At 35.5% G+C, this 144,179-nt stretch overlaps 2 protein-coding genes across 8 annotated transcripts; one reads left to right on the top strand and one right to left on the bottom strand.

Annotated features, from left to right (window-relative positions):
- Window positions 1–30,883: 30,883 nt before the first annotated feature.
- On the bottom strand, window positions 30,884–71,470 carry Fbxo8 (F-box protein 8). 3 transcript variants are annotated; one of them, XM_003469126.5, is made up of 6 exons: window positions 71,227–71,470; window positions 54,425–54,761; window positions 51,239–51,365; window positions 34,225–34,343; window positions 33,121–33,317; window positions 30,884–31,835 (listed from the first exon to the last, which is right to left on the bottom strand). In XM_003469126.5, exons 2-6 carry the CDS (start codon window positions 54,751–54,753, stop codon window positions 31,648–31,650), a joined length of 960 nt encoding a protein of 319 aa, XP_003469174.1. In that variant the 5' UTR covers window positions 54,754–54,761; window positions 71,227–71,470; the 3' UTR covers window positions 30,884–31,647. The 3 variants fall into 3 exon arrangements, with proteins under 3 accessions (XP_003469174.1, XP_063090816.1, XP_063090817.1); XM_063234746.1 differs by lacking the exon at window positions 71,227–71,470 and adding an exon at window positions 47,638–47,755 and having other exon boundaries at window positions 54,425–54,610; XM_063234747.1 differs by lacking the exons at window positions 51,239–51,365; window positions 54,425–54,761; window positions 71,227–71,470 and adding an exon at window positions 38,266–40,606.
- Window positions 71,471–71,632: 162 nt separating this feature from the next.
- Cep44 (centrosomal protein 44) lies at window positions 71,633–89,907 on the top strand. 5 transcript variants are annotated; one of them, XM_063234742.1, is made up of 11 exons: window positions 71,633–72,049; window positions 75,777–75,910; window positions 78,572–78,719; window positions 79,825–79,971; window positions 80,342–80,464; window positions 82,514–82,684; window positions 83,690–83,896; window positions 84,685–84,757; window positions 88,550–88,653; window positions 88,897–88,934; window positions 89,685–89,907. In XM_063234742.1, the coding sequence occupies exons 2-11, from the start codon at window positions 75,822–75,824 to the stop codon at window positions 89,725–89,727; spliced, it is 1,143 nt and encodes a 380-aa protein (XP_063090812.1). In that variant the 5' UTR covers window positions 71,633–72,049; window positions 75,777–75,821; the 3' UTR covers window positions 89,728–89,907. The 5 variants fall into 5 exon arrangements, with proteins under 5 accessions (XP_063090812.1, XP_063090813.1, XP_063090811.1 ...); XM_063234743.1 differs by lacking the exon at window positions 88,897–88,934; XM_063234741.1 differs by lacking the exons at window positions 88,897–88,934; window positions 89,685–89,907 and having other exon boundaries at window positions 71,633–71,859; window positions 88,550–88,817.
- Window positions 89,908–144,179: the final 54,272 nt, after the last annotated feature.

The following is a 144,179-nucleotide window of genomic DNA, read 5'->3' as shown; positions in this document are numbered from 1 at the left end:
CTTTTGATCTGTCTCATAGCTCACATCTCTGAAAGTCTTTTCCTTTCAACAGTTGCATTCAAAACGTCAAAGATATACAGCTGACGATTCAAACTGAATGACACCACGATAAACTATGGTTTCTTCTGCAGATAAAATACATCATAAATCGGTGCAACACTTACCTCATTTTAAATATTACTGTCTCCTTTTATCAGGTAACACTATATGACCTCCCCTTACCTCCTTCCTTCCCATATTTTACATGGAAGTTTAATTCTATCCAATGATCACAACCAGAATTTTTTAAATTAAAATAGGATATATGGTTTTAAAGGCTTAGGTTATCTGATAGAAAGATTTAATTAAAAAATAATGAGGACGGACTGACTTCTGATGCCCTGTAAAATACAGCAATAACAGAATTATATCTGTTTTTAAATTGCAATAATTCTTTGTACTTAACTGTAATTTATCACATGATGTAAAGTGATAGACAATGCTGTTTAATGAAATGGAAATGCATTCACAACTAAATGACAGAGAGCTAGTTCTGCAGGAGTGTATGGCAACATAACGTGTAGCTTTGTCTTAGTAAAACATCTATTTATGAATTAGAGTGGTGCTATCAACACTGTCTCCAGTGAACCGCTTGATTTATACTGCCAAGTCTCTAGTTAGCAGTTATCCTTTATCTGAATGCTCAGATCTGGATTATACTTTCAAAACTATTCAACGATTAGCTGTGCTAGAATCTGCATAGATCACCGTCTACACCACTTTGGATTCGGATCCTCTCTCCTCTCAGACCCGTTTAGAGGCAGGCTTCTCATCTGGCTGAAGGAGAGAGAGGGTGGCCTCCCTTTGGCCAGGAGGCAGCCTCAGGCACCCTGGCAGCAGGTCGCTTATCTTCCCCAGAGTCGACTTCAGTGCCGACCTGCAGCTATACCTTGTCTGTCACCAAGAAGATCAGTAGAAAGGTTTTCCCCATTTCTCTAGTTTTTAATCTGAAACTGGTGGTGGAAATAAAACCTGTGAACTTCACCCTGCTTCCAGTCCCCATCTCCTGGGTCACTGTGCCTGCCGAAGCCCCTTGACAGAACGGGATCCAGCAGATGAATGCTTACCCATATCCCTTTCATAGCAACATCCTTCCATCAGGAAGTCTGTGGCTGCTGAAATCTCATGATTACTTCACATAATATTAAAGAGATTCCCAACCTAGCTGAAAATATTTTTTACCTGAAGCCTTTTAAAAATTATTTCTCACCATACAAGGATTGCTTGCTATGTGAGAGGTTTACATGCTAAGTAAACAATAGAACTAAGTAATATATCCAAGTAATATATTCTATTTCGTGTAATATAAAAGAGAAATGAAGTATCTTTTACATAATCCTATTGATTTTAAACATTTTCATTTAGCTCATGTTTTGTACGGGGTTTCAAATTAGCACTGATACATAGCTAGCTATCTCACCACTTCAGGCTCTACATAATCCTATCAAGCATCTTTGCTTAGCCCTGCCTTCGGCAGATGAAGGGTTAACAATGCAGTTGTAACCTTGAGGGAGAATGAAGCTAGTTACTTGCAACATACTTCCCTATTGGCTGTCCCAATCCCATAGTCTTCAAGCCTCAAGATTATTCTGAGAGTGGAGGGTCCAGACTTGAGTATTCTCTGCTTTCAGCTCACCTCTGATCAATATTACCTCTCTACATTGTGGTTTTCTGTTCTTCCTCACACACACACACACACACACACACACACACACACACACACACACACGTGCCCGTTTATTCTACAAAGAGACCACTCTACCTGTGCTTGATTCCACTTTCTCTTACTCCTCCAAGGACTTACACTATCAATTATCTGCTCTTGTCCTCACCGCGGATGGACTCAGTATGCTTTTAATGACATGTGGATGTAGTTGGGGAAAATTTTTTTCACGTATCCCTTCTACATTGCTCCAGATACACTGCTTCCATTTCTCTTTGTCTCACTGCTTGTATTAAATTCTAAACTGCTTGTCTTGCTACTCAAGCCCTTCAGAATCTGTGCCTTAATATCTCTATTCACAACTCCCAAAGTTCTTAGAGCCTGTCCTTGTGCTTACTGAGACAAGTGTCTTATAATTTCCTCCCTCTAACTTTTATTTAATGTCAGTTGTCCCACATAGAATATCCTCTTGCAGTTTTCAAGGGGATATTCTATGCTTCAATCATATGCTTCAGTCATATGCTTCAACATATTCTATGTTTCAATCTATACAAACATTATTTCTCTTTTAATATTTCAATCTATACAAACATTATTTATCTTTTAATATTTGATCTTGATTTCTATATCTTCATTAAGACCCTCACAGAATTCCAATATATAATTATATACATTTACTTAAACCATTATGTTGGAAACTATGTACTTAATTACATTATTTTTGTTTGTTGTAAATTGTTGCGTTTGCAAATCAAGAAGTGCAAAAGTATAGGTAAAACTCACACTGTCCTAGCTCTAGCCTTCAGTCAACTAGGTTCCCTCCAGAAGCAGCCAAAATTATCCTTTTCTTGTATATTTTTTCAGAGACATTTCATTAGAAGCAAATAAAAAGATTTTTTTTTTAGATATGTAGTGTTTTGCACCAAATATGCTATGCATTTATCTTCTCTGTCAATACCTTACATTTTAGGTGCTTATATAGTGTTTTCTCATTTATGGTCACTGTATCTTGTTTTCTTTACAGAAATATTTCACACAAATATTTGTCGATTAATTGTGTAATTTTTTCTTTCAGCACAGACTATTCCATGCTAAGACTGAGTCTCCACCACAATCTTCCTCAATTAAGAAGGGCAAAAAAAGTAAACAGTAGGTTTTTCCAAATGCTTCCTCCCCATACATAGCCATTAAAGGGAAATTAAGGCATGACTAATTACATATGCAGATGTTCATTGTTCTACTGCAATAGTTTAATATGTTCCAGATACAAGCACACTTTACCATGTTTCCTTTGGTTCTGATACATATGTTGATACAAAGATTAACAAAATCACTGATTTGTAATGGATGATTCTGTTTCATTTTAGAAATCTCCCATTCCTGCAGCATTCCAAGTTCACTGAAAGTATGTTTGCTTTGAAAATTTGTTTCATAATTGCGTCCATCTACATTTCACTTTAGACATATTAGAAATGACATGACAGCCCACCCACATTGTTACTGCTTCCAAAATATCCTACAGTTTCATATAGTTATTTCAAATGTATGTATCAAACAAAAATGATTAAGTTATAATTTTTATATTAAAATAATATCTAAAATCAAGCTTTGGAAATAAAATTTCATTCTTAGTTAAATACTGTGCCTAGTAATACTAATTAAAAAATTCATACAATACATAATAATGTTGTATGGAATCAAAGGTTTATTTGGTTATTAGAGAACCAACTCAGGTAAGTTACAGTCCCTCAAACTCTATTAGTTAAAGGGACTTTAACTATCACACTGGCTGCTTTTCATGGCTCAAACTAACTGATCAGATGCTACAAATTGCTTTTACTTCACACTATATAAAATAGAACTTTAATGTATCCCCTATACGTGCTTTTGAATTAGAATTTTTGAACTATTGTTTTCTGATTAATTTTATATTGCCTAAGGTTTGAATATTAATTACAGTGGCCTAATTTTTATGAATAATAAATATTCTTAGAAAACAAGTTTTAAAACCATATTTTTCGTTACTTTTATCTATACCAGCATTTATGCTTTTAGTTTTTTTCCAGAATATAATGAAAAATACAAATACTTAGGCTCAGAATTTTAGTAGCTCATTAAATCACCAAATTATAACATAGTTTCAGTTTGTTGTTTTTCTTGATGACTGCTTAATGTCCAACTAAACACACTCAACAGTTGAAGAAGTTTACCTTATTTTGATGGGTCTTTTACTCAGAGAGTCGTGTAAATATAAAATTTCATAAATTACAAATTATTCATACATGAATGAGATTAAACTATAATCAGTAATCTTGAATCAACAATTGAGTTTTTAATTTTCAATTCTGATAAATTTTGTATTGGATTTTATTGGGTATGTATGATTAAATGCCACTAAAAAAGACGGTAAGTAACATATTCTTCAAGTGAGATATTAAAATGCTGTTGAGGTTCGCAAGAAACACATAGTTTTGATTTGCATGGTCTATAGTTGGGTAAGTGGATATGCCTAAATAATTATGCTGTTTTTGAAACAGTAGCTTACTTAGAACTAAAATAGCCAAAGAGTTTGAGTTAATATTTGTCAAATTTTCAGGAACTAATTAAGCAAGCAGTGATTTCCTTCTCTTAGTTGCTGTTTCTGGATTACATAGAGATTATGTTGAGAGATAAGAAAAATGGCAGAGTAGCTTGAAAATCCCATGAAATTTTCAACCAAGGCAATTATTTTTCTCCATAGATTAATAAACTTTTATTGTTTTCATTTTATACTCTATTGACTACACATTTGAATTTGATTTCTACACCTTAACAAAAATATAGGGATGTCCATTCTACAAAAGATTTGTTCCCTTTTGGTAATCTTCTCCATCCTCAATTCCTTTGATTGGGTGCCATCTGGCCCGTTGCCTTTGATTTTTATGAATAAAGTCCTCAATTATTTCTGCAGCTGTTATCTTGGCAGCCTGATCTGTTTCAAATGGGGATAACAGGGGGAAATATCTCCACAACTTTCACAGCATTTCATTCCTGTGGCTCTCTTCCCAGACCTCGTGTTGTAGTTGCCCAGTGAACATTATTCAACACAGATGGGGACATTATTAGACCTGAGTTCAAGGAAGACTTAGAATTGAACTCTTTTCAGAGATCTGTTAATAAATACATTGATGAATCTATGAATACAAGATCTGTTAATTGTACACATTTAACATATATATGTGGTTTTTCTCAATCATGGTCACAGATAATTCTTCTAAGTACACAATTTATCTCTACATAGTTATTTCTTATGTTTACAATGATAGTGATACTTCCATACTGACCTCATGAAAAATGATCATTTTGAAATTGTATTCCTAGGAGCCCAAGTGAAAGACATGAGGGTGACAAGTATTGGCTTAGTTTTTGAAGTTATAGGTTCATTTCCCTTCTTTCAATTGGGTAAGTTCACTTCAGGTGATTTAAATTGTTCAGGCTGGTCTCAAACCTCTAGGCTCCAGTGATCCTCCCATCTGAGCCTCCAGAGAAGCTGGATGTAGGGATTCCATGTTCAGCTTACTAAAAGTCTTTTAGTGCTGGTTTAGGGGATTGTTGAATTTATTAAACAATAGAAGTTTGGCCCATAGAAGAGAAGATATTATTAGAGCTAAAAAGGCCCTTTTAAGCAACTCTTCTCTTTACAAGCAATTTCTCTCCGTGTAGCAAAATTACCTAAAATTTCCACTTCCCATCCCACCTTTTTATAAGCCTTGAAAACATGAGTTTTAGGGCAGCTATAATAGGTTGAACTAGAGATCACAGTAAATCATCTGTTAGCACCTTTGTTAGAAGTTGAGTGCCACTGACTCTCAGAACTTAGTGGGGGCCTGCAGAAAAACCCGAGTTTTAAAGGAAGAGAGGGGGAGAAATGTTTCCTAGGTCATCCCTTCAGGGAACTGTAATGTACTCTGGTGCAGGAGACTGGAGTGAAGCGTGATTGAAGAAGGAAAGCAATGTAACAATGGACAGTGAACAGTGGTGGGCAGAGATAAGACACTCAGCCTCTTACATTTGAGGCCATGGGCTAGAAGGTGAAGGGCAGATGTCCAGTACTGACACGGAGTGCACAGAATGGATAGTTTTCACATCTTGGTCAACAGAGCTTCTACTTTCAGACCAACAAAATCTCTCTTTTTTGATGTGAGCATTCCGTTCTTAGGATCTCATCAACTATAAATATTTGAACTAAATTTTACTCTAAAAGTCTTTCACTGTCATCAGTATCAGTAAAATAATATTTAACTTTAATCCATCCTGAATCCCTTTTGAAAAGGAAATTCTTGCACAAATTTATGATGCACATTGACATTTAGTGCCTCTATCTTTGCACAAAAAGTTACTGTAGAATGCTATATAAATAATCCTATTATTGTGTTCTCTTTACAGCAAAAAGTGGGCAGATGACTTTCGCGATTTTTTAAATGAAAGAGAAATGTCTATCGTGTTAGTCTTTGTATTATATTGAAGTGAGAACTAAGAATGAATTATCTAGGACTCACTGTGTCAAATGGTTTCATACCCTCCAGTCTGCCCTGGAGGAAGCTGTCATGAAGCATTTCTCTCGGTACACAGGAGTTTCATCCCTGATTTTAAAGCCAACTTCGAAGGCGACTTAACTTCTACAAAGAAAACAAGACTCTATTTCTTACTGTGGATGAGAATGGGAGCATAAAGAGGTGGCATCAAGGATACAGCTCAGCGGCATACACCACTGCCTGGCAAGTACAAGGTCCTGGGCAAGATCCCCAGTACAAAAAAAAAGAAAGAAAGAAAGAAAAAAATGACAGATCAATAGGGAAGTAAAACCAGTGTTCTACCTCATGTTTTTCCTACCGACTGTCTCTGCATTTGCACGGGATAGTTTTCAGAGGTACACAGAAACAGCCATCTAACCCTTCACCATGTACAGTTGACAACGTGCTTTGACATGCATTTCCCCTGCATTTTCCCTTTTTCTGCACGCTGAACATTCTCGGGCTCATGGGAGAGATATCCGCGGTGCCATCGTGGCGGAAGAATGTCGCCGACTTGCAGTGTAGACACCAGCCCCGGCCTGGTCCCACCGCTGCGCTCACAGCATCCTCCCAGCTCGCAGCGCGGTCCAGCGCGGGAACAGCTCCGGCTTCCAGGAGGAGGCCGCGCTTCTGTCCGCCCGCAGGGCAGAAGCCGTGGGAGCGCGCACACCTTTCCAGGTTCCCAGCGCTTCCTGGAAAGCAACACCGATGCCTTGCTGAGTTTTCTGATCCCTGGATGATCAATCGCCAGCTCCGCAGCGTGGCCTCCAGTTCGGGGCAGTTTCTCCGCGCGCCCAGGAGGAGGCGACCTCCGCGGCCACTCCACTTCTGGGTTCAGACTTTAAAAACCGTATACAAATTGTTTTCTTCTTCCTTTGATTAAACGACTAGGATTTTTCCTTTTGCCTTCATTATCAGACATGCACACATGTGCTGGAAAAACTCGTCAACATTTTTGTGTTCTTATTTATTTATATTTTTTCTGATAAGGCAGGTTCAAAGTAAGAGAAAAATAAGCAGCTTGTGACTGGCTTCTTGCTGTTGCTTTTGATTCGCCTTTGTCTCCGTGGATCATTTTTAATTCTTTCCTTCATGAAGGGATAATTAAGTCGGTATCTTTGTGCTTAGCGCCGCCGGTGAAGGCAGAATCAGAGGCCAAACCAAAACCACTCATCCTTGCAGGCTTCCCAGCTCGGGAGTTCAATGGTGAAGTCCCATTTCTCCTGAGGCTCTCCTGGAAGAGACAGGGACACATAGACAGACAGACAGACAGACAGAGACAGAGACAGAGACAGAGACACACAGAGACAGAGACAGAGACACACAGAGACAGAGACAGAGGACACACAGAGACGTGGCGGTGTGTCTTGCAGCAAATCCTGGGGAAGCCCAGTCATTCAGAAGCTGCTATATCTTGTGTCTTCACCGGGCAACTCCTGCTCCTCCAGATTAGAGGCCAAGGACTGGAAAGGGCAGGAACAAGATTTTAAACCCAAGTGCTAATGCAGGGAGGAAATCACCTCTCCGTGAAGGATGTGACTTATTTTTGTCCTGCAGCTGAATCCGCTACTGAAGGTTTACTGGGTTAAGATGCTTTAGAGAACATAACATTATCGAATTGATGACTTCAGGGGTTGAAAAATGACTATCATTACTAGAGAGTGACAGAAATGCCCTTGTCCCCTACACCCTTCTAGAGGAAAATGGGCTCTCAGGAGAAAGATGGCAGAAGCTTTTGTTACCTGCTGTGGTAAGGTCAGGAAGAGGAGGACAGTGGGATTTCAACAACACCAAGAAAGTTCCCCAGTGATAGTTCTGAGCCCAGTGGCTGAGACTGTGTCTTCTGTTTCCACCAAAAATCACAGCAAAGTATTGGCCTGAAAGGATCCTGATAGTTGCCTAATCCTTCTGCTAGAAAAAAAGCTCTAGAAGATGTCTGTGTGTGTTTACTGCTGCCTAAGACCGCGCCCGGAATGATACATTGAAAGAGCGCCTTGCCCGGTGAAAAATGGGATTTACCAGCCAACCTTAATTACAAGAGAATTGAAAGTGATTAAAGTGCTTTTTATCACAGTTTTGGGAAGAACTGTCTACCTAGGGAAATAAACACAGAGCCAACAAAATCTTCCCCTACTTTTTATAGCAAAAGAATAAAAAATAAAACCCTGAAATCGTACATAGTTGGATGGATCATAGAGGGATTTTCCAACAATACTTCCTTAGCTTCTTGAAGAGGTCCTGAAACAGACCTCTTCAGTTGGAACACACCATAAAAATCATCTAAAATTCAGTTTACAAAAGCAGGACTACAGAATTTTGGAGCCACTAAGCGGAAGGGAGCTCTTCATTCAAAACCTAGCAGCACTGTGACATGCAAATGGTTCCAGTAGGAGAGAAAATTGGTCACCCCACCCTGCAGCTCAGCTCCCACTGGGAGAAGGGTGGTCACGGAAAGGGAAGGCCCTTTGGGGCTAACACCTGCGTCCCCTGCGTGCTCTCAGAGAAGACAGCGGCCTCCGGGCTGCAGCACCCACGGGGTGGGCTCCTGTGCCCGGCCAGGCCCAGCCGGGTCTTCACACCCCGAGGCCACGTGCAGCCGCCTCGTGGTATAAAAGAGCCGCTGGCTCCCGCGCGGCAGCTTGCTCTGTTCTTGGAATGCTTTAGGCAGATCCTCCGCGTGCGTGTTCCGGGTCCCCGGGGAGTGTGCACACACATTTTGTTTCTCTTCTGCAGCCAGATTCTGAGTGTTAACTCCAAGGGTCACCTCCCGCTGCCCGCCCACCTCCCAGCCCAAAGGGCTTCGCGCTGCAGCCGGGGTCAGGAGGGATCTGTTGCAGACCAAGCAGGATTCCCCAGTGTGTGCCGCCCCGCCCCGAGCCTGAAGACACCCACCGAATTCCGAGGAGCAGCAGCCCAGCCAGCCCGTCCCCAGCAGCGCCCTGTGCTTCTGGGGCGCCAGCGTCGGGGCCAGCTCGCGCATTCAGGCTCTAGGAAGAGCAGTTTGGGGATCAGCCTTCGGGCAGGTTAGGGGAGCTGGTGGGACCCAGACCCGGCTGATCGGGGGCAGGCAGGAGAAGTGCTGGAAAGTGGGGGTGCCCTCGGCACTGATCTAAGGCAGGCAGGCTGGGGGGTTCGCACCCCGCCCCTCTCTCCCGCGTGGCTGGCGCGGAGTCATCCTGGAGCTGGTTACGGGTGTTAAACTGGGTCGCGGGTGGGGCAGTTCATTAGGCAAGAAATGGATTAGTTGTTTATTATCTATAAACATTCCGACCACAGCAACCTGTCATAAAACCGCGGAAGGGCCTATAAAATACAGCAGCAGCGAAGCCTCCAAGCCGCAGAAGACTTGGCAGTGGTACTGGGTGACCAAGTGCCCCTTGGAGGAGGAGAGGGAGGTCAGGGAGGCAGCGGTAAGAAGGGGGGCGTCAGAGATTTCCCGACTAGGAATCTTGATTCCTCTAAATTGGACGGGGTAGGGGAGATGTCGGGGTAAGCAGAAAGTGGGCGGATAAAGAGCCAAACAGGGGGATCAGGGGGTCGCGTGGGACCCTTATGGGAAGGATGCCACCAATAAAGGCTGGTGATTAAATGAGGTCAATGTAGTCTTTGGTTTCTCGGTGAAATATCAAGTCACCGTGATAGCATGCCTAGTAATATAGATGAGTGAAAAGTTTAAAATCGGCATCTTTCTGAAAACAGAGATTCACTTTTGAGTTCAACTTTTTGAATTTTTCGTTTGGAATAAAATGTTTTCTAATAGGAGTTAGTCTCAAGCAAACATGAAAATAAAAGTTTTTTTAAAAAAATCAGATATCTATTTTGGGGACGTATTTTTTAGCACAAGATTTAAACTCTTGTATACTACAAACGATGATGTAATATTAGTGCTGGTCTCTAAATAACTGACAAGTATTTTTTTCATTTGAATTCAGAATTCAGAACTCTGCAATCAAGCAATTAGATTTTTTGTAAGGTAATAAATATATTGGTTTAATTTTATTAAGAATAACAGTTTTAGAAAGCAAGGATATACATGTGTTAGAGGTTTCTTACCTCTGGATCTTAAAAACATGTTGATTAAATTGAATAGTCCAAAGGGGGCAAATACATGAGTAAAAAAACGTGATAAATTATTTTAAGTACTTTTTATGTAACGACTTAGATGGAGGTAAAGGACATTATCCGCACAACAGGAGTCCTCTTCTGCTATAGAATTTTTAGAAATCAAATTTTTAGATGCTCATTTTGGGAGATGTTATATCTAAATAGTTGCTCCAGCAACTGGGTTTCTTTTCAGTACCAGTATTATGGATTTTTCCTCTGGGGTCATCTTCCTAAATATAAAAAGCATTTTAGCTTTGAGCATTTTGAACAGGGAACAAAAAACAGCCTCCACAGCCTCACCCCCTTCCCCCAGCTTTTCTTATTCCATGCTGAGAGACATAACAAACAAACGATTACATGTTGGAAAACACATCTGAAAACAGAAAGGTCACGTTACTACCGAGTCCTGGGGAACATTAATCTGGTGTTTGGAAAACAGTTGACAGTTGAAGGTTGGATTTTCTCTTTTTTACTCTGAGTGGGGGCGGGAGGAGGGAGGACGGTGGGAGGCGGGGAGGAGGACAGGGAGAGAGAAAGAGAGAGAGAGAGAGAGAGAGAGAGAGAGAGAGAGAGAGAGAGAGCGGTGGAGACAGAGAACCTTTGAAAGAGATAAAAATGGATTGAGGGCTACCCACTTTTTATCCAAGATTTAACACACACACACACACACACACACACAGGAAACTAAAGGAACTAATAGTTCTAGGAACTGAAATGGCTGAGTTTGCATTGACTCCAAATGTGTAGGGTTTGTCTTGTCCTAAAATAATTAATGTGAATAGTGAGATACAGTCACAATAATGAGGGTAGAGTTTGATGGACAAAAACCAGTCCCTTTTCTAATAGCTCTCCGGAAGGTGAATGTTGATTGCCAGGCTGTTTTCCTGCAACAGTCTTGCTTTAAATCCCGCGCCATATCCCTCCCAGTCCTTGAGCTGGCTCAGCAGCGAATTCCTCTCCCGGATTTAGTTAGGTGCAGGTAACTCGTGCCTAGCGGCTGGTGTCTAAACTCTGACACGCTATTCCTCTTATCTCGCTCGGTGAGGTAGAATGAGAGGAGGGATGCGAACTGCATTCCTGGGGCCGGGACTGGAAATGGTCAGACCGCAATTACACTGATAAACTGCACTGACAGCACTATCGAATCCTTCCTTACCAGCAGGCTCGGGCCTCATGTCTGAAACCCAGTGAATTTTCCAGGCGGGAAGACGGAAGGGGCCAGGAAGCAAGACACGGAATCTAGATTTAGGGTTTAAGGGTTTTACCAAAGCTTTGTGTAACCTTGAGCTTGTCACTTTAACCTTGAGGGACTCAGGTGCTCCCTCCCCACCACACACACACACACACACACACACACAGTGAGGCTGGAGGATGAGCTCTTGCATTGTGATTGTGGGACAAAACTTAAGCCTTGCACAGATGCTGTGGGTTGCCGGAGCGCTTCCTGCACACCGCTCTAAGTGCCGGCGTGAGGATGGAGCTGTCTAGGAGACGCAGCTGGACACATTCCAGGCGAGCCCCGGGGCTGGTAAATCTCCCTCTACGTCTACACGCTGGGACTGTGCTGCCTGCCGGGGAGAGCGGGTCAGCCCCGTCCGGCCCGCAGAAGTCCGGGTTCCTGCGCACCGACGCCGGGCGGGCGCCCGAGCCTGACCCGGCTGCCAGGCTGCCCTGGAGGGCGCTCGGCGCTCCGCGTCCCGGCCGGGCGCGCGTCCTGCAGCCCGCACGCCTCTCCCTCCGCGCCCAGGGCGCAGGACCTCGGCGCCTTCCTTCTTACTGCCTTCGATTTCCAGCCTCGCGGTTATAAAAGCACGTCCACCCCACGCGCCCGCGGGTGCCGTCCGCAGAGCCCGATAGGCAGCGGGAGGTCGGGGAGCTGCGGGGAGCTGCGGGGCGGGACGGGGAGGAGGGCGGACGGCCGCGGGGAAGAACGCGAACTCCCCCCGGACGCTGCAGCGCCAGGCGGGCCGCCAAGCCGCGCGCCCCGTGGAGAAGCCAAACCGTTTCCCTACTGTTGCAAAATATTTCAAAAAAGCAACATCAGAAGCTGAAGCGCAGCTCTCGGCGTCTACAGTTCAAGCTGCCTCGCGGGACGCAGCGCGCGTGGGTGGCGAGGGCGGCCGGGCGGGTCCCTCCCCGGCGGGGTGACAGTGCACCGAGAGGCGGTGGAGGCCGCGCTCGGGGTCCGGGTGCCTTCCCGGTGTGCTTGGAGAACCGTCTCAACAAATGCACAGCTCGGAAAAATTGCATAGCATTTAAGGGTCTTGCCCGAGGGGAGGACAAGGTTCTCCCTGGAGAGGGAGGAGGTGCTGTCCCTCCTTCCAGTCCAAGGCCTTGGGTCAGCTGGGCCATCCAGGACCCAGCAGTTTACTTTCCTAATGGGCTTCGCTCCAGAAAGCACGGGTGTGGCCTGGGCCAGAAGGGGACAGGAGGAACCCTCCCGGTCCCCGCAGCCTGAACTCCCCAAACCCCACCGCACTGCCAGCCGGCGAAGCTGACGCGCAGGAAAAGCAGCCGGAGTCTGGACAAGCAAAACAAGACGACGAAGAGGGTGCAGAGCGAGGCCTGGAGTGCAGCAGAATCCTCCTCTCCTCTGCTTCCCTCCTGCCTGACTCACCTGCAGGGAAGGTGGACGGGGAAGTGGCCCCCAAGCCTCAGGCCCCTGACCGCTGGGCTGTGGGGAAAGTCAAAAAAGATGCTAACGAGGAAATACATCCGTGGTCAGGGGGAACAAAGCTCTCAAGGAGACGCCATCCCTTATCTACACGTTACTGTTTGGAACCTCTGACTCCAGAGATACCGAGATGGGGCTAATTCATTCCCGTGCCAGGACAATGCCAATCTAAAAAGAGTGGAGGAAAAAGACCAGGTTTCTAAAGGACCATTATATCACTTAAAACAACCTTAGCTAAAAGGTCCCATAATTTTTATTAGGGCAATTTTTATTAGTTACAATTAAGATATTGCATTTTCAATTTCATAAAATTTAGTGCTCTTAAGTCGTTTTACCATATTTTCCAAATTGATGATGTTTTACTTTGAGGGAAGGAAATATTTCTCCTATAGTACTGTGAGCAGCAAATATTACTTATATTACTTTTGGTTCAAAATTTCTTCAACTTCTTCAATTTCTTCAACAAGAATGTATTCCAACTAAACCAGGAAGGAACAGCTAACTATGGGTTAAACACTTCGCTTTTAATTCCCAGACATGAGTTAGAAATTAACAAATGCGTATTTCCAAGAAATCATTAAACATCACAATAAAAACATTGGTATAATCTTTCATAAGACACAACTCACATTTCATATCTGGCCATATGAAACCGCCTTTTACAAAAATTACACTTTTATAAAATTTAATTCATTATGATATTTATAATTGATAGCAAAATAGGAAAAGGTAATATCACTTATCTTGCCCTTCCCAAATGCAGAAGTTTATGTTTAAACAGCAAACACTGAAATTTGAAATCTGGAAGAATCAGCTACTTGAAAGCCTGCAACTTTAGAGGCTGTGTGCCGCTCTGGCATTCTCTCTTATTTCTATAATTTGTGAATGTGAATATTTGAATGACTTTCATTATTTTTTCCCCACATAGGATGTGCTTACTAAGACAAATAAACTTTAAAATTCTTATTTATTTTGAAGGTAGTATATGTTGTTACCATGAGACAAGTAAGTCAAGTATATTTGAGTCACAATGTGGAGCGAATCTAAGCTCTACTGCGTTCTTGACATTGAAAGTCAAGGCCTCTGAGCCTGCGAAGGTCACCGTCCTAGCTTCTTTTCATACTTCTTGTATGGACTTTGCATGTTTTTTGTCAAGCTGTCTATAGAATGTGTGTTCCCAATAGCTTTTATAGTAAATATTAATATTGGGATTAGAGAGCTAGGTTTATTCCAACTGAGTCTCTGAACAACACAGCATAAGAGAATAAGACACCTACCCCACACACTGGCTCTCCAGACTTCTTATCCCCAGTGCAACAGAAATAATCCTCTTATTCCATTAAAATGGTCACTAACCTTATATGAAAAAAGGCTGTTTAAATCTCTTACCTGCAGGAGTCTTGTCAACATAACAGGAACTGAAACCATGACTGTTCTGTGTTCTCTATTATAGTCCAGGGTTCTGTACTGTATTTGCCTCGGTGAAGCCTGAAATAACAATATATGACTATTGCCTCTTGGGACCTTTATGAAAATGAGATATGTAGCTGCTTGGAACAAATGCTGTAGTCCTAGACCTGGGAATATATTTGAGAAAAACAAATTGTTTCACATACCCTGGAACATAATTAAAGTGTTATTCTAAACTTTGGTTTTTGTGTCTATGTTGCTTTGTATGTGCATAATAATGTTACATGCAATCACAAAGATACATCAGAAATTATAGTACTTATGAAAATGCTTCTTGAACCTGTTTTCATTTCAGAGGGTTAAAAACTGCCTCCGAAACAATTCATTGCAGCTTTTGTTTCCAATCTTTGAAGACTGGTGTGAAGCTGGAGTCTTGCACATGCTAGGCAAGTCTACTAGTGAGCTACAGCCTCTTTCTTATTCTTAAAAATGTTTGGCTGCTTCACAGCTACCATATAAGACTTTCCAGTTGTTTTGTAGGCTGTGCATGTGTTATGGTTTACATCTGGGTGTCCCCCTGGTTTACATCTGGATGTCCCCCAGAGCCTCACTTGCTCAGGGGTAAGGTTTTTGGAAGGTGATTGGATTATGGGGGTGTAGTGTTGACTTGGTATTAGAAGATGGAGTCTGGCTGGAAGAGGCAGGTCACTGGAGGCACGGCCTGGGCTTACGGCCCGCCCATGCTCCTCCCAGGACATGAACTTGCTCCTCCTTGCTGCCATGCCACGGAATACTCTTCTTGTTGCCATGCCTCTTGGCCACACCACCATGCCTGGAGCCAGAAGACCCTGGACTGAAACCTCTACAAAGTGTGAGCTGAAATGAACCTCACCTCTTTTAAGTTGAACCTGGGACTATAGGATCAAAAAGCCTTCAGTTTGTTCCTGGCACATTGCACAATCCCTGATGTCCTTTATCAGAATTAATGGCCTTTTATTCTACTCTTCTTCAGCAGTTACCCTATCTCTTTTGAACTTTATGTTTTCTTTTAATATATATTTGTCATATATATTGATAACACCCATCATAGCAAATTTGCATCTGCACGTAATATATCTTGATTCTTTTCTTTACTCTCTCTTCCCTTCAACTGACCTCCCCTTTGTTTGAATTATTATATTTTCTTTTCTCTTCCTTCCCTTTCCCCTCCTCTGCCCTTATTTCTCTGTTCATTTGAACATGTTCTTCCTACCTTCTCCCCTCCTTCCAATATCTATCCTCTACTATGCACCTTGTTTACACTTTGAATTTCTCATATATGAGAAACAATGCGATGTTTAAACTTGTGTGTCTGATTTATTTTGTTTAAAATTATAGTCTCAAGGTGCATTTATTTTCTTACAAATCAGTCAAGTTTATCCTTCTTTATGGCACAGTAATACTCCTTTGTATATAAATATCATGTTTTCTTTATCCATTCATCTTTTGATGGCATACAGGTTCCAAGATTCCACTATTATAAATTATGCTGCTTTAAATATAAGTATGTATATATCACTGTGGTAGTTGATTTTAACTTTCAGGAAGATACCTAGGAGGGGAATAGCCATCAAGGGGAGCCTCTAGTTCTGGGTTTTTTAGGAATCTCCATACTAATTTCCACAGTGATTGTGCCAGTTTACACCCCTTCTAGCAATGGAGGAGTTTTTTCTCCCACAGCCCCGCCAAATTATTTTATTTGTTGATTTCTTGATGACAGCCATTCTTCTTTGAGTGAGATGGACTCTCAGGGTTATTTTAATTTTCATGTTTCTAATGAACAGTGATTTCGATCATTTTTCATATGTTTATTGTACTTCATCTGAGAAATACCTATTAATTTCAGATACCATTTTTTGATTGAGTCTAAATCTAGGGGATCTGATTTTTTCATTGTTTATATATTCTAGATGTTAGTCGTTTGTCTGAAGAGTAACTGATAATATTTTTAGTTTCTTCATTTTTAGAGGTTTCTTTTGCTGTGCAAAAACTTTTTAATTTGCTGTGATCCCAGTTGTAATATTTCCTGTGAGATCATAAAGTCTTTGCCTAAAGTCTCCCCACAAAAGAGAGGCAATATGATATCGAAACGTGTATGTCTGATTTATTTCATTTAAGATTTATGGTCTCAAGATACAGTCATTTACCTAAAAATGCCTCAAGTTTATCCTTTATGGCAGCGTAGTATTCCATTGCTTTTACCAGTTTACCTCATTTTCTTTGCCTATGTATCTATTTATGGGCATACGGGTTGTTTCAAAAGTGGCACATGCATAACCGTGCTTATAGCAGTACAATTTATAATAGCTCTCTTGGGAAACAACCCATTGAAAAATACATATTTTTAATTAAATTCCCCATAACAAAGGGAAATTTAGTATACTCAATGAATATTTATCATTTACATAGCAACTATACACTGCCTGTCTCTATCTTCCAGGTACTATTTTGAAGCACCAAGGAGCAAAACAAAGAAATAAATACCTGCTCTTGATGAAGTCAGGGTAACTTTTTCTTGAGTATGGAAATTAGAGAACACGCTGTAGTTTTTAGGTTGGCCACTAGGTGGCAAAGTGCGCAAAACTAACAGCATACTGTGGAGCAAAATTTGGTCCAAAGAACAGTGGGTATGTAGGAAATTTTCCACCATGTTTTGTCACCAATGGTTCTTCTTGAGTGCTACAGTTAGTAGCTAACGATCATCTTGTACTTTACAAAGCCTTCTTTTCTAGAGATTCAGCTCTTCTAGGAGAGAAGAGAACCAGCTGTATTCCTCAGAGGCCCATCTATAAAATCCCCAAGCTCATCTCAAAGAAGTTTCCTCTCTTCCTCCTCATATTTCTCCGCACTCCAGATGTATAGATTGTGCAAATCTGCCGATGGGTATGAACGTCCGGTGTTGTACAGGGTCCCAAAAGCCTAGTATTAATTTACTCAGATTTATCTAGATCCACTGAGGTATCACACTTTAGCTAACTTGGGGGCCGGGCGGGGAGTGTTCCAAACACTGACCTCTTACACTAACAAACCTGTGGAGGAGGGATCCACAGTAGACACATGCTGGTATTTTGTTTTCAGAGAGTTCTTAGGCCTAATTTTTACCTAAAAGAACAAAAGTTACTTCTTTTAGTCAGACCTCCTCTTGAGAACAGAATGGATATATTCTTCCCAAATGAGATTGAGCCTTTATTCATCTTTAAATATCCCAGATTTTTAAAAAAAAATTCTTTGATAGATAGTTATGCCATACATAGAAATATTTGCAGAGTCATCTAAGTGCAGCTCTTTCTTATTTAGTATATGAAGTAAGGATATGAATGTTCTTTAAATACAAAAGTGAGATGTTACAGATGACTATTGCTCTTTGTAAAGCAGATGTTGTCTCCAGTTAGTGTGTGTTTTTCCTAGGGACACTCATTTTCACGTATATATTTTTCCTTACATATTCATTTTAACTGTAGTAATTCTTGATGTTTGATTCTATAGATCATAGAATATATGCTGATTTCTAAACTGGTTTCGACATTTTTGAATTACAAAAGGAATTTGCTTTACAAATAAACAACCAGAAATGTATCTCCGTTTTCTGTAATAGATAGTTGCCTGAAAATTATCAGAGTACAAGGGTAAATATTATTTGAAGGAAAGACATTTATGTAAAGCTCAAATGTTCTCAGTATTGTACATAAGCAGGCACATATTTTATCTGCTTTGCTTGGCTCAGAATTCTGCATAGGTGAATTAATAATTAAGTGTTAATAACTATGATTTATTTGACAGAGAAATTCTTTGTATAAAATTTACTTAGAGATCTTACTGTAGCCAGTCAAGGGAACACTATGGCATTACTGATAAAAAATTCATTCTTAATCTTGATTTTAACTGTAAAAAGGTGTTAGGTCCAGGTGTACAGCTAAGCAGTGGACACTGGTGTAGCATGCACAGAATCTGGGTGCAGTCTCCGCACTGAGGGGGGGGGCTACCACCTGCAGTTAGTGTGAATGATAGATGACACTGTATGAGGTTGTTCAGGCATATAAAATACACATTAACTGAAGAAGTCAGCCAGCTATTACCCATAGTTGGAAAAATAAGAAAAAGACTCAAAGTGAAGCCGAGAGAGACTTAGGGACTTTATTTTCTAAACAACAGAAAAATATTTTAAAAATTAAGATTGCAAATAACAGTATAGATTATAATTGCAATTTATAGAATCTTTTCCTCTTGAGGTTTTTTTGTTTTTGCTTTTGCTTTTGGATATAATTTTTATGTAAGCTGACATTTTTGAATTACAAAAGGAATTTGTTTTAACAACCGGAAATGTATCTCAGTTTTTTGTAATAGATAGTTGCCTGAATTTTTATGTAAGACTTTTAACATGGTTCAGTCAACCAAGCTATTTTTGAGTCATTTCTAATAGAGAATTGAGTGCTGAAGGGGCTGTTGCAGTGTTACTGGTGATGGCAGGGCTTCATCACAAGGCATAAACATGACCTGAAGGAACACAACCCAGAAGGAGAGCACTGGGAAAATATACTGGGTGGTACAAATCACTGTTACCACACAGAAACATGGCAGCGCTCTTCGAAAGTCCATCACAATACTAAAAAATATTTACAAGGAATGGATCTTTATCCATATTTTTTAATCAGAAAATGTTTTAAAATTCAATATTTTCCTTATCTGTAGAACACTTGCTAAACCAACATACACTTTAAGGAATATGTCAGAAGAGGTATCATATCTTTACAGCTAATTGCTTATTTCAATTACACTTTTACAGAATATAATAGCCCAACTTCAGTAGCAAATATTGTAAAATAAAAGTAAACCCTGCTAGGCTGTAGTGAAGGCATTGTGTGAATCACTAAGGAGTCAAATTTTTCAATCAAAAACATCGTTACATTATTTTCCAGTTGGCATTCATGATAAAATTCATCCTGTTAAGCTGAAAATATTTGTATTGTGCTGCACAGCGGAGTCCTGTCTTTGGGATGAAATACTCTTTTACCATCTTGGAAATGTACTATGTAACTCAGATTTACACTGAGGAGCAACTGAGACCTGTGAGGCAGGTAGAATTGAAGCAACAGGTTAGGACTTTATTGCCCACCAGGGTGAAAACACCACCGGCCCTGAGCAAAGGGTGAGGGCGTGCTTCTATAGGGGAGTTTAGCGGGGGGAGGTACTGCTGAGAGGGGTGCAGGATTTTGGGTTAATGAGAAGCGGAGTCTAAGGCTAGATGATAGACAGGGTTGGGTACATGGGGTGCTGGCACGCACAGAATGTCTCTTCTGGTTCTTCATGGAACCAGCTCTTTGCAGGTTGAGCAGTGTGGGGACAGCTGCCGGTTTCTGGTTGAATGCCATGCCCCCCTAGATGTGGATAGCAGTTCTGCTTGGGGGAGTTTTTTCTGTCCTAGTTGAGCAGGGATCTAGTTCAGAGACCTGACAAACATGCATGGAGAAATATAAAGAACAAATACTACAATCTCATGAGGGCCAAGGATGTAATCTGATTTCCTCGCATGCACCAAGTCATGGGTTCATTAAATCCCCCAGCAGTACACACAACAAAACAATGATGATCATGAGAAATACAATAAATAGTTGAAATAAAATTCTCTTAGTTTTTTTAACCAAGAAAGTTATTACTGTACTATGTCACTTTAAACATTTCCTAAATTTGTGTATTTTTCTTCTGTTGAGCTATTCTCAGTACTGCTATTATAATTGCTATTACATCACAGTTTTCATGACACATCACGAGCACATTCATGTATAAGAAATTAAGTCACCTGTCCTTAGTTCAAAGGATGAAATATTATAGTTGCACTCAGGCTTGTGTACTCAGTCTTGAGAGCTTTCAGTTGAACTCCAAGTCTTCCACAGATGTAAATCAAGTCACATTTATTTCACAGTATACTTGTGCAGGCTAAACGAGCTAAAGAATAAAATCTCTTAGCAGAATACAATAAAAGAATAAGATACAGTTAGCTATAATTTTGGTTTTATTATCATTATCAATGTTTACAACTTCTTTTCCTGGAATTTCTAAGAGACAAATCCTTATGGTATTGATCAAGCTGCAAAATGAGGTCCCTTGCAGGAAATCTGAGTTACATAGTACATTTCCAAGATGCTAAAATAGTATTTCATCCCAAAGACAGGACTCCGCTGTGCAGCACAATACAAATATTTTCGGCTTAATAGGATGAATTTTATCATGAATGCCAACTGGAAAATAATGTAACGATGTTTTTGATTGGAAAATTTGACTCCTTAGTGATTCACACAATGCCTTCACTACAAAGTGTTTAAACTTCTATTACTGCATTGATCACATATTATACTCAGCATTAGGGTAACCATATATCCTTGTTTTATGCCTGTTGTTCTGTCATGCCATCTGGTTTAGTATTTTACACTCTCCAAAGTGTCCTGGCTTAGACAATAAACTCTAGATCCCCCAATTATAAGGCAGGTGCCTGGCCAGGAGGCTGAGAGGTGCTGGGGTGGTCCTAGGGGAGTGTGCGCCTGTTTGACATACTGGTGAGGCTGATGACCCAGAGATGTCTGGCTGACCTGCATGTAGAGAAAGGCTGAGGAGAAACTTAGGCACTGTGGAGAGGAGTGACTTAGAAGGCCCTGCAGGGAAATAGTTCCTATTCCCATCTCATAAGAACAGAGCATACTCTAAGACGGTAAAGTTGCAGAGAACAGTACCATCTTGCCGCTTGGAGGGCTGTGACTGCAGGATATTAGAAGATGCACTCCAGTGAAGAAAAGTGAAACACAACACAGAGGGTACTTCATAACCTAAACCTCAGTGAGGCAGCTAACTCAGAGTTTCTATGGCCTCCGAGAAATAATCAGGGCTGGTGAGTGACAGGGAAGTGGAAGATGAATTTGTTTGTATCTTAATTGTCACTGCTGGGCCAGGGATTTACTCAGCAGCATAAGCGCCTGTCTGGTAAGTACAAGGTCATGAGTTTGATTCCTGGTCTTAAATAAATAAAATCTTAATCATCACTGAGATTCAATTTGAGTTTTAAACACTTAATTTATGGTAACAGTTACAGTCTGCTAACTAAAAAGAATATTTTTGCCTATGTTTTAAAATTAAAAGTTATTTTGGCATTGGAGATTGAACTCATAGCCCATGCTCCCCCAGAGATGATGTACCTCCTAAACTATACATAACTGATATGTAAAACATAAAAATTAAACATGCTGATGTTGAATGGTGCATAGAAATATGCACTATTTTAGTTATGTAGATATAATAGCATTTTCATGTGTATGAAATTTTAAAAATATATTAGAGTTGGAGACACATCCCCTCTCACTGTAAACAGTTATCTCGACATTCTCACCACTTTCAAAAATAGTTGTGGAAGTTTTTTTCTCGTGTCTTTAGCTATACTGTTGCAGCTACTACCTCCACATCTTGAACTGATTCAAAGCATTTACTTTTCATAGGGATTTGACACTGGGGATAATCCAGGGGTCTTCCGGTACCAGCAACTGTGAGTAAGGTAGATAAAGACACACTGTAGCAGATTCACAGAACCACTTCTCTCCTGGATGGCCGATGGCATTAGCATTCACTGTATTTTCAATTATACCATATAAAGACATTCATGAAAGTACTTTCAGAACTTCTTCAGAAAGTGGCAAGATTGATAGAATAAGAAGGTTCAGAGTAAGGGCAAGTACTCCGAGGGGATTGAAAGCAATGTCTTTTACTGTAAAACATTTAACCACATGCCATATTTTTCAGTCACCCTTTGTATATTGTATAATCTTTATGTTGGCATAAACCTATTTCCTCAAACATTTGTCATGTATGGTGAAAACATTCAAAATCCTTTCTTAGAGCTTTTTTGAAACACACACTACATCTATAGCCGCCAAGAACATTTGAGAAGCTCAGCACCTTTCACTGGCCAGAACATGGAGTAGCAAGAGGAAACTTTCTGAACAAAGTTGGTTGTTTAATTTAAAATTTTTATTGTGAAAGATTTTTTACATTGAGACAGAATGGTCTCCTTTTTTATCCAAGGCATGTCACTACAGTACTTTCATATTTTGGAACAATTGGTCTGAGAACCCTTGTCAAAATCAGTTTGTTCAACTTATATTTATCTAGATCATATTATTTGCATGCATTGTACTAAGTGCTGATGACTATGCCAATATAGACAACTTTTCTCATCGTTTTGCCTACCGTTTCTATGCTGAGGGCTCTCAGAATGTTGCCTTGGCCTTTTGCTCCCATCTGAGCACTGTGTTACTCTGATGAGTGTCTTCTCTGAATCTTAAGAGACCAAAAGTGAGCTCCTTCCTGTATCTGCCATCTCACCACCACTTCCTCTCTACCCCATGGAACATGGCCTATACCTGAATCTGTAGGGCAACACCTTCGGACTATTTGGAGTAATTTCACACCTTTATTTTTATATCTATTTTTATGTCTCACAGCTGATAGTGAGTGGGCCAAGATCGCTTATTTAAGGGTCTCTCAAATCTTTCCTGTCACTTCCACTTCAGTGATTGCTGAAGTTCAGATTTCCATCAAAGTTCACTTGGAAAATTACAAGTGCATAATTATAAATCTTCATTGATTACCTGACACTATATTCTATTGTATTTTTGAATTTCATATTTTATACTGACATTAGAAAGCTCTTCATAAAACAGATTAGAATGACACATTTCTTCTCAAAAACTTCAAGTATCTATAAAGTAACGTACCAACTCCGTTTCAGCCTGTTTGCTCTGCAACCTATATTTTCTAGGCTTTTTTGCATTAAATTGTTGCTCATGCCTTACATTCCATTTCCAAAAGATTACTCACTACTCAATGAGTTGCGTACTTTCATTTCCATGCCTTCAATCATCTGTCCTCCCAGTCTGTGACACAGATATTAAAATAACACATTTTATTCTGCTTTTCCTTAAGTTAATAACATATACAAAGTACATGGGAAAGTGTCTCCTAGCCCTGTAAATGGTCATGCGATCCTCCAAATGTCACATTACTCTGAAGAACTGTGCTGATGTGAAGGGTCATAGAGCTGGATTGCTTGGTTTCCTCTCATCAAAGCCCTTAACGAGGCATAATTGGTTTTTCTTTTTTCTTTTTATTTCTTGTCTCTTTCATTGCACCTAATACCTTCGTTCCTTGCACAAAATGGGCCATCATTAAGTGCATATTTGAATATTTAAATTAAAACTTCACTATAATATAAAATAGTGCCCTGAATTCTTTGACCTGTTACAGGTAGCTGAGGGCTACAGTGGTCTTGACTATGTGTAGCAGAACTTCAGTATGTGAAAATGACTTTAGATTTTCCATATAATGTGATGAGGTACATTAAAATTGTAGCAAGTTCATTTAATAAGTGAAAGTATTAGGAGCATTGTGAGCCAAGGAAAGACAAACTGGTGAGGGGAAGGGCAAAACACTGTTCAATAGTAAAATAAAGACACGCAGAAGCAAAGATTGGTGATTTTAGCTATCAAAGTTTAAATGTGTAATATTATCTCTATTGAGAAATAAATGGCTATTATAGTCTGACAAAATATCCTTGGTGTGATTCTAGCATCACTAATCAATTTACTGTGCAGGTTAGGTGGTAAAGCAAATGAAGGTCCTGAGCAGTAAGGAGGTTATTACTGTAATATTTTCTGTTGTTCTGTATTTAAAATCAATGTCACAAAAATTTGCTTGAAATCCACTGACATAACCAGATTTCTGAGGCTGACAACCAGACCCAGAAACAATGCAAATCCATCATGGTAATAAATGCCCCCAGTGGGACAGCTGTTACACAGCTTCGGATTTCCCCTAATCCGGTAGGAGCCTGGTCCCATTCAAGGGTTTTTTTGTTTGCTTCTTTGACAATGGGATAGCCTTTTTGATAGACAATACAGAAAATACTATGCGTTTTCCTTGTTCCAAGATGACTATTGGCTACATTCGGTTTTGCAGTCCATTTTTAGGGAAAGAATACATAATGAAGAAACTAAAATGCAATAACATCAAAACTGACATTGAAAATAGGGTATATGAATTTTGAGAATTTTTAGAAACATAATAACTATTTGAAAGCCTTAGGATTGAGAACAATATCTGCTTCTGAAGAAACTCACTGCAGAGCAATGCAATAGCTCACCGATAGTACTGGCATGATCATGCAACTATTTTATTTTGCTCCTTTTATTGTCCTCTCAGTACAAACAGCGTGCTTGGGCCAGGGATTTAGCTCAGTAGCATAAGCATCTGCCTGGTAAGCGTGAGGTCATGAGTTTGAAAATAAAATAAAACCAATAGCGCCCTTGGTAAATTTTGCTGGCCCACTCTGCTGGATATTCATTAGAGGTAGTGCTCGAGTAGGACTCTTTCCATGTAATGTGCATCATCCACACAACTTGGAAGAGACCACTATTCCAACAATGTCCAATGTAAAGTCACTCTTCATTATTTTGTGTTGCTAAAAACTGGCAAATGCATACTATAGTAAGTTTCTATGAGAGGAGTCCTCCACTGTCTATTTAAGTCCTTTCTATGATGTTCTCATTAGAATAAACTTCTTTCACCTGAACCTTTTTTGACAGAGCTTTAAACACTATGATAAACATTGGGATTGTATTGGTATTGGTAATTGGTATAAATACAAATAACAATTTGTACAATGTTACTGTAATTCAGTATTGATGTTTATTTTTTGTTGGTAACTCACATGCAATGTTTAATTAGTGGGGGTACATTTGTTTAATTTTCAGCTAAATACAAATACTGAACACAATAATTTGTATAATACCAAATACAATACCAATACCAGAACAAAAAGATGATCTAGTGAGCCATATTCAGGAATTTGGTTTTAGCTAGTTGTGTCATTATTTTTAAACATATACACATGAATAAATCAAAAAGGGTTTGTTAAGTCAGACTATAACCACACCAATTAAAGAAAAATTTCACTACAAATTTAGGTCATGTTTACGTTTAAAAAAAGTTTTCAAAAGTGAAAAATGATTTGACTTTTCAAATTCTTTAAGTTAGAAAAAGAGGTACCTGAGCTTCTAAATTTCTTTGTTTTTAATTTTAACTTTTAAGACAAATTAAGGAAGAGGGAGGAACATTAACAAAGATTTTTGTCTTCAAATAGTTTCCTTTAGAAAACGTCAACAACTTAAATATTTGAAAAGTGATTAACTACTTGCAAAGAGACTGAAAACAATATCTTAGGTATGTGTGTCCCCAAACGTACATATTTCTGATCCAGACTTTTAAACTGTCAATATCAGAGAGATAACGCTATTGACGTGTACCTGGCACGAGTCCTTCAAGCTAATTTTCTCCCTGGAGAGTGGTTTTGGGCGACAGAGCGGCGTCCGGGCTTCCCAGGTTGCTGCCCTGACAAACTGCAGTGGTGGTAAAGTCAAGGAGTCTGACAAAATCTCATTAATCATTTTAAATTAATTCCAACCTTCTAGCCTGACCATGCCAAGAAGAAAGCTTTCCTTTTCTTTTCCCTAAACAAATGAAAATTACTTCAGTAAAGACTTGGTATCTTTTTCTTGCTGGACTTTAATTCAATTAGGCAAAAACAAAGTTAAACAATCTGATTTTTCTAAGCTTGGAAACAAAGCATTTGTCTAAATATGAATTAGCAGTTTAACCAAATGCCTTTTAAAAATAAAACAATTTTTTAATAAAAATCTATAAAAAAACATTCTGAGTAGAAAGTGTACCAAGTACATTAGAGACATTGTCATCGTTCTTTTTTCAATAATTCAATACATTTATTATGGTAAGATATATCATCCTTAGAAAGATTTTGAAGAAAATTAAAAAATCAATTGTAAAATTTTGGTATATTTTATTAGTCTCTTCTTCCCACCCATAAGTTTATTCTTTGTTTTGAATGGTAATTATAATTACATGTGTACATGTTTGTAATTTCCATAAATATGTATCTATAATAAATGTTTTCCAGTGTTGTATCTCATAGGTCATGAGAATATATTTTGTTCTTTTTGGCCAGTTCTAGTATAGCATGTGATACATAGTACATACTCAAATACAGTATTTGTTGGCCTTTAGAACATCCCTAAAGTTTTAGGCATCTAGGTATTTCCATTTATTTTTTTCTTCAAAAACAATGTGATAAAAGATGTGCATACTCCCTTTTCTTGTATTCGATTATTCACTTATGATGGCATTCTAGAATACATTCACTAATGAATGCTTGAATGGAGCATGCAGTTTTGTTAATAGTAGGAAGTTGAATTAACAGTTTTATTTAAGAAAAAGTTCTCTTCGGCAATGGAAAATATTCTAATCTGAATGAATACATCAGTATTTGACACATGAGGATTTATGAATAAGCTTACTGTTACTGAACACCATAATCAATGACATTCATAATATTGCTAAAATTTAAAACAAGTGACAAGATCAATTACCTATTCTGAAAGTTAAAAATAGTAGACAAAGTAGCAATGATTCATCCAGGTGTTTAAAATTAGCATTCCTGGAAAGGTAAATTTGTATGTAGAATAATACAAAGGCTGAACTCATTTTAATACTATTAAAAGTTAACTAATACATTCTGGTTTGTAAATTGTGGGCAACTGACATATCTGAGTATATTTTGAAAATCCAGAAATAGTAAAGTCACCTGTCTAAATGTTTATATAGAAACTGAATTACAGCCAAAATAATTCTTTTGTCAGAGCTAAATATCAAATTCATCAAGTTTTTGAATTTATCAAGAACCTGCTCTGGGCCAGTAGCCCACATGAGACAGCAAGGGAGGTATAAGAATTGCATTTTCATCTGCAAGACTCGGTAAATCTGTCTTGGAAGGAAAAGAATCTGAGGACAAACAATATTACACGAGGGAGGAGTTAACAGATTTCCAGAAGAGAAAACAGACTAAAGGGCTAAAAACAGATGATTTACTAAGATCAGATGGTGTTAGTTTCAACAAAATTTATTCAACAAAACTGTTATTGATGCCAGATTTGGAGGAAGTTCTAAGGCTTTAGGAATCTCTTTCTTGATCCCTCCTTCCCTTCCTCTCCCCTCCTTTCCGTCCCTTCTCATCCTTCCCATTTCCACTCTTCTCCTTCCCACCTATTTCCCTTATCCTCCCTCTCTCTCTTCTATCTTTCTCTCTCTTCCTGCCTCCTTGCTTTCCTTTTTTTCCTCCCTGTCCTTTTTTGTCTCTTTCAAAACATGATTTGGGTCTTAGAAACCCTACTTGGTGATTCTACAGGAATACACACTACAGGTAACCAGTTGGGAACATTCTGGGCTTGAAACAACACACTGACTGGGAAGGAAGGTGTAGACAGGCGTAAGCACCCTTGTGGGGTTCAGCAGAGCTTAGATTACACATTGAGTGAGGGAGTATTTGTCTAGTGACAATATAAAAGCCATTAGAAGTATTGTGATTTTCTAGCCTCAAAGAACTCAGCTTTGGGTGAAAAAAAGTTGACTCAAGAAGGCTGAATATAGATGGGAAAAACTTCACTCAGTTCACGGAAAGTTCAGCATCTTTTGCTGGCTAGGCACGTGCTGTACCAGAGCCACACCCCAGCCCTGGCATCCTTTCTAACGCTCTTCTGCTTTAGCTTGTGGGATACCATCATTCTGCAGTCCTTCTACAGTTTTGGTGAATCCTCTTCCCACTCCATTTTCTCTACTGAAACCTAAAATGCTTTAGTTCTCAACTGTTTGTTTTTACTCTACATTCTCCCTAGAGGAGTTGTTTCCTTCTGCATCACTTAGTGTACTTTAAGTACTAACTTACATAGTTTAACGACCAGCTCCATGTAGTTCTAACTGTAGCTCTATTCTCCAGGTGTAGTCAGTGAATATGCTACTAGGGTATCACGAATTGCAGGGACCAGGGAGGGATGGGAAAGGAAGGGGCAAAAAAAGAATTAAGATGTGTTACATATGTGGTCAAATGCCCCAAAATAATTACAATATCTTATAGAAGACTCATAATAAAAAAGAAAAAATGAGTATCTCAAACCATGCTAAAATTTGGATTCCTGTTTTTGTTTTGATTTTCCTCCACCTGTTGTTTCTCCTACTAGCTACATCTTGATAACAGGACAAGCAGCTGCTCAGAATAGAAAACTTTTCCCCAAATCACAGAACGTTGTCATTTTTCAGGGTTTGGAAATTTATTTTTCCTTTCTATATACTCCGCCATTTTCCTAAATCAGGCTTTAAAAGTAGAAACTGACAAGTCAGGTGACTTTAATGAGGCCAAATCTGATGAAAAAGTCAGATTTGTCTAAAATGATAATGATTGACAGCAGATATGTACAAAGTACCATCGCTTACGGAGAAAGAAGTAATGAACATTAGTGGTATGCCTGACATGCTCTGAGAGCTCTGATACAGACATCTGAGATGGATTTCAGGTGAGGAGGGGAAATTTAGATATAAAAAATGAGAAAAAAGGGTAAACTAAAAGCTTAAAAAGGCAAAGAACAGATTACAGTTGAGAACTGCTATTGATGAAGCTTTAAAGAGAAGCTGAGGTAGATTCTAAAAGGTCTTATATGCCAGGCTAATTTTATAAAACAAAAGGAGACAATGAAAAAGTGTCATCTAGAGATTTATATTGTAGAAAGGTACAACTGTAAAATCTGAAAGACAGCACATTTCCAAACCGAAGGGGAACTGTGTCCCCAGCAGACATCTGCAAATTTGTGGGGCATTAGTTGTGCATCACAGTGACTGGGGATGCCACTAGCTTGTAGGAGGCAAAATTGGGCATGCCTTTATCTTATATGGAATAGTATATCCATTACATAAATTCTTCCAATAATGAAGAATATTCTTTACCCAAAGCAAGTGGGACTCCACTGGGAAACACTGAATTCTTAATTTACTAAACTATTATTATGTTCGTTATTATGAATTTTGATAGAACTTGTTAAACATTTCTACTTACCTGGTTTTTAAAATAACCAGGAATAAATCTCTATTCAATTAGCTTCAAAAGGAGAGTACTTAGTTGGAGAGGTTTAAGCTCTTTCAGACCAATTCTCCAATAGATAAAACTACAAACTCTGGACAAAATATAAAAATCAAACAGTTGAAAGTAGTGAAAAACAATCCAAAACAGGCTGATACAACGGAGGAGAGAATGCTTGGAAGGAGAGGATAGCATTAGGGGAGCTTTCTGTTTTTAGAGTCTAGTTTGAATCACGTGGAGTCTGTGGTTTTACTGACTTGAATTATAGGATAGAGTTTGATATAACGACAGTGACCCCCTAAAATGCAGAGGGAAATCCTGAGTAAAGAACCAGTGAGAGAGATGCAAACCCTGTGCATAAACTTTGACCCAAATTCTAGCTTATTTCTGAGCATCCGTGCACAGAACAGGTTCCAAGCAAAAAGCCCTGGTTAAAGAACTGATGTGAAATTTGAGCTGCCACCAATGGTAGGCCAGCCAGAGCTTCCAATCAGGAGTTCAATCAAGTTAATTTCCAGCTTCAAAATAATGTTATTGCTATTTTTTAATCGTTGGAAAATTAATTAGTCTGAAGATTAAAAAAAATTGTATTTCCTCTGCCAGGTATGGTGGTACACACCTGTAATTCTAGCACTTGGGAGGCTGAGGCAGGAGGAACACTAGTCTGAACTACATAGTGATTTCCAGATCAGCCTAAAATACAGAGAATCTGTCTCAAAAAACAAACAAAAATTATAATTTTATCATGAAATTCAAAATTATGCACATGTGAAAATTATTTAGATATTTGCTTCAGAATCTGAAAATTATTTCCTACTAGTTAAAACATCCTTCTGACATTAAAAATATATTTATGTTAGGTTTTTTCATTGAAAAAACTGTCATATTATCTTTATGATTGTAATATTAACATCTCTGGTTGACTTGGAATCAGATTTGGAAGAACACCCGGATTCTGCACTTCTGTAAGTTAGTGGTTCTATGTATCACATTCTGTATCACTCCAATGCTTTGCTTTTTATTTATAGGTAAGTTTTAACTTACTATATAAAGCATGTTCCCTATTAATCTAATGAGGTATATTTTAATTATAAACTAATTGTCAATTAGGATATAATTAATCCATTTGCTTTCCATTTAGTAGTATTTTCCTCCCATTACTCAATTATGCAACATCTGTTAATGCAGAGTTTATATCTAGCTATCAACCGTACCCAGCAAAGGGCATAGTTCACAGAAGACCTTTGATAGAGATGTACTGAATGAATAAATGAAGAGTATACGCTAATATTCATATTATCCCCTTCAGTGGATTATGCACATAGATCATCAAGATTAGGAAAATAGTCACTTGACTAATTCATTCAGATATAACCAAGCAAAGATTTACCATAATTCTAATACCATTTTATTCTGCTCTTTTAAAATTCGAACACACTTTAAAAAAAATCCTAAGTGGTTTAAGGGGCTTATCAAGACTTGACTAACCTGGAAGATTTTAAAATAAATAATCAAGTGATAAATTTACATTATACAAATAAGTGCTGGTTTTGCACAGCAACATGATAACAAATCAACACTGTCTTCAAATTCATACAAATGAAAGCTGGTATTGGTTTCTATCTGAAGTCAGATCCAACAATGTTCTCTGTTTTACAGACAATGATATTCTCTGATTTGAATCAAATAAATTTCAAAACTCAGTTTGAGAGAAAAGGAAACACTTTAGTTAAAATCTTTACAATAAAATAATTATGATTATAAATCTCTTTAGTTAAATATGTACACAATCTATTGTATTTTAAAAAATGGAAATGGATAAAGTTTTTCAGGCCAATCTAATGCACAGATACACCATTTTATAGCGTATAATGTATGTCAGTTTAAGATTCTTTAACAGCTGGGTCAGATAATGGCTCGGCTTTGTGCAAAACATAATAAGCAAAATTAAGAAAAGACTACAAAATTATTTAGTTCCCCCAAGAAATTATTAAAAAAGAAAATAGTGAAAGAAAAAGAAGTTGTATACTCAAGCTTGACTGCATACAGAGGGTAGAATGACCAACACGGTTATAACCTCACATCTGCTAATGAGTCCTTGGATAGCTTTAGTCTGAAGTAAAAAGTTAAAGTCCTAGCAATTGTGCTTTTACGCAGCCACGTGGCCAATAAGGTAGATGTTGTCATAAAGGTGCCCTACAAAATCTTCACTAATGTTTTGAGCAGCACGACGGGTATTTCGAATAAATTCTCTTTTTGACATTTTATTCTTCACATGAGGGCTAGTGAGGTCAATGGAAAGTAGAATCAACGAGTAGCACAGTACATAGACAGCATCTGGAAGGAAAAAGAAACGCTTGAAATTGCGACCTATTTTAAAAGGTATTCCAAATGTGTTTATGTCAGGTAAAAATGTTCATAATTTTAAGATAGTAAATTAGTTGATACTAAACATTGGATAGCCAACTCGTTTCTGAACTTTCTAATTTAGCACTGACAGTCTTGTATCCTGGAAAATTCTTCAATACTGGGAAAAGTGGGGCAGTTACTATAGAGCATGAATGTCAGCTCAGTGAGTAGTTTCTCCAATTTAAAATAATTTTACAATGGCTTAGGAGTTTGTAGTGAAAGTTCACTTTAGATTTAGAAATTTTAGCATATTCTTTTATTTTTTGCTTTCAAATACATTATTTACACTGAACTGGCACTACAATAAAATGTAAACAGTTTTTAAGATTATTAATATTTTCATTTGAGATTTATTTAAAAAGTCTACGGAATTTACATCAATTTCAAGAGTAAATCGATATGGAAAAGATTCCCAGACTTAAATCCTATTCACCAAAGTAATTTTATCTATATAAACTTTGGGCAAATAGGTGATTAATATTATAATAGTAACAAATTTTAGGATAGTTGTTACTACTATGCTACTGATATTTTACAATTCTGCAGTCTTAAGAAAGTTAAGCTAAACATTATATCCTGTAAAGCCTGTTTAATGAATTTCATATGATGTGTAAATGTCTTACAATCTCTGCTTAAAAAAGACAGGCACAGTGCATTTTTTTTTTTTTTTTTTTTTTGCTATGAAGAAATAAGTAAAGTGGCATCAAATGAAAAAGTATGTAGGAGACTCAAGCAGGACCACATACACCCATACAAGGAAATATATATCTGATATATATACATAAACATATACTTATACATGGTAAGAGCTAATTGTATTACATTTTGTCAGAAAAAAAGTAGTTCTACATAAAATGTGTGGACTGAAGTTTTAAAAGTAATTTTTCAAGTTTTCAATTATACAAGTAAACATATTCAGCACTCAAGAATGATGTTAAAGAATTTATATAGGTTTGTCTAACTTTCTTCCCAAAAGTTGATTTACTACATGTAAATTCTATATGTGACTAAAGGTCTACCCAAGTGTTCCTAAATGCAGTAACCACTACAATGTTACAAGAAGTTCTTTTAAACAGTAGAAATATTTTTACCCACAGAAGACTTGTTTTTGCCTAGAGATGGCAGGAGAGAGGGCAGGAACTAATGTGAAAAAAATATATGTATTACATATATATGTGTGTGTGCATGTGTGTGCACATGTGTGCATACTTACCAGGACTAAGGCCAAGTTCCCGTGTTAAATCAGGATTACAAGCACAGAACCTATGTGAGAACTTTGTAATAAGAGTTTCAAGATATTCTCCACGCTCTTCAGGGGCATGGATATGACGAAAAAATTCTCTCAGTGCATTTGGTAAGAACTGATTTCTAAAATTATGCAAGGTTACAAGGTCATCCAACACATCTCTCCTATAGAAAAAGAAAAGATTACAGCTTTAGTTAACTTTATTAAAATGATAAAAATAGTCATTTTTAGATAAAAATGTTTATTGTCAGCTCAGACAATCCTATAAAAGTATAGCCTTAAATGTTAAAAGTATAATCACTTCGAAAACAATTTTTTTAGAAGACAATTTCAACTCTTTCATGAGTAGGTTACACAAAACAAAGTACAGTCAAGAGTTCTATTTGTGAAATAAAGAAAAATTTTCAGTAATAAGAATGTTTTAGCTGTTTTCCTAAATCCAGTAGCCATAGGATGCTCTTTTTTTTAGCACTCGTATGTTTTTCAAATTATGAAAGTTAAGAAATACTTCTCTCATATTAAGCCACATTTATACAGGTAGCAATTATTTACGCAGATTTTTAAAAAATGCCTACATATAATATATATTGCTTTACAATTTGGCTTTGCTTTTTCATATAGTACACACAGTTTTTTGTTTGTTCATTTTTGAGACAGGGTCTTGCTATGTTGCCAAGGCTGGCCTTAAACTCATGATCCTCCTGCCTCAGCATCCCTAAGTAGGGGGATTATAGGTATACACTACCACATGGATCTACCACACTCTTTTTAATGACCCCACAGTGTCCCAGGGATAACAATCTCTACATGGATAACAATCTTTATTTACATACAGTTAGGTTATTTACAATTATAAAAATATTTATATATATGTTCTTTATTGTTTTTAATCAGTAGCATTCTATTATATAGTTATGCATTATTACAATATTCTTCGATTTTACTGAATTAATCCATGATTATATGATCAAAATCTCCAATTTTTAACAGTTGCTTATGGCAGGGATAGACAAACTATAGCAGTGTTAACTAATTTCTGATAAAAATTTAAGCTTTCTTTTTTTTTTTTACCTTTCATCAAGGTAGATTCTCAGTTTTTTCCAATTTAGCGTTCTTGTACAGAAGATAAACTTTGCTATTTCCTTTGGCGAATCATCTAGGATACCCTTGGACATGAAGTAGTTTACCCCCTAAGATAGAAAGACAAGTCTATGTAAATAAAATCAGCCTTTATTCATAAATTGTAACAATAAAACAATAGCAGAACTATAGCTATAAATTCTTTTCAGCATCACTAGACTTTTTATAGTTTTATCATGCAAAATACAAGCTAGAACCTGAACTGAAACTATTATTTATGTTTGACAATTTACATGCAATGAAAAGTAGGAAATTCAAAGTTAAGATTCCTAAAGAAATTTTAATTTAATTTTCTGGCACATGTCAGGTAAAACTAACTACACAGAAATATGGCCTAGGGGCCAGGGTCTTAGCTCAGTGGCACAAGGTGCCTGCCTGGCAAGCTTAAGGTTGTGAGTTTGATTTCTGGCAACCTCCCTAAAACAACAACAACAAGGACAACAACAAAATCCGGTAAACCCCCCCCCCCCCAAAGAAAAGCAAAGCAAAGCAAAACTAAAACCTCCAGAAATACTACCTAATTTGGGAGAGAACAGAGAAGGAACCACAGTACAGACTATAAAATAAGCCTTGTAACAAACATTTCCTGTTTAAAAGGAAACACGATTACTTAAAGCTAAGATGCACGTTTTAGATGCATGATTTTGAGAAAAAATAATCTCCAAATGAAAGATTAACAATTTTATTTTGAAAAAAATTAAATGACTTAAAGTAAAGTAGGCCAAACGCAAGGCTGGCTCAAGGGTTTTACTACTTTGACTTTAAGCATTACTATGTTTTACAAAAATCTAACTACAATATACACCGAGGCACAACATAGTAAGACAAACAGTTTCAATATTTTTCATAGGATTTATCTTTGAATTTCCTTTTCTCTGCATGCAAAGTTTTCCAGAGACAGTATTATTCAGTTTGTATCTACTTTAGATTGAAATCAGCAACAACAAAACACAACAAGAAAGTCAAACACTGAAACCAGTGCTATCTCACATATAAGGAAGTCACATTCAAATAAGTGTCCTGGGTGGATTTGAATGTGCGGTTATTGAAATAAAAGGTAGGTGTGTTTATTTCAACTTGCAGATATCCAGATACATGCAGCCCATGAATGCCCATGTCTGGATAGTGGCACAATGTGTGCAGCTAACCGGCGGAGAAAATGAGGTATCGTATACACACAACACAAGTTTTACACATAAATTCCTCGTGTCAGCATTTCTCTACGAACACACAGCATGCAGAAATACTGCATATTAGAATTTAAAAATTTGGAAGAATTTCTATAGACTCAAAACTTTTTTTCTAAAATGTTTACATCAAAAAATTTAAATAGCATTTTGGTCGAAAGAAGTGATGTTTTTGAAAAGTTAAAATTATAAACTGCAATTAAAATATAAGACTTACATAATGGTAATTTTATGAGACATAAGAACAGTATCTTAATAGCAATGCTAAATTTTTCATGTGAATTTTCGTAGTACATAGGAAATTTCACAAGGTATTGATTTAAAAAATGTATATCTAAAAAAAGGAGTGAGACTTCCTTATTATCTCAACCCACATGTCACTGTGTCCTGGATACAAGGATTAGAAAATGTAGTATGATGAAAACAGCCCAAAAAATTGCTTGGAAAGAGGCTCTCAGCAATGTGGTTGGGAAGGGCCACTACAGAAATAGTAAAGCTTGTTCCATCCTTTCCTCCATTAGTTTGAATAACCGAGAGTTGACTGTATGTTTAATTGATCTGCTTTAGCAAAAGTTGAGTGAGTTTTGTTTCCAAAATTTCTCAACGTAAAAGAATAATAATATTTTAGAATTATTTACAGTATTTAATTTTAACTGAAGCGATTAAAAGACCAAGAAATGTAAAGTAATATTTAATAGATTCTTTATTCATACTTAAATCACCATTTAAAATAATCCTAATCTACTTTTTAAACATTATGCAAAATAACCCACTGAGTGAGCCACTGAACTGAGTGGGATACAATTCCTAGTGACACATGTCATTTTAATATTACTTGATCCCTATTTAGTTCTAAAGTATCTTTGTATTTCTTTCATGTAAAAATATACCATTGGCTGTGTCCTTTTGGAACATGTTTTTGAGAATTTAAGTAAGCTATCTGAATTCTCTAAAGTAAAGTATACTGAATAGGAATAAGCACATCCACAAAGAATTTTAAGTGAAATCCTGAAAATTGGCAACAATCCTGAAGTAGATCAACTCTGTTCATCTTATGAGGAAAGCCTGAGGTTTCTCTGGCACAGATTACTTTTAGGAGGGCCACCAGAGTGAAGGGTAATGGAAAGACAATAGGAAAGAGCATGAACCAAATTATTATTGTGTCTACTAAGCAAGCTGGCAATCACCCTTTTCCGTAATAATGAAATATAAACATATACTGCAGCATACGATCTACTAAATAATCAGGTTTATTTAATAAGTTGTGTAAGTATTCTGCTTTTAAGATTTAGAAGAAAAATACAGAGCAATCTCTAGGCCACACAGCATGTAATAATTAGTCACGATTAAAACACTCACCTGTGTGTGCCTATTTGTGCATATATTTTATCTTTCAAGGCCAAGGAAACTGTAAGAATTGGTATTAGTCTGCACTAATATAAATATATTTTCCAGTAGAAGGAAAGGTGCAGCTTGCTATAGTTCACATGATTATAAGATCTACTATGTGTGTAACTAATTTTATGAAGCATACTAGATGCTATCTGGATAAAGGAAGTCAGAACCTCCCGGGATTGCTGAATGGTGCATCAATAACATTATATAAGGAGGAATGTACTGGTATTAAAGCATATTTTTAAAAGAAGACAATATTTAAAAAGAAGATTAAGACCTTAAGACATCCTAACGACTATGTTTTAAGGAAATAGGGGCAGACATTGTATGTAGTGTTAAGTAAAGTTCTTAAATTATCTTTTGGGCCTGGAATTCCTTTGCATATCAACTCTGTGGAACTCCTTCGCACTATAATGTGTGCATGCATCACTTACAATTTTTTGATTTTGTGTTTGCATTTTAAAAATACAAACTAAACACCTGAAGCTGGCAAAGGACTGCAGGTTAGGAATCGCTATTCTAGATGCGTGAAGGAGGGTAAACGGTGCGAGCCAGTTAACGGGGAGTGCTACATAAGGGAAGCCAGGCAGGCACCAAGGCCGTTAGCTAAATCACCGGCCCTTGTTCATATATATTTTAATTAATTTATGAAAACTCAATTCTGCTTAACTTTTAGAATCATTTGAGCTGTTGCGGTCACACTACAGTTCCTTTTTCAGTTGTGAGAGAATTCTAAGACATCCCTGTCAGGTCACTGTGAGACACATTATGGTGATGTCAGTCCTATGAGGGTTGGTTACACAGCATAACGATAGGCTCTTAGATGACATGTGACTATTGGCCAAAACAGATGTTCTAAAAAAGCTGCCTGTTATTAAAATAGGTATTTGGCCTCATTTTTCCTTGGAAAATATATGTGTATATTAAAAAACAAAACCAATTGCCTATACCTTCACTAAAATATATTTAACACAAATACTATATATCACATTCAATAAGTAACAGTAGTATAAGACACTATATAATGGTTATATGACATTTACAGAAATAACTGGAACATATGCATATGACAAATCTACTATGCATGAAAGTTGAATACAGTCTAAATAAATGTGCATGAAAAAATAAATGTTTCAATAGTTCAGTGAAAGGAAGAAATTTTTGGATAAAGTTTGGGGAAAATGCTAAGAGTTTAGATGGCTGAGTGAGAGGCACAATGAGGAATAACCCTGCAGTTAACACTGTTAAATAAAAGCAATATAAAATAAAAGCTCAGGTAATATTCAGGGAAAATAGGGAGATAACGTTGGTCTGAGAACAGGAATGAACTACGCTGCAGTAGAAGTAGCATGGAATTTTACGGTAAGAATTTTTCTCTATCTATATGCACCTGCAGTCCTCTGTAGGCCTTTTTAAAATGGTGAAGCAATATCTTGCGGTATCAGTTTAACAGTAGAGTTTTCTTTCTTCAGTCATGGTTTTGCTTTCTTATCTTTTCAGTTTTGCATATTCATTTTTCTTTTTTTGTACTAGGAATTGAACTCATGTGTTGTGCTGCTGAGTTATAGTCCCGGTCCCGATGCACATTCAATTGTGATCTAAAAATACTATGAAAAGTTTCAGAAGTAATGTATATATTTTAAACTGTGCGCCATTCTGAGTAGTATGATAAAATCTGCTGTCCAGCTCCATCCCATAGGACATGTATCTTCGCTGTGTCCATTAGTCACTTTATAGCCATCTCGGTTATAAGATCTAACTTTGTGGTATCTGTGCTCTGTTCTTTACTTACGAATGGCCCCAAAGCTTTAAGAATGGTAATGTAAGCGATTCAGATATGCCAACAGGAAACCATAAAATGCTTCTACATGAAAAGGTGAAAGAAATTACAAGAAGATATTAAGACAGAGAATACATTTATACATCTTTCATTACAAAGCATTTTTATGATTGTTCTATTTTATGGTGATCACTTCTAATAACTGTGTGTTTAATTTGGAAATTAAACGTTTTCATAAGTATGTATGCAAAGGAAAAAATCTTAGTATGCATAGCTTCAGCAATAGCTACAGTTTTATAAATCCACTAGGTTTCTTGGAACATAACCCCTCTCTTGAATAAGGAGGGACTCATAGTATAAAGAGAAATAATAGAAATAAATTAGTGGGCTACTTATTTGTTCAGGAATGAATGTGTGATAAAACAGAATTAAAAAGGAAATAACAAATTTAAAAAAAAACATTACTAGAACTCCATAAACTACATAAAAGAAATGAATATACTTGATAAATATGCTGGCTATCAGGCCAAAGGACAATAAAAGGGAACATTAATTCATGTTTCTAGCTTAACAGAAAAACGACTGACAAAAAAAAAAAAAACGTGATTTGTGAGGGGCAAGTTATAAAAAGGGTTGATTTTAAGGACACAGTGATAAGTTTGGTCTTAGAGTGATAACTTTGAGGTGCTGATAAACTAAAAAGTCACAGTAGATAATTGGCAACAGTATTAGGGAATAGAAAAAAAGTAAAGATTGTAAGTATAAGTTAAGGATCTTGAATAAAAAGGTTCATAAGGAGAGACTATGTCAAACAGTAGAATAATGTCCCAGAGCCAAGAGTCTAAGATTTAAAGATGCAAAGTGTGCTAAACATACTTACATATTGGAGTTTAAAGCCATACTTCTTACAAGAGGGACTAAAAATCTGGGCTCCACCATTAAAAGATGATGTAAATATAAACAACTTACTCAAAGTTTCTGACCCTCAGTTTCCTAATCAGCAAAAATTTTAAAAAGCTACCGTAAAGGCATTAAAACGTCTATCAAAAGAAATATGACTAATATTCTTTCCTTTCAGCTAGCCCAAGGAGACTAGAGTGGGAACAAAGAGGACATCAGATTTGGTGACCAGAAGAAAAGTAAGTAGTGACTTTTAAGAAGTCTCTTTCCAGAATTGTAGCCGGAGTCTCGGAAAGCTAAGGAATGAGCTCAAGGTAAGGAAACTGACTACATCCCACTTCCCAAAACTGTGTTATTAGGATAAAGGGGAAGCCTTGGGCAAAAAGAGAAAAATCAATGTTTCTCAAGCTAATTTTTGCCTCTGCATGTCAGAAAATGAAAGAAAATCTGGAAGAACAGGACTGACATACAGGAAAAAATGTTATTGCAGGATCAGCAAAGCAAATAAGAGAGAACAGAGGAAAAAACCTAGAACTACAGTTGGAGAGCACGATGTTTTCTAAGACTGGAGATGGGGGAGCAGTAGCGGTTTAGAGACAGATGCATTAAGAAAGCAGAAAACAGAGCCCATGCTGGTCTCCTCCTGAGGAAGACTAAACAATTTTGGGAGAAGAAGGAGAAAGTTGTGTGGATCCTTGAGTGGAGCAGTGAAGATTTCTATTAGCCACAGTGTAGAGGAAAACCGAGAACCCAATAGATAAACCAAAGCAGGAGCAAGAAGCAGTAAGAATCTAAGTGAAGTCCAGGTGAATTAACCCCATCTCAAGTTAATATGAAGCAAAATCTACCACATATAATTCCAAACAAATAAATACATATTTTGGGACAAAGTGAATTCTAGAAAATTAGGCATGAAAAACCAAGGGGAAAAATACAAACTGGTACTGAATGTACTGGTTATTTGCACTGACAAGTGGCAGAGATATTGTGTAAGAGTCGGTATCAAAGAAATCACTAACATAACAACTACCATATCAGAGAATACCCATAAATTGTTCTCTTGAAGAATAGCTTTTAAAAAGTAAAAAAAAAAAAAAAAAAAAAAAAAAAAGGATTTAGCTGGTTTTGCTCATCTTGTCCATTTATACAATGTAAAATCTAGTACCATGATGATAAACTTGTTCATACAACATCACGTCATAGAAGGCAAACTGGACACTGCATTTAATTTTACTTTCAAAAGAATATTTTGAAGATGTTAAAAAATAACCCTTGCATTTTAACAATAAGTAATTATACAACAAAATAATTCTATCTGTATTTCTAACTTTTCTTTCAATATGAGAAAAGATATATATCATATATATATATATATATATATATTAGTTTTTACGTGTACATTTCAACCATAGTGAAATGAACAAATGGAATTTTAATTGAACTATAAGGTTTAAGCAGTAAAAAGAAATAAAAAAGTAAGAGATGTAGTATGTTGTGAAAACTGGACTTTCTGGATAGAAGCAGTTGACTAGCAGAAGTCCATCCTCTGCAGGTCAGAGGGAGAGTTCCATTGTCTTGTGTGAACACAGCAGCAGCAATGATCAAGATGACTGCTCTCATATTCTCTCTTTCGTTTCTTTTTTTCCCCTTATAGGCTTTCATATTTGCTAATGTAAACGTGCAATCTATTAATTTTGTGAAGGCCAGCAGTTCTCATTCATTTTATCTGATCAGAGAACTAAATTAAAGAATTTAAAGAGAAACTACAAAAGTTGTACAGTTGAGAATAATTTATATGGGGATATTTATTCACAAACACAAAAATCAAACACCTTTTTTTTTTACTTGTAATAAAATAAACACAGAAGATTTACTTAATGACTGAACTTAAGACTACAATTTTTTTCATCTTTTTTAGACAGGGTCTCACTATACAGTTCAGGCTGGCCTTGAGTTCACTTTGCAACCCAAGTTGGTCTCAAACTTGCAACAGTCTTCCTGAGTCCTGGGATTTCAGGTGTGCGTTACCACACCCAGAAAGACTATGAATTTATAATGTGATTTCATTTCACTATGCACACTAAGTTCCATAATGTTTTGTCTCTTATGTAAGTGCCATCTCCTTTGCTTAGCATCCTTTGGCATATCGCTCAGAAATGCTTCATGTGGTTATTTATCTATTTTTGTGAACTTAGAAATAAACCTGCAATAAAGCTGGGCCACATCCCAGCTCCTTTTTATTTTTTTTATTTTAAGACAGCATCTCACTAATTTGCCACTGATTTCAAATTTATGAAGGACTTTTTGGTACTGAAATTAGTAGATGCTAAGGAACTGCCAGCTGCAGTCAAATGCATGCCTGACTTTACTTGTAGCTAGGAGATGTCAACAGGAAATTTCACATAAAGGAAGGGTCTTTATAGGAAAACCTGAATATGGAAAATCCCCTCCAATAAAGTCTATGAAATAAGAAGGGGATGTATTGGACAGATTTTTCTGCCTACTTTCCAAGAGGGAAAAGGCAGTGACGTCAGGAAAATAATATGAAACCTATATAGTTTTAAGTCAACAATTAAAAGTCCTATCAATTAGTTTAATAACCTCAAACAGAAAATGCGGCACATCTGAGAGTTCTAATATTTCCTATAAGAGCCATAGAACGACTGGGATGGATTAATAAGACATGACACTTTCCAAATTATACATTACTAGTAACAAATGTAATAATCATATTGTAACTATTACTGAGGAAGTTGTTATTAGCTGGAGAAGAGCCTTGGAAAAGCCAATTCTATTTCTAGTCTGTCTCTAAAGTGGGAAAAGGAAAACATAATCAAATTATCAATATAAAGTTCTATTAGGTTAAAGTATGATTAATATATTTTAATGAAAAATGTCAGCTAATTTAGAACTTCTTCATAAAAATCACATACTACTGCACTTGCAGCATGCATATATAATGATTTAACTGACAAATAAAAATATAATTTTAACATAATATCTTGATTCTAACATACATTTATAAACATTTTAATATCCCCAAAACAATTTTGATATAAGTAACAATTTTTGAAAAGCTTTAAGAGTAGAAAAAGAAGCAAATTTGGGTTTAAATGGTAGCTTCACTGCCTGCATCCATGTATATTTATTCATGTAATGAAAATATTTGCTCATGTTACCACCATTTCAGATAAGACACATGGTTTAATTTGAATATAATTTTGGACCTCTAATTACTGTTAAAGATGTATTCAAAAAAGATTATAATAGGAAGCATAATTGAAACACAATGTTTATTGGATAGTGAAGATTGTTTACCATATGTCACGAAATACAATTAAAGGCAAGTATTACCAAAGCTTAGAGATAACTATGTAACTGGTATACTCCACATGAAAAACCATTATCTAGTGTCAAGTAGTTACTACAATCTTCAAGTTCCAGAGAAACTTCAAGGCCTAGAGCAGCATCTGATTTCTCAAATTTTAGGTTACTGTTGTTGTGCCTGTAGTATAAATACCTAGGTACACACTGGTGTGGAGTTAGAAGTATTAAAGATATTAACACAGCACTTATCTTCACGGCAACAACATGTTAAAGGTATTATTATTGCTTCATTTTATAGACGAACAAACTGAAACACAGTTTAATCAAAGAGGTGGAGATACTTAATATTTTTAAAGAATATTTGAAGTTATATAAGCTTATACAAAGTTATATAAGTTATATGAAGTTATATAAGTTATACAAAGCTTCTGGCTGACTTTCAAGAGAAGATACAAACTTTTAAGGGTTATGCAATTTTACTAGGGGGGAAAAATAATACCAAAACAATCTCCTCCTCAAATTTATGAATAGGACCCAATATGAAGCATGGATAAAACTGTAATACACTTGAATATCTCAAATTATAAATTTTCCAAGGTCAGTCACGGTCCAAATATTCAAAAGTAGTATATTACTCTGATGCCATATTTAACTGCTAATGGTCAAAAATGGTTTACAATGAAGACTTTGAGAAATGTACACTACAATTAGTTTGTTAAAGGCATGTAGTAACAGTATGTTCCTTCATATTCTTGTATGTCCAAAGCTGCAATTATATTGATGGGTGCCTTATAAATGATAGTGTCCAAGAAATGTGGAAGTGTTGCCCTTTAGATTTCTGATAAAAGCACTCATATTTTGCAGTGACACCCAATGTGACATTGGTAGTAGTAGTTGCTAAAGTCAATAGGAGAGACAAGCGCTTTCAATTATTATATCTAGGAAATCATATTGTTTCACCAAAACTGCAGTTATATCAGATAAGGAAAAACATTTTGGAGGTAGCAAAATGATCAGGGAGGATATAAGGAAAACAGACTTTTTTGTGAAATGGACTTAAAATATCACAACATTATAAAGTCTCTAGTTGAATTTACTTAAACTACTAACAAAAGTTTAAATCAAAGAAAAAATTATGCTCATTTTAGTACTTAATACATTGTTTGTCAAGATACTAATTTTGGCTAATTGCTACTCGGAACAAGTCACCTTCAACGAGATAGCAAATTAGCATCTCTCACAGAATATTAAAGATCAATGGATAAACTACCAGAACGTTGTCTCTCTTTAAAACATTCAAAATACTTTACTTAGAATACTCAAACATCTTTCTGTGGACTGGTTCTAAACCACAGGTTACAGTGACTCTTGAAGGTCAGAGCAGGGTGGGGCAGGGGGTCATGCTACAGTATTAGGATAAGGTGCAAAATAAAATCGACCTAAGACTCATGATAAAGGTGGCTTCTTAACTATAAAACCATCTTGTGGCTCAGACTGAAAGGATTAGATGTGATAGGACAGATAGATAGACCTAGCTATTCATCTGTATCACATTACTTTCACCAAAATCAGTGGCCTCCAAATTAGTATTACTTGACTAGTTGTGACCAGCTGAGTGAAAGCATTAACTCCATAGACAGAAGATGGCATCCACTATCTCAGAGGCATAAGTTTGTACTTTGGTTCTATTGCTAATCAAGGCAAAGGGGTTTTAACACTGTACACGAGTATTTTAGCTCTTTTGAGTAAAAAATTTTTATAGAGATGCTAATTAAACTGTAATTTGTGACAGACTGCTCTAATAGCCAACCAGCTCTTTTTGTTCTGATTGAATTCTCATCAGTAAATCTGGGGATAAATTAATTGACTTGTAATTAACAATGTTTTAAAATAATTTGAATTACGTATCAAATTAATGTAAGTATGAATGATAACAACACATCACTATCGTATGGGTTACAAACCATAAGAACCCTAACTCAAAATAAAGCAAAGGGATAAATTTATTTAAAAAATAAAATTACCTTGTATAGCAAGAATTTCTAAACTAATAGGGCTTCAGAGTAATTAGGCTTATTGATGGCACCTTGAGTCCCAATTTTTCTTCCCAATCTGCTAGTGTTGTTAAATGGTGGCAAGGTGACTGTAAGAGATCTTGTTACTGAATTCTCATACAATGCCCAGTTACATGTGGCACCTGGGTGTGTGTTCACACACCTGTGTGCACACATAGAGGGTACTACTCTTACTTTTTAAAATGTAAAAATTCTTTCTTTGCACACATCTCCAGTCTCATGAGTGAACTAGATTATATCAATGTTATAGAAGCCAAAGGCCAGCTTGTAATAATCTGTATGCTACACATGAAGCTGGGAGTGAGGCCTGCCATGCAGCTAACAGAGGTACTTTCTCTCCTGGGATGTCAGCATACGCAATTAGGCCACACAGGCCCAATGTGAATTTATAAAAAGTACTTTTACTATAGAATAGTCTTATTCGAAAGACATTTAAAATAACTTTTGAGTTATATCTAGATCCTCTTCCCCTTCACTATGCAGTAGAAACCATTTTCCTCTAAAAATGAGATTTAACAACTACCTTCCCATGGGACAACTATTTTCCTTTTGTTTACCCCGTTGCAGGAAGACCTAAAATACCAAGCAAAAGATCATAAAATAGATCTGACTGCAATAGCATAGAGAAGGTGTGGCTTAGATCTAGAATGCTCTCCTAGTGTCCTGGGAGTAGAACTGCTGACAGGTAGCTGGTTCCTGGCTGCACTCACACCACAGCGGAGTGTGCTCCTGGGTGGGGCTGGCAGGGAAGAGGCCGGTGGCTGGGGGCGTGGCCTGGGAGAGTGCGGCTCCCTTCCCGGCTCCTCCCTTCACTCTTTACTTCCTGGCTGCTACCGCTCAGCACCTTCTCCACCATGCCCCTCTGCTGTCCAGTTTTTGCCATGGAGGCAGCAGATCATGGCCTGAAACGTTAAGTCAAAATAAACATATTCTGTTTTAACTTATGGCTGTCAAATATTTCCTCCCAAGCATGTGGAAGTGAATACTTAGAACTCAATTATTCCTAGATGGGTTTTGGTTAATATCACACTCAACAATTAGAACTTTGAGTTTCTTTTTCCCTTTGTTTTTGCTATCTAGCTCCTGCTCTATTATACATATAGTAATGTGCTTTTTGTGTGTGTGTGTGGTAGACTGATTTACTTTCAATAGAAAGTCAAAGTTCTCTACCTATCCATCTCAAAAGGCAATACTTTTTCTAAAATGAAAGGCATGCTGACCTTCCCTGGGAATATTCCTATACTACTTATTTAACAGAGAATGAAATATCAAGGGTTTAATGATGAATTGTTTATGCTGCAAATTATTTGCCTTAGACATTTCTACCAAGGTCTAACGCTAAATTCGATATTGCTTTTGGCTTTATTTTATTATCCTTATTTTCCAAATTCACACTTTCCTTATAAATTAGACAACAATCAAACTGAAGAACATGAAAAACTATCAGTTAAGATACAACTCTCAAGAGTTTTTCTTTTTTTTAAATAATAGGTCCTATCAGACTGTGGAAAGCAAAACAAATAATTATAGATCCACCGACTTTTGTAAGATAGATTTCATCAGATAGCTACAAATAAAAAATTAGGAAATTTCAACCATTCTATCATATTTATTTAGACATCAGATTATAGGTAATCTACACTAGTATGTCTCCCAGTTCATTTCCTGGAATGGTTTTACATACATACACACTCACACAAGATATTACTAGTGCAAATAAACTTTGGTAATAATGCCTATGACAGCTCCCTGCTAAATGGTCACACTGTGTGTCAACGTACTGAACACTAAAAGTTATGCTGTAAGTCAACTAATCATAGCATATTATATTCAAAATTATGTATCCTTAAAACTGCATTTGAGAAATGCTTGTCAGTATATTCTGATACGAGAAGTCAGGATTTTCCATCCCTGGGAATAAAATTTATTTTTCACCACTACTACTGTGCTATGAAGAAATGGTCATAGCCATGTTGTTATTATATATTGGAGTAAAAAGTCACTAAAGTTCAGTATCAGTACGAATTGAGAGTAAACTGAGATTCTTTCTACAATATAGAACTCTTATAAATTTCCTGTTTGTATTTTAGCTGCCTCAATGGCAATGAGAATATGTCATGTTAAAATGCGTATTTATTTTCATCTGAAACATACATATATATATGTTAAGTTAAAATATTTTCCTAATAGATTTTGTTCAAGGTTAACCTAGTAAAATGTGTAGATTTGTAGGCATGTAGTTCTTTCTTTTACATACAAGAAATGTGCTCACATAGTTTAAAAAAAAATGAGAAAAAAAAAAGACTTTTTACCTGACACTAATGAGAATTTTTTTAAAAGGCATATTTATAAAAATAAGTCTGCAACATGTTAAAGGTAGACCATGTTCACCATTAGTTTTTCAGACTCTAAATTTAAAAACTTAAGAAAAAAATTTATTATAAAAAGGAGCAAAAGAAATATAGTTTACAGTTGGTTATAGTAGAATAAAATTGACACACACAACTGGTACATGCAGGGCAAATACAACTTAATATACACAGGTAGGTCTCAGCACATTCCTTTACTAGAATGTGGTCACTGGCCACAAATCCACAAGCTCATGCACAAGATCAACACATTACATACAGCTGAGATCACAAGGTCATGCATATAACAACAGCGTGCTAGATAATCGTACCACGGATATGCAGATGTTCTCCCCCACCCCATAAGCCATTGCCAGCAGCTGCTGTGGAGTTTGGTTACCCATATCCGTGACATGAACGGTGTCCTTTGGAGAATCTTGTTCCCTGTGGCTGTAAGTATTCTTATTTTTATAATATTCTAATGATGGTATTAAAATGTTAATATTAAAATGTTATTAAAATGATATTAAAATGTTAAGTACAAAACTAGAAATTATGGAAAAGTAGACTTGTTATAATATTAAACAACTGTAGACATCTTAAGCAACTGCAATAAGTTTACTATTATATTTTAACATATTACCAAAAGTAATTTATTGTTCTGAATCAAATGCACCCCAAATAATATGTCTGATGATAGTGCTGTAGTGAATGTGGACGGGTAAGTGAGGAAGCTAGCCCCACAAAGTAATCTGCTTTGCTAAAACTACTGAAGTAGTGAGATACTAACTCTGGCTGTTCACAAAATAGGACATCATGATTTCTGATTTGAGAGAAAACTGATGAAGAAGGTTTGTAGTACTTAACATGTAGTTGCATGCACAAAATGAATGATTTGCCCACCTTAAAAAAGTACTTTGATTTCTAGCACTCAAAAACCTTGGCAAAGAGTCTTCTAATAACTTCTAGATTATCTGTATGACTTACATAGGTAAGTTCAGATAAGAGCACAGGATAACTGTTTCACTTACATGATTTCAACTCTGAAGACGTGACTTACACAAGTAATCATATCAATATTAATAATATTGGTAGCAAAAGTAAGCAATACAGTGATTACAATACTGCTCACTTCCCTGAACATATTAAATGTATTTTGGTGTCCTTTTTTGCCTATTTGTACCCTAAGTACATTTTGGTAAAGATAGAATTATATTTTGCTTTTAGGCAACATTCTTAAAATACTGGTAATCATAAAAGCATAGAATTTAAAATCTGGAATCACAAGACCCTGAACGGTTCAACTCCAATGCTTCTTAGAAACCCTATTTGACTCTTTCAGAACTGTGAATTCAGCACTTCTAGAATGTTCCATGATGTCTTTAAGTTAGGCCAGCAAGTAAAGAAAAAGAAAATACAGCCAACTCTCAAAAATAATGGAAGGTAGGATGGGTGAGTAAAATCTAATGACCTAAAAATTGTAATTTAATTAATATTTTCTGTTCCCTCTCTTAACAAACATTAGATTTAAAAAATTTTTAAAATTCTGTCCGATTTTTTGAAATATTTGGGTTTTACCTCTTTTCTCTGTTTTGCCTTCAAATGCTCTAGAGGTGGTACTAACAAAAATTCTATAGTGTGATAAATGTAAAGGCAAAAAAATAGAAAAATTTTACATCTAGCTTTTCCTATTTAGGTATTTGAAACTATCCACATACCAGTATATTGGGGCCTATATATTTTCATCTTTGCATAAAAAAATGGCTTTATCTATTTTTTAAAATTAGTACTCTTTTACCAAGGAATGACTACTTACCATAATATCAGTGCTTAAATTCAATTTTTCTCACATTGTAAATCTACAAATTACTACTTACAAAGTTACATTTTCCTTACAATATAATGTTTATGACTCATATAAGTTAAACAAAACAGTTCTACTCATTATCAGCATAATTTGTGATGGGAGCAGTATGATTTGATAAACTGGGCATAATAAGACTGGGATTTACAACAGCCACCTCTCCTGATTCTTACGTATACTACAGTAAAATACTGTAATAGTCTTTCTTGGCTTGTCTATACTAATCACCATTCAACGACTTCTATATTACTTCTAATAAGGATGATGTCTTATTATAAAACTCATCACATCAACTGTTTGTTATTTATTTACTTATTTTTGTACCGGGGATAGAACTCACGACCTCGCACTTGCCAGGCAGGCACTTATGCCATTGAGCTAAATCCCACACACATCCACTCTTTTAATTAGCAACAAATATATCTAATTTCCATAAAGAATTTAGAATAAATAATAAAAGTCTCTGAAGTCAAGCCACCCTCTGAATATGTAACTGTAGCAGAATCTCTTGTACAGTGCAGGTAGAGCACAGTGAAAGATCAAAAAGTGTCATGCTTATGTTGGTATGTTTACAAGGAAGATAATTTGGATTTGACCCAAAACAAAGTAAAAATAAGTACACTGCATAATAGAAGACATCATTAGAACTACAAAAAGGGCATAAATAAAAACAATTTATGATAATTTATTCATTCATTTGCCTCTCTAAATGATCATTAGATTCCAAAAAATGTATTAGTTTCAAATGTACAACTACATTTTGAAGTACTGAAGTGCATGCCTGTAATCCCAAATGTGAGAGGCTGAGGCAGGAGGATCACTGTAAGTCTGAGGCCAGCTTGGCCTACAACAGTTAAGTTCAAGGTCAGCATGAACTATAAAGCAAGATTCTGTCTCAAACACAACAAAACAAGTATAATTTAAACTTTAACTTCTAAAACATCACTCATTTTTCTTTAAGCAGTGGTGAGGGGAAGAGAACAAATGTCTGAATTTGAGTATTATATCATTCATAGGCACTTTGCTAAACTGGTGAGGATAAGACTGAAAAGATTTGTTTGTGACAATAAACCTTTGCAATGTGGTTTGATTTGATTTTTTAATATATGTACAAATATAACAAAGAAAGAAACCATGTGATTGTGAAAAATCTATTTTAAAATATTATTACAGGTATTATATACATGCTGCATATTTTTAAAAGCATTTCTGTTTTAAATGAAGATTAAAATTTTGTACATGAGGGAAATATTTCCTTAATTATAAGAAAAATTAAAATAATTTTAGAAAATATTTAGCTTGATGATAAAGCTTTATTTTTTTCCTTTTTGGTAGTCTTGGGGGTCACACATGCAAGGCAAGCACTGCATCTCAGCCCTAAACAGTCCTCTGTAACAACAATGTACTCAGGATAATAGTACTTAGTATTCATTCATTTAGATTTCAATACTTTTGAAAACTTGAACTTTTCCAGGATATATTAAAATGAGACCAGGAAAAAAATTCAGTAAAAGAATTTTGTTCACATTTTGATCATTCCTACATATTAAGAATTAAGTAAGTAATATAAAATTGCTCAATCATAACAGACTCTATATGTAATTTTAGATCAACAAAAATTATGTTAAGGCATCAATTAAAGACAACATTTCGATTTTGAAAACTAAAAAAATACTGTGATTATATGTGATAAAAGTGAAAAGTACTAAATAGAAATAGTAAATAGGAGGAAAATGCTAGACAAAATTTACAAAGATATTCTGTGTTCTGATTAAGAAAATTTTATGTTTTCCACTAACACCTACTTCAGTCTGAACTGAAGAGGACTGCATATCTATCACGTGTGCTGCCACACGAAGTGAGTAGACAGGAAGACTGAACTAAGACATGCTAAGGGAAGGAAAAATGACTGTCATGAGCAGTAAATGAAAATCCTGGGCTTCCCAATGACCTGTCATTACCTGTCATGTTCCACAGCTTGCTATTTTACCTGCAAGCTTATATTAGAAAGATGCACCAAGATAGTAATAAGAGTTCACCCGATGCAAATATATATATTCATTTCTTACCTCATCTGGGTTGGCATTAAAGGTAAGGCTACCTTCATCCAGCTGCATATACAATTTTCTAAAAGAAAATCCTAGGGGTGGATTCTTATTGTATATAGAACAGTGACCCCAAGTGGATTTGCACAACCTATGAAAATAAGAGAAAATGAGACAAAAACCACTTTATTTAATTTCCTAAATTAAGTGCATGCATAAGATAAAATAATCAATTAAATATAGAGTTAGATTTTATAACTCAAAAACTTAAAATTTTAATTTTATATATGTTGTTTATAAGTTTTTAAAAAATACATTAAACTTAACAATTTTGATATGATCTACAAATTTGAGATACAAAGATAATATTCCTGAATGTTATCTGAAATTAAACCATGAAAATAATAGTAAATACAGCTGATAATTACTGATGCTTACTTAAAATTTTAATTGAATGAACTTGCTCAGTACTCTCAAGAATTCTTTGATGCTGGTGCAACAAGCAAGACAAACAGACAAAAAGTTTCCTGATAGAGGCAATGTTGGAATCCAATGAGTCTTCTTCCAGACTCTTTAATCCTGATCAAGAAACTTAATGGCATCTATTAAGTAACCAGTTCCGTATTGTGTAATGCAACTAAATAAGGAGGGAGAAAGAATGCTGGGCAGGGAAACTACCTTTTTTGTTTTTTGTTTTTTTTTTTAATAACATACAGTGTATTATTGGGCAAAGTAGGTATAGAATTTGTAATGCCTCAACTTCAACACATATATCAAAAGGTGTTTTGTTAAATGTAGCTATTTTTAAGATATTGCTTCAAAAACACTGGTTCTTTGCTACAATACTATCACACTAATAAATGACTTTTTAAGAATTCCATAAAAATCTACAATACTGTTTGTACCTCAAAATACACTATTTTGTGAAGACTAGGATAGTGGTTTCCAACTCTGCTGCTCCAGCTAGTAGTTACCACCTCTGTACTGACACAGAAACCTGCATCATATTGCAATACCACAAACCTTTTAATATACATGCATTTGCTTCCAGAGCCACAGAAAATACCGAAACTATATTCTACTACATTTTTCTTCAATTTCACAATGTATTACATTTTTCATAAACTTTTGCCACAAAATTATGTGAATTTCTTCATTTTTTTCAAAACACCTGTTACTTGTTAACATAAAAAAAAAAAGTTTTGCCCTCTAATATTGGTTTTTACCTCAGATTTCTTTATTTTCACACATGGAGCACAGGAAAATCAGAAAAAAGTACTGCCCATTATATAACATCAGAAATTGTGAGGATAAATGGATAAAATATCTAATTTGAGACTATCCTCTTATAACTTATACAATTACATTATTTTTATTAAGCAAATGAAATCATTGCCCTAAAACTGTAAGTTATTTAGAAAATTGTCAGTAATCAGCAGTCTCTTTATTATCAAACTTTTATTTTATAATTATGCCATGTGATACCAATACCCTACCAACATCAGTAAATATTCAGCACATTCAAAGTTAACATAAAACTCAACTGGTTTTATTTTTTCAAATACAAGTAATCTAACATTACAATAATCCAAGCATAAATATATGACAAGCTAAGGAAAGCCTTTTTTTTCCAGAGATAAAGAATCTACACTGAAACTCCAAAAGAAAAATACATAATGACTGAATTCATATAAGCTGATAAGCTTAGAAATGGCTTTTTTTTTTTTTTTGTTACCGGGGATTGAACTCACAATTTCCGCTTGCCAGGCGCTTATGCCGCTAAGCTAAACCCTGGCCCTGGACTTTTTTTTTCTTTTAAGTTCAAACATAGGAACACAAATTAACTCATGGGCTTTCCTAAAATGCAGGAAAGGAAATTATAAAGAATAAGCCAGATTTAAAGTATTTTAACTTTTTATACTCAAATGAGAAAAAATGGATAGCTTATTTAAATGCTACTAATCAATGTAATTTACTTTTATTAACACAGTACTTGCACTATGACAAGGCAATGAAAGAATAACAAGATGATAAATTGTTGATAAATTATTTATATACAATTTTACACTACAATTCTGTGCCATTAGGAAGTCTATGTTAGACATGTCACTACTAAAAACTTGGTAATTTAGGTTATTTCTTTCAATTATATTCTCAGTTAGAAGTCACTCAGACTTAAAATGGGTTTTGTTTCTAAATTATGTTCTTTATCATATTCTTTCTAATTTTTAATTTTTATTAGTACATGTTCACAGTACACAATCAACAACTGCATTCACTGTGAGAAGCAGAGACATAACACATCTTATTCTTTTTATGCTTCCCCATCCCAGCATTCTTTATCATTAAGAAGTTGCCTGGTAAAACAAAGAGACTTAAACAAACTTCTGTAAAGAATATTAGAAAATTTAATATACAACAATTCTTCTATGGTTAGTAACATTTTTAAGACTCAAAAGAAAAAATATGTACTTATGAGTTTTTTCTGAAGATGTGATGCTATTTAAGGAGTAATTTACATTCAATAAAATGTTTCTATTCCACCAATGTTTTTAAATTTGTAGTGTAAACTGGTTTAATATTCACTAAAATTTCTATAATTTTCTTTAAGTTCAGCAAGCAAACATTTATATCCTTGCTTTCTAGTGTTTGTCTACTTCATTAATGTGGTTAGAAAAATAAAAAGCAGACAAAGTTTTTACCAGTTAAAGCAACTATGATAAAAAAATACACACACACACCCACACACACACACACACACACACACACTCCCTTTGAAGCACATGGAAATGAAAATGTTTGAGGACTATTTGTTGATGTTTAAGCATGCCTATTCCTCAGTGGAATACCAATGGGAACACAGACATGTAACACAAATTTTACCATAGATGTAAAGATTCTAAATCTTGGTTAGAAATTCTTCCTTCAGAAGTTTGATTTTTAAAATAACCTGGAAATTTCCGATTAAAATAAGCTGACATACCCTGATTAGCAATCTCTCTTCTCACTATAAGAGAGATTTCTTTTTTGTTTCTGTTTTACTTTCTTTTCCCAGCATTAAACTGGACAATAATAACTGCAACTTTATTTTTGCAGGCCTTACAATAGCAACTCAGAGTATAAGGCCAAATTAAAAAGAAACTATTTCATAATATATAATTTGACAACAAGAACACTAAGTATTAAGTGTTTAGAGTGATGTTAACTTACCCTTGCCAGAGAAGTTCATCATTGGCGAGGTCCTGCCACACACACGAAGCCAAGCAGAGGTCAGTAGCGTTCAGGTAGGACAAGATGGTAAAGCTCAGTTCAGGAGGCAACTTTTCCAAATTAATGAATCCTTCTTGTTCTTTAGACTTCCTTGCCTTCAAGAGATGGTAGAGATCGATGCCTCCTTGGACTTGCTTGCGATGACTGGTGCTGGAAATGCTGCTTGCAGCCATTCTCCTGCTCTGCTCTCTGGTGAGGTAGCCGTGCTCACTGTAGCCTTCCTGTTGTAGCTGCTGGTTTCTGGCCACTCTCCACAGCCCTTGACCCATCTGCAAGCCTGGGAGAGAGCCAGAATGTAACAAGGGTCACATTTAAAAAGTAAATCATCTTTCCCAGTGGTATAACCAATCTGACAGAGAGTGTTCATTTATCAGAATGTAAATTCTTCATCAAAACTGAGTAAAACTAGGAGTACATTACAAAGAATAGTTGAAATCCTTAAAGTGTAAAATATGGCTAGAAAAATGTTCAAAAATATTTGGTATGATCACTGCCTTTATTCCTGCTTGCTAACTACTTCTAAAGTCCACAGGTGACATAATCATTTTTTCACATGGTAAGATTTAAAAGTTACTGATATCCTAACGAGTCTTACAAATTATAATTTTGTGGACTTAGGGCCAGTATTAGTACTTCTCTGATCAGAGTGTAAGAGTTTAGTTAAAAGGTCTCCAGACCCTGGTTTTTATCACAGTTCAGGCTAAGCTAAGCTAGCCCCTTTTAACCAAAGTCCCAGATGTATAACAGCTGTGAAACAGGCTTTTAGTTTAATTCTTGCCAGTCTACATTTATGTTGTAGACTGTAATAAAATGTAACATAGGCCCTGAAGTCTAATTCAGAAACCTTATAAATTAGACACCTAGAACTCCACGATAAATAGCTTAGTAATAGCTAACTATTTGATTTTCTTGTTGCATTGAACTAAAAATTGTAATTTGCATTAATTTTCCACTTTCTCCCACCCAGACATACGGATGGAGTCCTCAAGTATTCAGGAAAAGGAACAAGAAGATGCGCTGCATTCTCCTCCACTTATCTGACCGTCACCAAGACAGCTTGACATTTATCTGTTACATATATTGTACCTCTCCATAAACAGATATTTTAGATAACAAGTGAACTAGAAAATTTTAATCTTGCCTTTCAGATAAGTAGTTTTTATTGAAGGAATAAACAGAAGCAGGAAGAGTTTTTAACTAATACAATATTTTCATTATCTTCTTTCAAATAAAATACTTGTTTCATGAACCCAAGTTGACTACTAATACATGGATGTGTTTCCAAATGTGAGAAAATATATACAATTTAGCATAAAATGAATAAAGCAGTCAAATAACTTTCATGGCATGATATAAACTTTAAAAGAAAAATTTGTAAGATGAAACAAATAAAAAACAACCAAATAAAAAGCAATACCATTGATCAGAAAGTTTTAAAATTCTTAGAAAAAAATGAGATCTTCCATGAATACTAAAGATATTTTCTATATATTTAAAAAGGAATGATTCACATGTATATTTACTAAATTGTTGGTTACTATCTAGATAATGTCTGCTGCATTAGTTATAGTATAATTACTATTAGTATTAGCTAATATATATTAGCTTATTTGTTGATTCAAACAGAAAACAGTTCAGGGATTTTTTTAAAATTCTGCATTCTTATGCTGAACTGTTTGCAAATGCAACAACTTAAGCTACAAAGGGTGTATATAAGCGGTTACAATGATTTTAAAACATATTAAAGAATATAACACACACATACATATATATATATTTAAAGTATATTAGTATATACCTTAAAGTAGTAGAATCTAAAAATACTACCCAACCATGGGTATGTAATAAATTTTGAGCATTCTTTTTACTTTTTAAAGAAATACCTCAATAGACACCTCATCAAAAAAACAGAAAATAGCAAGCATATGAAAGGATACTAGACATCACATAACAGAACTGAAATTAAAGCAATGAGATACTACTGCACACCCCTGAGAATGATGTATATCCAACATACTGAGAGTACCAATGCTGATGAGAATGTAGGAATGCAAAATAATATAGCTACTGTGGAAGACAGTTGTAGTTTCTCACAAAATTAAACATACTTTTACCATATGATCCAGCATTCACACTACTTGATATACACCTAAACAAGCTGAGAACTACCTAGATATAGTGGTATGTGCTCATGATTCTGGCACTCTGGGAGGCTGAGGTAGGAAGACTGCAATTACAAGCCTACTCAGGGTAATTTAGTGATATAGTAAGATTGTCTTAAAATAATATTTGAAACAAAAATTTTAAAGGGCATAGGGTGTAGCTCAGTGCAAAGGCACTGGGCTCAATCCCTGAAACTCCAAAGGGAAAAAGTTATGTCCACACAAAAACCTACATATGAATATTTATAAAAGCTTTATTAATAATTTAGTAGGTGTATTCACCTACTAAAGCATATCTTGGTTCTATGGAACTTTTCTTGCTAATTTAAGCAAATATCCACACAACAGAATATAACTTAACATTAAAAAGAAATGAGCCATTAAGTCATGGAAGAGACAACTGCTGGTGAAAGAAGCAATTCTGAAAACATCATTCCAATTATATGAAAATCTGAAACAGGTAAAAGTTTAGTCAGTAAAAATTATTAACAGAAAAATACAGAATACCAACAAAAATTTGTCAGAAGTTTTAAATTTGCTTTATGTTTAAATGTGCCATCTCATATTACAAAGTAAATACACTTAATTTTAACATGAATAGAAAAGGTATTTTATTTCCATAGGGACTATTTGATTAAATTAGCAAGAAAATATCTAGCAATCACATTAATTGCCAACCTCATCTACAGGATGATATCATCAGAAATAACTAAATTTATTCTTCTCTTTGCTTTTTACCGCTAAATGTAAGTAATCAGATGTGGTAAATATGGTGTCTGAAGTCACAAGATTTAAGGCATTTAATAAGAATTTCTATGTATTTCCCCTATAACATCTTTCCAGGGCATATGGTTAAGCAGCTGTTGTTACTCTTAGGGCTGTTGCTAGGGAACAAAAAAATCAGGGTGATTTCCCTAGGCTCTGGACTTTAATGAGGATCAGTTAAATTGAGCACTGAATAATGTGATTCAGAAAGCATCCAGCAGGTATAAAAAGGTAAAGCCGGCAGCTGGTTCTTAAAAAAAAAAGAAAGAAAGAAAGAAAAAAGAAAATAAAAGTTGACAGGGAAGATGGAAGGTTGCGGTTCATTAAGAAAACTGCAAGATTGAATATCATTTTGCCTCATTCCTGTAAAACAATACTGTAAGTGGCCCCTTTGGGACTTCTTTTTCCTTTTAAAGAAGCTCTTGATACCAGGTAAGATCACAGTATGAGAAGCTTCTCTAAGGAAGATAAATGTCATTTGGAGAAAAGGGTATCTACAGTGTTCCATCTGCACTCCTAGTCTTCTTCAGGGTATTAGGGATGTGGAATACTGTAACTCAGAAAGTGATAAAGCTTTCAAAAAGACACGACATACACTGTGCACACGTGAAGTAAGTCACAGAAGGAACACAGCGTTGTGGGCTGTGAAGTCAGGTTTCAGCCTGAATACGGAGTCTATTAGCTATTATTTATAGGACTTTAAAAATTACTTGACCATTTAAGCTTCTCATATGTAATGTGGGAAAATAACAATGATGATAATGCTTACTGCTCAAAAGTTGTTTTATTAAATGAGATAATGCATACAAAGTTCATTTTATGGCTCATAATCAATACATTTTATATATTACTTTTTTCACAGAATTATTTTCACCTAGTGAAAATGGTTGCCATTTTCATTAAATCTGTTTTAATGATACTTCAACAATTCTGATGTTCTGTTCACTGAAGAAATGCATTTGTTCATGTTGGTCAGGCTTAGTCACAAAATGGTTCACGTCCTGTCTTATCTCACATCTCATCCATAGTTATTTATTCATTTTTCTAGTAAATGTAATTCTCTTATATCAGCGATAGGCCCCTTCTCCTCCAGAACACACAAAAAAGTAACAATGCCTGTTATCTTCCACAAAATTTTCAAAACTCACTGCACCTGAAAATAGTCAACAGCAATGTGGTGAAACTGGTCCTTGTGTTATCACTATTATTCTGCCAACATATGGCTCTGAGAGACGTAAAATATAATGCGAATATAATGCGGTTTCATACTGTGTTCTTGAATGATTTCGAATTTTTGAAAATAAGTGAATCAACCAAAACTCATTTTTTTTTTTTTATCGGTACCAGGGATCAAACTCACACCCGCAGGCTTGCAAGGCAGGCACTTACACCTCTGAGCTAAATCCCCAGCCCCAAAACAAACTATTGATTCTTTTTTTTTTTTTTTTTTTTTTGGTATGGGGGATTGAACTCATGACCTTACAATTGCCAGGCAGGCGCTTATGCTGCTGAGCTAAATCCCCAGCCCTCAAAACTTGATTTCAAGGTACAGTGTTTTCAGATTTGTCTTATAGTTTTAATAAAATCTTCGAATAAATATTTTTACCACTGAAACAACATAATACAGTGTTGACACTTATGGAAATTATTTGGTCAAAAAAAGCTGTATATTATAAGCTGTATATTATTTTGTATGTGAAGCATGGATTTTTTTGTGATGAAACTACCGCTGATAATTTATTTGTTCACGTAAAATAGATTTGAGGAAATAGATACTTCTTTCTTAGAAAAATAATCCTTATAACAGGATTATTAGTCTATTTCATATACAAATAAAAGAATATAGTTGCTTGTTATTTGTAGTAGTTATGTTCCATAAATTTGCTACAAACCACTGTTACTAAATATCGAGTCACAGTTACTATGGAAAACACAAGGTCCTGAATATCGTCTAAGAATTTCTATGTTTTTAGAATTATCGAATATGGCTATCACTTAATCCTGATTAATACAGTCATTAACTAATGATCTTTGTGCCTTGGGTTAGGATTGAGGTTATAAAGTGTTCTGGTTTAATGGCATACTATTCATATTCAATTCTGCACTGTCACAAACATACTCATGAAGTACGGCAGTGGACAGAAGAGCTTGAAGCCTTATGTTGATGGCTACTAAATTAGTAACCAAATTGAGTATGTTTGAAGACTTAGGTAGAATATATCACATGAACTGAACAGAAGCTATTTTACTGCTTTAATTTCATGCACAACAATTTCACATTTTGGGTGTATTTATTATTTGTCTTATATTTAAATTTAACTTTGTTATTAAAATCTTATACTTCTGTAGCATAGTAGATAAGATGACATAAATGGGATGTAACACGATTCTAAAAATCATTAAAAATAAATACTTTGAGAAATATTTACCTACAAAACTGCATAAAACTTTAGCTACAGTTTCCTTTACAGAGTAAAGAGCTACTACCATAAAAAAATCAACATATTTCTGTGACATGAATAGTGAATGTAAGAGTGATTACTAATGAAGCCATGTACAAAAAATGGAGGAAGCTCAGGACTCAGAAACACAGTAAGAAAGGGAAAAAAATTCAGAGTAAAATGAGTAATAAATATTAAGCGTTTAACATTTCTAGGTCACTTTTATTCTCTACACAATAATAATAAAAATATCCTCCTTTTATGACTTCTTTTTTGAGAATTACCTTACCCAGCAACATGCGAAAGTAATTCCTCTGAGAAATTTTAATGACCCTAAGAGAAAAGACATCCCTCTATCATCCTGTAACATTTATAAGTACTCCAGCACAATGGCTGTCAAACCAATCATCTGAAAGCGAGAACAGCCAGTCCTCTATCGTCCCATACATCTATAAATCAATGTTTTATGGCCACAAAGATTCAACATTTAATTATTGAAGTGTTGCCAAAACATCTGCACAATTATTTGGTTTATATTTTCTTGAATGTATTCAGTGGTTTGTCTATTAAAGTTAACAAGTTATTTTAACCTTTATTTTAACAGATACAGTTACAAAATCTTATACTCTACACATCACACCTTTGATGGTTTGCCTGTAGTTAGGTACCCACCGAAAGTCTGCAGTGCAGAAATAATGTGGAAAAAGTGAATCTTTTTCCAAACTTCCACTTTTTCAGTTCACTTGTGGTCCCCTCACGTGCGAGTAAAAACTCCTAAAGCAATGTTTCCTAAAGTAATACCCAGGTAGCTAAAAGCAAATCAAATCAAAATGAGGAATAAGGTAAAGTCAAAAGACATAGTTAGAGCTAATTAGAAAGAAGCTCTTACTGGCTGAACTTGGGGCAACTTGGACATCAAAATAAAAATGATAGAAACGAATTATAATCCATCACAAAAGAAAAGCAGAACATCCATGCATGCTTATAAAGAAAAAATAGTAAGATGATCCCATAAAATTTTACAAACTGTTGAATCTGGGGAAAGGATATATGAGCATTATTTTCATTAACCTTATAAATATTCTGCAACCAGAAATCTCCTGGTTGCATAATTGAGGCATGTGCATTTGAAAAAACTGAGTTTTGAGTTTGTGCACTCATTCAAGAATTAATCACCCATGGCTCATTGTAACCACACTGAAAAACATTACTAAGGAAATGAGTAGCACCAGAAAATACTGTTAGGGAAAACATCAAAACATTAATTAAGAATTATTTTTGGCATTTTTTGATACAGACTTTTAAAAAATTTTCAGAGGTAGAGAAATGTTTTTTAACATTAAAAAAACCCCAAAACCAAAAGACACCACTAAAACATTTCTTCATGTGCAAAGTTTTACTTCTTAGAATTCCTGGCTATATTCCTTACTTTTGTGCATGATATTATGCATGTCATACGTACTTACATACTATTTAACAATATAAATATTATTAACAATATTTAATAATTAACATCAACAATAGTTTTGTGCTGTAACCTATTTAATAATCTGTACCAAGCACTTAATTATTTTATTTACTATCATTTTAATTCTTAAAACAATGCTAGTAAGTAGGTATCATTATTTTAACACAGACAGTAAGCAAATATGCTTGAGATCTCATAGCTGGCAACTGAAAGATTTAGGATTCAAACTCAGGTCAACTGGTGTCCAAAGCATCTATCCCTAATACCATACCATATGCCCAGAGCTGCTGGTATCTATTTACGACAAAGGCATTCTCCCATCTGTTTCTTTCTCACCAGTTTTCACCTCTTCTACCTCTGTCGCTGCTTAGTGCCCCTACTGCTGCTCCCCATCTGCAGCTGCTCTCGTAGGCTACGTCTTTATGAAGAACACAAAAGCTTTGATGTGAACAAAGATCTGGATCAAACTCCAACACAGAATTTGGTTATACTGTGATCATTGGTCAGTAATTTTCTCATTAATAAAATAACATACAGTAACCCTTAACCCATTCATTACTTTCATTTCTTTTAAATAACTTTTATTTTTGTTTTTTTTTTATTTTGGAGAATATATCTAATTATTTTGGACTTAATCACTTGAGTGGTCCTAATTCTGGTTGGCCTTAAATTTCAATAATTTAGGATCTGTAAAATTTAGAAAGATGTGCATTAACTTTTTTTGAGAGAGATTCTCACCGGTTAAGGTCAATTTATCATGAGTTGATAAAGGTCCATTTGTCATAAATCAATGATAACAGACGCACCACTTTGGTAGATGCATATCATCATCATCATCTTTAACCATTGTTGATATCTTTCTAAAAATTTTAAGAGTTCATGGGCAAACTCACCAAGTCAAAGAACGTAAGTTTCTTTTAGAAGTATAACAAAATATAACTGTTAATTAATAAGAAAAGATGTCTACTTTGGGGCTTAGTAACATCCTTGTACTACCAGTGTTTAGAATTATGGTGTTTGTTAGATAGCACGTGAATCAATTCTGGCGGTCAGTACTTTTAGACACATTTCTTGATTACATTACACTATATACTTAAACATATTTATTAAGATAATAATTTTGGACAGAGAGAGAGAGAAAAGAAGAGAACTGTACATTTTAATAAGTGAATTTTTTGGTATGTAAAACAATACCCCAAATGAGTTTGTTTTTAAAAAAGAATGGAAGAGAAACTTACTTGAATGTTCTTGGTATGATCTGATAAACTATGTTGGATTTTACGAAATTTAGGTAATTGTTGAAAACCTATCATCTATGAGTCCATGTCTGGCTTCATGGAGTTTACTACATAGATCAAAAGGAGACACTATCAAGAAACACAAAACCTTAACCGTACAAATTATAGTGACATTTTGACTTTATCATAAGATGCACCAATAATTGGGTTGAGATATAAATGGAAAAATTATTTGTGTTCCACCTACTTGGTCTATGAAAGAAACAATGTAAGGACTGCTGATGTAGCACAACACGATAGCACTTGTCTAATGTGTAAGGCCCTGGTTCTTCTCCAACATCACACATGCTCGTGTATATACACACGCACACATACACACAAAACAATGTAAATGCAAAATACATTATTTAGATTACTTCAAAGATTATATTTTAATAAATGTAGACACAATAACTTTATCAACAACATTTTAAATGTCAGCATAAGGGGCTAGGGATTTAACTCAGTGGTATAAGTGTCTACCTGGCAAGTGTGAGGTCCTGAGTTCAATCCCTGGTACTAAAAATAAATAAATAAATAAATAAATAAATAAATAAATAAATAAATATCAGAATAAGTTTTAAGCCTCCCACATTCTTATATAGTATATCTTTGTCATATTAAAGTACTATAACAATAGTAATAGTAATATTTTTCTTACACACTGATCAAATATTTATGGAAGAGTCAATTTAAAAACAAATCTAAATGGATATATTTAGGTTTTTTCGGCTTTATTATTAGAAGTTTTATTATTCTTTAACTAGAGAATGTTGCCAGACATAATTGCACAGGTCTGCAATCCCAGCACTTGGGAGGCTGAGGCAGAAGGATTGCCACAAGTTCAAGGCCAGCCAGGACTACAGGGTAAGTTCAACGTCAGCCTGTACTATATAGTGAGACTCTGTCTTAAAAAATAAAAACATGAGGATGTAGACTATATCATATGTTTTAGAGAAATACACACTTTTTTGGCACTCTTACTATAGAAGGTAAATTTAAAGCTTCATTTATGGTGTGACTTGCTGTGTGACAGTATTTCAAACAGAGTTCTGTTTGGATAGTTTTCTGATTAAAAGAGTATTTTAAAAAGTAGTACAATTTTGGCCAAAACAAATCTACTGTAACATAGCATAAAAAACTTTCAGATGGAAAGCAGTATAAAGTATGAATTAATTACCAACAACTGTATTGGCTATTAACTTACTAGATTTTATTTATTTATTTACTTTTAATTTTTATTTATTTATTTATTTGGTACTGGGGATTGAACTCACAACCTTGTGCTTACCAGGAAGGTACTTATGCCACTGAGCTAAATCCCCAGCCCTATCTTGTTTTTTGTTTGTTTGTTTGTTTTGGTACCAGAGATCCAACTCATGACCTTGCATTTGCCAGGCAGGTGCTTACACAACTGAGCTAAATCCCCAGCCATAACTTACTAGATTTAGACAAATAATATTTTGTACTACTTATTGCCAGTAGATGGTTACATTTCTAAAAGAGATAGTATGTTTGATAGACTATTTCTGTAATGTGTATGTTTTTTTCAATGTTTATTTCCATAAAAGAATAAGATAGGAATCATTTTATTAATAGCTTTTGCATATTAAGTCAAACCTATATAAAATACTAAAAAGCTTTAATAAAAACATTTTTATGAATTACACAAAATAAAGTATCATTTAGGTAAGAAAAAGTGACTGTATTAATGCTTTTAGTAATTTCATGGTAGTGAACATTCAAATGACGTGATGCAGAGACCAGTGAAGGTATGAAGAATGATTTGTACACTACTTAGGTATATAAAACCTACACAAGAGAAGATGAGCACAGAAGAGTCTTGGGGGGGGGTCTCAAAGAGACACACTATATACTTTTGTTTGAAGTAGTGAAGTTTCACAAAATTTTTTCTGCTCAGTTTTAAACTATTCAATATGATGACTGACAGACATGGATAGTATCATGTCATTTAAATATTCATTGCAAGGGGTTACCTTTCATCAATACTTCTTAAGCATTGAAATAGTACAATTTGGAAATTAAATGTTTTATCTCAAAGGTCTAATATGTGTACACAGAGATCCTTAACACAAAAACTCTATTAAGTTTTTAAAGACACAGGAATACCCTTATACCCTCTCAATATTTCTCAGTAGAATTGGTATTGTGTGATTTTATTCAGTGGCATAAGATGTGAAAAATTGGGTCAGAAAATATTTTCTACAAGACCTTTAATTGGCAGTCAGTATTTCTCTGCTTGCAAAAAGGACAGACCACCAAGGTAGTTTAGAGGAGAACGGGTAGAGAAATTTTAAGAAGAAAAAACCTGATAACCAATCACACTCCTAAAATTTAAAGGCAACAATTGCAGAGAAATGAAAGAAGGGTAAGTCCACAAGGAGGTCTTTCTAAGGAGAAAAGGGAAATAGCTAAGTACTAAGAGGTCACAAGGTACATTAAACACATAAAAAAGCTCCCACTCATTAAATTTAAAGATCTGGTCCTGCAAGAGCAGTATTTTTTTTTTTTTTTTAACTAAAAGGCATACCATTTGTAGAGGTTTTTGTTTTAATGCAAAAGATTTACAATATTACTTTGTTTTCTGAAGAATTTTCCTGTCCTTAATTTTATACAATAAAGAATGTTACCAAAATGGCATCTGAACAAATGTAAAAATTAAGATGTATTATTCAATCATAATAAAAAAATCTAAGACTTTTAGGCTTGAGTTGGTTATTAAAGAAATATTCTCTTTTTGTAATAAAATTTACCATACTTCTCACCAGTATTATTCAAATTAATACTGTTTTTTCTTCTAACACACTGTTGTTTAGTAAGGACAATTACAGTTGTCAGCAACCAGGACAGCACACTCAGCCACTTCCCAAATGTATATCACACTCTTTTGCAATGGCTATTCCTATGAACGTCAGGGAATTAAACAACAAAAGAAAAACAACTTTACACAAAAAAGTAAGCTACTAAAATAAAATACATATTGCAGATAGCCTAAAATACAAGGAAAGTCAGAAACTGGAAAACATTTAACAGTGAAAAGAGACTAACAGAAAACATGGATTTGATTCACACTCCTTTAGTTACAAGGACTGGGGAAAATCCTTTAAATTTTGAAGTCAGCTTTTCCATCTGTAAAACAAAGGTTTTGAACTTGATGATCTCCAAAGTCTCTTTTAGCAATAAAATTCTATGGTTCTGCCAGCAATTAGGCCAGAAAAAGAAATAAAAGGCATCTAAATTGGAAAGAAAGAAGTGAAATTATCATTGTTTACAGATGATAGGATCTTAAGTGTAGAAAATTATAATAATTCTGCAGAAACAAACTCAAAATGAAGAAAACTCTCAGAACTAATAAATTAATTTAGCAAAGTAACAAGATACAAAGTCAACACAAAAATCAGTTGTATTTTTATACAACAATGAACAATACAAAAAGAAATTAAAACAATTCTATCCACAACAGCAATAAAAAATAGAATACGAATTAAAGAGGTGAAAGACTTCAACAATGAACACTAAAAATATTGCTGAGAGAAATGAAAGAATGTGCAAATACATGAAAACATTCATATTCATGGAATGAAACACTTAATATTGCTACATTAAAATAAGCCAGTCACAATAAGCCAGATAATGTATAATTCTCTTTGTATGAGTTATTCAGAGTAGTAAAATCATAGATACAGAAAGTAGAACGGTGGTTAACCAGGACTGAAGGTAGGGTGGGAATGGAGAGTTAACTGGTTATAGATTTTCAGTTTTACAACATGAAATCAATTACAGAGATGGGTAGAAGCAAAGGAGGCATGTTATGAATGTGTTTAATACCACTGAACTATAACACAACTGAAAAACTGAAAAAATTTCTATGATTCTACAAGAATTGAGTGAGCAGGAAACAAGTCCCCTCAAAAAATCACAACTTAAATGAAGAAAACATGGAGGTGGTTATGTGTGCATGTGTGTAACATCCATCCCTCCCACCTTTCCCCCATCTTCTTGACTTCTTTAACTAATACTCAGTATGAGCAGACAGGTCTCTACAAGTTTGGTTTACTTGTTAAAATCTGGTTCCTTCTTTCAGTAACATGAAATCCTCTATGGTAGCATTTTTCTCTTACCCTTGGGGGCTTTTTTTTTTGGACCATGGTTTTTCTCTGTAGTCCAGGCTGGCCTCAAAGTCACACTAATCCTCCTGCCTCAACTTCTGAAACACTGGGATTACGGGTGTGTATCATCTTGACTGGTTGCAAGGTTCTTGAAAAATACATCAACTCCTAATTATGCAGCAAAATTTCCTAAGCTTTTTGCCTAAACTTGAAACCACTTAACTTTTAATCATTGTATCACTGAAGCACTTTGTCCCAAATATAAATTCAAGTCACTCAAAGATGATTATAGACGTACATCAAGAAATTTCTCAGAGGGTCAGGGACACAGCTCAGCAACACAGTGTCTGCCTGGTAAGTACAAGGTCCTGAGTTTGATTCTCAGTACAAAAAAAAAAAAGAAATTTCTCAGAAAAGTTAAACAATAAGAGCAAGAGGAAACAAAATATAAATCACCAAAAATATATGTCTTTCCTTAAAGTTGTTTTAAAATACTACTGAAGTAAAATAATAAGGGAAAAGAAACATAAGTTTGTGTGTGTGTGCCCATATGACAGTGACACATTATCATGGACCAAGCAATAGAATGGCCTGTTTCCAAATACATCTTATAATGCTGAAAAAATTAGATAGCCATACATTAGCAATTAAGTAACTACAAAGTCATACATTTGAATAACTAATTTCAATGCACTGTGATCAAAGAAAGGAGCAATCTACTAGTAATTCAATGTTTTTATATTGTGAAATAAGAAAATATATTTTAACCTAACAAAAGCACAGTAAACACACAAAAAATTTTCCATTAAACTGACAGTATGTAATAAATGATGATGAATATTTTGGGTTATTGTCTTACTTTTCTCTTGTGGCTATGACAAAATACCCAATACTTAAGGAAAGAAAGGTTTATTTCGCTCAGTTTATAGAGGTTTCAGTCCCTATTAACTCCCTCTAAAGCAGGGTAGCATATGGCAGAGGGCAACGGCTCTGGCAATGCAACAAGGGAGCAAAAGGGGGAAACGAGTCTCTGTCTGACCTTTTTAATCTTACCCAGATTTCTGGGGTTAGGTGGTGCCAATCCACTGTACTGATCCAGCAATCACCAGTCTTACTCCCAGCACCCTTAATTCCAGCAGTGCAAAATCAGTCACAAACTCTAGGTTCAGCTACCTTCAAAAAAGCCTGCCCTCCCCACAGAATGCATGAGGCTTTTGGGGGGGGGTGTGCTTCTAGATACAAACTATAACAGCTATCTAGAAGTTATTATCATAAAACATTTGGGGATGACATTGCTACTGTGCAATTCTATCAAGCATGTGTTTAAAATTCTTTAGTCATCTAAGGGTGCTAAACTACAGTAGTTAATTGGCTATAATCTATTAAAATAAATTATGTTAACCTCATAGGAAGTCCCAATTAAAAAGCCAAATTTTCAACTGGAGAACAGGCAATTTAAGATGGTGGTAAGTATCTGAAGCATAACAGATAAACTTGATAATATCTTACTAATAGGCAAAGATTTACATTTTCAGACCTTAAGAAGCAAGGCAATTTTACATAGGTCATACAGAGTTATAAAACAGTTATAAAAAACTGTACAGCTGACACCTTTTACTTCCAGTAAGTATGTATGGTTTATTGACAAAAGCTGGGTTGGTGATCTGCAGCCATGCAATGCAGAAAGAAGGTGGAGCTTGCCACCTAATAATACTGAAAAGAAATGTCCAGGTTCTGGGGACAGACTAGCTCAGCGGCAGAGTGCTTGACTGCAAAGCGTGAAGGTTCAACCTTGAACCTTGAACAAAGGAAGGGTAAAAAAGAAATACGCTCTCAAAACTGCTTGTTCAACTCCTAAAATTCCTTTAACAAGGGAAAGACCTCTCAGTATAATTTCACAAACAAAAAGATGAAATACAAATACTTAATAAGACAGTAGAAGAAACATACAAAATACATCTCTAAGACACATCTCTCTCAGCCCTATTGATCACAAAAGTTGCCATTAACTTGCAGTCAGATAAATTAAGTAGAAATTAACAGGCAAGGCTAGGCCCTCCAAGGAGTCATTGTGGAAGGTGAGAATACACCATAACTGCAGCTGGAGGTGCAACCAAAGAAGGCAAGCCCTGGAGACGAAAGTCACCATAGCCAGATTTATATAATTCCCTAAAGGATAAAAGGAATTTTGAGATTACACTGCAACTGGTATAACTCTTTTGGGATTTCCCATAGAAACAGACAAATAGTTCACTAGGAGTGGGTCATCCTTTCCCAGGCACTAAGACTAAGACTAAACAAAACTTTATCAACCAAAATTAATGACATCATTATGCTCTTGCCACATGCCCTGCTGATCAGTACAAGTTAAAGGGCTATATTTGTAATTTTATTGATTATACTTTGACCCACACTGTACCCACCTTGTGACTTTGCCCTATAAAACACTCTCTGGAAAGATGACCTTGGTAACAAACAACTCAGGATGTCTCCTATCTCTCAGGAGCTATTTCTATTTCCCATTCCTACTCCCCAGCTCCCAATTCTGTTTGCTTCCTTCCTTTGTTCATTCACATTCCCCTTGAATGTGTCCTATCTCTAAATAAATCTTTCCCACTCTTAACCTCCATTGTTCCTGGCAATTCATTCTTTGATTTCAGGGAACATGACTGGACACATCAGGTTGGGAGTTAAATCCCTCCGATATTGTATCTATACTTATCCCTAGCCATTTTTAATTTACTTCCTCCTTCAAAGTTCCATAAAAGCTCTTGTCTCACACATAGGACACAATTTTGACTACGTAAAAGACAATGGGAAAAAACACAATTTCTAGCTGTGATAAGGCTGTGTGTTAAGTAGACCCTAAAAACACAGACTTTCCCCTCACACACAACATTCCTCAGACAGTGTCCCAAGAAAAATAGGAAATAAACCTCTTCAGATAATTCATATAAAGAAAACTTTTTCTAAAAGGATAGTGCTTTTTTACCAAGAAAGTTTGTTTATTTCTTTGTAATCTGATATTTTTCCCCTATCTCATTACATTTGTATATATTTGCTCAGTTATTTTTAGCTACTAACTCCTAAGTATCAGCCAGGGATCTCTAATTTGGCAACCTCTAAAGTGCCCTCCAGTAACTCCTGCCTCTTGGAATTCATGTTCTTGTTCAGTCCACTTCCCTTTCCTTTCCATTTGGGTTGGACTTAATGACTCATTCCTAAAATGTGGTAGCTATAATGGGTTGAGAATAGGTTATAAAAGACCAACATTTTCCTCTTGGATGTTCTCTCCTGGGTTGTTTGCAAGGATGACCATCTACCACTGTGAAGCAACCCTAAAAAGAAACATGTCTGCTGGGGAACCTAGGCCTGCCAACAACCATGTGGTTGTAAGTAGACCTAGAGCTTCTCCACCTCAATGGAGCCTTTAGATGAGCTCACACCCCCAACTACAGCTTGACTGCACCTTCATGAAAGAACCAGAGAAATTCCCGATCCACAGAAATTGATGTAATAGATGTTGTTTTAAGCTTGGGTAAATTTAGAGATAATTTCTTATTTAACAGTAGATAACTAATGTATCACATTAGACAAATTTTCAGTTAACTGTATAAAAATGAATAATATAAACATTTGTTCTTCATATAAAAATTTGCTCTGTTAAACCATTTTCATGGTTTCATCTACCTTAGGAAAAGTTACCAAACTCCAAACATTTAAAGAAGGGGCAGAAGAGCTGGAAGAAAAAAAGAAATGCTGGGAAGAAAAATGAAAAATAAATTGTTACCATTTGCAGTAATAAAGGTCATGAGACACTGATTTAGTGATGTACGGTATTTATAAAACAAGTAGACTCATTTACTAAATTAGTAAATACTTATATAACTTAAATATAAAAATTGTAATGACTGAGAATTGGAACTCATTTATATAACTTTATCTAATAAATAATATTATTCAGCACCGTCATTCGAACAGTAAGAACTCAGTCACAGAAGAACAAATAAGATAAATTATGGCTTTAGAACAATTTATAATCCACATTTGCTGTAGCAACTGACAGTCTAACCTGACCCTAACTGCATGCATTTTGCATTCCTATTACTGAAAAGTATGTAAACAACCAAAAACTGTGGTTAAGCACTCAAACGATATTCTCACTAATTGAAAAGCAACATTTGGACCTACGAAAAGTAGTGCTGTTTCTTGGCTTTTTTCACAAAGGTGCTAGGTCACTATCTGTGGTCCCAAGCTGAACTGTGCCCCAGTAAGCCTAGAAACAATACCTTTTCCCTCCTCCCAACACTGATTCTTCATTTTGATAAGCCATTGCTGCTGTCACTCAAGATGCTTTACACTGTCATTGGTTCTAAACTCTTGCTGGTCGGCCAGTTTTTGCCAACTGGCAAGCAGCGGCGGGCTATTTCCGAGAAGGAAAGTGAGTGTGTACAGGCAACAAACAAAAGATCTGCAATATTTAAGGCTGACGCTTGTACCTGAACGACCTGCGATCTCCACCGCCGCCGCGACGAACCGGCCTCTGGGCGGGGGCTTTCAGCCAAAAAGAAAGTGAGTTAGCCGGGAACTGGTGCCCAGGCCATGAAGAAGCCTGTCCAAACTTCACGTGTCACGCGGGTAAAGACGACGGTCTTGATGTTGCCTGAAACACCTCTAGATCCCAGGGAACATAGAGCACTTCAAGCTGCTGGAGTCAGCGCTGCGGACTGTCCGAGTTGACATTTCCTATTGTTGCCGGAAGTGACGTTAGGGTTCTACTCCTTAAAGAAGCAGCATTTTAATTCATGCTGTTTCAGATTCGCCATAGATTCTTTGTTTCTCGCTTTAAGGTCTGAGCCACTCTAATCATCAAAATTATACTGATTTCTGATCTGCAAGATAATATCGAATTGGCCGTTGAGGAAGCTCTCCATGGAGTGAGTCACTTCTCCTTATGGTCTGGACCAACGGGATGTGGAATCTGCAGCGTGGAATCCCGGAGCGCGCAGCACGGGCCGCTTTGAAGATCTCGCCGCGGTGCCTGGCGGGCTAGATCCCGCCGCTGCGAGTACAAACGGTCGGCGCGAGAAGCGCGCCGCGGCGCCGGGAGTGGCAGCTGGAGACCGGTTCGGGTGCGTCTCCCGTTACTTATGTTTCCTTCCCCGCTCCTTGCTGGGCTCTGCCCGAGGCCTTGGAAGGCCGCTTCTTTCTTCGGCGGCCTCCGGTGAACCTGAGGGAGCCGTCCGGGCTGTGCCCTACTCCGTCCGAGGTCGCCCTTCTCTGCTGACCTTACCGAGACCCCGGATGCGGGCGTATTATCAGGTCTGTGTTTTTGTCCCTTTAAAGCCGATGGCGGAAGTCCTAGCTGTAGCTTGCTCGTGTACACAGCTCGTTGTAACACGAGGTAGGTTAGATGTTGACAGCTCATCCTCTTAAATTTGGGTTGCACTCAGGGCTGGGAAGCTATTCACTGATTCATAGTGGATTCTCGGAGCTGAGCATCCATCAGCCTTCTTCAAGGAAGGAGGAGTTGCAAATTACTTGTGTTGTCTTTGCTGGCATTTTCTTGATGTTTCAAATTTGTGTCCATCAACTTTATGTTTCAGTCTTGAAATCTTAATTATTTGATCTGGAATTATGCCTATCGTAGACTGTGTTCCAGAAATACTATCAAACCTGTTAGGAAATTTTCATGTGTACACAGCAGTGCCATTAACCTCTTTTCCTAAAGTGGTTTTCCTTCCTCAAATTTTGCTTACCTTGTCTAACAATATTTCCTTCACATTTTTTTTTTTTGCAAAAACGAAATCTTTATACATTTAACTTATACTCATCTTTGTTCCTCTATTTCTGACACTTTTTTTGAGGTGTTGTAGAGGGTTATGAGTTATAAATTCTTAACCATCCACCATTAGTTATCAGAGTAGGCAGCTTCATGCTGAACAGTAAACACAGAATCCAGTAACATCCAGTTGACAGTCATCATTTTAAATGACTTCTAACTGCCATGGGATTGAACCGAGTTAAAAATCTTAAGCAGTCTGACATATAGACAGAACTGAAGAAAGAAGGAAGCAATAGTGATGCCTTAATGATGGAATGTGGTATAAGCGGAGTAGAAGCTCCTGTTTTCTTTTAATTTCCTTTGATAAGGATAATGTAAAAATGGTCAATGGTTTTCTCAGACTAACAAGTTATATTTCATCTCTGGATTTCCGGTTGAATATGCACAAACAGTAGATTGGCTACTTTTAATATCTTAATTTTAGTGTTTTCCAATATTTTAACAATTTCAGTAAGTCCTTTCTTGAAAATGAGTAACAGTAGCTATAAATCTTTCTGTAGAGCTCATGTTCTCTAATCCCTTTATTTTTGTTATACTCATTACCAGTTTCACCTACAGATCCGAACTGGCTTAGTATCTTTCTTTTCTTTAAACTATTTATTCAGCTATTATTGACAACGGTGTGTTTCAGAAAAATACTTTGTACTCAAAAATTTCATTTCCAGTGGGAGAAATAATGTGTCCCAGGATAACATCAGAAAAAGGAAAGATGGAAAGATATCACACAGTGTTAGACAAAACAAAATTGCATTTACTGGAAAGATAGAATATACATTTGGAAGAACAAGGAGGTTTGTGGGAAGAGACACACTTAAAGTTAATGAATGTTTTAAGGGAAGACGTCATCTTGTGACAAGTTAGGTGGGCCTGGAACCAAAGCAAGCTCAGACCTACAAACATTACCTAGTAGTAAAACCCAAGTATAGGTTCTTTTTCGCTTACAGGTCAGTTAGTTCCTACTTTATCTTTCCCAGGAAAGTAAAGGCTAGTAAGAAAATACATGTTTTGTTTTCCAGTACTGGGATTTGACCTAGGACCTTCATACTGAGCTGTCATTTTGTGTGTGTGTGTGTGTGTGTGTGTGTGTGTGTGTGTGTGTGTGTTAAGGTCTCACTAAGTAAATCAGGCTGCGCTCAAATTTGTGATCATCCTGCTTCAGCTTCCCAGAGTGCTGTGGTGGTTGGGATGCCACCACACATGGCTTACTCTAGAAAACCTTTTGCAGCTTCCATGTGCCTGTATAACCCCTGACATCCTAAAAGATAATAATTAGTACTGATCTTGGCCAGTACTTGGGATAATTTGATTTCAGGATTACTTCCTCTCTTTTTCAGTTATTTCTTACTTGATAATACATGGAGAGTCCCTCTGTGTAAAACTAAAAATGTAATCGGTTGGCTGAGAAAAAGTGACTGAAATGTTCATATTTAAAAATATACTTAGCAATTCATTTTTCATCATCATTTATTGGAAAAGACTGGCCCTTTTCCACTGCTGCTCAGTATCACCTTTGACATACACCTGTTGTCAGTCTATGGTGTTACCAGATTTAGAGGTGTGAGAGTCTCCAGAAGGAGGTAGTTTCTGTCCTGAGTGAAGAATTTGTCAAGACAAGCACAAATGGTAACAAAGTTTTATTAAAAGTAGCGAAACAACTCTGCAGGGCGACCCCGGGCCAAGTAAAAGTAGGAAAAGAGGTACACCCTACAGTGTAAGGGCTGCTACCATGCAGGAGAACACAGTGGCACAGCTCAATGTGGATTGTCCTTTTTGGGTCAGGTCTAGGTCATCTTATAGAAAACCTGTTCAAGTTTTCCAGAGAAGTCCATCTGCAGGGCTTTGGGAACCATTCTGTGCATGTGTCCTGGGATTTTGTAATTACCAGGTCACACCTAATTTCCTGGCTAGCTTGACCAAGCCCTGATCTCTTGTCTCATATGCACTGATTATTTCTGGACTTTGTTCTCTTCATTACTCTGTACATCTTTTCACTGATTCCAAATTTACTTTTATAAAAAGTCTTCATACACAATATGAAGTATGTGGTTCAATTTGATTTTCAAGATTTTGATAGTTAACCTTTAGTCTTTACATTCCCATATAAATTTTAGAATCAACTTATCAACTCATTCCCAAAGGCAGCATTTCTTACAGTGGCTTTATCAGGACATAACCCACATCATAACTCAAGCAGTATGTACAATTTTCCTTTTGAAATTTTATTTCATATATTGACTGTTTACTACCAAATCTTTCTTTTAATTTGTTTTATATTGATCTCTGCCTCACATACTGAAAACTTTCTTTTCAAGTTAATAGGCTTTATGTGTGTATTCAGTTTTAAGCGTGGATCCCTGAAAAGAGGTGCATGGCTATAGCTAGTGCAAAGATTGGACCAGACCGTGACCTTTTCGTTGGTCTCCCTCAAATGTCAGCCTAGTTAAAAGTATTTTCTCCTGTGTTTATGTACTTGACCTCTAGTAGGATCTGCTGATCTTGCTGCCTTACAAGATATAATCTAGCAGTTTCTTGAAGCTGAGATATAAGAAACTATATTTTTATTTCTTTGTTGTATAGTCTTTGTCTTGCCTGATGTTTCCAAATTTAATACCTCTTCGTTCAATTTCCTCAGACTAAAACTCTTTTGTCTTATCAAGGAAATAAAAAGGTAGGTGCTTAGCTGAGTAGGTTTTTGGTGAGCCCTGAGTGTTCTTTTAAAATTTATTTATTTTTATTTAAAAACAGGCAGCTGATTGACAACTATTTGAATGACTATTTCTGTGAAAAATTTTGATTTGTCTCTAGTTTTTACTGATAATATTATGTAGTTTCCATACGCATCCAAGAGAGCCATTAATTGAGATTATTTCAGTATGATGTGTATTTCCAAATAATACTTCATTTTTCAAATTTAAATATGTGGAAAAGGTCATGAATTGTAGGAGCATGAATATAAGGCAGACATTTTTTGTAAGGGAAAATGTTGATGGATACAGTGAGAGGTTACTTATATTTAGGAATTTTTAGTACATAGATTGTGAGCAGTGAGTATTTGGCCAGTAGGGAAAAGAGTAAGTTAGGAGAAATATAACTAGGATTAGATAGAATATGTTAAATGGCTATCAAAGGTATGTAGAAAATAGAATAGAGAAGCTTCAAATCATATACAGGTTTAATCAGTGACTCATGAGTTTTTATTTTTAGGTGAAAAATTATTTTAAAAGTTGGAACTAAGTTGAATGTTAAATAATGGCAACAGGTGACCTAAAAAGAAGCTTACGGAAACTGGAAAAAGTGCTTCGCTTGTTAAATTATCCTAAAGAGGTGGATTATGTTGGGTAAGCAATAATGTCAAACTTATTTGTATGCTTTTTTGCTAAAAAATTGAGATACTGTATAACATGGGAGGAATACCTAAAGAAAAATAAAGGTTTTTACCTGGGTGTTATTTAAATTTACTTTGAAATGGTTAAAATATTTTGGAAAGCAGTCAATTCAGGAAGTTGTTTATACATATGAATTAATGAAAAATCCCAACCCAGGACATTTAAGATACGTTTATAAACACAGAATATGTCAGTGTAATGTATTACCTCTGTATTTTAACCCTATAGACCTATAGTGGATTTTATTACTTATATAGCCTACTGCTTTCATATTCATTGGATAGTGTTTCTTATTATTAAATAAATCTATAATGAGCAGAGATTGCTACCATTTCTTGTCAGTCTCTGTTTATTCATTTATGGAGCATAGATTTTATACTTTTAAGCTGTATGTTCTTTTTGATAGGGGAAATTCTGGTTGCTAAGATTTTCTATGGCAACCTGTACCATCCTTGAAGATTAATCTTATATAGAGTATAGCAACATACACTTTTCCTATATATATGCTAATCTAAAATTGACACAGTTGATTTTTGTGGTGTTTTCTTTTTATTTTTGAGACATGGTCCTGCCATGTAGCCTGAACTATTCTCAGACTTACTGTGTACCTCATGGCTGGCCTCGAACTCCTGATCCTCCTGCTTCAGTCTCCCAGATGCTGGGATTACAGGCATGTGTCACTGTCCCGGGCTTTATGCCTTTATTTATGTTTTAATATATGAAGCACATTCCTTTACCTGTCATCATTGATTGATTTATTAATATTTTCCCACTAGAATATAAGCTGAGGTCTGGGACTTTGTATTGTTCACATCTATAATTGAACCTGGTAAGAGATTCAGTGAGTGGGCAAGAATTTCCATTATCCTGATTTAAAGCCCTGTATTACTCTCACCATCTTGTTTTTGACTGATGTCCCCCTATTCTGTTTTGCTGGATAGTACCAGTTTCGAAAGTTTAGGCAACAGCTGTGAAGATAGTGAGATTCATTATGACGCCCATTCTCGATGACTTTTATCTACTTTTGAAGACCTACAATGTCTCCAATGTTTTGGTTTTGTCGGTTTTGTTCTTTACTGTTTTGTTCAATTTTATTATAACTGATGATATAGGCAATTCTATTAGAGATAGCGGGAGGCATTATGGTAATCATTGTTGATCACCTTGTATTATGTTTTTCCATTATCTATTATGTCCACCCTTTTGATTTGACCGACTCTGTTCTGTTATGTCACATTTGGTTTTACTCTCTTCCAAAAAAGTAATAAGAACCGTGGGAGCAATAAAACCCAAAATGTGTAATAGTCATTGTACAAAAGAGAGGAAAAGAAAGTGCTCTAAATGATACAACTGCATGTATATTTAAGTGTATAAGATAAAAAATGGTATCACTGAGTTTTATTGGATCATTGAACAGAACTGCAGTATCATTGTTGAAATGTCCACTTTACAAGCTTTAATTTTGTGACTTGAACAGTTATTTCTAAGATGACAATATGTAATCCATTAACTAGTGATTTCCTACTGTTTATTTTTTTCTGTAAATCTGTATAACTTGTACCCTTTCTCTGCTTTTTTTTTCTCCTTAAATAAAATTAAAAAAAAAAGAGACAAGTCTGGGTTAGACATCTGTTTGAGTGTAGAGTAAAATTTGATTATACCAGCTACTCTGTAGAATCCTCAAGTAATGGGCTTTATGTAAAAGAGTGGATAGTATACATTGAGAAGAGCTAACCCAAGAGAAGGCTGTGAGTGAAAGGATAATAAGGAGAATAAAAAGTCTAGTTACTGTATTACAGGTATTAGAGGCAAGAAACAAGTTATGAAATAAATGTAATCATGGTACGTGCCAGTCATCATTTTGGTTTTATCATTTGTGTGTATGTTTTTGTAGTACCAAGAATTGAACACAGGGACTTCATACAGAACTACATCCCCAGCCCTTTTTCATTTTTTGAAATTTTAAGTTGCCAGGCTCAAATTTGTAACCCTTTTGCTTCTCTTCTGCCTGAGTGCTGAGATTACAGACCTGCGTTACTGGTACCCCGCTTTGCTAATTATCTTGGTTCTTCAAATCTTGACAGTCCTGAATTCCAGGGATGTGAACCAATTGAATAGACAGATTGTCTTGTCATCACTTTTATACAGCATTTTAAAAAACATTTTAGATAGCAATGATTCTGAAAAAGACCAGTATTTTTCTGTTTTCTGTGTAGTGTTTGAACATTTTTCTGTTGGCCCAAGAATGTCATTAAGAATACTTTTTAGATTATTGTGTAACATAAGCTATTTATAAGACCTTGTGTAGTTAGATAGCAATAATTCTTTGAAACCTTGGTGTTCTTGAGAACCATAAGGTGGTAAGTACTATAAATGGATTGCTGGCACTGGAGGAGCAATATGGTATTAAGTTTTTGAGCATACTAATAGATAGATGATACTATTGCACAGTAGTCTTATTAGAGCGATTTAGAGTTGAAGATAGAATCTGGAGGGTCACGTATCAATCAGTTTTTATGCTCATAGTGTGAAGTTGTTGATAACATTTTTAATACTTTCTTGATTATACGATTTTAAGAACTATGCTCATTGAAAGTCCTTTTTTCCCAACAGTTTGATGAAGGGAGACACAGCAGCAGCTTTGCCCATCATCAGCTATTCTCTTACCTCATATTCTCCCTACGTAACAGAATATCTTATGGAATGCAACGTAGAGCTCATAGCAAAGAATGACGTGCGCTTTATTGATACTGTCTACAAGGTATTTTGAATTTATGAAATGATACTTATTTTAAATGTTATTAATGATTTTTTTAAAAAATCAATATTTTAATAACTCCTTAAATATAGCTGCATGTCACTTAACAACAGATATACTGAGAAATGTGTCAGTAGTTAATTTTATTATTATGTAAATCATAGATTATACTTATACAGATATAGATAGTATAGCTTACTGCCAACCCAGTCAGTATAATACATGAAACTTATTGCTCTTAGGCTACAAATTCTTACATGTTATGGTACCTCATAGTATAGGTAATTATAATACCATACAAGTTTTTTTGTGTATCTAAGCATAGAAAAAGTACAATTAAAATACTAGGCAATAGAACTTCTTCAGTTCCGTACTAATCTCACAGGACCACTGTTGTATACATAGTCTGTCTTTGACCAAAATCTTAATGTCGTGCATCACTGGGTATGCAGCATGTATAGCCAACAGCATGTTTTCACATGCATCTGTATCACTAAAATACTAGCTCTATTGAAATCATGATGTAATTCAAGTTTACTTAAGTAGAATTGCATTTCATGAAATAAGAGCTTTTATATATAGGTCTATTAATCTTCTATTTAATCTTCCTGTTTTTTGCCACTAATCCCAGAAAGGTTTCGTAGAAGTCTAAATAGCACTTTAAGAAATTCTAAGGTTCCACATATTAGAACTAAACGAACTTGTAGTCCGTTTATAAATGAGAGACTGAGTTCAAAAGACTTACTGACTTATCTAAAAGTCACATGGTAGTAGAATAATTAAATTCTGACATCTAGTTTGGTATTTTAATGCATTAGGGAATTTTTCTAGTACTTCAAAGAATATTTGAACTTTTTGATGATTGACTGTTTTTCTGTATCTCCGGACAGCCATCTCTGTGGCACATTCTAGCACCTGTTTTCTAGCTGGATACCTCTCCTACTGGGTCACGACTCTCACAGCTCTGTAAATCTCTTTAGTAATCTTTGGTTAATGGCTTGTCCACCTTACCTTCTCAAAGGTAGCTATTCTTTCTCACCAGGCGGCTATTACTGTGGGTTGAAGAAAGAAATTGCTAAGTATTATATCAGTCTTTTCTTCTTTGCAGCTTCTTCGTGATCAATTTGATCATAAACCAATTTTGACAAAAAAGCAATTTTTGCAACATGGATTTGCAGAATGGAAAATCCAGATTATTTGTGATATTTTGAATTGTGTAATAAAAAAGCACAAGGAATTGTGTGGTGCTAATAAGGTAATTTTCTGAACAGATTTTACTGCTGACTTAAATGGCCCAATATTTTGATATATGAAATCATTATAGTAAGTACCAAATTATTAGTGTAATTACTGCATTCTTCAAAGTTTTGGGGAACCTTATAAAACTTCATGTTTGCTTTAATACTATTCAGTTGCTTTTACACGTCTGCGACGTGGAACTGCTTGTAGTAAATTCAAAGATGATGCATTTTCATCACTTATGTTTTTAAAAGATACATAGTTTCTTTAAAGTCTTGTTATTTGTTACTTGTATTTCAGAAGTGAATATTTAAGTGATAGGAATTAAATTTACATTATGCTTTCCATAAAATTTGTTATGTAACACATTGTTATTGATGGTTTAGACTCCTTCACAACCAAGAAAGAAAATTTCTCAGAACCACTCAGAACCTTCATCAAGCAATGAGAAAACACCTGCAGAGCCTGTGAGCATTGATGTCACTGGCAGATTTATGACTTCAGGAAAGGTAGAAAAAATACAAAGAAAATGTGCTGTGTAGCTTAAGAGTTACCTAATTAATAAATCTTGTATGTAAGACTCATTTCTTTGAGTACGTGGTGAGGCAGCTACTCAGATTGCACAGTATAGGGATTTTTTTAACAACAAATGCCATTTATTCTTTGGAACACATTCCTGAAGTTACAAGAAAAGCATAGAAATGTAAAATTGACAGAGCTTTTTATATCTAATTGAATTTTGCCTCATTTTCCTTATACAGTGTCCACATTTGCTCTTGATTATGTATCTGGTCTTCCTAAAACATGAAACTATAGTATATGAAAAATCTATTCTTAGTAATAAAGATGGCTATGATGATTCATTTATATACACTGACATTTCTATAACCAGGAGTATGAATTATCTGACAGTTTGTAACCTGCAAATATGGAATGTGATTTGTAGTGTTTTGAGTATTTTCCCTTTGTTCGTAGATCTTCTTTGCCTTTGTAGTCTTTGTGCCTGGTGGTAAAATTAATCCAGTGTCCTTAGAGATGCAGGTTTTCCATGTCCAAGGGAGATTTAAGCCAAAATACTATGTTTTAATGATAAATGTACTTTCAGCTGTCTTGCATTTATGGAAAACTTTATGAGATTGAAGGGTAAAGTCCCAGATGAATAAGCAGTGTGTAATTAGCTAAGGGATATTAAGCTGAAGGACAGTCTAGTGAACTCTTTCTGCCTGAATCCACCTTAAATGATTTAAAGTCTGTTTAAAAGATTTTACACTCCTGTGCCTTGTTAAAGTATAATTTCATCCTCAGAACAGCTTCTTATGCCAGTAACTTTTAAAAAATGTGATTACTTCGCTCCAGGTAATGAGGGCAGCAAGAAAAGGAAGTGTAGGAGGGTGCGCGTGTGCGTAACTGCTCACACTTCTCATCTACTCGCACTCTAAGTCACCGAGTTCCTTGTTAGTTTTATATGATCTTATTTTCCAGCTATTAAGTGATTTATGTTGTGTATCCTTCCCAAGTAGAAATGTATAAATAAGGTTTTTTAAATACTGATTTTATCTTCATTGAGCTTAGCACAATACGAGGTGCACTGTAGGAACTTGCTGAGGTTGATAAAACGGTAGTTTTCTCAGTATTTTATTTTAACATAGGGTTGAGGGGTAATTGCTCTAAAAAAGAAAAATGCAACATTTTGAGATATTACACTTGTTCTAAAATTCTCTTTGTTCCCATCAAAGTTAAATGGTTGACATTGTATTTTTAATTATTAGAAATTTGAATGACTATTAAAAATTTTCAGGTTTATAGAAGTTACAATTCACAAGTAGATGTTTTTGTTTATAGGCAAAAATTGAGTCAGTTTTGCTACAGTAAATTTTCTCCTTCCCAATGCCTTATACAAATGTAATTTTTTGTCATATACTAAATTCTATAGTAAATACTCAAACTGTTTTTAGAAAAAAATTAAGTAAAGGAGCCTGGTTGTATAAATACGTAGTCTGGTCTATTCTTTTTTTTCAGGAATTCCCTCTTGTCATTATGAAATTTGAATTGTTTGCTGAAGGCCTAATATATTGTAATTTAATAGAAAGAAATCACAATGAATCTCACACAGTTAATTCTTGATTATTTGTTTGTAAATTATGTGGAAACTTTTATTATGGAACATTAAAAACATTTATGATATCTATCATCTAGTTTTAACAATTTATAAACTGTCTGCTAATCTTGTTTCTTCTTCATTATAACCACTTTCCCCAACATTTTAAAAATTTCAGATATCTTTAAAATACCTCAAAATTTAAAAATGCTTTTTTAAAAAATAATTTTTTCTAAAATACAAAAATGCTTCTAGAAGTTCAGATTATAATTTCCTCATCACATATATTGTAATAATAGTTCATAAGATTATGATGTATACATAAATTGTAATTTCAGCCTCTTTAACTCTTTAAAGGAAGGCTAGACATTCTTTTTTTTGCAGAATTACTGTACATGTGTGCTTAAAACAGTGTGAAAGTAAAATCACTCAAATGTTTCTTGCATGTTTGTCTCTGCAGAAGAAGGCTTTGGTTATTCGTCACATGTACAAGGAAAATGGTATTAACCTTCCTGAAGACACAGAAAGCTCAGTAGTAGAGGATAATGAAGTGTGTGATGTGTCAGAGTTAAAGGCTTCTGAAATAGTGATCAGGGAGGTGCAGCACCCTGCAACCAAGTCTGAGGAGGAAGTAAGACGTTTGGACTTGTTAAAAAGATGCCGGGGTTTCTTCTTTGTCCATGATTAACTTAGCATTTAAACTCTGGAATGTTTAACTGTTCAAATTATTAATCATGACACATTACCTATGTTATTACTTTAGAACCAATAATGTTTACTGAATATATGTCATTTGATGATTCTGTGGGCTGTGTGCAAAGAAAGGTAAAAGGCCATGGCTCCCAGCACTTCAGTCTAGTAAGACAGGTGTGGAGTGTTCTACCATTTATTTCCCACATTGGTGCAGGGAAAATCTTGGTACTTCATTGCCCTGTCGTTTTCCTTTCTTACTTCTTGCTGTCTTTATGTCTCTTAGAATATCACATTTATTATTCTTTATTGCCACAAACCCTATTATGTGTCTAGGGTCTACTGTTTGTGCTAAAACACCATTATCTATCTTTTTTCTGTGTTCAGTATATAATTAACATTTATAAAACCCAGCAGATGGTCATTAGGCTTGTTTCCTATTATAAGGCGCATTAGTATTGTCAGTGCACTGTCATTTTAGTCATTTCCTCTTGGCTTTATGCTAGTGATGTTATCAGAAGCTAGTTAGTATTTAGTGACAGTTTTATTGTATTACCTGGTATTATTTAAGAATGTTATGCAGATTAACTCACAAAAACATATTAAATAGATACTTTTTTTTTTTTTTTTTTTTTTTTTGTACCAGGAATTGAACTCAGGACCTTGCACTTACCAGGCAGGTGCTGCTCCACTGAGCTATATCCCCAGCTGTAGATACTATTGTTAGCTTGCTTTTTTGAATGAAGCAATGGGGCCATCAGATTATAAATTTCAAATGAAGTAGTTTATGTGTCAAAGTAACCTGTCTTTAGCAATAGCTCTCTTAATTCTCATGCCGTGCTGCCTCTTCTGACAACTGAAAAAACAGAATAGAAATTGAAATACATTGCTTTTAAAGGAACTTCAGCTTGTATAATATTATCTCTAACCTCTTTAATTATTTTAGGATATAAAAAGTTATCCCGAGATTACTGCACTACAAACTATGGTTGCTGAATGTCAAGAAAAGCTTTGTAAGTTGGCTTGGATAGAGAAAAGGCTGGACTGTTTGGAGGAACGAATGAAAGGGAAAGTGATAGTAGATGAAAAGACGTGGACTAATCTTCTCAGTCGGATCACTCTACTTGAAACAGAATTGCTTTTGTCTAAAAAGGTATTTTCTTTCCTTGATATGTAAAGATTATCTTAGATACAGTATTCCTTTTATTTTGTGTGCAGTCTTTTGGAAAAGCTAAATATGACAAGCATTCCATTGATCAATGGGAAAATGTCTAGTTTAAGTCCTATGTTTAACCTGTTTTCCTGTTCCTATTGTGGCTATTGTTTTTCTCTTAATCAGATGAGATAGTCTGAGGTTTTAGTTGTTAATAGTACTTGAAGTACTTAAAATGAGGCAAGAATGTACCTGCTTTATTTATGTAAACTTTCTGCACTTTTTTTTTTTCTTTTTTCTTTTTTTATTGGTACCGGGGATTGAACTCACGACCGCCTGCTTGCAAGGCAGGTGCTTATGCCGCTGAGCTAAATCCCCAGCCCCTATGTAAACTTTCAAATTATAGTTTGTAATAGCATAGTTTTTCCAATTTGCAAAAAAGTTGTAGAAGAAAATTTGAAAATACAGCTCTTCCTTTTTTTTTAAAAACTTTTCAGTCATGATGTGAATTTCATAGAAATAGTTACTACATTTACCATTGCTTTATCAAATCTGAGAAATTTGTTCATGTTACCTAATACCTAGAATTCAGTTGCTGATCTTTTTCTTCCGAAAGTTGGTAGGCTGAAAAAATTTACTATCTACTTGATAGTTAAAGATTATTTCTTATATATAGAAATTCTTATGTATTGCTTTGTAAATAAAATAGTTACTTAAATATTTCTTGTACTATGGTTATATTTGTATGATTGACAGCATAAAATGAAGACACTTTTTATTTTATTCAGGATAAATGTGTAGAATTTAATGCAGTGAGTGATGACTGTGCTTCCTGCAGTGACGTAGATCTGGTGACCCTTGGTAAGTTTCTAACGATACTAGTTGGTGCTGTACTAGAGGGCTTCCAGAAAAAGAATTTTTGGAGTATTTGTTAATTTTGTTATTATCGAGCTTCATTTTTAAAAAGAAATTTCAAATCTTCTAAAACAAAGAAATTAATGAACCTGTGGCTACTAAAGCCAAATACTGCTTGATAAATTACTTATATAGCATAGATAAACAAATTTCAATGTACAGAGTTTCAGACTTTTAAGAGATATTTTGGTCTTTTAATCATTTTAATATAATAAAGTACTCTAAGACAAAAATAGACCTATAGGATTTCTAATTTTGAAACTTAAGTAGTAGTATTCTTGTATATGAATGACATATATAAGACAGAAAAAAATTTTTAGTAACCTGTGAAGTATTACAAATCTCTTGCATTCAAGCCATTTATTGAAGATCTTTTCTGTTACCTGAGTTCATAGTGATGTTTTCAGTGTGGCAGAGCCACGAGCATCTCTTCTATTTTTCATCAGCCAACTTTCGTTCTTTTGATTCTCATATTCTTTTAAAAGATAAAAGTCTAAGTTTTCTTATGTCTATGATTAAATCATTTTTATAAAAGATATTTTGTACAATTGAAAATTCATAAAGTTAAATTTTAATATACATGAGTGTTCTCAGCATCATTAACTCTTTACAGTATATATAACAATAATAACAGTAATACATTGTAGCACTATGTGCCAGCATTGTTGTAATTACTAGATTAATTTATTTAATTCTCAAAATAACCAGACAAGATAAGTTCTAATATTGTCTGTGTTTTCGAGAGGAGAAAGTGAGGAGTAGTGAAATTAACTATTTAAAGTCACATTGATATTGAATAGTGGATAGATTTGAATTCAGGCAGCTGGCTCTGAAATTTATTGTTAATCACTGCTTACTTAGCGTTCATGCCAATTTCATTATACACAGAACAGTTTAAGTGATTAGTCTATTAAGTTCAGTCCTTGGAGATGCTATTTTAGGTATTAAGCTTATTATAGACTACCTATCAGATTAGACATTTTTCCATTGATCATTTAAGCATCTATTTTAAAATATTAAAGCTTAACTAAATGATTCTTGAGAGAAGAATTATTATAGTCTATCTAGCAGATAGGAAACATAACTTTTGTCTCTAATATCCACATATAGTAAAGCTCAAATATTTATTGAAAGAATACTGTTATTTGCAAAACATTGCTTTTTAAAACTCAATTTTGCAATGAGATTATTATTTTTTAATGATATTATTACTACAAAGTACTGTATACCTTAGTTCTGGTTAGAAAGCGCATAGCTACATTTAAGCCACTGTGCTTAGAGTGATAAGATGAACCGCTATCTGAAAAGGCTATAGATTATCAGTAAGGTGAATAGCTGACCTTGTGGAATTTATAATCTCATCTATCTGAATTGAAGAGTCAAGTTTGTAAAGCCTTATACATTGCATCTCACACACGTATGTTCCTTGGAAGCAGAAAGTTTGATTTCATTTGGACTCAGAGTGTCTTTCTACTCTTACAGTTGTGCTCAATTGGGAGTGGTTTTTGTGAGGTTCCAGATCTGTTTTTCCTTTATCAAAACTGTGGTGTTCCTCAGGCACCTCAGTGCCTCACTAAGAGTGAGGGAGGAGAGCAGTTTAAGGACTGTACTTTTAGTGGATGATTTTGGAGAGGATTTAAAAAAATTAGGAGACTTCTGATTTTGGTGCTAAGATGAAAACAATGAAGTGGAGCTGAAATTTGCAGTGGAAAACAAGCGCTCAAGTTAGTGGAGAGAGGGCTGTGTCGGGTCAGTTTTTGCGATTATACAGAATCCTTGTATTGTCTTCACACTTAGCAGGTTTGGTATTTTTCTGTTTATGATCTTATATAATGTTTTCTATGACATTTATGTTCATGAGAGAAATAGTAACTCAGGTTAATTGCTGGATAGGCTCCCGACTGTCAAAGCTGTGTTCTGTTTTGTTTTGTTTTGTCTTGTCTTGTTTTGTTGCTGTTTCCCTTCAGAAGAAAAGAGTATAGTATTAACCAAAATACGGTCTAAAAACAGAAAGTGTTTGTTTTATTGTGATTAGAAGAGAAGTTACACGTGGGCACATGAAGGAAGTTGAAGAGTAAAAAAGACCAAATCATAGTTTACCCCAAAGTCATAGATTTTTGTCAACCCCTGTGTAGTCTGAGATGAGAGTTGCTACCAAGGCACCAATCATGATGCTAACCAAGTAGGTAACTGATGTGGGAGACACTTGCGTGTTAAAACTGAAAGGCCTTGGTTACTGATAGAAGTAGGAGAAGTGAAGAAAGGAAAAGTTCAAAGTGACTTCTTGATTGGCCTCTGTGTTTGAGGAATTCCAGAGGAGGAGATTTGGGAAAAATAATTCATTTTTTAATATAATAAATTATATATGAAATAATAAGATGTGATATCAAAAAATTGGTTGAATATGCATATGGATCTTTAATTTGGAAATGCTACCTTACAACAGTGAAGGACTCAGCTTGTTCCCTTATAAGTAAAAAAGTATAACCCCCCAAGTTGATGGTAAAAGGTTAATGATTATGTAAGAAAAGTTGACTAGATCTGGTACCCCAAACCTTATGATGAGATTTCTTTTCTTCACAGGAATCTCTTAGAAGTCACCACTGAAGCTCTTGGACAACTTGCTCCAGGGGCCTGCTGTCAGGGCTGACTGGTCTCCCCTTTTCTTTCTAACCTGATCTTGGTTACCAGTTCTTTTGCTAATCACTGTGGCATGGCTAACAAAAACCATGATTTCTAAACAAGACTTTGCTTGTCTAACTGATCTGGCTATTAAACATACGGCTGTTGTTCTGTATATGCTACACATTATAACCCCCAAAACCCTCCAAGGAGCTGTTTCTATGAATAATTTGCCAGCCAGCTTAATATTGGCTGTCTTCCACCCCGAGGCACTTCCCTGAATAAGGGTAAATGCGTCAAAGTCTAGGCCTCGAAACGTAGGGCCAGGACAGCCATTCCTCTGAGTCCTCTCCATTCCTCTTTCTTGGATTAACATAAATATTCACTACTTTCAAATTTCACCTATCTCTTCTTATTAAAAAAAACTTAATAAAAGACTCAAGGCACAGTAGACAATAGTTCCTTCTCAGGAACTATTTCAAATTATTCCTTAAAAGTACCTGTTACCCACAGCTCCTACTAAACAATCTGGATCTAGCCAGTCTTCAGATTTGTGATCTTGACCCCTATACTCAGCTAACTGGAGCCCGCCCCCACCCCAGCAAATAATCCTAAAAGCCAAATTGCATTCTCCCTTAAAATTGGAATTTGAATACTACAAGTAAGTTAGGGACGTTGTGTTGAGCCTAGATTAGTTTGGCAATTTTATCCGAATTCATCCTAATGAATAAGCAGGAGTTATTCTACAAAGAAAATAGAGGAGTAGAACAAATGACAAGAAAAGCAGGCAAAACAGACTGGTCCGTGTCCCTACAACTTCAATTTTAACCAAACAAATTCCACTAACTGTGTGATGAAATTCTCCTTTCTTCTGTTTCAGCGCCTGATTAGCTGAGATTGCAGTTGTGTGTCATCAAACCTGTTTTTGCAATGTTTTATGAGCCAATTTTTAACATTTAAATCTCCTTATGTACAGGCTGTGCTCTTGAAGGAATACTAAAAATTCATTTTTCATCTATGCAAATAGCTCTGTTCGATTAAAATCAAAAAAAATTTAGATATGTGACACTAAAATGAGAGGAAAAGATAACTTAAAACTTAATTCCATCTTCACAGATGGAAAAATCAAAACGGAGAGGCCAGCAAATATTCCTCTGTCTTCAAATTCGACTCCCAGAGCCTCAACGATTAATTACTGTGGTTTGAAAGATATCTCAGAGGTAAGCAAAATTGACAGCTGCCTAGATGATTTCTTCCAAAGATTAAGAAAACAAGCAAGCATTGATTGTAGTCATCACTATTAGCAAGAAAAATGACAAAATTGTACATCTTAATCTCAGATGAATTCATTATGATGAATAAATAGTACTCCGAATGTTTTAGACTTTCGCATATTCATGGTCCATTTTTGAGGATGATTTAGTTTAAGAAATCACCTAAATTTGTTGCTTTTTAAATTAAAGGAAACAACAATCCAGAAAATGGAAAGGATGAAAAAAATGTAAGTAACAGAAAGGGGCAACAGAAATTCATTTCTCTATAGGGAATTGTATTAGATTACAGTATATATAGAATGTGCATATGTGCTTCAAACCTTAAAGGTCTCTCAGTCAGGTGTGGAATTTCCTTCAAGACTCCAGTGGATCATAAATCCATGTACAGTTAGTTATGTGTTGTAAGATGAGTCATTGTTTTGGTTTCCAACAAGTGATGTACAGCAGAGTTAATGGAATTAACTGTGGATTAAAAGAATGCAAAGATATTTTTGGTTGGTAGTTAATGAAGTGTTATCCTGTTTTGCTAACTGATTAAGCAGAACAATAAACGTGGAGATGGGTGGTTTGGAGACTTTTTTACAGTCAAAGTGTTGCTAGTAAGTTCTAAGGTAATACTAATCATGATACTTGTGCATCTTGTTTATAAGGATTAGTTCAAAGAAAATATAAAACGAAATTGCATGAGAATAGTATGTAAAAATGTTTTTAAGTGATATTATGTAGCTAAATCACTTTAAAACTACATATAAGATTCTTTTAAAATTTGAAGACAATATTAAAATAACTAGACACCAAGAATTGAGTCTCGTTTTTTTTTTCCCACTGGCCCTTGTATAAAGTTTATTAGTACTGTAGTACCCATAGCTAACAATAAAAATTGAAACTTATTTTAAATGCAGAAGCATAATTTTAACAGCTTGTATCTTTTTCTTTGTTACTATTTATTTACACATCATTTGTTTATTTTATTTCAGGTTTGAAGAAACTGCAGAGTTATTAAAATGTCCAAGTCACTAATTGTAGAATTTTCTGCATGAACTGCTGTAGAACTTTGGCTACTGTACATGTTGTATATTTTAAGAACTTTCTATATAATTTTAATATACCATAATATTTTTATTAAGAATTTGTATTCTATTTGGTATATGAGTTTTTCCATTCACTATTGAATAAACACTTTAGTATTTTTGAACTGTTTTTATGCTGGTTTACTCTCACTTTTGGTAGAAAAAACGTATTAAGTTCTAGTACATTGCTTTTACAGAATGAAGTCATTACAGCAAGCCCTGTATTTTTGTGTTGACATTTGTTGGCAGTGTGCTAAGTAATATGTTTTTTAAAGTACAGGCTTGAGGACTATAGTTTACATCCTGTTGGAAGCATTCCAAGTAGGGCTTGCATATCGTACCCCAGAGGCTCAGACATATGATCAGCCATCTGTGCTGACGGGTAAGTTGTAATGAAAAGTCAGAAGTGCTCATTGACAAATAAAACAAAAACAAGCTATTTCATGCTCAGTCGAAAAGTAGCAGTATTAACATTGAGAAAGGAAGGATGAACTCCTTTGGCAGTCAGATGGGTCTGCAGGTTCACTGTGAGAAATGAGCGGAATATTTTAGTGCTCCATTCTATCACATATTTTTAAAGTAGCAGCACAGACACAGCTGGTGGACAGCCGGGGTTTGAAGATACACAGTTAGCTTTTCCTTTCTGTTTCAGTGATGAGAAGTTTGTAAAAAGTTTTGAAGAGAAAAAGCCTTAGATGAAAGTAAATAGATAATTAAAATCACTTAAAAATGTTTTGTATAAACATCTTTTTCTAACTTTGTAAACAAAAATACACTAATCCTGTAGAATCAAGGAAATGGACCATTACTGCAAAGATAAAGCACTTTTCTTTCTTATATTGATCATCTGATTATATTTTAGTTATTCATCTGTTTATATTATATATAATTTAGTTACTTCAAATATAAGATAAAGACGAGAAATCATTTTTAGTATTCTGGTAAATGCTCGATCATTTAAAACAACTTTTATGTTAAGCATAAAACCTTGAATTTAGCAAATTTTTAATAATGTTGGTAATGAATCTTATTAGATTTACTTTTTCGATTACCTAATGGGTACATTTATAAAAATCTAAACAGAACAGCTATAGTCTGTTAATGTGTAAAGTGTCAGTACCCGCGTGGAACTGTAGCACCACCTTGTGGTTGATGTGCCAGTATTTTATCTTTTATCAAAACACGATTACTCATAAAACAGGGTCTTATTTTGACTTTGAAAAAACTCAGTTCCAGTTTTACAAAGAAACATTTTTCAAGCTTTCTTGTGGAAGACAAATTAAAAATTAATCCTGTTTGTCTCCAGCCTTTTTTCTTTATATAATGTGAATGTACATACACTTAATTTGAAACATTTGTAGTCTCCTAATTTACATACAAAACATAAGTATCTATTGAAAGTATAAAACATTTCCTATGTATATTATCATGTGGGAATCTGTAACGCAGATCCTTATATATTTAACAATTTAGACACGAACCAGTAAAATCAATTCATAAAAATACTATGTTTATACTTTCAAAGAATTTGTCTATGCTGTTTTAGCAGTATAATCTTTTGAAAAATAAAGCAAATTTAATTTCATTGAAGCAATTGACAAATTATTATTTTTTTAGAAATAGTAGAAAAGTAATTTTGTAAGTAATTTCTAACAATAAAATAGCTCCTTTTGATTAACTTGAAATTGTTGAGAAAGTGAGCCAAAGAGGTCCTGGAGACTGTGTAGCTCCTTAATGAACCCGTAGTTAATTGGAATTTTCACTACTTCTGTCCCTTTAATTCTTCTGGATACAAATCTTCTGGATAAATTTATACTGCCAGCAAAGCCTCACTGGCTGGTGCTGCCATCTGCCCATAACCTGAGTAGATCTGGGTGGGGGACCATGTAGGAAACTGGGAGAAATTGCATCCACCAAAACCTCTAAGCTCTACTACGCTGGAAAAAGTTCTATCATACTTGTTTTACTGCACTAGTTTAATGTGTTTTAACGTGTAACACATTCCTTACGAAGTAAAATTTAAAGACTTTGCAGCTGTGTTTCATGCCATTCATTACAGCTTTATATGATTGAGCAGCACTTGGGGAAGCATTAAAAAATAAAAGGACCTTGTCAGTTTTACAGACTACAACACTGTTTTGAGCTCAAATAACATTATAGCTTTAATTTTTACATTTAATGATCCCCAAGTTTGTCTTGGTCTTTTCTTTGAAGCTGAAGAATACAGAGAGAGTGAAGTGGTGGAAATGGTGCGAAACTTTACAAAATTAAAACTTAATTGTTATGTCACTTGGGCTTTAATATTTTGACTGAAAATGAAAATTACTTTTCTACTATTTCTTAAGCTACTTAACAAAAAGCTGGGAGACAGTACATTACTGACAGCAGTAGCAACAGTAAAATTGTAGATTTTTTTATTTTAAAGAAAAAAGATGGCACGTCATTTCAAAATAAGATCGTAGAGTGACAATGGATACTACACTGCATATTGTCTGCAAAGGGGTTGCTCATATTTCAAGATATAGGCATGAAAATTATCGAACAATATAAGCACAAATATTTTTAATGAACAAATGGCAATTACTAGTATACCTATTGGGAAAAATGATATATTTTGTGATTTATGTTTCTAATACAGGAATTGGACTATACAACTGTATTGCTCCACTATTGTATTGCTCCACTGAAGTTCACTAAATCATCAATAATTAAAAATAATTTTTTGAGACAAGGTCTCACTATGTTGCCCCGTTGATCTTGACCTTGTGGACCCAGCTGATCCTCCTGCCCAAGATTCCCAGTTTGTTAGGGCTATAGGCATGCACCGCCACACCTGGCTCACTAATAAAGTTTTTAAAATAGGCATGCACCGCCACACCTGGCTCACTAATAAAGTTTTTAAAATTATTCCTTTTTAATTTCTTAAAAATTTTAACGTAACATTTTCAAGTTTAGAACCGAGCTCTTGTGCAGTGACCATTAAAAAAAAATGTATAAAACAACTGTTTATGAAGATACTGGATTGATTAGTGGAACCTCTGTAATACTCCAACCTGTGGTCTACTTTGATATTAATATAGCATTCCAGCTTTTAGAAGATGTTATTACAATACTTCCCATCTCTTTTAATATATCTGTATCTGTGTGTTTAGAATGGATTTCCTGACAATAGTGCGTGGTTTAGCTTTGCTCTTTTACCCACTCCAAAACTCTGGAGTGTTTGGATCATTTACATTCAATTTGATTTTGGATTTAAATCTACCGCCTTTTAAAAATTTTATTTATTGATTGATTTTTACTGTTTGTACTTCCTTTGTATTACCTGTTTTTTTCCTGCATTATTTTGCTTAGTTTGAGTAAAAGTTTTTATGGCTTTTATTGACATCAAGTAGACTTCATCTGCTTTCTCTGCTTTGTAGTATATATCATTAACTTGTTATACAATGTCAATTTAAGAAACTTACAACAATATACTTTTGTCCTCTGTTCAGGTTTTTTTTGGTCAAATATTTGCTACAAGTGTTACAGACTCACAAAACTTCATCAGCATTCAAAGTCTTTAGAAATGTACCTACCTTTCGTATGCTACCTACTCCTTTTGCAAGTTCACATTTGCTTCTAGTACTTTTATCTGATGAGGTTCTTTAACTTTTCTTATAATGGTAGTTTGCTGGTGATAAATCCTAAAATAGCTTTATTTTAACTTCACTTTCAAAAGATGTTTTTGCTTGGTATTCAGTTTTACAATAATCTAGGTCAATCTTTGATCAGTTTAAAGATGAATATCTGCTATCCTTTGGTCTGCATTGTTTTTGATGCAAAATCTGCTGTCTTTATCTGTGTTCCTTATGGAGTTCCTTATCTGAGTTCCTTATGAATCTGCTTTGCTTCATTCATTCATTCATTGTACTGGAATTGAACCCTGGCCTTGGTGTTTTTTTATATTTGTTTTTGTTTTTTACTTAAAGACAAGGTCTTACTAAATTGCCATATTGCTCAAGCTGGACTCCTACAGGTGATTCTCCAGCCTAGACCTCCTACAGTGATGAGACTACCATCATGTGTCACGGTGCCTGGCTGCTTTCTTTTAAAATGTCTTTTTCACTGATAAATGTTTAGAATTAATGGAATCTTGGCAGATCTTTTTGGATAGATAATATATAAAAGCCAGTTTTGTTTCTGTATAGGAACAATGATAGAAATTAATCTTAAAAGGAACAGGTAATAAATAGTACAACAAATAGAAGATGTTTGTGAATATCACATAGAACATTATAGATAAAAATATAAAACCTAAGTAAATGGGGTGACATACAATCTTCATATTTGAATAAGTCAAAGAATTTAACTCACATAATTTGTAATTCCAGTGCAATTCCAACTAGCCTAGACATATTCCCTTAGAATTTAATATTGAACAGATTAGTTGAAAGAGATCCACAGCATAACTAAGACAATTTTGAGAGAAAACGGGTTGGGGGATTTGCATGAGATTTAAATTGCAAAACTATAATTAAACTGTAGCAATGTTTGTAGTGCAAGACAAAAGTAGCTCCCAAATGCTATAGAAAATGATGATAAACGCTGCATTACTGATTACTAGGCAAAGGGTGAACTATTCTGTAAATATAAAAATACCCAGCTACTTACATAGATGGGGAAAAAAATACAGGCTTGTGTTATGTAAATCATTTTCAGGTAATTTAAAGACAAAAATGAGGACAACGTAAGTGAAAATAAAGTCTAAAGAGCAATAGCAACATCACCTTCAGACTAAGTGCGTTTCAAAAATACTTTCAGATAATTATATGGATAATAAAGTTGGAGAAACACTGGCAAAGATAACACTGGAGTGAGAAAATAGTTTTTAAAACAAACTGCACAAACCATAGGAATAGAAATGAATTCAGTATTGAAATTAGAAGCTTCAATTATGGGTTAAAAATGCTAGTTTCCTAGAAGACTGGTTGTGAGGGTAGCTCTGCAAACATCAGGATGAAGATTACTCAGAGGTCATCCCAGTATCCTGTAATCATTTTAGGCATTTGACCATGGCTTAACTTAAACTGGCTTAAGCATGGAAGAGAATGTATTGGCTCACTGAACTGATGAGGAAGGGCAACTGTAACATCACAGAGCCCCAAGATAAGAAGGGACAAAGAGGAAAAACAGTTAAAATTGTGTTCCCGTGTGCACTCTAGCCCTTAGGGGTAAGGGAATTGGGCAGGAGAGCTAAGGTCAGTTCAAGCAGCCAAGGTACAAGTCAAGGAAATACAGCTAAGGCTTATTACTGCTCCACTATTACCATTTTCATGGACACCTGCTCACAAGTTTAAGAGTGTAGGCTGAGGAACAATTGCCTGACCTGTCTTCAGAAAGTGTCTAAGTTTAATAGCTCCAAAACTAGCAACCACCCTGGGTTCCTCTCACATGATGATTTAGATGTTAATATTAATAAATAGCATTAACAACATCTATGAGTTAGTGCTAATGGTTTCAGTAAATAACTACTGAAAAGTTAGTATTCAGAATATACAAAACATCTTAAAAAGTGGTAGAAGGAAAAAGCCAGTAGACAAAGTGTGTGAGGTGTAATAGGAATTTCTTAGAAAATGTATCCTGAATGAGCAGTATACATATAAAAATACACTATCATGAGATAATTGTTAGATTTATAAAATTAAAATATCAAACTATTAAGTTACCATCAAAATGAATTTTAAATTATTCTTTCAAGTGTGTACACAAATGTTCTCTTTGCAAAAAATTTGGCAAAGGTAAAGATAGGTTTATGCTTAAAACCAGCAATACCAGAAAGGAAAAGGCGGCCACCTAGGGACAACTGCATGGCGGAGTGAATCCAAATTGGTGCAGTAGAAAAGCAGATAGCCCTGAAGCAGGGGCCAAAGATGCAGATTGATTCAGGAGGATCAATAAAGAGAAACCAGACTACTCTTGGATCAGAGAACCTGCTCACCTCCTCACCTCTAAACCCACGGCTTATGCCACGTTGAGAGGATTGAACTGAAGGAAGGGGCCAGCCTTTTCAGTAAGGGTCTGGCTCCTTGCATAGACTCACAATCACTCTAATCTCCCTGCTAGGCACAGTGAGAGAGATATATGCAACCTGGGGATTTAGAGAAGCTGGAAGCTGGGGAACAGGACACAAGAATTGCCACATAACCCCATCTTGTAAACAATAGCACTCCGGTACCTGTGAGTGACGAAATTATGAGGAGAGAAAAGCCTTCCCAGGGGGGGGAAAAAAAAGAAATTGCTCGTTCCCCCCACAGATAATGGAAATGCATTTCATGGTATAGCATCTGGCTATAAAAGAGGCCTAAATAAGTGCATTAAATAGTAAGAATTTTCCAGTGCTATAAATTAAACAACATTCAGAGGCAGGTCTGGCTAATCCTCAGAAAATTAGGCCATGAGAATCCAAACAGAACTACCTAAAACATAGTGACAGGTTCTGACAATTTCACTGCCTTTCTCAATCTCAAATACAATCTACCCATGTGCATACTTGTCCCACCTCCTTGAATATTCTTTCAAATCTTCTCAACACTAGCCCCTTACCCCAGCTATAAAAATAATTCCAACACAGTCCATTCTCCTATTTTTCACCTAGTGACATTTCTCTGACCGCCTTCTTTGGCCACTGACATATCCCCTTTTCTTTCTCCCACCCTTCACATCCCAGACAAACCACAAACTGCAATGTATATGTTCTCTAAGGGGTATCGGCCAAATGATGAAATTATCAAATCAAGATTTAATATTTTTATTAATGTATGATTGCATCTGTTGCTATTGCTATAACTATTAAAATTCTCTCCTTAAATGCAGTGATAGAGTTCAGTCCAACTGCATTGAGCAGGGTAAAGTGGTGAACAGTATCTGACATATCACTAGAAAACAGAACTTAACTAATGAGATCTTCATACAACAACACATTTTCTTAGCTCTTCTTGACTTCCTTGTCCAGCTCAAATTAAAAAAAAGTAGAAACATGAAAAAGCAAGGTGAAAACAATGTCTCCTAACTCTCCCAAAGCAGACCCAAGGAGAACTGATGGAAAGGAAAGCAATCAGCAGATAGCTAAGCAGAGCAAAACTGGAAGGGAAGCAAAGGAACTTGGTGAGCTCAGAGAAGACATAACTCTAGAGATAGTGGAACTATCCAAAAACTGAACAATGTGCTTATGGAACAAATAAAAATTGGAAAAGATGATCAAAATAATTCAAAATATGAATAAAATTTACCAAAGAAATAGTCTTTATGAAAGATGACAGATAGACAATCTGTAAATCTATTGAATTCATGAACAGTACAAATGACCAATGAGAAAATTTCAGAAATCAAGGGCAAAATGGAATCATATGATGATACACTTAAAGGAAACTTGAAGATGGTGAGAGAGGGAAAAATTCATCAGTTACTAGATGATGTGAAATCTAACCTAAGGCTCTGTGAAGTGACCAATTAGAGGACAGCACACATGGAATACAAATGTGTATACAGAAATCGTAGCACAAAAAACTTCCAAGTGTGGAGAAGAACTCAACTTATAGGTAAATGAGACTTACAGAATGTCATACTGAAGCTATCCACAACATATCATAGTCAAAATCCCAAAAGTCTAACATAAAGACAAAATCTTTAAGACTTTCAAAAATAAAATAATCACTGAAAGTGTAAACCCTAGGATTACACAGCTTTTTCAAAACAAACTTTAAAGACCAGGAGAGGTTGGAATGAAATGTTTCAACCTCAAAAAGAAAACAGTTTTCAACCCAGATTTATATACTCTGCCAAAGTATCTTGCAAAACTGATGGAGAAATAAAGAATTCTATGAACAGCACAAGAATTGTAAGAACACCACAAGAAATCCATGATAATGTCAGTACATTATGTTAAAGCCTATGGCACACAAGGAAAGAAATACTTAAGAAGAAAACTTCATGCTGTCCATCCTCTTATTAAAACTCATTAAATAATCTAATGATACACAGCAAGATACTAGTAAGACAAGAACAGTACAAACCCAAACCTAGTACAAAGAAGGAAATTATAAAAATCAGAGAAGAAATGAATGAAACTGAGACTAAAAGAATGCATAGAATCGATGAATCAAAAAATAAGTTCTTTGAATAAATAAATAGGCATCCACCTTAAACTTACCAACAAAGGAAAGAAAATACCCACATCTATCTTAGTTATTTCTTAATTTCTGGAACAAAATATCTGACGTAAGTTAAAGGAAGAAAGATTTCTTTTTACTCACAGTTTGTAGATGTTTCATTCCATAGTAGTCAGGCTCCAACGCAGGACAGTATGGCAGAGGGGGATAGATGGTGGCGTGGCAGGCAAGAGGAGGTGAGACTTCCTCCTTCCATTCAGTCTACAAGCCTATGGCTGGTGCCCCCTACATCCAGCATGGGCCTTCCTTCTTTAGTAGGTCCATCTTCTCCCCCAGAACTATGCTAAACCATTTTGCAGGTGAACTAGTATCACACACTCATTATTCTGTCATGCTAAAAAGCCCTGTCTGCAAGTGTAGAAGCTTTGGGGGGGCCACCTACATATAAGCCATATAAACACCCAGGTAATTAGAAATATAAAATATAAAATCAAAATAGAAACTATTAAAATTCAGAAGGTCATTAGTAACTACTATGAAAAATATTCTTCAATAAAATGGACAGATTAAAGAAATGGCAGATTCTTAGACACAGATAAATCGTCAAAATACAGATGAATTCCTAGTTACAGAGGACAAAAGGTGTGAACAATTCAAAGCAATCAATATGCTTAAAACAGTAATAAAAATCCTGCCAACTAAGAAAAATCCATGACCTGATGGAGTCACTGCTGAATTTTATAAAATCTTCAGAGAAAACATGTCAGTACTCCTCAAATGCTTTAGTCCTAGTCAAAATATAAATAGCATTCTTCATCAATATAAAAAAAGCAATATTGAGAAAGCCTACAATTTATACATAATAACAAGAAAACTAGAAGAGTAAAAGCGATTCTGGGTAACAAGAGCAAAAAAATAAGGCATCATAATCCTAGATTTCAAACTGCATTATAAAGCTACAGTGATAAGAACAGCATGGTGCTAACACGAAAATAGAGGTGGATCAATGGAACAGAGTAGAAATGCAGAAACAGCTTCAGACACATTCTGCCATCGTATCTTTGACAAGGTGCCACAAACACACTGGAGGAAAGACAGGGTCCTTAACAGATGGTGTTGGGAGCGTGGGTTGCACCTACAGAAGACTGAATCCCGACCCTTATCTCTCACCATGTACTAACCTAAAATCAAAATGGATCAAAGATCTAAATATTAAGACACAAACTCTTCATTTGTTTGAAGACAAAATAGGTAAGACTCTTGAAAACCCCAATCGCACAAGATACAACATCAAGAATCAACAAATGGAATTATATTCAAGTAAAAGCTCGTGCAAGGCAAAGGAAACAACAGAGTGAAGAGGCAATCCCTAAAGAATGGAGAAAATTCTTTGCTAGCTATTCCTCAGATAGAATACTAATGTCTAGAATATGCAAAGACCTCAAAAAATTAACCTCCCAAAATAAAAGACTCAATAAAAATGGGCAACTGAAATGAATGCATACATCTCAGAAATGCAAATAACCAACAAATACAGAAATAGTCATCATAGTTGACCATTTCATAAATGAAAACTAAAGCAATAGTGAGGTTCCATTTTACTCTAGAAAGAATGGCTCTCATCAAGAAATCAAATAACAAGTGCTATGTAGGTTTCAGGGGGAAGGAGCCCTTCTACACTGTCAATGTGAATGCAAACCAGTGTGACCGCTATGAAAATCATCATGGAGAGCCCTCAAAAAATTAAAGATAAAAATGACATTAGACCTGGATATTCCTCTTTAGGTATCTTTCTGAAAGTGTTAAAAAATGTTGTATTACAGTGATACACGCTGTAATATATAGCAATATACTGTGATACATACTCATGTTTCTAGCAGTACAGGTCATAATAGCTAAATCTCAGATGTGCTCTATATGTCCATCAGTAGATGAATAAAAAGCATGTGTTGTTTATACCTAATAGAGTACTACTCAGCTATAAAGAAACATAAATTCCAGTCATTTTTGGGAAAATGGATTCATCTTGAAACCATATGTTAAATGAAATAAATCAAAGATATGCACAAGTATCACATGTTTTCTCTTATTGAGAAACCCGAGGAGATTGAGAAGAGGATAAGGGAAGGGAATTTCTGTTTTGGACAAATGACAGTTACCAAAGATGTAATTTCTTTTCTTTCTTTCTTTAGCTTTTTTTTTTTTTTTTTTTTTTTTCGTACCTGAAATTGAACTCAGGATCTTGTGCTTGTCAGGCAGGTGCTGTGCCACTAAGCTAAATCCCCGACAAGAATGTAATTTTTGAAGAGCTCCATCTTTTGATGGGTCAACTAGAATAAATCACCTCTAATCTATATTTCTAGGAAATTAAATAAATAAATTTATTTATTGGATAGTCTTGTTTGTAAGGATATGTGATCAATATGACTTTGATGCAAAGATTTAGTTTCTCTATAATTTAAATAATAACTGTCTAGCAATGTTTTCACAAATGTGTGATAAGGAGCTCAAACAGAACTGTTATTTCCTAATAACTCTTAATCATAGTGTCTAACATATTGTGAAATCACCCCTGTTTTCTCTGTTCTTCATTGTGGGACTTATTTTCAAGTCTATGTGACATTGTTCACTCTGTTGATGGTATCGAAAGCCACAGAGCAGGTTTTTTTTTTTTTTTTTTTTTTTTTTTGGTTATTTTTTTCTGACAATGAGAAAGCAAAAACAATTGTTAACAGTGAATAACTGTACATAATTGTGATGGTTGTTTACTGCCCAGCAGGCACTTTCTTTCTCTGTAAGGAGAAATTTACTCAGTTTTCTCAAAACAAATTAATTCAGAACTGAGCTCATTCTCCTGACACTCGTTCTGCCGATTCCCAGGCACAGACTGAGAGACGGGAAAACTCAATTGTACGCAAGGAATTTTGATGGATCTGCTAAGAGAGTGAAGTGTTTATTATTCCTTTCCACAGTAGCTACTGCAAGAGACTCTTTTTGTGCAGAGAAATTGATAGTTATTTGTATTTGAGAGAAAATCTATTACAAAGACATAATGATCAGACATTATTTGAAATGCTAGAGGAAGCTTCAACCAAAGTTAGGTCTGTCTACGGACTTTTCATTTGTATGAGCCAATATATTGCCAGTGCTATAGAGGCCTTTTGGTTATAATGCTATATCCAGAAACTTTTGTGTAACAACAACAACAAAAACCCTTTCTTTAACTACTTTGTCATAGCAGGGAGGAACATTCATTAAGTATAATTTTCTAGCCATAATATTTTGACATATGTAAAAGATACATTATTGTACTTCTCAAAGCAAATTAAATTCTGCATAGAAAGTATCAATTTATTTTAACTTTCCAGACCTAAGCCATCATTTAACCACGTAAATTAAACGTTTTTTTTTATTCTGAAGTTACCTGGAGAAATTTATGGTAAGTCATCAGCATTTACATTTAGGGTGTAGAGTAATGGACTTATACTTTCCCAATTTATTGGGAAAGTTAATCAGGAGGATTAGGAAAACATCACAGGAAAGTACTTTGTTCAAACACAAATAAATTATACATTTTAACAGAGTTAGCCATAAGAATTTTCAGGAAAGTTGGTTTTTTTCTGCTTTTAGTACAGTTTTAGTTCATTTTAGGTTGTAAAAGCTAAAAAAGACATTCGCTTTCAAGTTGTTTTGATATATTTTCAAAGTAACAAAAGTTATAAAGCAGTCAATGTTAAAATATACTTGATAGTTTAGCAATGAGGCTAAAGTTCTCACACTTTATAGCTTTAAGAATGTCCTTTACTCATGGGAACTAAAAATGTTATTCTCTGAGAAACCAAGGGGGAAAAGTTCAAAAGGTAGTCCATGTGTTTTTCCACATTTGGTTTAGAAAAAGGATAAGACTGTTTGGATTATGTTGTTCTCTGACTTAGTAAAAATTACTAATGAATGTATGTTAACCTTTAGGTTATCACCATTCTTGCCCTAGATAGATATGTGGTAAAAATAGACTACTGAATGTCTAGTCAAAATTTGAAAGACAAGTTTGGGTGAATTATAAATAACATCCTCTACCCTTGGATCAAGAAGAATATATAAACCCAAAATTTTAAAGATAAAGATATTAACTATAGCTTCAACTTGCATATTTTCTGTTAAAATATTTTCTAAGAGTATACATTTTAATGTTTTCATTATAAATGTATTCTTAATTTTAAAACATGTTCATTTTGAATGTGTTCAGAGTCATATATGTTAAATTTATTTTTGTTTTTCAAGTATAAAAATGTAGAAAGACTAAGTTTTATCCAGAAATAACCTTTGTTATCATTTTGGTATATTTTATTTTTTTACATTTCTTTATCAGCATGTATATTTATGTAAGTTGTATGTGTATTAAAAATAGAGACCATACAAATTCACATTTTATTTTTGGGGCAGTTATGAGCATTTTAGATGTCATTCATAGTTATAAAATATTCTGTCTCAGTTCATCAAATGTTTAATTTTGTCTGTAGCCACATAAAACCATAGTCTTTTGCCTATTCACTGGTTTCTATTATGAAGTTCACTAATATAAAGATTATCATGATAAGTATTTCTAGAAAACATTCAGATTTTGATTAAGATCCAGAATTAGAGTTAGGGTTCAGGCTGGTGTGTTGGGTTAGAATTTGGATTCAGTCAAGAGTTAGGATTAAGGGCTTAACGTTTCGGGTTTACAGTTTAGAGATGGTCTTAGGTTTCTTATCCCCTTGCACCTCACCACAGAAGAAGAAAATGAGCATTTAGTTGTTTGCATTCATGTCTACATATTTGTAACTAATGTTTTTGTAGCTTTTTGTTTAGTCTTTTTCATTATTGGGGATACATATTATGGAAAGAAGAAATAGCATGCTAATAACTGCCGTAATTTCCTCCCCCCCCTCTTACATTATAGCTTACTGTACCTTGGTTTCCTCTCTAGAACACTCCTGCATGCAGTGCCCCCTCACTGCAACAGGAAGCTCTTCAGACCCATTCCATCTATGTCTTTTGTCCTCTCTCCATTGTTTAATATTTATTTCTTCAATCCCACGCTTTATTTTCCTTGCGGTATGCTGACCGTTTACACTTAAGGTCTTCGAGAAATTATGTCTAAAAGACTACTGTGTTCATTAGGCCGGCTCTTTAGCTGTATATAATCTACGTTTTTTTTTTTTCTTTCTAATACATAAAAGATACTCTTGTCTAATCTCCACTTCCTGGAAAGGTCTTAAATATCAGCTGACAGCTCTGTGTCCACATTCTTTGAGAAGGCTTATAGCTTTCATTCTTCTCTGCTGTCATTATGAAGACTAAGGAATTGGGGAAATACATAAGTGTTCTTAAAATAGAAAAGCTGCTTCAGTAACTTTTATCCACTGGACAAGAAATGATAGTTTATTTGAGACCACTGAGAGAAAAGTCAAACATGAGAGAGACACCAAAGTAGTCCATTCTCACCATGTTTTAAGTCCACACCGTTTACAAATCCAAACTGCTGAAAGAGGCAAACATAGCTAAGGAAGGTGAGAATCAAGCTAGAGCTTAAAACTGAAAACCTCACAACTGCTGACACAATTTCAAAGACCGTATGTAACAGACTTTGGCTCCATTTGTTGCACTTATTAACTCTTAAAAATGCTGAAGGGAAGAGGTGGACGGGGCAAATAAACATGATTATTGTTGGATTGGTAGGCTGAGGGTGTAGTGTTCCACATAAGCTAGAGCAACATGACGGCAATAAGTTCTAAACCTCCATGGATATTTTATTCCAAACTGGGATATGTCATTTTTTAAATGGAGGAGGAAAAGTAGTGACAATGGAAAGAAAAAATGTTTGCCCACTCTTTGAACATTCATACGGGCAACATTACTGGCTCTATTAATTGAATCAACCATCTTATATAATATATTTGAAGCAGGAAGACAAGGACATGGCTAACACTGGCTGGGAAAGATGTGACAAGACCTTGGAGCGCGTGCACAAACCAATTCCCAAAACCCTGCGTGTGCACTTCTCGCGAGGACTCGAGCAGGTTTTTGATAGGATGGCTTAGACGTGACGCCAGTGTGCAAAATATGCAAAAGAGTCACCGTTACGTGCTGGCTATCACGCCTCTTCGTGGCAGCCCACCATGCACTGTAGGCTGTATTTTTATTTTTATTTCCTTCCCTTTATATTCAGCTTAAGCTTGCCCTGCAGAGCACGTTTCCCTCTTACTCTTCTGTTTTGTCCTACCTTTAATAAGTATGAAAATTTGCCTCCATTTATGCTTGTTTCATTCAATTCTTTGGCTAAGACAGAAAGGAGCTAGAAACTACCTCCAGAAGGAGGCTCCAGCACCCTAAAACTGGTAATACAATTTCATAGACCATATATAATAGACTTTGGCTCCATTTGTTGTACTTATTAACTCCTAAAAATGCTGAAAGTATAATTTTCATCAAACTCCTAAAAATATAATTTTCATCATTTAAAATTGATTTTAACTTTTAGGCTCAGCTGAAGATCTCAGACAAAGCATCTATTAATCATGACCACTTGCTGTTCAGGTTCAGATATTTATTCAGTATGTAGGCTAGAACCAGAGTATGTCTTTGATAAAGAGAATATAATTCATATTGAGAATATCCATAAACTCTGACTCAAGCAATGCATTTGATGTCTTTTGGAATAATAAACATTTTTTTCCTAGTTGGAGAAATATAAAACTTAGGGTAGGGCATGTTACTTTCCTGGAACGGAGGTCTAGAACACATGAAGGCATTTCTCTCTAATGCACTTGCTAATAGAAATAATCCATTGGAATGTTGAGCCAATATTTCTTGTGCAGGACAGAGCTCTTTGGAATTTACTGAAAACGGAAAACTGATTACACTGGGCACAGAGGACATTACTATTTATAGAAACATTTATGATAAGAAAAGACTTTCAAAAGCCAGAAAAGAAATAGCTTTTAGGGGGTATTTTCAGAAAAATCTGGTAATCCTTTTTAATAAGCATAAAAAGAATATTTTTATATATAGATAAAATTATATGATTAATTGGATATTTTAACCTAAAATGTTGGATTGTTTTAACTCTGGTTTGGAATCTCTTTTACTAAATATACAATTTGACTTTATGGTCTGGCAAATGCCCAATGGTCATTTATCTAGTATGCATACATTTCTACAGCTGGATTTTCAAATATGATTATAAAATGCATATGACAGAATTATCCTGAAAATAAATATGTCAGCAGGCCTTGCTGTATTTTATGCACTTATTCTGGATGTAACATAACTTGGTACATACTCAAACTACAATTTCAGTTATTTTGGAAGAGCCGTTCAAGTACAGATATCATTGTGGTTGGGGAAGGTGGTTAAGAAACACCTGGGTTGAATATTTATACTCATGTCTTAAATCTAAAAGCCTTGCAGTTTTATAGTCCTTTGGGGGAAAGACAGGAACTACATTAACACTTGTCAGTGTAACTGTTAATGCACTACTGAGATTTGTAAAACAAAATGGCAAAAAATGAAGAGAACATTCAAAAGGATTATTAGTGTCTCATCAGCATTATAAGTTTAGAAATACAATTTTTAGAATTTAGTCTTGTATCTTTTACATTTTGGGGTTTGGGAATATGAAGTAGAAATTCATTGCAATGAAAATTTAATTTTATGTTTAAGCATCATTGTAGTATTGTCTCATGGAAATTGATAAGGGTTTCAGTAATGGTGAAATTGTAATCAACAAGTTATTCTTCTTGAACCTTCTTTATGAGGTCCTCTTTTTATTCCTAAGGATATTATTTCCATGTTTTCCTTTCTCCCTCCTTCACATCAGCTTGATACAAATTGTTGCAAAAGCAGACAAAAAGCTCACTTAATTGATAGAACAATAAAAGCTATTGGTCAGGAAAAACACAAGGCTCCTTTTCTGCTCATCTAACAGTAATCAGATGTGGGATGGGCACCTCTACTTGTATTGTCAGAGAGTAATTTGGGGACAGCACAGTATGAGTGAGGCATTGTAACTTAGGATGCAACTATGATCCTAGAATGAAATTTTTCTTGGCTATCAAGTAACATTAATCACATGAAAAAATTGTACAAGATAATCTTTATCAATTACAATAATCATTGCTCCATATTTGAGCACTTATTCTAGTTCACAGAGTGGTCTGCCTGTAATATCTTCTTTATACCGCTCTACAATCCTATCAGCTAGATACTTCTGCTGTCTCTTTTTATTGGTGAAATAATTGCATTGATTGACTTCTACAATGAACACAATCATCGCAAAATTAGTGGCTTAAAATATCAACCATTCATGTACCTCATTGTGTAGAAGGTTGATTCAGATGGAGTTTAGCCAGCTAGGTCTTTAATCTTGGAAAGGTGTAAGTGACCTTGGCTGAGCTAAATGAACCTGTGATCAGCTGATGAAGCAGTGAGGCTTCACTGGTCTTTAAAGACATTAGCCGGGTTTTCCCAGCATTCCTCTCTCCATAAAATTTTTCATTCTTCTATCAACTAGCCTAGGCTTGTTCATGTGAAATTCTCAGAATCCCAAAACCTTTGGACTAGAAACTGCAGTATATACCTCTTAAAGTCCAGACTACTATATGTGTTCCTGCAAAACCCTGGTTCTTTTTTTTCATGTTTAATTCATGTTTTTTCATGTTTTCATGTTTTAATATTTCTAATTTATTATCAAATACCTCTCATATAGCTTTACAATACTTACATGTCACTTATTAAGCATCATTCTAGTTATGTTTCCAATAGTATTTTATTTGATCCTTGTAGTAACAAATATGGGAGATAATACGATGGTATGACTCTGAATATTGAGAAATATTATAAACAAAATTAGAATGATAAAAAGTTTCTAACCATAGTCATTGACTTTGTCAACTTCCCATGTATGGTCATGCTCCTTATAAATTCAAGTTTCCCTTCACTCAGTTTCCCCAGATAAACACTGTTCTGTTTTTTGTCATTATAAATTCTTTTTCCTTCTCTAGAATTTTATTGGAAAAACATTATTCAGTATGTACTCAACATAATGTTGTTGAGATTTGTCCATGTTATTGACTGTAGGAGTACTTTATTCCTTTTTTTTGCTAAACAGTATTTCACACATGAACATGCCACTGACGACATATGAATTTCTTCCAATTTTTGTTATTAGAGCTGTAACTGACATGGATATTGGTATACAAGTCTTTATGTAGGTTGAGTAAATTGCTAGGAGGTTAAGTATACATTTAATTGTTTAAGAAACTGCCAAATTGTTTCTCACCGTGGTTGTACTATTCCTACTGGCATTAAATGAAAACCTACTTGCTCTATATCCTTTTAGTCTTACTCTGTGCCTGCAGCTACAATAAATGCTTTAGGCCAGGAAATTTATAAGCAATAAATATTTTATTTCTCAAAGTTCAGGGGGGCTGGAAAGTCTACAATCAAGATGTTGGCAGATTTTGAGACTGGTGAGAGCTGCTGTCTGCTTCTAAGGTGGTGCCTTGTTGCTTTGTATCTGTGCAGCAGAAGGTGGAAAAACAAAAGGGACGAGCTCTGTGTCTTCACATGGCAATGCAGTGGAAGGAACAGATGCTGCATAAAAATATATTTTAAAAAATAAAGACACTAATCTCATTTATGACGGTGGAGCCGTCGTGACCTAATTGTTTGCTGAAGGTCTTACTTAATACTATCACATTTATATGAATTTTTGGAGGGCAGACTCAGCTTATTGCATGCTACTGCTGGTTCATTCCCAAATCAGTGTCCTACTCACATACAACATACACTTATTCCATTCTCGTAGCTTCAAAAATCTGAAGTTGGCCAACACCAACACCAGAAGGGTAAATCTGACTCTCATCTAAGTATCATCTCAATCTGTTGTGAGTGAGATGCAAGGCACAATTTATTCCAAGACAAATTAGATTATGGCTGTGAAACTTGTGAAATGAAATAAATTATATTCCTACAATCTATAATGGTAGAGGAGGCATAGGCTAGACATTTCCAGCCCCAAAGGGAGGAATAAGAAAGAAGAATTAATAGGTCCCAAGTATGCCCAAAACTCGTTAAAGCAAGCAACATTAATTCTTGAAGCTTGAAAATAGTTTTGACCCTATATCCAACCTTCTGGAAAGCACAATGTAAGGTTTTGGTCCTGACTCACAGATTAGAGTGTCGATGGCTCTATCATGTTGATATTGCACCTTGATGATTCTGCTGGTGGCCTGGGGTTTCACAGATGTCCCTACCCCATGACTCCATTAAATAGTGCCCTATCGTGGACTCTCTGTGGTGACCTGCCCCTGTGGCAGTTCTATGTCTGGGCCTCAGGGCATCCTCTGAAATCTAGGTGGAGGTAAGCCTGTCCTTACATCTCCTGCGATGTGTGAACCTGCAGCATCTTGTGGATGACACTAAGCTTTACCATCTATGACCTCCAGAGGAACAGTCATTGCAGATTACACCACACTCAGGACCACTGCAGCTATGCCGCGGATGGCTGAGTCGTATTTGCCAGACTTCTGCAATGCAGAAAGCAAAAATTTGAGGCAGCCCTGGGCAGTGAGCCTCCAGACTCCATGAGCACCCCCGACCTCTCCTTTACTACCTTTCTGCCCTCAAGCCCTGCCTGGTACCCTGATGGGGTGAATGACAGTAACAAAGATCTCCAAAATCCCTATGGGGGTCAGTGTTCCATTGTCTTATGAATAATGTCTGCTTCCTCATCACCACACTAATCTCCTTATCAAATCCTCTCTTGGCTACAATCTTGGGAGCTTTATTTTGAACTGGATTCTGCATTCTTTATAAGCAGAGAATTTTCCAACCCTTGATTTCTGCTTTCCTTTTGATTATAAATTCCACCTTTATTTTATTTCTCCTTTCTCAAATTTTATGATAAACAGTCAAAGAAGCTATATCATGCCCTCAACATTTTGCTTAGTGATTTCTTCAGCCAGATATCCTAGTTCATCATTCTTAAATTCTACGTTTAACAGTAGAACACAGATAAATTCAGCTAAATTCTATGCTCCTTTATAATGAGTGACATTTTTTCTAGTTTCCAAAGCCTTTTTTTCTTCTCTGTGAGGTTTATCAAAACTACTGTGATCATCTGTATTCCTATTAACATTCTGTTCTTGTCCACTTAGCTAATCACCAAGACTTGAATGATCTCTTCAGCTCTCTTCTTTTAAACCATCACCAGAATCACTTTCGTTGCTCTGTTCACAGCAATTTAGGCTTCCTAAAGCCTGCACCTCCAAACTCTTTCTGCCTGTGAGCATTACTAAGTTCTAAAGTGACTTCCACATTGAAAGTAACTGTTACAGCACCATTTTGCTTCTAGGTCCCAAACTCTATTTTGGACCATTTTGGTTGCAATAACATGATACCACAGACTGGATCATTTATAAATAGTAGAAATTTATTTGTTACAGTCCTAGAGGCTGAGAAATCCAGATGCGGCTGCTTATAATTTTGGTGTTTGGTCCAAGTGCACTCTACTTCGTCAGCGGTATTCTGCTACCTTCTCATAGGGTAGATTGGCTAAGAGGACTACAGCATTCCATTCAGCCTCCCCTACAGTCACTGATCTAATCATCTCCTGAAGGTTGCACCTCTTAATATTATCACATCAGTGATTAAACCTCAACATATGAATTTTTAAAAATATTGAGAGCTTCATGAATTTGAAGACCTGCATATTGACTGCTCCATGAATTTGCAGTTGTGAAGGGGCTGTGGTAATCTTGTCTGTATTGTTACAATTTTAGTACAAGTGCAAAGTGAGAACTCAGTGTATGAATTTTGAGGGTATTTAATCAGACCAGAACACTCACTATACTTGATAGTATTTTTAATTTCAGCTAATTACTACCACTGCAGTAGTATTGAACAGTAGTCTCAATTTGTATTTGTCTGATTACTAATGATGTTAAGCATATTTTTGTCCACTTGTGTGTGCTAACTTGTTATTAGTATATCAATATTCTTTTGGGAATTGTGTACAATTTTTTGTCCATTTCTAAATTAATTTATCTTTTTAATTTGTCATAGTTGCTTATATATTCTTGATGTAAGACTTGTCAGGTATGTATACTGCAAATATTTTCTCCTAGTTATTGTCTCCTCTTTATTTTCTCAATGATATCTTTAAAAGAACCAAGATTTTCATCCAACTTATTATTTAAAAAATATTCAGTCTTGTGCCTTTATTGTTCTGTTTCAGAGTGAATGAGCGCACGAGAAGTGTTTGAGAGGAGTCAAAGTGTGTTTCTAAAAGGCTAAAGCATGTAGTCTGAAGTGGCCCAAGTGTTTTGTATTAAAATTGCATGTGAACTTTATATCTTACTTAATAAAACAATCTTGCTTGCTTTAACATAAAAATAAAGCTTTACATGTGAGTGTTTATCTGACGTTCCAGGATAAAGGCCAACATTTATTGCACATCTTCATAATATAAGAACTCAAGGTTAAGAATCATAGAACTGGATGGATACTTGCTTCAGAAACTGTAGCATTATTATTCATAATGATTTTCAGTACAACAACAAAAAAGGCCACACAAAGTGGAAATTGTTATTTTAGTCACAAACATATATATTATAGTTATATGCAGCTTGTATATAAAATGAATTCTGTTTCAATATTTTCTGACCAATGACTCTATTACCTTTCTATGAAAATTCAAGTGCTGGAATATCTAAGCTACCACTAACCCTTCCCGAATGAGTAACAGATGAACAACTGAATATAAGTGAAAACAGATGGTCCTAAGAAAGAAGACCCAGAGCTGTCATCAACCCTTCATGATCACTACACGTTTTCTCAAACAAGTTCATGGGTCTATATCGCATTGCCAAAGTTTATTGACTTCTTCCAAAATTTCTGCATGAAATTATGATTCTGATCTCATAGAGTCGAGGACTGCTGACTAAAGGGCATGTCTCCTCTAAGATGTTCTTCCAAAACAGCTGGTACCCCCAGGAGTGCAGGAGTAGGGAGGCACATAGATGCACTGTTGAATCTTACAAGCCTAAATCTTGCTGAATGATCTCAAAATTTTGCTTCGTCTGATTATGAGAACCTAGAATCATTATGATCTAGAAACACATGTAATGATAGAATTTAGCATTTGAATTTGGCATTTGAAGTAGCAACTTTGTATTTGATGTTTAAATTATCATACCTTTAAATATATATTTGTTAATATATACATATATATATATTTGCTAATTTGACCTACAGTATCAACCTTCCTATACAGAAACACACTTACTTGGATAATAAATGTATTAATGACATCAGCAAAGAGGAGGAGTACAGTTCATTTTTAAAATTTTAATTTATTAGTACATGAGTGCACTATGTAATGTTTCCATCCTTTGTAGTAAACTGGTGCACGTACACAATGCATCTGAATACCTTTTTCATCCACTTTATCTCCTGTCTCTTTCTTCTCCACCCATCCCTTAATCCCCTTTTTCTTTTTTTGTTTTTTTCCGTACGTGCTTATGTTTGCATTACATAATGTTCAGATTCCTTTTGTGGAGTTTGTACATGTGCGTGACATCCCAGTCCCTGTTTTATTCTTCTCCATTCCCTCTCTTTCTATTTCTTGATCACCCTCCCTACTGCAGTGGTCTGTTTCCCTATTTCCTATTACATCTTTTATTTCCTCTTTTTTTTACTTGGCTCTTCATACAAGCAAACTATGTGATATTCAAGTTTTGTGTCTGATTTATTTCATTTAATATTATGGTCTTAAAGTGCATCTACTTTTCTACAAATGACTCAGGCTATTTTTTATGGCAGAGTAGTACTTCATGGTGTGTATATCTGCATATAGTATCTTTTAAAGCATGATAGTAGACTGGAAATCAAGCAACAATATGGTAGCTGGGACTAATCTATATTAGTGATTTTTAATTTTCATTGGACAAATCCTTCGCATACCTTGTTTCTGCACACACTTCATATTGATTTAACTACTTAAATAATCTCATAGTTCTATACCTCTGATTCTATGTATACATACACAGTTTTGACTTTATTTCTAACAAAATCTACTGATGCTTAATTGTAGTACTGAATAACATTCCGTTTCTGGATATACCATGGTTTATTCATTTAGCTACTGAAGAATGTTTTGGTAGCTTCCGAGTTTCTTGTGTACATATAATTTTTAACTTTTGAGTAAGCCCCAAGGAGCATAATTTCTAGATGGTATGGTATATTTTGATTTATGAGAAACTGTGAATCTACCTTCTAAAGTAGCCATTTGTACCACTTTTGCATTCCCATCAGCAACGAATGAACATTTCTGCTGCTCCCCATTTTATGCATCATTTGGGAATTCTCAACACTAATTTTGGCCATTTTAATAGGCTTGTAGGGGTATTTCATTGTCATCCCTGATAACACAGATATGGGACATCTTTTCACATATTTGTCATATATATGTCTTCTTGGCAAGGTGTCCATTAGAGTCTCTGCTCATTTTTCAGGCATGTGATTTTTCATATAGTAAATTTTAGATCTTTGTACAATTTGAGCTTGAGTATTTTATTTAATACGTGTTTTGCAAACATTTTGTGCCAGTATGTGGCTTCTTTTTTCATTCTTCTCACAGTATCACTTATGGAGCAGAAACTTTTAATTTTAATGAAATTCAGCCTATCAATTCTTTCACAGATGCTGCCTCTGGTATTATATGTAAAAATCATCACTAAACCCAAAGTCACCTCAAGTTTCCCTTGTGTTATCTTTAGGATTTTTGTAGTTTTATATTTTACATTTAGGCCTTTTAAATTTTGATTTATTTTAATGTAAAGAAGAAGGTTTTAACTAGGTTTATTTCATTTTTTTACTACATGGATATCCAGTAGGTCCAGAGTCATTGGTTGAAGATAATGATCCACATTTTAAGTTGTTTTTCTAAAATGTCATGAAACTTTCTATGTTTTCTCAGTCTTTTCTTGCTTTTACTTGGAGTACATACCAGATTGCATATCCTAGTATACTATGAATCACTAACACAGTTACGAGTGTCCCCAAAATTAATGAAAAAGGACTAATGCCTTAAAATAAACATGTTTCTTGACAGTAAATTTTCAAAGACTCTCTTTCCCAGGGTGATCTGTCTGCCTTTTCCCTGATTTGTCAGCACCCTGAGTACTGTACCGTTTATACATCACACTGAGTGCTGTACATAAATAATTCAGGAACTGCCAACATCTATTTATACATAGGAATATAAGTTGTGGTTTATTATTCATTATTTGTAGGCAAAATATTAGACAATTTGAGAGAGATGTATGCATTAATTCTATCATCAAAAAGCCTACAGCCAAGACAGTAATGTTCAAGAAATATTTGATGTTATATTTATGTTAAAATTTGATTTTATATGTTTTTTCAGGAAAAGAGACTATCCTCTTGCCTTTAAAATTTCATTAAAAGGCTGGATTGACTTTTCTTAAGTAAGTTTTTAGTACATATTGGCAGTACAAAATGATTACATTCATTATGGGGAGTTAGCATATATATATATAATTCGCCTTAATTCTTTTTAGTTCCCTTTCTCTTCCTTCTTTCTCATCTTCTTCCATCTCTAGAACTGATCTTTCTGAAGCTTATTGATGTTGTGATAAATCTATGTAAAGGCCATATCATTAAATGTTTAGAAATTCATCATTAGGCAGAGACGAGTGGAGTGATTGAATGAAGTTTGAGGTGAGATTTTGTTGTTTCATTTTGTTTTTCAGAGATAGAGTCTTCTATTTCATAAAGCTACCCTTGAACTTGATCTGTATCCCCTGCTAGCCTCAAACTTGCAATCATCCTGCCTCAGTCTTTAAGAGTTGGGATTACAGGTATGTGCCACCACATCTACCTCAAATGGGCATTTTTAAAGGTGATTCTTAACTCCACTATGTATAGTGCACTGATAAAAATAACTTCATCTTCCCAAGTTTCAGTTTTCTCCCTTGTAAGGTGGAGATATTATCTCTTTAATATGGTTTGATGAAGATTATACATATGAAATGTATGGTACATGTACTGGCACATGGTGTGTGTGTGTGTGTGTGTGTGTGTGCATTTTCCCTACTGTATTTTCTGCTTTCTTCTGTCTGCACTTCCATGCTACCCCTACTTCAACCATTCAAGCAATTTATGGGCAAGACAGAAAGTGAGACTGGGTTGAAAATTATTCTTCTATTTCTCCAAAACCTCAAACCTTTCGAGAACTGAGATTTTCAGAAAGCAGGAAAAGGATGGGGTGTAATGTAAAGGCAGAAATAGAGTGTCTTGGAAAATCATGAAACAGCAATTATTCTTCATGCTACATAGTAGCTTTCCAAAGATGAAGGAGAGGGAGGAGATGGGCTTAAGAATTGAAAAGCAAATGCGTCTTGCATGCTTCTTGATGATGGTTCACCGGAAAGCCCAAAAGACAAGAGAAATGACACTGAGTATCTTTAGCAGAGGGTCTGTGCAGTCTCACTAGAGACTGCTTGGTCCCAAGGAGATAAGGATGACTAAAGCTGAAGAAGCTGTAGTGACAGGGTCAAGGAATGACTTGGGTTATTCCAAAAATGGCTGCAGTTGACCAGAAGTCCTTGATATCACTTCATGTGATTTCAAGAACTAGAGTGTAAGTCTGAATTTGACAGGGATGGACTTCACGAAGACTTAAGTTTCATGGTGTAAAGTTTGGAAATTACAATTAAGTTGCTTTATTAAAAAGAACTAGGCACAGGTAAGTTTAGGAATTGAGATTTACATCTAATATCCCCTCAGAAAGTGTCTTTGAGGGAAAATATTTAGGTATTACTGGTGTGGAAGAAAGTAGAAAAAAAAGCACTATACAGTTGACAACTTAACATTCCTGGCCTATTTATGTGTCTTGCTAAACTGTACATCTCCAATTTTAGGAAATCAGAATCTTTCCTTTCCATTGACATTTGTCTCCAAAACTGTGAAAAATTCCCTGTATTCTCAAACAACCACTAAATTCCTTTTGGTCAAACTATTCTCTCTGTCTCTGTCTCTGTCGCTCTCTCCCTCTCTCCCCCTCTGTCTGTCTCTGTCTCTATCTCTGTGTGTGTGTGTGTCTCTCTTTCTCTATCTCCCCCTCTCTCCCTATGGCTCTCTCCTCTGTCCTGGCACAGGGTATCATTATGTAACCCAGGCTGGCCTTCAACTCAGCATGTAGCCTGGTCTCAGACTCCTGGCAACCGTCCTGTGTCAGCACCTTGAGTGCTGAGATTATAGGCATGCACTACCACACCCAGTCCACATTTCTTAATGTTACAGTCAGCTGAGCCAGTTAGAAATAATATAGGCAGTCAGGGCTGGGCCCTTGAGGAAGCCCACACAGAGCACCAGCTATCTGATGACCTTGGAGGGGACACACACTTCTTGCTGTGGGCCAGATCTCAAAACAGAAGGCAAAACAAATGCAACCACACCCTTAAATATAATCGTTAGGGATTAAATCTGGATCATCTTGAAATCAGTAGTCACCATTCCAATCCCTAGGGAAGAGTCACTGCTCTCTAAGAATGCCCGCTTCCTCTGTGGCTTGCTTTCCCATTTGTCCCTAATGTAATTGATTTTACCTGAACTATTGATTTTATTGGCTAACTATAGTTATGTCCCACCTTATGCCCATCTGCCTTGTGGGTTTCCAGTCCCGCCTCCCCCACTGAACCCATGGTCTTACTCTGTAAAAGTCCTTGAAAAAGACAGAGTCTTTGGTAATGCGCTTAGGACCCCTTCTGTCTCTCTTCAGACAGAAGCTTTCTTTCTCTGAGTAAATATGTTCTATTCTTCTCCTCCGCCGTTCCTAAAACTCATTCTTTGGTTTTAGAGAACATGAACTTGCAGACATAGTATGTCAGGAGTCTCATTCTCCTATATCATTAAGACACTATGAAAGAACAGGAAAGGGGATTGCTATAATTCACCAAAAGCAATAGGATTTTTTTCCCCTATGTCATTGATGTGCCTGCTTTCTTAACTCATCCGCACTTTTCAATTGATTATAGTTTGGTTTATTTTCTTGCATTGAGTAAAAAAAAAATTTTTTTTTTAGCTGTCTGAGAAAGCAATGGCCTCTTGCAGGCAAAATCCAACATTTTAAAATCTTGAAATCTGTTTAACATTTCAATAGTAATTTGACACTGTATGCTATTTTCTGTCTCAGAAAGATTTTTTCTTAGAATTTAACATTGTATAAGGATGTTTTTTAGAATTTGGTCTAATAAAATATTGTTGCAAATGGAAAGCATCCTATTCCTCCTTGAGACTTGCTTTAATATTTTATACTCTACCCTTGAATTAATTCCTTTAGTATGCTACTAAGCTCCAGGGTTAAGATTTGTTGTGGGTCTTTCCCCACTTCTGTCTTCTCAACTCTCGAATCCAAGAATATCCCAAATACAGTTGGTTCATCTTAAGAAACATCTCTTTGCTATTTTTTCTTTCCCCCAGCTTCCTCTCTGACCAGAAGTTCTCTGATATGTCTCGGCATATTTGATAATCCCTAACTGATCTTCCAGTTATCAATCCCCCTATTCTAGTCATGTTCCACACATTGTCTCCAAAGACTGTGATATGGCTATCTCTCCTGTAAAGTTTTTATGTCTTTTTTATTGCCCCGAGGGTGAACTCCACACCCCTTATCTCACTATCTCTCAGGGTGGTCCCTCAAGTCAAGAGGACCAACATCTGTAGGGAGCTTGTTAGCAAAGCAAAATCTTGGACTTCATCCCAGACCTTCTAAAACTAGAACACTTCAGTCCAGAGGTATGTGATTCAACGAGGTCTGCAGATAATTCAGATTGACACTAAAGCCAGAAATCCATTGCCTGGCTGGAAGAACTTTTCTTTCTAGCTGCTACCAGAACTTACATCCTCCTCCATATTTGTGTCTTGTACAATTTATGCTTCTTTCTCACAGACTTTCTTATTTTGCAAAAGCCAGATTTTAAGGCCGTTTTTCCAGACTGGAATATCATACTTGCATTCTTCCCTTTGCAAATGGCTATTATTTCTTTCAGTATTAATCTCAAATGCTGTGAGAATTCTGTCTCCCTCAAGAAATACATGTGCTATCCCCTCCACTGATGTATGTTCTGCTTCCATCTCTGTAAGCCGTGTTCACAAGGTTTCCTTTTACTTTTCCTTTCCCTGTAATTTTTGTCTCACAGGTGTGTGAATTCCTCAAGTGTAGAGAGCATGACTCACTCATCTTTGTACCTCTGATGTCCTAGCTTGCTTTCTGTTTTTCTCTTTCTTTGGTTCTTCTATACACACGAGATTTAAGGCAGTGGGAAATGTTTTTGAAGTGCAACGTTTCAACTCAACATCCCAATGGTGAGGAAGTTTGGACACTATTACAACTTTGTAGAAGTCTTTCTCGTGTATCAGGGTAACCAGTCTCCTATTCCTGTTTTGTCCATCTGCACATGTGAAATGACGGTGGTTATCTGAGAGGCAGGCTGATCCCACTCACATACTTAGCATATGTCATTTTTGTTCTGCTTTATCCATGTGTCTTGATTGGCCCCTTTATACAACTTCTCCTGGACTCAAGATTCTGACAAGTATATAATGTTTCCCAGGTGATTTCTCTGCTATTAAAAAATCCTATTGCTTTTGATGAAATTATAGCAATCCCCTTTCCTGTTCTTTCATAATAAGCGTTTTAAAAATCTGGTTGCCAGGCCACTGTGTGCGCTCTTGGGTGGTGACCCATCCTCACCCTGTAGGTGAGGTGTAGGATCCTATTTTACTTGGTCTAAACTCATTCTGCAGACTCTGTTTCTTTTCCTATCTTTAATAAAACTTTGCTACTGTTAAAAAATCTGATTGCCATTCTCTAGAGAAGGAACTTTGTAAAAGGTGAAATAGGGCAAAGGAAGAGCCTCACTACCCCCAGTTCAGATTGGAGACTTCGAGTCTCTTCCATGAGAATAGAGTCCTCTCCTCTTTCATTCACTAGGGTAGGCTGAAAAATGAGACCGTACTACTCCATGTGTAAAAATAGATTAACTTAGAAAAATGGGAGCTGGTATTTGCAGATAATTACTGTTGACTTGCTTCAATTTTCTTTGTGTTCCTGTAGTTTGATGCTGAACTGTTTAGTGAATAATTCCATCATACAATTTAATTTACTAGCTTAAAAGATTAACGCAGTTTCAACTGATAATTATATGAATTAATTTGGTAAGTTATACAAAGAATCGTGTGTTGTTTTAGAGAAATTACATTAAGAAGTGAAGTCAAAATAAATCACTTTAATTATAAGTAATGCAGAGTAGGAATTTTTATTAATATTGAATAAGTCAACTAATAATTTTTAAATGGAATTCATGTTTCATTGTGAACATTTAATATTTATTATTTCCACAGATTTTATATGATATATAGAAAGCCACATTTGCAAAGCCAGAAGCAGAGCGACTAATGATTTTTGCTATCATTAAAAATAGTTTTGGTGCAGGGCCTCAGTAAGTTTCTCAGGCTGACCTTGACCTTTGACCTGCTGCTTTGGCCTCCAATCTCAAGCAAGAATTATAGGTGTGGGGCTCACATGGAGTTAAAATTATTTGAGCCATAATATTCCTAAAGAGATAGATTTGCAAGATAACTTGTTTGAGAAAATGAGGTGCTGTCGAAATGATTCATTCAGTTGCAATTTATGGGCCAAACAATACTCTCCCAATGCAGCCCTTCAATAGTCTTTTCTTTTATGTTGTTCTACAACAGGCTCTGCATCTGAGCTCTCTAGCCTCTGCCACTGGCCATAAATTGTTAATTAGTTATTAAGAATTTACCTTCTCTGAATGTATTCAAGTCTTTGCTGCAGTTTTCTCTATAATGTGTAATTTTTCCAATGTAGGAAGATAATCAGTTTCATTCTGCTTTAAAAAATGGTGGCAGGATTTAGGCTGATTGTAAAATTGTCTGTATAGCAGTGTATCTTTGAGGGAGAATTTTACTCTTGATCCTGAATACCATTTCCAGCACTGTGAAAAGAGATAATCAAACTCAATGATAAAAATCAATCAGAATCTTACCAAGGTTTATTTCTTCCCATGTCTTCGGAGAATGAGCCTCTCTGAGTACCCAAAGAAAAAAAAGACAGTGATGTTTAGACGGTACTTGTGGCCTGATGTGCTAAAGGTGTTCCTGGATGTTCTAATGGTTTATATCTCCATCACACACCCTGAAACTTGTAAAAATGTGATTTTTGGTTTTATAAATGCCACAGCGCTCTGCAGAATGAGGGGATAAGTTCAGGTCTTCCTCTGAAAAAAGTTAAGCACACTCTCCCCACAAGGGAGAGTTAATGGCAAGTGTTCAGTGATAAGTGTGGAGTTCAAATTAAGGAATATTATTGCAGCTACAAACTACCAATTTGTGAACATGATCAGAAAAAGGTAGAAACCAAATACGTGGTGGCTCTTTGTTTGTTTTGTCTTTAGAAATGAAGTCTCTCAGACAAGTGTTCTATTCTTTCCTACATAGCTGCTCATAATCTGGGATCAATTTTGACTGATTTTGATTAAATCATCATTTTTGGGCGAAAACACTGGTAGCTTTTACTTAGTCATTCTTTTAATATGTATTTATTAGTCATCAGATCATTGTAGGTTTGTTTTTAATAACCTCAATAAAGGGATCTTATTTCTAAGATCTATATAAAGTGATTTTATCCTATTACAGCATTATAGGTGGTAAAAAGAAAATCATTAAATTAAACACCATGGTATTTAAATATGGTGACTATTAATCTTGGGAAACAAAAGTTGCTTATTATTAGCATTGATCTTGGAAGAAATTACTGTCTTTTCATAATGGACCGAACATTAGGGTTCTCTAAAACCTAGTGACAGCTTTTGCTTTTTGCTTTTTCAGAGTGGAGGTGGAGAGGACGCTTGGAATTGAACTCAGGACCTTGGGAATGCTAAGCAAGTACTCTACCACTGAGGTACTTCCACAATCCCTAGAGACTACTTTACTTCAAGGATAGCCTCCTAATTCCTCTAAATTCCTCAGACTCTTATTCTCTAATCAAATGAAAAGTCAAGTGGGGAAAAATGTAATATCCAATTTAATTGATTTACTGAAAGACACTCAAGAACAGAATAAATAATAATATATGAGAATATAGGCAAAAACATATGTGTGTACAGAGGAAATTGCCCAAGTGGCCTGGGAGATTGTTCCCTGAAAGGTAACACACAAGTGTGTCCACATTTCCCTCAAGTCATCAGCAGTGAAGTAAAGGATTTGTTCACTTGACCAAATGCTCTGTTGGTTGATGTCATTCCTAGTAAATATTTTAGAGAGCGGGGTCACACAATATGTCTCAAATGGCAGTCCAAAGTGGTGGTATTGGTTTATAGCTTAGAAGGTGTATTATCTTAGTTTTCACATATTAATTTTGAAGGGAAAAATCCCAGACACCAACTATCTCATTTACATTTTGGAGCACAGCCATCCAGTCGTCAGAGTGACCATCAGCCAGTCACCTGGCTCAGTTACAGTTTATATAACAAGAGAAAGCTTAAAATGGAGTTAGCACTGTCAAAACATAGTCACTTTAGACATAATTAAACTATCTATTTACTTAGATTCATGATAATGTTAACATGCTGCCTTAGTTGTTTTTCTCTTATTGCTGGGACAAAACACCTAACATCCAAAATGAAGGAAGGAAAGGTTTTTTTAGGTCACAGTTTGCAGCAAAAGCAACAAAATGCAACACAAGCAAAAAGAGGGGAGTTCAAGGATACTCTTTCTGTTCCTTATGTTGTATGTAGGCCATAGTCCCTCTAGGGTGAGTGTAGCACTTACATTCATAATACTGGCATTTTGGACCAAAAATTAATCACAAATTCTAGAAACTTGCTCCCATGACTTTTAGTGGGAGATTTTAGTGGGACATCTAGACTCAAACCATAACATTCTGTCGCTAGCCCCCACAAAGATTCAAGCACATTCTTTATGCAAAAGACATGTAGTCCATTTCCAATAGTTGCCAAAATCCTAAGTTTCAGCACCACTGAAAGACCCAAGTCTAAAGTTTCCTCTGAGATTTAAGGCAAACTCTTAGCTGTGAATCCCTGTACAAATGAAAAGAAAGTCAAAAACTCATAACATTCAATGGCACAAGATAGAAATTTCCATTCCAAAAATTACAAAGAGGGGGATACAAGGCATTGGGACCAACATAAGCTCAAAATTCAGCAGGGTAAACATTAAGTCCTGCAGTTCCACATGGAACATCTGAAGCAATCTGTGGTAAATTGTGAGTGCCAAAAGGCTTGCATGATTCTACCCCTATGGCATTATAGGTGGTTGTAAATCTAAGCGCTTCTCTCTTAGGCTCACTCTGCTCAATCTTTGCAGCTTTCCTTACATGATCCACATTCTTGGCCTTTTCAAACTTCTAGGGTTTCCACTGAACCTTTGGCTTCCCTCTCACAGTTTCATGCATTGCCCTCTGAAGGGCACACTGCCTGGTCTCCTAGGTCTTCTGAAGTTGGAGTTCAAGCCTTTTAACCTCATAACTGTAGCATTCTGCATGCACCTAAAACTAGTGCCATATGTATTATGTCAAGGTCTGTCACCACCTGGAGCAGTAGCCAGGCTTTCCTCTGTCTTGGCTGTAGGGGTTCAGTGCTTGAATTGCTGGGCACTCTGAACCTGATTCTGAGGAACATATTCTTTGGGCCATTGCCATTCTGGAACCTAGTGTGCCTGCCACCATTTTGGAACCTGGTGTGGCCACTGCCACCATTCTGGAACAAAATGTAGCTGCTGCCATTCTGGAACATGGTGCTCTGCAGCTTACTCCTTTCACTTTTGTAGTTTTGAGGCTGCAAAGGGTGGAAATTTGCTGCTTCTTGTGATGCCCTCAGGCTGACTTTTGTGTTCTTCTATTTATTCTCAAAATAGAGGTCTCCTTGGCTCTACATTTGCAGTCCACAGCTTTACTGAAGCTTCTTTTCTGGCCAAAGTCACAGTGTTTTAAGTCATCTTTCTGGGATCTTTGCTCTTGATTTTCAACATAGATCTGTCTAAAGGCCTCCAACAATAACTATGACACCACCTCTGCATTTGAATGCCTTGAAATTTCTGTCAGATTAATTTGTCCACCTTCCTTAATGTTATTCAGGAAAAGACTCTGTACAGGAGGAAAATGCAGACAAACTTTCTGCCAAGCCATAGTATACATGATTGGACTCTAGAAGCCAGTGCAGTCCTTCTTCCCATCAGAAACCTCCCCTGCCTGATCCTTGATAGTTTTCTGGTCTTCTGAGCTTTGAGCAGAATCTTCCATACAGAACAGCCTAAGGAATTCCAGTGCTATTCTTTCAGGTAACGTCTTTGAATTTTTCCAAACTATTCCCAGGAGCCATTGCTAAAAGCTCTTGACTCACACGGTCAGATATAATCACAGCAATGACCTCACTTCTCTGGTATCAAATTCTGTCTTGGTTATTTCTCTCTTGTTGCTTTTACAAAATACCAAAATGAAGGAAGGAAAGATTTATTCAGCTAATAGGTTGTGGAGGTTTCATGATATAATCAGCTGACTTCAAGGCAGGGTGGCATGGCACAAGGGCAACTATTCATGGCAGTGAAAAACAAGAAAAATAATAAGAATCGAAGAGGAGAAATGTGAAGAAACTCTTTCTATACCTTATACTGTATATAGGCCACTTCCATGCTAGGGTGAGTGTAGCATTTACACCCATATCCCAGCATTGGACAATAAATTAATCACAAATTCTAGAAGCCTATCCCCACGACTCCATGAGATTTTTGGGGGATATTCAGATTCAAAGCACAACACATGGCAAAATGGAAGAGATATAGTACAAAACATAGAATAGTGAGGCTTCAAATTCTTCATGATAGATGTTCAGAAAACTGTATTAATTCTTGTTTTTCTGGATCATCTGGTGATCCATGGATGAATGGGAGCTGATGGAACTGAATGTCTTAACAAGCTCCCTTTGTTATCCCCAGAGTTACTTTAGTAATTTTACCCAACTTTTTATTGCCTTAAAATCCTTGTCAAGGATAAAGACGACTTCCTACACTTTTAAGAAGTCATTTTTAAAAATTCTACTGATTTTCACTATGATCATATTAACTTTGTCCTATTCAAATGCAGATATAATATGATGCAAGTAGAATTTATTACTCTAATTTTTGGGGCAGACCTCTCCTTAGTGAAGTGCTTCTTCACTAAGTAGGTTTACCAGTGATGGGTATGTGTCTTCTGGTGACGTCAGAGGAAAGGAGGGGTGGCCATGTGGGAGACAAGATGGAGAAAGTGTTGTGCTCTTGACAAGGACTGAGGAGAAAAGAAGAGAGGACGGCAGGTGTGAGGGAAGAGAGACAAGGCACACTGCAAATCAAAAGAAGCAGGCGAGGAACTTCTAGTGATGAACGGTAAAACTTGAGGCACAAGACGACGTAAGTATATACATTATACTCAGCAGTACGCCTGCTGCCCCGCAAATTGTTCAGTCATCTGTAAAATCTATTATGTTTATTAATACTTTGGTTCCATTTTTGAGTAATACAGTAAGGGAGCTGTTTTATGCCCAAGTTGACATGAGGCAGCAACTCATGTTGACCCAGATATAAACAAGAAGCAAGAGTGCAATAAATGGGAAAAAGTATGAGACCATAAATGGTCCCAAAATTATCCTACGGTCATGGACAGCTTTGGACTTTCATAGAAAATGGAAATATTATGTTCACCACAGGTTTATCTAGATTATCAAGGGTTAAATGTATGGCATGTGACTTACGTCAATTTGCAAAAACATCAAAGAGAGTTTACATTTTTGCAAGTGCCTGCTTATTAACATCTATCCAGGTTCAGAACACTATACACCGAAATATGGCAACTTGGCATAAGTATAAAGGTCACTCTCTGACTTTCTCCTGCATTTCTCTTTTGAGGTCAGGAAAATCATTCTTCTTCTCTTCTCTGCATACCTTCATGTTAGAGGTGTTCTGCTCTTCATGTGGAGGAAAATGATGAAGACAAAAAAGACACCAACAAGAATCTTAACAGGTATTTCTACCCCTCACATCAGTTATTACATTAAACATACCTTTTTGTCTACTGTTGCATATGAGTGTCCATTCTTCATTGAACTTAAACATAAAAATACAGTTTTTCTCTTGACCTTTAGCACTGCATTTGCAGTCTCCCATGTCACATATACTTTTGGTTAAATAAATACATCATGCTTGTTGATGTCGTTGTCATAGGAATGTTAGCCATGGACCTTGAAACAGCTGAAGAAAGGATAATACTTTTTATCCCTTACACATCTAATGAAATACCCTAGTTTAAATATTTCACTTTACAACAGTTAATACAGTTAAATATTTCACTTTACAACAGTTAATACAGTTTACAACAGCATTATCTTTGTTTATCTGCACAAATTTAGCCTTGACTTCTTCAGTAAAATAGATCCTGTTGGATCTATTATTCTCATCTATAAGGTCTTCAAAACAGTACCTTAACAGAGGTCACATGACACAATATTCTGGAAGTGTAACAATTTGCCATTCTTTTTGGAATGGTTCTCTTCACATAAGTTTTTAAAAGTTGTAATTCAGTTTTGTTCTTTCTACTTCAACTATGAAGTTTCTGCTGGGCATGTCAGTATGCACCTGTAATCCCAGCACTCTCGAAAGCTGAGGCAGGAAGATAATAAGTTTGAGCCCAACCTGGGCTAGTTAGCAATTTAGTGAGATATCGTGTCTCACAGTTTCAAAATAATGGACAAAAAAATCACAAGACTGACTCAACAGACACATACTCCAACCATTTGACAAACTCCAACCATTCATGATTAAAACATTGACGAAAATAAGTATAACGAGACCTTATTTTAAATTGTTAAAAGTCACTTATGACAAACCTACTGCCAACAGCATACTAAATGGAGAAGATTTGAAAGATTTTCTTCTAAAACTGAGACTAAGACAAGGATGCTAATATCACTATTGCTGTTCAACATAATATTTGAAACATTAGCAAGAGCAATGAGGCAAGGAAAAGTACAAGAGGTGTGTAGGAACGAAGAAGTCAAATTACCATTATTTGCAGATGAAAATGTCCTCTGTATAGAAGATGGCAAATATCTATCAACAGACTCTTAGAATTAAAAACCAAATTCAGCAATGTAGCAGTGCACAAAATCAGCATACAAAAATCAATGACACTTATGTAATCAGTAATGAGTCCACTGAGAAAGAAATTAGGAAAAAATAGCATTCACAATGGCATCAAGAAAAATTAAACATGTCTGAACAAGTCTGATTAAAGACCTCTACAATGAAAACGACAGTACTCTGAAAAGGGAGAGTGAAGAGGCTATCAGAAAATGTGAAGATATCCTTTGTTCTTGGATAGATAGAACCAATACATTCAAAAAGACTATATTTCCAAAATTACTATACAGATTTAATGCCATCTTAGTAAAACTTTTTTCAGAAAAGGAGAAAATAATGCTAAAATTCATATGGAACATGAGAGACTTAGAAAAACAAAGAGCAAAATAGGAGTCATCATATTCCATGATTTGAAGTTGTATTACAAAGTTATAGTGATAAAAACAGGCTGGCACTTGCCCTGAAAGAAACATGAGAATCATTAGAACAGAATTGAAGTATAGAAACAATACTAAGCACATTCAATTATTTGATCTTTATCAAAGGGGACAAAAATATACAATGGGGAAAAGATGGCCTTTTTAATAAATGGTACTGAGAAAACCAATTACCACACATGGAAGACAGAATCTAGGCCCTTATCTCTCCCATGTACTAAAATCAAAATAGATAAAGACTTAAATTTTAAAACAGAAAAACTTAACCTGCTGGAACATAAAAGAGGCAAAACTTTTGAAGTCACATGGATTGGCAAAGGATTTTTGAACAGAACCTCAGCAGCACAAATAATAGAACTAATGATCAATATATGGGTTTATATCAAATTAAAAAGCTTCTTCATATCAGAAGAAATAACTAACACTAAAAAGACAACCAACAAAACAAAGAAAATATTTGGCACCTAAAGAACCAGAAAGGACTCAGAATAGCAAAAGAAATTCTGGGCAGCAAGAACAAAGCAGTAAGCATCACAGCCCTAGCAAAAAGCAGATTATGTTGATCAGTGGAACAGACTTGAGGATGCAGAAACATCTCCAGCACCTTAAGGCATTAGATCTTCAAAAAGGTGCAAAAATATATGCTTGTAAAAGACAGAGTTTCTAAAAATAGTGTTGGGAAAAGTGGTTATCCACATGCATACAAATGGATCTAGAACTGTATTTCTCGCTCTGTATGAAAATCAAAATGGATCAAAGACTAGATTTAAAAAAATATGGAGTCTGCTGAGATATAAAATAGGAAAATTTAGGCATAAGCACTGACTTCTGAACAATAAGCTGTTCCTTAAGAAATATACTAATAATCAACAAATGGTATTATATCATATTTCAAAACTTCTGTGCAGCAAGGAAAGCAACCAAGAAAGTGAAGAGATAGCCGACAGAAATTTTTCCAAGGGCTGGGGATTTAGCTCAGCGGCAGAAGTGCCTGCCTGGAAGGTATGAGGTCAGGAGTTTGATCCCCGGTACTGAAAAAAAGTCTTTCTTTTCCAGCTACATCTCAGATAAAGGACTAATACTTAGAATACTAACATCTAGAAGGAACTTAAAAAATGAGACCCACCAAACTAAAGAAAAAATAGTTAAAATTAGGAGACACTTATACTTTTTTGTATAAGTGGTTAATAGGTACATGACAAAGTGTTTGGCATTGTCAACTAGACAGATGCAAATCAAAACAACACTGACAGAATGACTCTAGAAAGAAAGATTATAATAAAGAACTTAAAAAAGAACAAATGCTGGCTAGGCTGTGGGGAAATGACCTTTCTATATTGTCAGTGAGAAGGTAAACTAGTGCGCTCATGTGGAAATCAGTGTAACGATTTCTCAGAAAACTAAAATTAAGGATTCCATTTGACTCAACTATCTCTTCTGGGTGTCTTTCTGAAAAAAAAAAAAAAAAGAAGCCATCATATTACAGTGATACATGCACACCCATGTTTATGGCAGCACTACCCAAAACAGCTTAATCTGGGAATCAGTTTACGTGCCCAGCAATAGATAAATGGACAAAGGGAATGTGGTATATATACATAGTGGAGTATACTCTGCCATACAGAGATTACATTTGAGTCATTTGCAGGAAAATAGATGCATCTTGAGGCCATCATGATAAGTGAAATAAATCAGACAAAAAGGCTAAATACCATGTGGTTTCTCTTATATAAGAAAGACAAAGTTAAATAATTTAAAGAGAATAAAACGCAGATGATAGAAAATAGGGAGACCATGTTTGTGGAGATGGGAAAAAGACCCAGGATGAAGGGAGATGGGGGGAGAGGGAAGGGAAAAGGAAGCGAAGAAGATTGAGATGTGACAGGTATACGCACCTACAATGGCTGCTTTATTATGCACTGAAAACACATACTGATAAAAAAGAGAAGCGGTAAAGTTGTATTGTTATTTAGAAATTTAATTTCCAGAAAATATTAGTCCATGCATTTAGTGACATTGCTGTCTTTAATCTTGATCATGTTGGACCTGTTTCTCCAACTTAGACTTCCCTACTGAGTTGTACTTCAGATCCGAGGTTTCTTCAGTTCCCAAAGTTGAAAGTGGGGAGAGGAGGAATCTCACAGTCATTCCACCCTTTATTGCTTGAGATTGTTTATAATCACTTCTCAGGTTGATCAGCTACACTTAAGTGTGGTGGAGGAGCTGAGTCCGGCTGTCATTGGTCAAAAGGAGCACAAGACACTCCGGTGTTCGAGGACAGCCTGGAAGTTCACTGTCCCAGAGAGCAAATTCCCTTTCCTAATCCTGTGCCAGAAATGGGGTCAGCCTCGGCTCACCCTTCAGACCTTTGCTCCAGTGTTGGTAGTTGCTTTTGAAAAAAGAAAGGTGCACGACTGTGAAAAGAAACATGATATAGGTGTTACATAGTTCTTATTGTCTTCACAATATTAAATACGTAACATAATAATAGGAAAAAGAGATGCAGGACAGTATTATACTTCTCAAAGAAAGGTAATAAACTAGGAAGTGGGAAAATGATGCCATATAAGCCAGGGGAGACTGATTTTTTCAAGTTGAAACTATTTATGCACTGCAAACATTAGAACAACTTTTTAAAAAGCTTAAACGCGCCAAGCCACTTAGAGTGTGCTCCAATGACTACTTCCTCGGTTTGTGATGAGTTCAGTGGGCTTCTGGGAGTCATCTTGCTTATCTCGAGGAGTGATGGATTTGCAGTCAATGAGCTGGGCTCTGTGAGGCGCTGCTGTCTGTGGTGAGACCAATGAGATGCAATATAATCTAGTTGACAGCAGGTGGCAGTGTTGGGAACGCTGAGTCAGTTTACCGTAAAACTGCCAGAGATGCTAAGAATTTAGTAAATAAATTGCGGTTTGTTCTACTTTTCTTCCAAATAATGACATAATTTTAAAAATATAGTATGAATTTTATCATTACTATAAGAGATAAGTATTCATAGTATTTCAAGGGAGCACAGGGAATTTTCTAGGTTGAAAATAAATTCTTATATATGCTAATTAAATTGATCAAATTCTGCTCTTTGCAATCTGTATTGCTCTCAGAGTATCAGGAAAAGTTAATTTTCACTTATTTGCTAAGTGTTTTGATTTTTCTTTACAACTGGGTCCATAAAATGGTTGGCGTTGAAATTCTCTAGCGCTCAGACCCCGTGGGCACTATGGAGATTTAATCTGCATAATCTCATGTTCTTCTGAGAGCAATAGCTTCCTTCCTTCTTCTATTTTTTATGTCCTAATTTTGCTTGTAGACTACAAGATGCAATCTAACTTAGTACAAGAGCTGTTTTATTGGTTTTTCAACTTAGGATCTAACACATTTACGTATGTATGTATGTATGTATGTATGTATGTATGTATTTATTATGGACTCCACAAGTGTTATGTTATTGACAGTAGTACACTGAGATAAGAATTTTTTTAAAATGTTAAAGCAGTATTATTTACTAAAGGAGAGTTTAATAAGTGACTGAGCACTGCAATAAATATTTCTAATCTGTTTGTTTGTTCCTCATAACAATTCTGTTTTGCAGATATGGAAATGAGCTAAAGCAGGAAACTTGGCCATGATTCAGGATGCATATCTTATCTTCATCCTGTAAGATGGGTAGACAGCTTTGATTTGAGCTGTGGCTGAAATTACCAGACTTGGTATATCAGGTTTTCTTAATGATAGCTGGCATTTCTTTGGGTTTTGTTTTGGGAGGGCTGAGGGTCTCACTCTGCCGTGTACAGGCTGGCCTTGAACTATGTAGCCCATGCCAGCCTCGAACCTGTAGCAATCCTCCTGCCTCAGCATTTCAAGTGCTGAATTACAGATGTGTGCCACCATGCCCAGCTCATTTCTTTGGTTCTTAAAACTTTGGGCCTTTTGCCAAGTATTTTTCACTTACTAACTTATCTTTACAGCAATGCAAACAGATAGATAGCTTGTTACTGTTTTGGAGGCCAAAGATCCAGACAAAGAAATATTTGGTGGCTAAAATCCAAGAGGTCCTAGAAGGGGCCAGCCAGAATTTAAACTCCAGTCTTGTTAGAGGCTCTGTCTCTGATGATTTATTATTTAGCCTCTGATTTAAAATTAGGTTTTAAAATTAGAATTTTAAATCAGTATGTGATGTAAAGATAGCTTAATATTCTGTTTCCCATTTTGAATAATTTTCTTTGTTTGCTTACTCAGTTATTTTATGTAACTGTACTTCATTTTTTAGTTTTATGAAATTGTCTTATCATCATTTTTATATTTTTTTATATAACAGTCCAAAGACTGTCGTGGGAATTTATCATGTGCCACGTTTAACTAAAGAGTGAAATATAAAAATAATATTATATACATCTAGTTAAGGTTTGTTGTGCTTGTTGTTTGTTTTATTGCCATAGGTGGAATACACAGCCTAATACAACCTTGGCCTAATACAAGTACTCTACCACCCAGCTATATCAACAACCCAACATCCAGTTTTGACAGAGGCTCACAAAAATTCAGTTGAGGAAATATAATATTTACAACAGGTGATACTGGAACAATTGGATAATCTTGAAAGATGAAACTCAACCTAAATTTCCTAGTATATTAAACAATTAACTCAAAGCAGATTATCCCCTTAACCATAAAATGTAATACTGTAAAATGTAAGAAAAGAATAAAATCATATCTAAGGGATTTAGGGATAGGTGAAGAGTACTTGAATGACATCTAAAGTATGATACATAAGTTTTTGATTAATTAAACACTCTCAAAATAAAACACCTTGCTCTGTGAAAAGCCCTATTCAGAGAATGAAAAAATAAGATACACAGTGGTAGATAACATTTTCAGACTTCATAGTTTCCAAAGGAATTGTATGTGGAACATATAAAAAGCTCTCAAAAGTTAACAGTTAAAAATGGGCAAAAGTGTAGATGTAGATGGCAAATTAACATGTATGAAATGTGCTTGAAATATTTTAATTCATAAATTTTTAAAAGTTTATTACATTAAAGGACACATTGCCATTAATCCTTCTTAAAACGCTTCCCCTCACTTTGAGCATACTTAGTGCATCGTTCTTGCCACTTTCTGAGGCAGTTCTTGAAGTCCTCTTTCGTGAATGTTTCTATGAGATGTGAATAAAAAATACGGTGAATGCTGCTACTGACTAGCTACCTACTGAAAGGGCAGGCTTGTCAGAGTATTATGGTGCGTTGTCATTTCCTTATTCACCAGATCTGGCACCGTGAAACTTCTGGCTCTTTCCCAAGGTCAACATGACCGTGAAGGGCAAATGTTTTGAGTTTATTCAAGACGTGGAGTGTAATTAAAGGAAAAAGTACTTCCAGAACTGCTTCAGAAAATGACAGAGAAGAATACAGTAAGTGTATTAAAAGTGATGGAGAGTATATTAAGGAGGATTAAGAGTGAAGTGCCTTTTAATGTAATAAATTTAAAAAAATTAAACATTGTATTTCTTGACCACACTTCATATTTTACACATTCAGGTGGTATTCAGAATCATTAGCCTTTAGGGAAATACACATCAAATCACAACAAGATAGCATCAAATACCTATCAGAATGGCTAAAATAAAACAGTGCTAACATGAAATGTTGGTGACAGTGTCCAAAAATCTGAATCTCTCCTACACTGCTGATGGGAATTCAAAACAGTGAAGCCACTTTAAAAAGAGTTTCATTTTCTTCACGGGAATCTATGTACTATTTTTGCACTATCTTGCAAATCTCTAATGATTTCAAATAAAAAAACTAAAGAATTCACATAGGCATAATAAGATTGGAATGGGTAGTTACTGTATTCATCATAATGTTGGAACGATAACAAATGTTATTGATAATAATACAGGTATATTGGTAAATAATATTAAGTGTGATAAGTTGGATATAGATATAATAGACATTATGTTTTTAAAAAATTTTATTCTCTAGTTGCTTCAGATTAAAATATCTAACACATGACAAGTTCACATTCTTTGTGAAATGTTAACCATGCAACAGCAAAATGTTTTATTTGAAAATTTCAGAGGCCACCAGGTGGCAGGAGAGGTTTGATTTTTTTTTTCCCCTGTCTGAGGGGTTTCTTTGAAAAGCTGGCAGAGTGGCAAAGTAACGGAATAACTGAGTTCTGCTCTTAGCAAATAAAAAAATTGCAATGATACACATTATTAGTGATCGACAAGATTTAAACTGCAAACTCCACCATTAAAAATTCAGTGTTGATGTCAGTTAAATAAAACACAATAAATAACACCCACTGAGAGACCACATGCCTTGTGAAACTTTGTAAAAATAAATCTTGGGCTAGCAATCAAGATAAAAATGAATCATTTCAGAAAAACATGTTATACATTGAGCTCTGTAATGGTATTTGGGATTTTTCTGGCTCATAGTCTTAATGGATTTCAGAAACCCTAGGCCATCCCTGTATTTCTCTATACCGTCCCACTAATAATTACACAGATTGCAGCTATTCATCAATACTTACCTGGGAAAATGTCTTTATTTTTAGCTTCAAAGATGAACGCAAAGCAGTACATGAGGCAGAGAAACTAAATTCTGCAATTTTTGTGGTATCATATTTCAAAATACTCAATGTCTTAAGAGAACTTGATAAAGCTGAGAGAAAATCACCCAACCTTCCATGCAAGTTGCTTGCCAGGAGCATGTGGAGACATTGACTTGAACATTAAGGTTCAAGATACCCTATGTTTTGGTCTCCCACAGCTTAACCTCATTAATGCATTTCATTTTAAATATACACTTTCAACACAAGCATATTCCTGGAGTATTTATTCGCATCTGCTTTGTTCTTTTGTATTTTCCTAAGAGTAGCCAGAATATAACAGTGGATAGCAGGTCTGGGACTACTTATGCAGGACAGAGACATTCAACATGTCTGCGGAATATTTATAACAGTGTTTTAAAGCCAAATCAAATCTCTGTGTGAATCGTTACCTGTATAACTATATAGTAACTAAATTGTCCAATTTTTAGTTGGCATTATAGGATGTCATCTAAATCCTACAGAGACTAGACAATGAGGGAAGAGTGTATCGTCCATAGTGAGGCGAATGTGATGAGGCTGGAATGGAAATACATGATGACATTGTTGTGTGGTTTCAGTGTGATAGCGATATAGAAAGCTTACCCACCCGGGAACTTTATTTTGAGGTTGAAAAGTTTCTTTGAAGAAAAATTTTCTAGAGACGCTGAAGGTTATAAAAAGATGTCAGTAATTATTAGTGATTATTAAATATCCCATGAGATATAGATCCTTTTCATGTACATAGAGTGACATATTTTATTGTCCTCTGTTTTGCTCCAGAAACGTGTTTCTAAGGCTCTTGGAGACTTGTCTCAGTATATTTTCATTCCTTCTCACCCTACTGACTTCTATTCTCACTTTTCAACCCTCACATTCTTCTGTTTGCTTTTTGTTTATAAATTTTCCAGATGAAAAGTCTATCTTTGATTGAGGTGAATCTTTTGGACGAGATATATAATAAAAATATTAAAACAGGCATTCAAAAGATTTGGCCTTGGGCTCAGAATATAGGTGCCACCTTTATGCAGATGAATGACTACTAAACTTTTCAGGGTTAAATGTCATTACATTTAAATAAAGCCTTGATCTTACCCAGATAATTGGAAGTTTCATTTTGTTTCTTGAAGTCGGTCTCTAGAATCTCCTGGCAACAATCCTTCAGTGCTTTCTTCTTCATACTTTTAGGGAAAGCCTCAGGGGAATAGATTATTGTTTATTGCAAGAGTTTGTTTGATTCATGTGCAAAGCATTGTACCCCTAACGCAGCACATTTGTGAGTAATTCCTTGGGCCATTGTACAGAAGAAGTTTCCCACTGCATCATAAAAAACAGGCCCTTTAGAATTAACTTCTCTGTGATTACTTATGCCCTAAAATAGTAATGGATAAGTCAGACCCTTCTCCTCCAAGCTTACTCACAGCAGAGATCTGATTACTATGACTTTTCTGACATGCAACCTGTCTTTGGATGCTCATATTGTTTCTTAAGTAGCATCACATTCATCCCCATCTTGGCTGTCACAGCAAAGCACAAGAGTTAATCACTCCATTATATACATATTATATATAATCCAGTATATATATTTTATATATATATATATATATATATATATATATATATATATTACTGAGAGTATTAAAACAGAAAGTTAATTGTGCTGGAGTAGACTGTCCTCAAATTTTTTAGTAGTGCTCTGCCTCATATATTAAATATGCCCTGTTTACTTTATAAGGAGACAGTCTGCTACTAAATTCACAGCGGAATGGAGACCAGGCAAGATAGAGAAAAGATTTTAAATAGTTTTAATAACTAATATGTGGTTGACATTGTTCTGACACTATAAAAGGGATTTATCAACACATCTTTACAACCCTATGACACAAATTTATTTCTACATCAAAGGAACTGAAATTCAGTGGGCTGAGATGATTTGGATCATACAACTTGGAACAGATTAAACAAGATTTCAAGCCCTATGTTTTTTGTTTCTGGGCCCAGCCCTTTCCATTGTGAATTACTCTCTTTGAATTAGAGGGTGAGCTTAAGTAAAGCTTCCCTTCTAATCCAGAGATATAACTGCACTAAGAATCATCCCAAAAGTCATTACCTATTAGCCTTTTGTCTTTGCAAGTGTGAAGACCTTGATATTTTTGGATTCTATCTCCATTTGAAGGTCAAATAGTCTTAACATCAGGCAGATATGTTAGCTGTGAAGTTGTGTAAAACCCATGTCATTTCTCTATGTCTGTTTCCTTGTTTCTAGTCTACGTTATTAAATTTATATAATAATTTTTTTCTAGGTTAAGGAGAGAATTAGATGAGAAAATGTATCTAAAGTACTAAGTATAGTGCTTGTCATCAAAGTAACTTTTTTTTTTTTTTTTTTTTTTTTTTTTTTTTTTTACCGGTACCAGGTATCGAATTCATGACTGCCTGCTTGCAAGGCAGGTGCTTATGCCACTGAGCTAAATCCCCAGGCCCCATCAAAGTAACTTACTGCCTCACAATATATTATTACTCAGATACTATTTGTTTTTAAATCAGTTATTGACAACTGGCATCTGGGTCTATATGATCTAGAGCTATATTAATAAAAATTTTTGTCAGCAGATCAAAAGCACTGGCCTCATTTGAAGCTAGCAAGTGATGCAGAGTACCAATCATTGATTCCACCCCTGAAGTACTGAACTACCTGAACTCTCATGATAATAAGATGCTCAAACAACTTTTGTATGTATATGAGAGTTTGAGAAGTGCTTAAATATCAGGGTATTTTCTTTTTATTCACCTCTGTGACATACAAGTCATTTTGTATCCACAATACCATCTATCTATGTCTCAACACATACATGACATATGTGTGTACACCTGTATGTACATGTGCAAAAATGCATATATGCATACATGTGTAATATATGAAGTGTTTGAGACCAAATGTGTTTCGGTTATATTTCATATATACCTTACACACATACAATTAAGGTAATTTTATACAATGCTAAAATAATTTTGTCCATGACACAAAGTTCATGGACATTAAACCATCAGAAAACACAGACTTTACTGTCTTACCACCTTTGTGGACAATCTGTGTGGTTGTTTGCAACAACTACCACTATTCCCTATGGGTTTAGATGCTACTTAAAACCACGTTCTTATGCTTATTCACATGGGAAGACTGAACAGTAAAAGCATGAGGCATCCTCGATGCCGTGATGCCATCACATGTACAGGGCAAGTGAGGAGCTTTGTCACCAGAATCCCTGTGTCAGCTCTCAAGCAGCAGCAACAAACAGAAGCCGCTAGATCTTCTCCTCCATGCTCTGTTGACTGGAAAATGAGTTTGTGTGTATTTTACTTTTCTAGATGAGAAAGAACACCAGAGGCTGAACCAAGAAGCAGATGAGGAGATGTTTTGCTGGATGGCTTTTTAAAATACTATTTCCAAAGTCACTTCCCTCATTAACAGTAGCTTGAGTCCAGTGTCTCTCTTTAACTTTATGGGCCGCACGATTTCTTGCTCTCCTGTGAATGCGCTTTGCTCTGGTCCTTCAATAAGGCTGTCACACATTTTCATCGTTTCTTCATTGGTACTTTTGCTGTTGTGTTAAGATTATCATTTTCAGTGTCACTATCATGATGATCACCTTGAATCAGAATCATGTTATTTGCTTCATCACTGATCAATGAATAAATTAGAACTTTATTAATGATGTTAAAAGTTCCTTCGATACCTACTTTTCCCAGCTAGCTGTACTTTGACGCTATCGCTTTTGCAGATCAAATATCATTTTTCCTTACTTGATAAACGGAGTGCTTCCAAGTGACTTCCTTATTCATCATCACTGAACACGGTCACAGGTGAGAGGGGGTGCCAGTCTGGCACACCAGTGTCCTCAGTCTCTGTGTTCCAGCCTTGACAATGTTCTCGCAGCATCCTTTACTCTAAACCCATCTTGAAAAGCTTCCATGCACAAACCTTTGCTGTTACCAGCATTCAGTTCAAGGAAGCGTTTTCATGTTTAGTCTTCACTGACCTAAGGATATTTTGGTCACATGGTTGAATTAACAAGTCACATCTGATGAAAAATACATGGCATGAGTATTATTTTAGATGAGACTTTCAGGAGTGACAAAACCTTTAGTCATAATCCAGTCCAGTTTCCCTGCTGTGATGATAAGCCACTGGTATGAAATGTTTGGGAACTCAATAAGAAGAGATACTCCTGGAGATCCAGATCCTTTAGTTAGCCTAATAATAGACTAATAAGAAATTTACTCATTTAAACAGGATGAGTAGAGGGTATAGTTAGGGGTAGAGCATTTGCCTGGTATTCACAGTGCCCTAGGTTAAATCCTCAGCACTGCAAAACAAGCAAACAAACAAACAACCAAACCAGTGAGTTTATTCTGATGCATGCATAGGCAAGTGCTAGCACCGTTATTCTGTTCTTAGTTTTGCTATTTCTGTAGGGACTGTCTCATCAACTGTAATCAGTGTCTTTCTAGGAAAATGCCAAACAGTGCTGTTTCATCAGTGTTATAGACTTGTTTTGGTGTTATTGCTTATATCTACATGTCCCTCAAAAGCCTTATATACTCATAAGTTAGACTTTTGAGAGGTGGCTGGATCATGGGTGTCTGATACTGGATCTTGGGTGTGTGATACCAAATTAGTTCACTGACTTATATAGTACAGTCCTGGGTGTCGATGATGAACTTACTGAAGAGAGAAGGCTTATCTTGGATGTGGGTGGTATCAACCAATAGGCTTACATCTTGGGTAGAATAAAAGAGAAAGAAGAGAGAAGTTTCTATATTTATTGTTTGCTATGCCATAAACTCTTTCCCCTCTGTCACGTTACTCTGGTTTGGAGCCAGCCAACTATTTGAAACCTCTACGAACTGTAAGTCAAGATAAGCCTTTTCTTCTTTTTGCTATGGGTATCAAATATCTTGTCCCAGAAAGAAACTAAGATATTTGTCATCATATTTTCTTTGTGTTTTTTTTTTTTTCAGTACCAGGAATCAAACTCAGGACCTTGTGCTACCAGGAAGGCACTGTACCATTGATATCCTTGGCCCTGTCATCAGGTTTTCATCAACAATGATCTTGGCAAATTCATCAATGAATTTCTCTTTGCTTTGTGATCAGCAGATTCTGTATCACAACAAACCTTAATTTAATACCTTGTTTTTAAATAAATTTATACACCAGACTGTTGAGTTTGCACATTTTCATGTATTTTTCAATTTCCTGCAGTAGGTCTTTGCTTGTTTTACTATCAAGATGCTGTTAAGTGACACATACAGTAGTAATTCATTCTTTAATACAGAACCAAGATTTTTTGTTTTGTACTAAGGATTGAACTCATGACCTCCCACTTGTCAAGATGTTTGTTTTTCGCTTTACGCAGTTTTTCTATTTCTCATTAACTTTTGTTTCTCAGTTTCGACATAGAATTTCAACAGTTTATCTTTCTGTTCATCCAGGTCACATACAATGGGCATTTCAACACTATACTGTTCTGTGAGAAGCTTTATACTTATACTGCTTTACAGTTTCTTCAGTGGCTTGACTTTTTGTGTTATAGGTAAGTAGAAACGTTGCATTTTTTCTTATAACTATTTACCCATAGGGTTTTCCAAAAGGCTTTAAAATTTTTCAATCATACATATGAGAGAGCAAAGGACAAACAAAAGTAAGAGTAGTATATGCAGATCATGGCCTCATGTGGGGCATCTTTGATCACTAGGTTTGTACATCTGGCCTGCACCTGAGCCAATTTATTCCCCCTTGTGGGTATGCTTGGATGAGCAAATCTAGATGTGAGTACAAAATACAAGCTGCAGTGTCCATAAAAAACCTGTTATCATGTCTGTATTTTAGTTATGACCTTCTCCATAATGTCAGCTGTGGACTTTTCTACTTGCGGTATTACATTGGCACTCAAAAATTTGGATTTCAGATTTTCAGCTGCTCAATCTTCATATGCAAACACCGGCTATATATCCATACAAGCTTTGTGCCTGCCACTATAATAATTTAGGGTTTGATAGTAAGGAAGACAGTCTTTGCTCTTGCGGAATTTGAAATTGCTAGAAGGCAAGCACCACAAATAGAGATCCTCTCTGAGGGTGTAAGATTATACCAGGAACAGGGTGCAGAAGTGTTCACCAGGAAGGAAATAAACATGGCACCCTAAATTCTAAAATTGATCTAGCCAGTTTAGGATCAAGGCCAGTTAAGATTTAGCTTTATAACATCTAAATTATGTTTCAAAGGACTCTAGAGATCCTTCAAATTGGTTATCCTTTGAATGGGTGGAGTCAACAATTCTGGAACATCTTGTTCTAGGTTAAGGGAGCTTTGGTATGAGCTCAAGGGAACCTACAATTGTTTCATTAAAAGATTCAGTTTTCATTTTGCCTTTCTAGTCAGCACTAGGCTAACGGAATTAAGGACACTTAAATTAATTTGAGTATCATATTATATATATTTGTGGATAGTTTTGCTTTGACAAACTTGCAGAAGGTTTTCTTTTTCTACTCTAAGATATAATAAAGTTTAAAATGGAAGTGTTGCTCATAGACATGTGTGATTTTTGAGTGGACTGGTTTTCTGTTCTACAGTTCAAACTGTCTCCTTAAAAGTTTTGGTTTGGTTATTGTATTAGGAGGTCAGTTTATAATGAGTTCCATAAGGTTTTCCAAATGAGTAAGACTCTGTCTTATATTGTGCTGAAGCCTGACATTCTTCTTTTTTAAAAACTTTTAATACTGGAGGGATAATTTGCTAACCTAAGAGAAGTAACTTTTTCTCCATGGACTAAAAAAACTAGCAAAATTATCTTTGACTACAGGTTGATTTACTGACTGACTTGTATACTTGCATTTATTTTTAAGGAAATGAAGAGATTGTTATTTTCTATTTTAGACAGAATAAAACCAATTAAAATAAAATAGAATAAAGCCAATCAAAACAAAGCAGAGTAAGTGACACAGGATTTCAAAACAAGATAATATACCATACCTTTAGACATAGTAAAATGAAACAAAACAGAAACAGAATAGACCAAATAAAAAATCTTGTTTTGAAGTCCTATATTGCATTCATTGTATTTATTTTTGTTTTGTGTGAATAATAAGGGGTTCTTTCTCTTCATGGCTGTATTACATTTGTAGGAAAACATAAAGATTATTTTAAAGAGTGTTCTGAACATAAGCATTGTTTTCCAGTACCCAAGAATCATATACAGACCATACTATCGTACTGCCACTTAAAGAGTCCAGTTGTAATTTAAGTTAGTATTTAAATGTGCACTTATTTTCTTAGAATTTTGATATAGCTAACTTTGACATTTTGTCACCTTATTAAATGGTAATTCGTGTTGTAGCTGTGTAAAACTAAGTTGTTGCATCCTAGTTTGGACATCATTTTCCTATCTATAAAATTAGAGAAATAATAATAATACGTGCTTTGTAGGTTTGTTATGGAAAATAGTGGCTTAAGTTTTGAAAAATGAGAATAATATGTTTGGAATATAGTGACCATTATGTGTGTATTAAGAAAAAAATTGAGAGATAATATATAGAGAAATAAGCTTAATTTTTCTATACTTCTTTTAGATTAATTCTTTTAAAGTCAGGAAAAACAAAAACAAAGCACTGCCCTCTTAGCAGAAAAATCAGTGTTTTGTTTTTAAAAGTATTTTCTAGGCTTATTTGGAGTGTGCCATATTGGCTACCATTTCTGAAGGCTATAATTCTCTAGCAGAAGTGTCAGTTATTTTACTAATTTTTACCTTAAGAGTATAACAGAGAACGTGCAAGAAGGTTGGTATCTAAAAACACTATTTGAATTAATAAACATTTGATTCATTGTTTCTTGGTAGTTTGCCTGCAGCTGTCAGTATAGTCAACCTCTTCTTCAGACATCGTAGTTAGCTCTGATCCTTGTGACTAGTGCGAAGCAACTGCAGAGATACTGTGGGAGAGAATTCTGACAAAATTGGGAGTACCTGGGAGGACAGTGACTTCTAGAAACCTCTGTGAATTTCTCCATCCTCCAGCTAAGGATTTTTGAAATCAACTTTTAAACATGAAACAAAGAGATCTAGGTTTGTTGGCAAAGGCCTTATATCTCAATTCTTGCAAAGCTGAGGCAGGAGGACTGTAAAATTGGGATCATCCTGATCTACAGAGCAAGCTCAAGGCCAGCACAACTACATAGCAAGAATCTGGTTTTTTAAAAATTTCAAAACAAACAAACAATGAGTATATTATCTTTTTGTTTTATTGTCATGAAGAATCATATGAAAGACTTTGAGCAAAAGCCAATCAGCCATACAAAATACTTACAACAAATGTTCCAAATTTAAACCATTTTGTCCAAGAGTAGAATATTATCTTTTTAAAAATCCTCCTATGGAAATTCAATACACGAAAAACTTGTTTAGCAAATGCTTATTGAATAATCAGTGGGAAAAATAAAATAATCTCTTGTCTATAATCACATTCAAATCTTCAATAAATTGTTGACATATAATTATAAAATATTATCATTATTTTTAAAAAGCACTGACTAATGTTTTGAGTTCCTTCCTTTTTTTTTAATATACCAGGAAGTGACCTCAGGACCTTGTGCTTGCCAGGCAGGCACTTTTTTTTTTAAATTTTATTTAAGGAGAACAGAAAAAAAAGCAGGGAAAGGGTACAAGTTATACAGATTTACAGAAAAAAAATGAACAGTAGGAAATCACTAGTTAATGGATTACATATTGTCATCTTAGAAATAATTGTTCAAGTCACAAAATTAAAGCTTGTAAAGTGGACATTCCATCAATGATACTGCAAACAGTTCTGTTCATTGATCCAATAAAACTCAGTGATATCATTTTCTATCTTATACACTTAAATATACATGCAGTTTTATATAGTTTGGAGCACTTTCTTTTCCTCTCTTTTGTACCATGACTATTACACATTTTGGGTTTCATTGCTCCCACGGTTCTTATTACTTTTTTGGAAGAGAGTAAAACCAAATGTGACATAACAGAACAGAATCGGTCAAGTCAAAAGGGTGGACATAATAGATAATGTAAAAACATAATACAAGGTGATCAACAATGGTTACCATAATGCCTCCCGCTATCTCTAATAGAATTGTCTATATCATTAGTTATAATACAATTGAACAAAACAGTAAAGAATAAAACCGACAAAACCAAAACATTGGAGACATTGTAGGTCTTCAAAAGTAGATAAAAGTCAACACGAATGGGCGTCATAATGAATCTCATTATCTTTACAGCTGATGCCTAAACTTTTGAACCTGATACTATCCAGCAAAACAGAATAGGGGAACATCAGTTGAAAACCAGATGGTGAGAGTAATACAGGGCTTTAAATCAAGGTAATGAAAAGTCAAAGTGGGTTACTATAATATATCCTACTATTTTTTTTCCTTTAATTAAAAGGATAAAGATAAAAAAGTAAATAATGGAGTGGAGATTGAGATAAAAGAGGGCATAACAACGAAACAGCGCGGATCAAAACATAACCATTTAAGCAGAATAGTGTTTCACCACCAGATAATCCTAACCTAAAAGTAGTTACCATATTGTCTCTTTCTTTGAAATCCTTGAGTACAACTTCGTATACTGTAGCATTAAGTATATCAAAACAATGTAAAACCATTCAAGAGAATGACAGCATTACAGAGTATTTAGAATCGACTAACAGAAAATGAACAATGGTTTCTGTATAATCTCCTTGTCTTTAAAAGGTTTTTGCTTATACTATCGTACATAATAAAATCCAATAAGATACAGCCTATTTAGACCATTGGAGACAGAAGGACAAAAGCTAGATGAGACTTCAAAACAAGATGATACTAAATTAGTATTACCTATTAAGATGTCATTTTCTCCTAAATAGCTGTTCCTATCATCCAATCTTCTCTGCCTCATTTCTGTTGAGCTCTTTTTCTGTCAGTAGCTGTCAGTTTGTCTTCTTCATTTTGTTCTCTGCTCCATTCGTTGTGGCCTCTCTGCCATTATTTCTTGATTCTTTGTATTTTTCTTTTTTTAGAATATCCTGCAATACTCTCTGTAGAGTTGAATTGGTGGTTGCAAATTCCCCCAGTTCCTCTTTATCCTGGAAGCACCTTGTTTTTCCATCAATTTCCAGGGACAGTTGTGCAGGATATCTCAATCTTGGCTGGAGATTATTATCTTTCAAAGCTTGAATTATTTCCCCCCACTCTCTTCGTGATTTGATGGTTTGTGCAGAGAAATCTGCTGTAATTCTGATGGGTGTTCCCTTGTAAGTGGTCTGTTTCTTGTCTCTGACAGCTTTTAATATTCTGTTCTTGTATTGAATTTCTGGAATTTTTATTATTATATGCCTGGGTGTTGCTCTGTTTGGGTTGTAGGTAGCTGGGGTCCTGTATGCCTCATACATCTGAGTATCTTTACCTTTTGCTAAATTAGGAAAATTCTCCTGGATTATTTCTGTGAGTAGCTTTTGTAGTTCACTTGTTTGTGTCCCTACTTCTTCTTTTATGTTCTTAATCCTTAAGTTATGGATCCTCTTATCATCTTCTTGTCTTTGTATTATTGCTGTTTGTTTCTTTGTTATTTTTAAGAAGCTTTTCATTTCATTCTCCCATATTACAAGTCCAGGCAGGCACTTTTGATGCTGAGCTGTGTCCCTGTCCCATGTTTTGAGTTCTTAAGGAAATAATGCATTTTGCAAATGTGTGTTTCATTAGTTTTAGTATCATCATTTTTATTACTAATATTAGCATCTTTATTATCCTTCATTCCTCACTCTTCCAATATCAAATATGATCTTCCTTCTAGGTATAATTCTAATCTCCCTCGTTTGATTCAAACCTGGCTTTTTGACTCACTCTACTTTCCTCCTCCTCTAAGTCCAGTAAGGGTCTCTTTGGAATTTGTATCAGAAACTCAGCCTCTACAGTGAGTGTGTCATTTGCTCTAACCATCAACCAGATGAAAACAGCAAAATGAATCCAACAACTATTTATCTTTAAAAATGGTTTCCTTTTAATTTTTACCAGTGCATGTTTGCTGTAGATCATATTTACATTCCTGCATAACCTTCACCTCTGCTGAAGTAACAGCAGCTGTTTCTCCAGCATTGGTGATTCCTTAAAGAATGTTTAGGAGAGTAGCTGGATGGGAGCGAAAAGATGGCAAGAGTTCGGGAGCAGAGCAGGAGGAAGTCCGTGAGAGTTATGAGGGATAGTGAAGTGAAGGCTGGTTAATGAGTCAGAGAGGGCGTTTGTTCTGGTTGAGGGAGGAAGGATGGAGGACAACTTGTGGGAGGTGCGAGCACTTGATGAAAGAGCTGCGGGATGATAATGCCTTTCCCTGAACACATTTCCAGCTTTCCTCTCCTTAAGTATTTTCTTTTTGATAAAATTATCTCATAAAATTGCTTCTTTTTCTTCATGACATCTTTTTCTTCTCAAACTGTGAGGCTGATAAAAGCACACCTCTTAAAGTGAGGTGTAATATGATAGGAACAAAACCCAGGGGGCTGTTTTCCATCAGCTATTACAGTAGCTTCTGTGCTTGCACTTTGAGATGTAAACATATTGCATCCTGGAACACACAAGATGAAAAGGAATCAAAGAACGGACTTACTCCCAGTGCTTGCATTAACTTGCTAAGACTGCAGGACAGAATAGAGTACACTGCATGGCTGAAACAGCAGTGGCTTACTGTTGGGAGTTCTGAAGGCTGGAAGACAGATTCAGGGATCATTTGGGTTGGCTCTGTTGAAGGGTGTGGAAACCTGCTCTGTATCTCTTTTCTAGGCTCTTGAGATTTCCTAGAAATCACTGGGTTTCCTTGATCTGGAGAAGCACCACCTCAGTCTGCTCTTTTCATGTGGCATCTCCTCTTCAGCTG

This window comes from Cavia porcellus, unplaced genomic scaffold (assembly GCF_034190915.1).
Source record: "Cavia porcellus strain 051 isolate PalLab524CR breed Dunkin Hartley unplaced genomic scaffold, mCavPor4.1 scaffold_24, whole genome shotgun sequence".
NCBI lineage: Eukaryota > Metazoa > Chordata > Mammalia > Rodentia > Caviidae > Cavia > Cavia porcellus.
This window is presented reverse-complemented; position numbering and strand designations above follow the sequence as displayed.

Coding starts and splice junctions, on each gene's coding strand:
- Fbxo8 (XM_003469126.5), bottom strand. CDS start 54,753: ATGGGTCAAGGGCTGTGGAGAGTGGCCAGAAACCAGCAGCTACAACAG. Junction 34,344..51,238: donor TTAATGCCAACCCAGATGAG/GTAAGAAATGAA, acceptor TTTCTATCTTAG/GGGGTAAACTACTTCATGTC. Junction 33,318..34,224: donor AGAATCTACCTTGATGAAAG/GTAAAAAAAAAA, acceptor CTTTTTCTATAG/GAGAGATGTGTTGGATGACC.
- Cep44 (XM_063234741.1), top strand. CDS start 75,822: ATGGCAACAGGTGACCTAAAAAGAAGCTTACGGAAACTGGAAAAAGTG. Junction 80,465..82,513: donor GATTTATGACTTCAGGAAAG/GTAGAAAAAATA, acceptor TTGTCTCTGCAG/AAGAAGGCTTTGGTTATTCG. Junction 82,685..83,689: donor CAACCAAGTCTGAGGAGGAA/GTAAGACGTTTG, acceptor TAATTATTTTAG/GATATAAAAAGTTATCCCGA.